This window comes from Lactuca saligna, chromosome 6 (genome assembly GCF_052625555.1).
Source record: "Lactuca saligna cultivar CGN05327 chromosome 6, ASM5262555v1, whole genome shotgun sequence".
In the NCBI taxonomy this organism is placed as follows: Eukaryota; Viridiplantae; Streptophyta; class Magnoliopsida; order Asterales; family Asteraceae; genus Lactuca; species Lactuca saligna.
In genome coordinates this window covers 46854706-46974574 of record NC_136422.1, presented here as the reverse complement: position 1 = coordinate 46974574, position 119869 = coordinate 46854706, and the positions used below count along the sequence as shown (strand labels likewise).

At 38.1% G+C, this 119869-nt stretch overlaps 4 protein-coding genes, 1 long non-coding RNA gene and 1 pseudogene across 13 annotated transcripts; 4 read left to right on the top strand and 2 right to left on the bottom strand.

Moving 5' to 3' along the window:
- Window positions 1–5442: 5442 nt before the first annotated feature.
- Window positions 5443–11134, top strand: LOC145000569 (receptor-like protein EIX2). 5 transcript variants are annotated; one of them, XM_078959813.1, is made up of 4 exons: window positions 5443–5635; window positions 7289–7342; window positions 7448–7579; window positions 8295–11134. In XM_078959813.1, exon 4 carries the CDS (start codon window positions 8323–8325, stop codon window positions 11005–11007), a length of 2685 nt encoding a protein of 894 aa, XP_078815939.1. In that variant the 5' UTR covers window positions 5443–5635; window positions 7289–7342; window positions 7448–7579; window positions 8295–8322; the 3' UTR covers window positions 11008–11134. The 5 variants fall into 5 exon arrangements, with proteins under 5 accessions (XP_078815939.1, XP_078815936.1, XP_078815938.1 ...); XM_078959810.1 differs by having other exon boundaries at window positions 7448–11134; XM_078959812.1 differs by having other exon boundaries at window positions 7289–7358; window positions 7448–11134.
- Window positions 11135–13412: 2278 nt separating this feature from the next.
- On the top strand, window positions 13413–14792 carry LOC145002516 (receptor-like protein EIX2). Its single transcript, XM_078961771.1, has one exon. The coding sequence runs from the start codon at window positions 13413–13415 to the stop codon at window positions 14790–14792; it is 1380 nt and encodes a 459-aa protein (XP_078817897.1).
- An 11628-nt stretch (window positions 14793–26420) lies between these two features.
- Window positions 26421–86214, bottom strand: LOC145002515 (UDP-sugar pyrophosphorylase-like; annotated as a pseudogene).
- LOC145000714 (receptor-like protein EIX2) lies at window positions 55544–58401 on the top strand. Its single transcript, XM_078959981.1, has one exon. It carries the CDS (start codon window positions 55587–55589, stop codon window positions 58293–58295), a length of 2709 nt encoding a protein of 902 aa, XP_078816107.1. The 5' UTR covers window positions 55544–55586; the 3' UTR covers window positions 58296–58401.
- LOC145000715 (uncharacterized) lies at window positions 63580–65380 on the bottom strand. Of its 2 annotated transcripts, XR_013661338.1 has the most exons (3): window positions 65218–65380; window positions 64741–65029; window positions 63580–63878 (listed from the first exon to the last, which is right to left on the bottom strand). It is a non-coding gene; the product is annotated as an uncharacterized LOC145000715 (long non-coding RNA). The 2 variants fall into 2 exon arrangements; XR_013661337.1 differs by lacking the exon at window positions 65218–65380 and having other exon boundaries at window positions 64741–65209.
- Window positions 86215–109405: 23191 nt separating the features above from the next.
- LOC145000561 (receptor-like protein EIX2) lies at window positions 109406–115204 on the top strand. 4 transcript variants are annotated; one of them, XM_078959802.1, is made up of 3 exons: window positions 109406–109710; window positions 110384–111418; window positions 111525–115204. In XM_078959802.1, exon 3 carries the CDS (start codon window positions 112304–112306, stop codon window positions 115076–115078), a length of 2775 nt encoding a protein of 924 aa, XP_078815928.1. In that variant the 5' UTR covers window positions 109406–109710; window positions 110384–111418; window positions 111525–112303; the 3' UTR covers window positions 115079–115204. The 4 variants fall into 4 exon arrangements, with proteins under 4 accessions (XP_078815928.1, XP_078815927.1, XP_078815929.1 ...); XM_078959803.1 differs by lacking the exon at window positions 110384–111418 and having other exon boundaries at window positions 109407–109710; window positions 111525–111656; window positions 112372–115204; XM_078959801.1 differs by lacking the exon at window positions 110384–111418.
- The last annotated feature ends 4665 nt before the right edge of the window (window positions 115205–119869 follow it).

Below are 119869 nucleotides of genomic sequence, written 5' to 3'. Positions count from 1 at the left end.
TTTATCATCTATATAAGGGATAATGTCACTATTTAGCCACATTATTGGCATTTTGATATTAGTCGTAATCTAATGTGTTTTCAGGACAAAAACGATGTATGTTTTAACTAGATAAATCCTTATAAATATGATGTGGCGTCAACATGACATCCTTCTGGCAAAATTTTGTGCACATTACATTCATCAATACAACCACCACCATCATATAGCACCATGAGTTCGTTAGGATTTTGTGTTACATAACAAAAAATTATGCATAATATGAAAGCTTTCATGGATTATGAAATCATATAGACAACATCGATGAAGGTGATGTTGGTAAAGGAAATAGTTATTTGATTTATTTTTTTTCATAATATCAGTTTTAAGTTTTCAATAAATAAAAATATACATATTAATTATTGTTTTATATTAAACTAAATTTCAAGTTTAATCAAATAAGATTTAAATAAAAAATACAGTCCACATGAACGTCATATTAGCACCACATGGTTAGGATCAAATATGCAAAAAAAATTAACTATAACATGTTTCCAATTGTTCCACTTTTTTTAATTTTGAAATCCCTAATCTTCACTTCTTCGAGTAACACATTGCTATCTTTATCAACACTTTCGATCATCCACCTTTATTTAGGGTTGGCACTCCCAACCCAAACTCAACTCGGTAATTAGTAATTAGCAAGTTGGGTTGAGATCTCTAACCTGTTTAATTAAATTGGTCAAACCATCTAACATGTTTAATTAAATGGGTTGGGTTAGGTTGAAAACTTGAAATTCTTAAAATGTTTACTACCCGTTTAAATTTTTTAAATATTCTATATATATATATATATATATATATATATATATATATATATATATATATATAGAGAGAGAGAGAGAGAGAGAGAGAGAGCTTGGTTCAAATGTGGATTGACATCTATTGTGCGGACGTATGGACAATGCTATTCTGTGAGAATAACAAAGAAAATATGTTGCTTGATACTGTGAATACATTCAATCTTACATAACTATTATCATTATCACGCATTCTCATTAACTAAATCGTCTATAAGGTTATTATAGACTTTTTTTTATTATTATTCTCATTCTGTCAGAATGTTGTTAGAATATTTATTATTGAGTCATATTCTATAAGAATGAAAATAAGTGATAAACGATGCATGAGAACAAAAATGAATAAGAATTAGTGAGAATGCATGAAAATGATAATAGTTGTGTGAGATTGAACATATTCACATTATTAAACAACATATTCTCTTAGTAATTCTCATAGAATAGCACTGTCACACGTTCACACTATTAAACAACACATTCTTATTTAATTGATTATTATATTTTAATTATTTTTTATTACTCAAAAAACGTGGGTTATCAACCATTATTAGTGGTCGATTTGTGTAGCATTTACAAATTAAATATGTATAATGTTTTTGTTGTTGTAAACATTTGATTTTTGTTTGTGTTATAGACTTATCGACTTATTGTTGTATTGTTTTCAGACAGGAATATTTATTGGAGTTTTTAAGCTTTATGTAATTTTATTTGATGGATTAGTTGATTTTCAAGGGTTTTTTTTTGGAAATTTAAATAGGTTAACCTGGCCTGTTTATTAAACAAGTTAGGTTGGGAGAAGTGAAAGTACATTGCTATTTCTCACATACCTCAACATCATCAATTGAATCGATAACTAGGGTTCCATCGAGTGACAAAATCTTCAATAAGAACATTACGACCTCTAATGACCAAAGTAGATTTTTAAGAAACATTATGACCTGTAATTACCTATTTTGGCTTCCACAAAACACGAGACCAAACCTCCACCTCTTGGCCTTTAAACTGCTATAAATCTGGATCATCTACCTTAACACCCTCCCAAAGAAAAGAAACATAAGATTGTGGGAAAATTATATTTTTAGTCGGTGAGTAAAGACGATTTTTTTCAAATTTAGTCCAAGAAAGTTTTTATCTTACAATTTTGGTCCTTATTTGAGATTATTGTAACATTTTTTGGTCTTTGTTCCAAGCAAAATGACTATTTTAATCTCCGATTATAGTTGATTTTTCCAAATTTAATCCTAAAATATATGCATTTTACTTTGAATAAGGACCTATGTTTACTCCTTTACTTTGAATAAGGACCTTTTTTGTGCAAATATACTTGATAAATGAATCTTACCACCGCTACAACTATCATATACCGCCATGAAATCAATGTAAAGATTTTGAGTTTCATAAAAAAAAATTATAAAATATCCCACTCTTTGAAGTTTGACCAAATGTGAAGGCTGGAAATAATCAATCTACCTCAACACTTCCCCACTAAAAACCTTTTGTCTTTGTTTTAAGGGAAAATGACATTGTAGCACAAAAAACTATTGTCTTTGGCCCGACTTCATCGCTAAAGTATTTTTTTGCCCAATAGATCACTCACTGAGATCTTAATTTGTGTATCAATTTCATCATTTTCATTAAGAAATCAGTTACTCCCGTTAAGTTTGATAACATGGCATGCCATGTGGGACATCATTGCCACACCATCGTCTTCAACCTCTAGCAACTTGTATTTTCTCGTCTTTAACCTTAGGCATCCACCAAACACTACCGCCCACCATCACCAAATCATTCCATTTTTATTTGTAATATCCTTTTCATAAAGTTGGGGTAAGAGAGAATAAAATAAATTTCTTATAATACTTATAACGGCATCTCCACGTATCTATATCCCTACCATCCCTCTCAATATCTTGAATCTTCTACACTTTCCTTCAAATATGTACATACTATCCACCTTATTATCATATCATGAGGACACTTTGATTTTTATCTATTGCTTGGAAAAAAAAAGCATAGTTCCTACTGCCATTTACACCATTTTTTATGGGAAGAACATGTATGATTCACCTCCTCCAGATAACACTCCTGCTAACACTCTCATGAAGTTAAAGGTAGACCACTGAGATGTCGTCGCACTTGTGATTTTTGTAATCAATCGACGACGTTGATATCATCGGGAAGTTTATTCGACTAATCATGTATTCACTAAGCACACACGCACGTTGCTTTGTGATGGTTGTGATTCTTCAAATGCTTCGGTTTTATACTCTAGTGATGTTGTTCACTGCTAGAATTGCGACTGGGAGATGCATAAAAAATAAAAGTCGAATTCCGCCAGCAACACCAGACCGACATCCTCTTGAAGGGTTTACATGATGTTAGTGGTGGTTTGACACTTTGACATAGCGGTGGTTTGACCAATGGTGTTGTTTTTCTTCGGTCTACTAATGACAAAACCATTAAATTTTGGAAGGTAGCTTTTGTAATGTCCTCAGCCCCTAATAGAAAGTTGGTGTAATACCCTCCATGTCAACTTAAGTTTATTAACTCAAAACAAAAAAATACCTTAACTACTTAGCGAATCACAATTCTTGCAATTGTAGATGTTTTTGTTTTCCTTAAATGATTTTTATAAAAAAAATTGGGGTTATCTTATTTAGAATTAATTGTTATTCATGTGGCATCTTTAACTGCTATGCTTATGATTTGTACATAACATATCACTGCAATTTGGGCTTTATCACACATGTACAACTGCTCTCATCAGGTATGAAATTTGTATCAATAACATTTTTCCCCATACAAGTACAACACAGTTAATTACATATAATTGTTTATTATTTTCTTTTATAATGATATTTTTACCAAAAAAAAAGGACAAATTAAAGATGAATGATTCTAAATGGGTGGAACACACAATGCTTAATTTCCATGAAATTAGAACCTAAAACTAAAAGACAAATTAAAGATGAAGAGTTATAATAAACAGCCCCAGTCCCAAGTAAGACTCTTCAAAGACTTGAAAGTCTTGGCAATTTGTATTTATTATCAAAATCTTTTTCCAAACATGTGATATTTTCAAAGACATATAAAAAAGTGATGTGATCAGATTCAGAGTTGTTAAAAATGGGCTCCACAAAAGGTAATTCATGGTCTTTGTTAGAAGGCCCCAACATGCTCCTGGGACCAACCAATTTTTCAAAAGTAAATTATTTTATTGATGTGAGAAAATTATAAAAAGAAAAGGATTCAAAAGGTAACTCCTGGGCCCCTATCAGGTTTTATATAATCTTTGACTGTCAAGATAAATGATTCTAAGTGGGACATACAACATGTGATTTCCATGAGATTTGAAGAATTGAAATTAATTGGCCCAAAATAGACGTTCAAATTGGCAATTTGTCTGTATTATAGACATCTGTTCCCATCTTGTGATATTTTTGCAATTTGTATTTATTATCTTTATCTTGTTCTCATCTCCTGATACTTTTTTTGGTGTGTCATATTTTTCATAAAAAATTGAAAGTATGGCGCTATAGATCATTCTTAAGACCAACAAAGAACAACCAGATTTAGCTGTTTAAACAAATTTGGAACTTTGTTAGGATATTATAAACTGGAGAAGCTATGTAGTTTAGTTGATGGGTAGGCTAATTACGAATTATTTAATATGTTCTTCTAACAGGTATCATAGAGAGCAAAATGAAAGTTATATTGAGTATACTTTCATGTATTTTTAAATTTAATACATGTAAGAAGCAAATTATCTGTCATATCATAATGAGCATCTCAATTAAGGCTTAATTATGTATGTACATACAAGAAGCACAATATAACTTAATCATCTTAATAATTAAAACATCATTAAACTTTCACAATTTTTTACATCCAATACACCAGCAAAAATAAATTTTTATATAATAATACTCATATCAGTTAAGAACTAGTTATAGACATACACATATGAACCAAAATCTAAGTTGATCATTTCAATACTATTTGTTGGGTCAAGTTGGGTAATGCATGGTATATCCAAGAAAAATATTTGAAATTCTTCTCTTCATCAAGTAGGTTAGACCATTAAATTCTTTAAAAGTAAAATCATTATTAACATGTGCAAAGTTTACTTCTTTTATCCTTAAATTAGGGCAACCAAAGAGTCTACATCATTGGAATCCACGAAACCCATTTTGGACATTGATATCCACAAGTGCACCTACACCTTCCACAATGACAAACTGATCAATTTGCACTTCATACGCTTCAAATTCCCACAAAAGAAGATGGTTCCATTTTCCCTCCTCCTTGTACGACTTAGGGTTGTCGAGATCATCAAATAAGGTGCATTGGGTTTCAGTATAACCCTACCAGCCACCTAAGCATCTAGTATACTCACCTAACATTCGGTTCGACAAATCAATCCATTGAATTAGAGTTAACTCGGTAATATCCCAAAAATGAATAAATTACCTGATTTCTTGTTTTTTCTATTAATAGAAAACATAATTTTTAATTTTTTTCATAAGTATGGTAAAAGTTGCGGGACATTCTTTTTCCTTTTTTAATACCTTAAGGCCTTTATAAATTTATTAATTTAGTTTATCGCGCTCGTGATCGATACATCAGAAATTAATTTCTGATTTTGAAACAAGATTGGTGATTATGCTCGCAAGATCCAGATAGGATCGTGAGATCTATGTGCCATCCAATACACCATTTTTCCTCTACAATCAAAATCAGTCAACGAGGGTTCCAAATCAGACATCGTAGCAGAGCAACCACACATCATTGCCTAGGTGATGTCCTACTTCTGTATTCTTGCTTCATTTTGGGTATTCTTCATGTGCATCTAATCTATTGTTAGATTAGGAGACAGACTTGTGAGTTTATATTATTTGCAAAACCTGCAAATTCAGGGTTTTGCCATGGAAAAGGCCATTGATTTTTACTGATCGATGGGTTTTATTTCTCAGTTATGAATAATATAAATGTAAAAATGGAGCGTGTTCTGGCCTTTATCTGATATTTTCTTCCAGCTACCTTATGAGCATCTGTTCTGTTGGTTGATTGTGCCTACATTGTTAAGCTAATGTTTGTGCTTACATTGTTATGCTGCACAAGTAGGTGCAACATAATATTATTTGATTGCAGTTGAATTAGTGTTGTTGATGATATCTTTCAAACTTAGCTTTTAGAAGAGGTAAATGCTAAAATCACCGGGGGTTAAGTTGATCGATTGTTTTGGATGAGAGCAAATGTATTCGGCTTCTCATTAACACCATAATCTACTACACTTTGTGATAATTTGTATTGTGACTTTGATGATAATACATTTGGTCAAATGCAAAAGGGTTAAATGTAAGAAATAGCAACGTACATTCATTAATCTTTTTATTTTTGCAATATTGTACTTTCATTTATTCTCTATTAAGACATTTTAGTATTTTGTTGATGTCTATATGAACAGGCCCATGAGGGTTTATATAGTATCCATGAAGATGAATGATTCTAAATGGGTGGAACACACAATGCTTAATTTCCATGAAATTAGAGCCTAAAACTAGAAGACAAATTAAAGATGAAGAGTTATAATACACTGCCCCAAATTAGATGTTCAAAGACTTGCAAGTCTTGGCAATTTGAATTTATTATCAAGATCTTTTCCAAACTTGTGATATTTTCAAAGATACATCACTTTTAAAAAAGTGATGTGATGAGAATTGTTAAAAGTGGGCTCCACAACAAGTAATTCTTGGTCTGTGTTAGAAGGCCCAAACATGCTCCTGGGCCCATGAGGGTGGCCTCAAATTGGTGGCCACTTATATGAGGCATACACAATTTCCATCAATACTTATTTTCCATAAAATTAGAACAAGACTATAAGAAAAATCATAGATGCAGAATTGGAATTAATGGCCCCAAATTATACGTTCAAAGACTTATAAGTCTTGGGAATTTGTCTTTATTGTAGATATCTTTTCTCATCTTGTGATATTTTGCAATTTGTATTTTTTATAAAAAAAAAAATTGAAAGTATGAACTGGAGAAGCTATGTAGTTTAATTGATGGATAGGCTAATTACTAATTACTTAATGTGTTCTTCTAACAGTTATCATAGAGAGTAAAATGAAAGTTTTATTGGATATACTTTCATGTATTTTTTTAAAAAAAAAAATTAATTCATGTACAAAGAAAATTATCTATCATATTGTAATGAGCATCTCAATTAAGGTTTAGTAACTAAAACATCATTATACTTTCACGGTTTTTTACATTCAATACACGAGAAAAAATAAATTTTCATATAATAATACTCATATCAGTTAAGAACTAGTTATCTACATACCTCTATGAAGCAGAATCTAAGTTGATCATTTCTATAATTATTTTTAGTAATTTGTATCCAGTTTAACGGCTTCTTTTTTTTTTTTTTTTTTTTTTGGAAAAAGTATTCTCCTGGATGTCTTTAAATGGCCAACATACCCCTTGTATTACATCAAGAGGTAGCAAACTATGAAAGTAGGATACTATAATACTTAATACATCAATACGTTGTCTTTGAGATTAATATTAATAACATGATTTTCTTAAATTTTGTAAATGAGTAGTGCAAAGTTCTAAAGTTGAATGGAGTGGAGCTTCAGAAGCTACAAATTGCTGGTCAGAAAAGACAGTTGCAGAATTGGAGCCTTTAATATGTGATTTTTGATTCACAGGAGCTTAATTTAGGTAAACAGAAGGTAGGATTTGTTGCAAATGAAAACTTCTGTTTATGTATGTTATGTTTATTTTTGAGTAAAATAAAACGTTTTTGGTCCCTGAGTATAGCTGAAATTTTCAGTTTTGGTCCTTATTTGAGGTTCTTGAAATGCTTTGGTCCATGTTTCAGTTAAACTGACTATATTTGGTCCCCGATCGAGTATAGCTGATATTAATTATAGTCATTTTATTTGGACAAAAGAACGTTGAAAAATTGTATTAATTATCATCCTAATCTGTTTTAAATCGAATCATTATTAATGCAGTGTTATCTTAAATATCATTTTTAACAATGGAAAAGACCAAATAATATCATTATTGATATCATTGGTAGATTTGTATTTGACTGAAAGATTCCATTAGTTTTGCATTTGGGGATTTATATCATATAACAAACAATATCATATCAGAAGATGGGAAAAGATATCTACTATAATAAAGACAAATTGCCAAGACTTGCAAGTCTTTGAAGTTTAATTTGGGGCAATTAATTCCACACAATTTATGGCGACCCACTTATAATCATTCATCTTGACAGTGGAGACTATATAAACCCTTATGGGGGCAGTTCATATAGGCAGGCATCAATACAAACCAAAAATCAGCAATTAAGATTTTGATTTACATTATGAATTCTTGTGTTTTTATAATAATTTTCTGGCTTCTCTTGCTACTCCTTGTGACTACAACTGGCAGCCAATTGGTAGCTGCAGGAGGAAATGATATGAAAAAGAAGTGTTTGGATAAGGAGAGAGATGCTCTGCTTCTTATCAGAGCTCCCCTACAAGACCCCCATGGTACTCTCTCTACATGGACAGCTGACGACCATGACTGCTGCAATTGGAGTGGAGTCACGTGCAGCAACCAAACAGGTCATGTCACAGGGCTTGATATGCGTTTCTATGGTCTTGGAGGTGAGATAAGCCATTCACTGCTTAACTTAACCTACTTGAATCATCTTGATCTTTCTTTGAATTATTTCCATGGAACCATTCCCACCATCATTGGTTCTTTGACTCGATTAAGGTACCTTAACCTTGGCTCGAATGATTTTAATGGGACCATTCCCAGGTCAATTGGTTCCTTGACAGAGTTAAATAACCTTGACCTTTCATCTAACTCTCTTTATGGAACAATTCCTCCAGAGTTTGGAAACCTCACCAACTTGCAATACCTTTATCTTAATTCTGTTGGAAGGTGTAGAGTGGAAAAGGTAGAGTGGTTGTCTCATCTCTCTCAGTTGGAGGTACTTGTAATGGATGGGGTTTCCCTGTCCAAAGCAAATCATTGGGTAGATGCAATTTCAAGTCTCCCAAAACTATTTGACTTAAGTTTAGATGGATGTGAACTGTCACAGGTCATGTATCCATATTCTTCTTCATTTCTCAACTCTTCTTCTTCATCTATTTCTTTCCTTTCTCTCAGAAACAACAATCTCACCTCATCCATGTATCGTTGGTTGTCCCCATTAACCACCAATAACCTCCTTTCTCTTGATCTCTCTGGCAACATGTTAGATGGGATACCCAAATATTTTGGTAACCTCTGTAGTTTGGAATATTTGGGATTTTATAATAACTCTGCTGTTGTCAAATTTCCTGATTTTCTCAACAACTTGTTTGGATGCACGTCCTTGACCTTACAAATGTTGATTACTCGAGGTAGCCAATTTACAGGGTCACTGTCCGATGAGATCCAGAAGTTTGCATCCCTAGAATCTCTGTACCTATCTGATAATCAGTTAAATGGAAGTATAAGTGAGAAATTGTGGGAACTACCCAGCCTTGAAACTGTTATCATTTCCTTTAATAATCTTACAGTTCCTTCCACATATCACTTGTCAAACATCTCTTATGTTAAATATCTTGATCTGAGCTCTTGCAAGGTAGGGCCTCGCTTCCCCAAATGGATTCAGACACTCAAAAATCTTACCAGTCTTGATCTTTCCAATACTGGAATTTCAGACGCAATTCCTCTGGAGTTTTGGGACATGTGGCCTTCTCAATTAGAATATCTGAATCTCTCTTCCAACAACATTAGCGGGAAAGTACCAGATTTATTATCGAATTTTGCCTATGATTCAGTGATAGATTTGAGTTCCAACAGCTTTCATGGTCCGATACTGAATGTTCCTTCCACTTTGTCAATATTAAATCTTTCCAGAAACAAATTCTCTGGAGGAATCTCATTTATATGCCAAATTGTTGATGGGTTCTTATCATTTCTTGACCTCTCTCATAACTCATTAACCGGACAACTCCCGGACTGTCTGTGGCATTTCGATCAACTAGAAGTTCTTAATCTCGGACACAACAATCTCTTTGGAAGGCTTCCTCCCTCTATTGGATCTTTGATACAACTCCAGGTGTTGTATGTATACGATAACAACTTCTCCGGAGAATTGCCTTTGTCCTTAAAAAATTGCACGAGTTTAATCTCATTGAATTTGGGGGCCAACAAGTTTTCTGGTAATGTGCCTGTCTGGATTGGGGAAAGCTTAACAGGGTTGTATGTTGTTATCCTAAGATCAAACAACTTCTTTGGAACCATCCCTTTACAGTTATGTCAGTTACCTAATCTTCAAGTTTTGGACTTGTCAATGAACAATCTCCATGGAAGCATCCCCTCATGTTTGAGTAATCTTACGAGCATGCTTCACCAAGGAGGATTCTCACAAGATGTATACTTTCAAACAACTAGAGGTTATGCAACTAGAGCGGGGAGATATGTCGACCATGCACTGATCGAGTGGCAAGGAGATGAACGTGAATTCTTGAACACTCTGAAATTGTTGAAGAGCATTGACCTGTCCAGCAACAATCTAACAGGACAAATCCCAAATGAAATTACCAATCTTTCAGACTTGATTGCCCTGAATTTTTCAATGAATACTCTATCTGGAGAGATTCCACAGCATATTGGTGAGATGAAAAAGCTTTTGACTTTGGATTTATCCAGAAACAATTTATCAGGGAAGATACCATCAGGCATGTCTCAGATGAGCTTACTGAATTACCTAGACTTGTCATATAATCACTTTTCAGGGAGAATCCCATCTAGCACTCAGCTTCAGTCCTTTCCACCTTCAAGATACCATGGAAACAGAGGACTATGTGGACCTCCCCTTACCAAAAAATGTCCAGGGGATGAAGAATCAGAAGCAACATCGGTGATTGGTAAAAGTGAGGGTGATGGGGAAGACACAGATGATGAAGTTGAACTCTGGGGATGGTTTTATATTGGTGGGGGGATGGGTTTTGCTACTGGATTTTGGATGGCATGTGGCGCTTTACTTCTCAACCGTCGAGGGAGACATGCATTTTTTCAGTTTTATGACAGCTTCAAAGATTGGGTTTATGTGAAAGTGGTTGTGTTCATTTCAAGTATGCAAAAGGCTAGACACACGTAGTTTGTCGTTTAATTTTTTATTTTTGATTTCTTATTTTCTAATATGTAATGTAATGTAATTTGGTTGGGGTTTTTAAATCCCCCATATCAATATATTTGCCACCAACACCATGGGTGGCCATTTTCCCTGTTTTGTATGAAATAAGATATCCTAAAAAAATCATACATTCGTAGCATAAAAAAAACACAATGAAAATTAGAGGTACACTAAAAAAATTGGAAACCGAACCGGACCATTGGGGAAAAAATGATACAAATCAATTTTGTTTGAAACGAACCTGTTTAGTAATGGTGTAACGGTAAAAATCCCTTAGATATCATACTTTGGCACTTCCATTACATTTCGCAATGGAAAACATGATTAGCATCGGTTTTCTGCATCAATGATTCCAAAATAAATGAGCAACCGAAAATTGCACCCCCCCCCTCCCCAAAAAAAAGTTATAAATGGAAATTGAAAGCTTAATTTACTCTAGTTTATCATTTCTATTATTGAGTTCTCTATTGTATCTGCAACAAATGGCCTCTATTGTATCTACAACACATGACCCCAAGATGACTATAGATGAACAAGTTTTTTAGAAAGAAAAGGTTGAGAATAAAAGGTAATAGGTACCGTTTGAACTTGCACTTTTTTCCCACAATATCACTTTTAAGGTTTTCAATAAATAAAAATATACATATTAATTATTCTTTTATATTAAAATAAATTTAACATTTAATAAAATAAGAATTAAATAAAAGAGAAAGTTCACATGAACGTCGTATAAGCACCATATGGTTAAAATCAAATATACAAAACGTTTAACCTCATGCCTTCAAGGAATGCTTCCCAGGTTCACTATAAGATGTTTCCAATTGCTCCATTTATATTAATTTTGAAATCCCCAATCTTCATTTCTTTAGGTAACACACTTTTGTTTTTATCAACACTTTCAATCATCCACCCTTTATTTAGGGTTGGTAATTAGTTGGTTTGGTTGACATCTTTAACACATTTAATTAAACGGGTTAACCCGTCTAATATATTTAATTAAATGGGTTATGTTAAGGTTAAAATTCTCAATCTGCTTACAGCCAGCGAACCCACTTAAATTTTTTTAATATTATCTTATATATATATATATATTATTTAATTGATTATTATAGTTTTATTATTTTTATTACTCAAAAAATGTGGATTGGTGATCATTATTGAAAGTTGAGCTGTCTAGCATTTAAAGATTAAACATGTATAATGTTTTTATGGTTGTAAACACTTGATTTGTGTTTCTACTATAGACTTATCGTTGTATTATTTTCAAACATGAACAATTATCGAAGTTTTTAAGTTTTATGTAATTTTGTTTGAAGGATTAATTGATTTTCAAGGGCACTTTTTTTGGAAATTTGAATAGGTCAACTTAGGTTTAACCTGCTTATTAAATAGGTTACGTTGGGATAAATGAAAGTACATTGCTATTTCTAACATAACTTGACATCATCAAGTGAATTGATAACTAAATTCCATTAAGTGACAAATCTTCAATAAGAACAATACGACCTCTAATGACCAAAGTTGATTTTTGAAAAACAGAGTTGTTTCCATCGACTTTCCTTTTAACATCGGAAATGTAACCGCCCATTTTGGCTTCCACACAACACGCGACCAAACCTCCACCTCTTGGCCATTAAACACTTGTGGATCATCTATCTTAACACCCTCCTGAAGAAAAGAAACATGAGATTGCGATTAGATTATATTTTGATCCATGAGTATAGTTGGTTTTTTTTTTTTTCACTTTTTGTCCTAGAAAGTTTTTATCTTTGCATTCTTGGTCCTTATTTGAGGTTCACTACTAGAATATAGGCCTTTAATGACGCCCAAACTATGACACGCAGTGATTTATGATACGCAAAAGTGTGTACCCTAAAACTATACATATAGGTCGTTATTGTAACATGTTGTGTCATTTTTCCAAGCGAATGACTATTTCGCAATGGAAAACATGATTAGCATCCGTTTTTTGCATCACTATTCCAAAATAAATGAGCAACCAAAAATTAACCCCCCCCCCCCCCCCCCCCCCCAAAGAAGTTATAAATGGAAATTGAAAGTGTAATTTACTTGAGTTTATCATCTCTATTATTGAGTTCTCAATTGGATCTGGTAATCAGTTAAATGGAAGTATAAGTGAGAAACTTTGGGAACTACCCAGACTTGAATACCTTTTCCTTTCTTCTAATAATCTTATAGTTCATTCCCCAGATCACTTGTCAAACATCTCTTATTTTCAGTATCTTGATCTGAGGTCTTGCAAGGTAGGGCCTCGCTTCCCCAAATGGATTCAGACACTCAAAAATCTTACCTGTCTTGATCTTTCCAATACTGGAATTTCAGACACAGCCCCTCTGGAGTTTTGGGACATGTTGCCTTCTCAATTAATATATCTGAATCTCTCTTCCAACAACATTAGCGGGAAAGTACCAGATTTATTATCAAAATTTGACAAAGATTATTCAGTGATAGATTTGAGTTCCAACAGCTTTAATGGTCCAATACCGAATGTTTCTTCCACTTTGACAATATTAAATCTTTCCAGAAACAAATTCACTGGAGGAATCTCATTTATATGCCAAATTGTTGATGGGTTCTTATCATTTCTTGACCTCTCTCATAACTCATTAACCGGACAACTCCCGGACTGTCTGTGGCATTTCAATCAACTAACAGTTCTTAATCTCGGACACAACAATCTCTTTGGAAGTCTTCCTCCCTCTATTGGATCTTTGATACAACTCCAGGTGTTGTATTTATACAAGAACGACTTCTCTGGAGAATTGCCTTTGTCTTTAAAAAATTGCACACGTTTAATATCATTGAATTTGGGGGCCAACAAGTTTTCTGGTAATGTGCCTATCTGGATTGGGGAAAACTTATCAGGGCTGTATGTTCTTATATTAAGATCAAACAAATTCTTTGGAACCATCCCTTTACAGTTATGTCAGTTACCTAATCTTCAAGTTTTGGACTTGTCAATGAACAATCTCCATGGAAGCATCCCCTCATGTTTGAGTAATCTTACGAGCATGCTTCACCAAGGAGGATTCTCACAAGATGTATCCCTTCAAACATTTGTAAACAATACTAATAGTACATATGGATGGGGGAAATATGTTGACCATGCAATGATTCAGTGGCAGGGAGATGAACGTGAATTTTCTACCACTCTGAAATTGGTGAAGAGCATTGACCTGTCAAGCAACAATTTAACAGGACAAATCCCATATCAAATTACCAATCTTCATGACTTGGTGTCCCTGTCCTTGTCAAATAACAATCTATTTGGAGAGATTCCACAGAAAATTGGTGAGATGAAAAACCTTTTGACTTTGGATTTATCCAGAAACAATTTATCAGGGAGGATACCATCAAGCATGTCTCAGATGAGCTTACTGAATTACCTAGACTTGTCATTTAATAACTTTTCAGGGAGAATCCCAACCAGCACTCAACTCCAATCCTTTGAACCTTCAAGATACAATGGAAACAAAGGACTATGCGGACCTCCCCTTACTAAATATTGTCCTGGAGATGAAGAACCAGAAGTACCACCTCTGATTGGTAAAGGTGAGGGTGATGGGGAAGACACAGATGATGAAGTTGAGAGATGGTTTTATATTGGTGGGGGAATGGGTTTTGCTACTGGATTTTGGATCGCATGTGGCGCTTTACTTCTCAACCATCGAGGGAGACATGCATTTTTTTTCAGTTTTATGACAGCTTCAAAGAGTGGGTTTATGTGAAAGTGGTTGTGTTCATTTCAAGTATGCAAAAGGCTAGACACACGTAGTTTGTCGTTTAATTTTTTATTTTTGATTTCTTATTTTCTAATATGTAATGTAATGTAATTTGGTTGGGGTTTTTAAATCCCCCATATCAATATATTTGCCACCAACACCATGGGTGGCCATTTTCCCTGTTTTGTATGAAATAAGATATCCTAAAAAAAATCATACATTCGTAGCATAAAAAAACACAATGAAAATTAGAGGTACACTAAAAAAGTTGGAAACGGAACCGGACCATTGTGGAAAAAAATAGTTTGATACAAATCAATTTTGTTTGAACCTGTTTAGTAATGGTGTACCAGTAAATCCATTAGATATCATACTTTGGTAGTAATTGCACTTCCATTACATTTTGCAGTGGAAAACACGATTAGCATCAGTTTTTTGCATCACTATTCCAAAATAAACGAGCAACCAAAAATTACCCCCCCCCCCCCCCCCCCCCCCCAAAGAAGTTATAAATGGAAATTGAAAGTGTAATTTACTTGAGTTTATGATTTCTATTATTGAGTTCTCTATTGTATCTACAGCACATGGCCCCTGGATGACTATAGATGAACAAGTTTTTCAGAAAGTAAAGTTTGAGATTAAAAGGTAATAATAGATACCGTTTGAAATTGCACATGTCATAAAATATCCATGACTCTTTGAAGTTTGACATCGGCTCAAAATAATCAGTCTACCTCAACACTTCCCCACTAAAACCCTTATGTTGTTGTTTCTATGGGGGTTTAAAGCTACATATCTGAAAATTTAGGATAATTAGGATAACAGATTTTGATATCCAAATTTGTATATGAAATTTTCAAACTTTTCCGAAAATTTGGACATAATACAGAATAATGTAACTTGAAGAAAAAAAAAACATAGATGACTCTTTTTAATATAAATCAACCGTGTACAGATTTATTTGCTTGAGATCTCACTTCATATATGGGATTAGAAGCCATCGGATTTGAAATATCCATTTTATACTCAAAACATATATATAAAACTGCTAGAAATATACATCTATAAAGTCTGTCCAATTGTTTAATCCAAATATCCGAACGATTACAAAATCATGAAGAAAACTTTTCAAAAACCAAAAATAAAAAAGGATAATCCAAATATATGAAACATTGAAAACTCAATGTTTGAATGCATATACAAAATTTTGGATATGAAACCTTCCCTCATCAAATGCAAGAAACCTGTATTAGGGTTTAGTTAGTTTGTTTGTTTTTTTTTTTTTCGTTTTTTCTTTGTTTGTTTGTTTGTTTATTATTATTATTATTATTATTTTTTTTTTTGCAATTTTAGAGTTGATGGGAGGGAAATTAAAATCGAACAAACAACAGCAACCATAATACCATCATACCATCTTCATTAACTTGTCATCATTGTGGTCTTCATATCTATCCCACCACCTGCGGTTACCTTCATCTTCATCCCTAAATAAATAAATAAAAAAGAACAAAAATCAAATCTGAAACGAATGTTTTGTGAAGAAGACGAAGTACTTTGGGGTGATGAAATCATGAAGATGATGTTGGTGAAGGCAATGGTTCTCTATTCTTTTTCAAGAGTAATTTCAATTTTAAGTGTTTTATTAAAATATAATATAAATGTTAATTATTTTATATTAATTTAAAATCAAATAAAACTAGAATTAAATAAAAAAAGGTCAACATCGACACCATATCAATGCCACAGGGATGCCCCACATACATTAAATAAAAAAATAAGCTAGTTGTGATGTGCCAAACATAACCTAAGTTGATATGGATATAAAATGTGCAAAGATTTTTGCCTCAAGGCTTCAATCAGTGCTTCCCTGATTCACTGTAGCATTTTTCCAAGTGCTCCATTTTGTTTATTTTAAAACCCCTAATCCTCACTTCCTCTGGCAATCCACTATTCTCTTTATCAACACTTTCAATTCCCCAACCTCTGGCAATCCACTATTCTCTTTATCAACACTTTCAATTCCCCAACCTTTATTTTGCACTGCTCATCCCACTTTCACCTGACAAAAAACAAAAATATGGTGTTGGGCTAAACTACAATTATAACATCATAGTTTCAATGTTTCTTATTCAGGCACACTACTAGAAAACTGATGCAATAGCTACAGCACAATCCGTAGCTATTCTGTAGCTATAAGCGGATAGCTACGGAATTGCTACGGAAAAATGCCTGTAGCATAATGGCCTGTGGGAAAATTATAGCTACGGATTAGCTACGGAATAGCTACGGAGTAGCTACGGAATAGCTACGGATTTCCTACTCAATAGCTACGGAATTGAATAGCTACGGAATAGCTACGGAAGTAAATAGCTACGGATTTTTTGTAGGTAATCCGTAGCTAATTACTTTTTATTTTAGAAAAAAACAATAAAAAATTATAAAAAAATCCAGTTTTTTTCTCTCCAAAATATTGAAAAAACCCATTACATTAAACTTAAAATAATATTGAAATTCAACTACAAAACAAATATCATTATAATAAAACTAATAAACCTAAAAAAGTATCAAATACAAATACATATTACTAATTAACATTGTCTAATGATACACATAATAAGTGTCAACTACAAATGTTTAAATAAGTGCTTACAAAATAAAATTGAAATTTTTTTGATCGATTACTTGGCAAAGGAAGTATCAAACTAACAACGTGCAAGCTTGCCTGAAAAATGTAAAAACAAGTATCAATTACTAATTGAAAGAATGTGCAACTGTTATTTAGTTACAATAAGTTAGTTATAATTTTCTTTTAGCATATAAAAGAAATCATATTATGCAAGCGATGTTAATAATATTGTGGGAATTATTTATCATGGTAACTAATATTCATACCATTCAAACTAATTTTAACACATGAATGCTAACAGATACAAAATATCATCTAACAAACAAACCATTTTTCCTAGTGTTATAATAATGAAAAATAGCATCTTATTAACAAACCATTTTTACTAATGTTAAATGATAAAAAAAAACACCATTTCAATCCATCTAATCATCTATGCCTAATAAAGAAACATTCTGATTCATAAATATTTACTTTATAAAAACTAGAATTAATAAAGACTTGAATACACATAAAGAAATTAACGGACCTGGTAATGTGCTATTATCTAAACCAAGAGCCATTGTAGCTCCTCTTCTGTCAAAATTAAGGTTCCCCCAAAAGCAATACATGTGATCCCTTTTGACATTTTTCTCGTTCAGGCATCCTACTTGCCTGAATGTGTTTTCTTTAAGTTCTAGAGTGAAATTTCATGAATCTTTCATGCCAACCTGTTTTTAAGAAGAACCAATGCTTAGGTTGTCAAACACCTTTGAAATTAGTCATCGTATACAAATTTTGACAATCTACTTTCAACAAAGTTTCTAAAAATAACAAGTTATAAAGTTCATGAAGATAATAGCAACATATTTGTGTTTTTACATAAATTTCAAGCTTCTAATCATGCTCATGATTACCATTAGATGCTATTTTACTCTAAATCCAGGTTTGACCAAAACAGAAAAGTCAATGTTACTATCGTTCATCATCTTCAACCTCAAGAAACTAGAATCGATTCATGTATTGAGGTTTCTAATGTCCTCAAAAGCTTCCATCCATAAGCAATTTTAGGATTTACCAACCAATTTCAACATGAAATCAACAATTCCAAACGAAACCGACGTTAACTTAGGTTTATAGAAATTACCTTCACATCTTGTGTTCACAAGCTGAAAATCATAACGATTGGGCTGTTTCTTCGTGTTTTTCCAGCCTCCACAACACCGAAATCGCTATTAGCCATCACCAACGACAGCCGGAGATGATGACTAACGGGCACGCCGAAGATGGGAGGTCAGAGGGTGTGCTGCGATGTGGAGTGCATGCGCCATTACATTCTTCAAATTAAAAAAAAAAACTAGGTTTTACCTTTGTGGGAGAAGAAATCGAGCAAAGAGGGGTAATGACGGATGAGCTATGCTGCCAGAGAGGGAAGGAACGTCGGAAAATGGGTGAATGCACCGGAGAAGGGACGAGCAACGAGGGGGTTGGCGTTCACAGAAGACAAAAGGTGGGAAGACAGGAGCGAGGAGTCGATATGAAGGAAAGCGTAGGAGTCGATACATGGAGGTGGACCCGAACAGTTAACTTTCTAAAAAGTGTCAACTTTCTAAAATTGGATTTTTGATGCATTTTTTAATATAGCAACATAGTCCAAATAAAAAAAAATTTGCGCTGAGCGATTTCAATCCCAGCCAGGGGCTGCAGCCCCTGGGACCCCGCTCCCAGGGGCGCTGCCCGCGGACCCCCATTCATTTAGGGGCTTCTCCCCTAAATAACAATGTACTTTGAATATTGAAAAACTTGAACATGTGTGCACTCCTACACCATCCTAACTTGTTCAATATTAAACAAGATCATTTTTGGTCAACAATTTTAATCATATTACACTTAAATAATATTGATGATATAAAATCACCAACAAACCTCCTCAATTTAAGTGTAATCCTGATTAAACTTAAAACAAAACATAAGCAACAACAAATTGATGCATAAATGATGACGATGAGGATGATGATGATGATGACGATCACTATTGATAGTGTGACGGTGATGGTGATGGTGGTGGTAGTAGTGGTGGTGATGGTGATGGTGATGGTGAGGGTGAGGGTGATGGTGATGGTGATGGTGATGATGGTGATAGTGATGGTGATGATGGTGATGGTGATGGTGATAATGGTGATAGTGATGGTGATGACGGTGATGATGGTGGTGGTGGTTGTGGTGGTGATGGTGATGATGATGATGATGATGATGGTGGCGGTGGTGATGATGGTGATGATGATAATGATGATGGTGATGATGATGATGATGATAATGATGATGATGTTGATGTTGTTGATGATGATGATGTATATGAGTTTGTGAGATGTATGTGAACGTATTCATAAGCATTATAGTGTTAAACCACTAAACAAGCAATGGATCTCGTATGTATACACGCCTTTATAAATGATATTAATAGCTATAAATTGGTGAAAATATAGATAATCATGTATAATAGAGGTGAGAAAAAATGGAGCGAAAAAAACGACGTTTGGTGCCCGAAAAATAAAAAATAAGAAAAATCCGTAGCAAATCCGTAGCTATTCCGTAGCTAATTAGCTACGGATTTGCTACGGATTTTTCTTATTTTTGATTTTTCGGGCACCAAATGTCGTTTTTTTTGCTCCATTTTTTTCACACCTCTATTATACATGATTATCTATATTTTCACCAATTTATAGCTATTAATATCATTTATAAAGCCGTGTGCACATACGGGAATCATTGCTCATTTAGTGGTTTAACAGTATAATGCTTATGAATACGTTTACATACATCTCACAAACACGTATACATACACATATACACGTACACATATACCACAACTCATTCATGTATATATATATATATATATATATATATATATATATATATATATATATATATACAAACATACTCCATCAGAAGTTGGTGAAAACTATAGGCATTACAATGTTAAACTGTGAAACGAGTACTTAATCCCGAAAGGGCACACGACTTTATGAACGATATTAATAGCTATAGGTTGATGAAAATATAGATAATCATCTATAGTAGAGGTGTGAAAAAAACGAAGCGAAAAAAACGACGTTTGGTGCCCGAAAAATCAAAAATAAGAAAAATCTGTAGCTAATCCGTAGCTACTTAGCTACGGATTAGCTACGGAATTCTAACGGAAAGCATACTCCGTAGCTAATCCGTAGGTAAATAGTATCTGTAGGTATCCCGTAGCCATTCCGTAGCTAATTAGCTACGGAATAGCTATGGATTAGCATCTCTAGCTATTTTGTAGCTAATTAGCTACGGAATAGCTACGGAATAGCATCCGTAGTTATTCCGTAGCTATTCCGTTACTAAATTAGGGCATCCCATTCTGTAGCTAATCCGTAGCAATTCTGTAACTAATTAGCTACGGAAATTTTCCGTAGCTATTTTCCGTAGGAAAACCCCATGTTTTCTAGTAGTGGCAATGTACTTTAAACTACAATGATGTAATAGGAAGAAATGAAAGCATGTTTCTATTTCTAACATACATCAGGCGTCATCAACTGAATCGATAACTAGGGTTCCATCCAGTGACAAATTTTCAATAAGAGCATTATGAAACAGAGTTGTTGTTTCCTTTGACTTTCCTTTTAACATCAGAAAATGTAACAGCCCATTTTGGCTTCCACACAACACGTGACCAAACCTCCACCTCTTGGCCATTAAACACCTTTAAAACTGGATCATCTATCTTAACACCAGCCTGAAGAAAAAAAATTACATTATTCTATTAGAGTAAATTACATTTTGGCCCATGAACATAACTAGTTTTGGCAATGTTTGTCCCAAAAGGTTTTCTCTTTTGTCGTTTGGTGCTTATTGGAGGTTTTTGTAATGTTGTTGGTCCCTATTCCAAGTAAAATGAGTATATTTTTGGGACCAAAATCGAAAAAAAAATCAGCTATAGTTAGGGACCAAAAGATTCATTTTAATTATGACACAGACCAAAAACATTACAAAAACATAAACTAAGGACCAAAATTGCAGAAAATAAGCTATACTAAAGGACCAAAAATATAATCTACTCTATGGTTATTGATTTTATAGTAAATTAAATTTTTGGTCCCAAAAAGTTCTATTAGTAATTTAGTCCTTATTTGAGGTTCTTGCAACATTTTTGTCCTCTGGGTATAGCTGATTTTTGCAATTTTGGTCATATAAAATATGATAATTTTACTTGGTAAATTACCAAAAACGTCAAATAGGGACAAAAATTACAACAGAACTTTTGGGACCAAATTTGAAAAAAACCAGCTATACCCAGGGACCAAAACTGTAAATAACTCTTATATATCTAGATAATTATCAAATTAGTTTGTCTGACCCATAATTACACGGAAACGGGATCGTTTCGGTACGTGGAACGAAAACGGGACCGAGGATCGGTAATCTATAAAATTCGGTACGAGGGGGGGTAGTCTTCTCCGGAACGCTATTTTGGTACGTGGAATGGTGTACCACATAATATAGTACGATGTACATATATTGCTAAAATATATAATACTATAAATATAAAAAGTATACTAAATACCAAAAGATCAATACTTCAATTCATACTTCAAAAGTTCAATACAAAAGTAACAAAATAACTTCAATACCAAATAAAGCTAAAATAACTTCAACATTCAAAACAAAGTAACTTCAATACCAAAAGATCCCTAAGTTTACTCTTTCCTTTGCCTTTTTTCATTCCCATCATCAGCTACTCTCTCAACATCTTCTAGATTTTCCCACTTCATTTCTTCAAAGTCGTGTACTTGACTCTTCCAAGTTAATGCTTTCGGGATTTACATCCCACTTCTTGTGTGCCCCGGATGCGTAACTTTCGGAGAATCTTGATTGGAGACGAATATTTGAATGTATAAACACCAATTTATCAGCCCTTTTGGAGTTCAATCGGTTTCTCTTGACATTATGTATGTAAGAGTACGTATTCCAGTTTCTCTCGGCTGATGAACTACTAATAGGCTGTGATAAAACTTTCTTTGCTATAACAGCAAGTTTGGGCGTTTCTGACCCGTAACTTGACCACCAATCAATAGCATCCATGGTCACCGCATCCATGTAAGCTGCCACCAATGCATAAAGGCCTTTTTTCATGTGAAAAGTAGGGAGTTGCTCACGTAGAAGACGCTCCTCTTCTCCACTTTCCGCGATCCTCTTAAAAGATTCCATTACACCAACCATAACCTCCTTATCAAGATTTGGAGCTTTCCTATGAACTCCACTTGGTGCCGCCATCTCCTCAAGATAATTTTTATCATAAAATCTTGGAGATAATGCAAATCCTAAACAATGCAAAGGGATTGTCATCTTCTCCCACCTTGCTAGTATAATCTTCTCCACTCGGGGGTAATACTCAGCATAACGATGATTCATCATGACATCCTTAATCTCTCCTAGCATGTTATCCATTTTCTCATAAATTTCTCCCATCTTTGATCCCTCACCATCACAAAATTTAACCATCAAGTATATTGGTTTTGTAACAGCAAGGACACTTTCCACATCATCCTAAAAGTCTTCATTTTTAATTGTATCAGCAACTAATAATCCACTTTGCCTAGTGTTTTCATCAATATTTTTTGCCATTCTCTCCATGAATTAAGGACAATTGTAGTAGCAAGAGACTCTCTACAATCCCATAACCTTTTCAGCAAAATATAATGAGATGCAAATCTTGTTTTGGCTACTTTTAATAATTCCAATTGTAAATTATCTCTAAAAATAGCCAATGCATGGGTGTGATTAAGAAAATAGTTAACAACTATTTTCCCTTTCCTATATGTGTCCATTAGCCAAAAACAATCGACTGCAAGATCTTAAAAAATTAAATTCAAAGTATGGACACAACAAGGAGACCAGAAAATTTGTTTATGTACCTTCTCCACCTCCTTTCCAGCAGCCTTACAGTTTGTTGCATTGTCGGTAACAACTTCTAGAACATTCCTTGGTCCTACGGTTTATATGGCTTCAAGCAAGAAGTTTGCAATTGTTGCCCCTGTTTTCTCTACACCAGAAAAGTCCTCTGCATACATAAACATGGCTCCACGGCTGTTGGTAGCAATAACATTGATTAATGGCCGATGTGTAACATCCGGATTCCCAGGCATATTATTTTATCCCTTTATTTTTGAAGGTTGGGAGGGGACTCGGCGAGTTGGTGCTTAGACTCGCCGAGTATGGTCGCGGATTCTTATCCGGGTTCACAGCTGGACTCGGCGAGTTCATAAGTGGACTCGGCGAGTCCATGCTGTTTAATGAAACCCTAATTTTCTGGGTTTGGGACCTATTTAAAGGCCCTTAGGGTCGTCATTTGCGGCTACCAAACCCCAGAGAGAAACCCTAAGAGATCTAGAGCGTTTGTGAGGAAGGAGAGGCCACTTTTGATCATTTTGTTGGTGTGATTGGAAGAAGGAGGTGACCAAGGCAAGAGGAGGCTAAAGGAGGAGCGATTATGGTGATTTCAGAGTTCAGAGACTTCATCTTAAGGTATTTATTCGGACCTTCTTCAGATTTGGTGTTGATTCTTAGAGTTAGGGTTTTCTAACCCCTTTAGAGAATGGATATGTGGAGCAATTGGTCCCTTCTCGAGTTTATGCTTTGGATCTGGACTCAAAGAGGTCCAGAGACCTTAACCCTTGGAGCTTTATGGGTTATTTTGGGAGCCATGAACTTAGGAGTTTATTTTTGGGGCTAAATCACCAAGTGAGACCATCTAGATGCTATATGAGTGTCAAGGTCTGAACTTTACGTGATTATCATGCTTGGGAAGGTCAGATCTATGGATTTAAGGAACAGATCTGACCTCAGGAGGTCAATGGAGTTTGTGCATGGCATGAACTCGGCGAGTAGGGTTAGGGTTTCCCGTAAATCACTCAGTGAGTAGACTTGCCGAGTTGGGGAAATAACTTAGTGAGTCAGAGGGGATTAGAGCACTGGAGTTCAAGGCGGAACTCGCCGAGTTGTTCTTAAGACTCGACGAGTTGAGTCTGGGTGGCCCCGCGATTCATGCCAGGTGTGACTCGTCGAGCAAGGGGAGGAACTCAACGTGCCAAGTGAGACTAAAGAATTAGTGGACACGTGTAGACTCGCCGAGTCGCCCAAGTGCACTCGACGAGTCGAGTCAAAGTTTGACCGTTGACTTTTGTTGACTTTTAGGGTTTGGTCAACAATGTAGCCTTTAAGCCAAAAGAGGGGTAAAATGGTCTTTTACCCTTCTGAGGGTGCTAAGAGAGGGTTGAGTATAGTTATATTTATGAGAGTATTTACTTTATGTGATTAGGCGGAGGCTAGATCATATTTCTACTGAGTCAGAGATTTACCGAGACATCTGAGGGGAGTCTTCTCACTATACTTTACCTAGTGTAGTAACAGAATTATGTGACAGAGTATTTTAGAGTTATATGCCAGTGTATTTGTATGTTATTATGTGTTGTGATTTATTGTGATATGTGATATGCATGATCCAGAGTTATAGAGTTAGGACCAGTGGGTTCACAGAGTTATGGGACCAAGAGGGTCCCACATAGATATTCGACCAGAAGGTCAACAGAGTTACAGCCTTGAGTGGCTGATATGTGTTTATGTGGTATTTTGGGGAACTCACTAAGCATTTATGCTTACAGTGTTTTTGTTATGTGTCTCAGGTACCAGCGATGATCGCGGGAAAGCGCCGGCATGATCTGTACACACACCCATACCCGTGGAGTTTATTATGATTTGATCTTGGGATTTGTAATGAGATAATGCTGATACAATGTTTTCTTGAAAATGATTATGAATGACTTTGGTTTTAAAAAGTGAAAAATTGTCTTAATTTTTACGGTGTTACACGATGTTTAACATTGGACCAGCCATCCGACACAATAGAAACCCCCTGTGTATACCATGTATCCTTCACTGAAGTCATCCCCTTTTCCACATCTCTCACACACTCGTCAAGCAAAACGGTTCGAGCTTTATCGTATGAAGGAGCCTTATAACCAACAGATGCCCTGTTTATGGCTGTTATCATCTCTTGAAATTGAGGATTACGTAGAACATTGAAAGGAATGCCATTAGTACATAATGCTCTCATAATCTTCATATCAACTGTGTTTCTTTCCATCATACCAAAAGAATCTTCGAGCGGTTTTCTAGATTTAGAAGTAGAACTTTGTTTATTATTAATTACAGAGTTCTTCAAAGACTTAGAAATACCTTTTGATTCAGCAACATTTACTCTGTTTAACAAGCTTTGATATTTAACCCGATCCTTGAGTATAGCAGGACACCTATTGATTTCTGGTGCTTTCCCGATTGCAGCACCAAAAAAGTGTACATAAATTCTAGTATAAGAGTTGGTAAACATTTGATGGCAGTGCTTACACACCCATTTCTTTGAACCCCCTGCGTTTTTACTCCCTGATACACCAACTATGTCCACTTCCTGCAACAGGGGCTTATCAACCTTGGAAGCCTGAACATTTTGAGGAGCTTCAACACTTTCTGAAACGCCTAGAACTCCATCTTCATTATCAGAATCAGTCAAGGTAACATCAACACTTTCTGGAACGGGATTATCTTTACCAAATACCATTTTGGTCCCTAACTATAGCTGATTTTTTTTCGATTTTGGTCCCAAAAATATACTCATTTTACTTGTGGTATAGAGTCCTTTTTGAGTTTGGTCGAAGGGTAAAATGGTCTTTTTGAAAAACCAAATAGCTGTCTAGTTACATTTAATGATACAGGGACCAAGAGTAATGAAACCTTGACACAGGGACCAAAAGTTAAACAAAAAAATCTTTGTTGGACTTGAACCAAAGAAAATTTTCGAACACTAGGGACCATTTTGGCAGTTTCCTTTAATAGAAACTCTTAATAGTCTTAGGTTTTTAAATAGAGTGATTTATAAGGTTGTTAGCATTTAAATACACTTTTAGGAAACAGAAAGAATGCATGAGGTATGAGAGAAGTTACTTGGGGTTAACACACTCCTTTATTGCTACCGCCAGTTTTTGAGAGTTCATCCATGTAAGGCCCAACCTCAAGAATTAACTACAATAAAATGTAATCATAAAAAATCAAAACTTAACATCAGGACAATCACTCTAATAATAAAATATAAAGTGAGATATATTATACTCGGTTTATGTTGCCTGGGTATGGAGAAAAGCCAGTGTCACAATTGACATCTCCATCAGGATGACTTGTTGCTCTAAGAAGAGTATCCAATTCATTGTATTCCACATTAATCACCATTTCTATTCCTGAGGGTATTTTTGTCAATATAAAAATAATTTAAAAACCATGACTCAGTAACAAGATAATTCAACAAAACTTAGCATCTGAATGAGTAAGCCTTGTAATGCCTCCAATTGCTTCTTTGGTTTTTTGAGGAACAGAAAGAGAATTAACATCCTACTCTTTAGTTGCACTTACTCCCAATGCTGCAGGAATTGCCTGAATAAATAAATAAATAAAATAATTTTGTATATCAAACTCTATATGATAATACTATTAAGGCAATCTTTGAAATGAACCTTAAATAGGAGTCCATTCGTGTCTTGAAAAAACACAACCCCTCTTAATTAAACCAGAATCTTTCCTAAAAGAGATGGTTCCATAAAGTATAATGAGATAGATATTTTAATAAAAACAAAAACCAATCAAATAAAAAAATGCATACATACCATTCTTTAAGAAGACCACTTGAATAAAGAAGTGAATGAACATCACCATGACCATGAGGTTTTTTCTGATAAGAGAAGTAAAAAGGGTTTATAATTTGGAAGATTACAAATACATATATATGAATTAAATACAAACTGCACCTGTATTCTGTACTTATTGTGTGGATCAACAGCAAGCCTAGCATCATTATCAGCCAAGCAAGCCACCTTTTCCTGAAACATGGTACCATGAATTTACAATGCCAATTATGCCCTTCTACTGTAGCGAAAAGAATACCCAAATGTGATGCAATTACCTGTTTTAAAAGTTTTACTTGTGTAGATTTCATCCCAAAATAAGAATTTGATTCTAGGAGTTGTAATGTTTTTTCATATGTGTCATCTCAAGTCATTATCACAAAAGGTGCTTCTCTTCTACATTCACCTACAATTGGACAATTTACCAGTTTTTTAATATATTGATTTTAAGTTTCTGTTGTGCATATAAGAATAAAGATAATATGTTAATGGGGAAACAAAAATCACCTTGAGTTTGTGTACAACTAGCTTTAGATAAGCATAAGATGGAGTCGATTTAATGTTGCAAAAACAAGTTCCTGTAGTGGTTTCCATGGGAATTACTACCTACAAAATACATGAAGTTTTATCGAGTGGTGTTAAACTAACAGAACAGTTATCACAATTCACAGGATTAAAAGACAGAACTAACCTTGATTCCATTGTATCCAAGGCGTTCCCCAAGCCCTCCTGCAACAAGAACAAATGCAGCATGTTGTATTTGGTTAACACCTGCTAGTCTCCTCATATTTGATAAATTTATCATCACCAAATGTTAGAATTTCGCCTGATGGGGCCAGCAGAAATGTGGTTGAAATCATAAAAAAAAAAAAAAAAAAAAAACAAGAAAAGTAAACTTAATTTTGGCCTAAAAAGATAGTTTAGTGACATACAGAAGGTGTACTGAAGCCATGAAATGGATTGTTTCCAGCCTTTGAATCTGCTAAGAGTTCTCTAGCAGTCATGATATATGATGCCAAACCTCCAGGATAGCTTGAATTAAGAAGGACGAAGATGAAGACGAAAATTATAAGTACCCATTTATACTCTAATAAATACTGTTCACAGAGCCAGAATTGCAATTGGTATATTTTAATTTATGTTGTAGATTACGCATGCGTTATTGTACATTGTTCTGTGTTCTTATAATATCCTTAATTTATTTATTATGAACTCTGCTTCCCATACAAGATTTGATACTATTTTTCAGTGTCCTCTGTTTTGGAGCTGGTGAAGCTCGTTGCTTTTCCCCTAAAAGTTTATTACTATTGTTGGGATACTGTCCTCATTGTGTCGCTACAATTTATGTGCATTTGTTATCACCTAATCAGATTTCTTTTGTTTCCATGAATCGATAAGGTCACACAGCAGAGTTGTTATCTCCATCTCAAATTTCTTTTGTCAGCTTCAACTAAGCGTTTGCAAAGCCAAGTAATTATACCACTGTGCATTCTGTGAGGTCTGTGGAGTCCAACGTTGATTAGGTATGTTTCTTTCTCTCATTTTTATTATTTTTTTCGTGTTTTCAATTTCTCTATTTGAGTCTGAACAGGACAACAGGTTTGATGATTTTTCTACTAATTTAGACCTCCATTTTGTGTTGATCTCTACTGCACACCAACTGTTTGATGTTATGCCTTAGTGAAACCGTTTCCGAATTTCGTTTTTCTGATGTAATAGTCAGTGATCTTTCTACTCTATAAGAGAGATGATTCGAGTGACCATATGTAATATTTTTAAAAGGAAAGATCAGATGTAAATTTGGTCTCCTTATGAATATCTGGTCTGTTGGTTGATTGTGCCCAAAATGTGAAGCTTGTGTTTGTGTATATTATTATAACACTCTCCATATCAAAACCACCAATGAACAATCTGATCTAACTGCACAAGTTGGTTAAATTGACCATGACAAACAAGTAGGGGCAACATAATATTATTTGGTTGTTGTTGAATTAGACTTGTTGATGATATGTTTCAAAGATAGTTTCAATAGAAATGGTTGATGCTAAAATCGCCAGGGATTAACTTGTTTGACCGATTCGGATGAAAACAAATTTATTTTGAATTCAATGATAATTAATTTGGTCAAATGCAAAAGGGTTCCCTGTAAGAAACAGCAACATACTTTCATTAATATGTTTATTATAGCAATGTATTTTCATAATTTCATGTATACTCTATTAAAGCAATGTATTTTGAAAAATCTACCTATTTATAAATTATAACAATGTCATTCAAATACAAAACATTTTTGAGGATTTTTCCTGCAAAGAACAACCAGATTTAGCTGTTAAAGTAGCATTCTTTATCTACAACTAAGACTTAAACTACTAAGTTGATTATTTTAATAAAAATTCCAACTTAATATCAAATAAGATGGTTTAAAGTCAGTTACACCTGTTTTTATTATTGAACATCTTGTCTTTCAGATTAATATATTTATTAACATGGTTTTTCTAAATTTTATAAATGATAGTGTTAGAGTGATAGAGGTGAAGCTTCAGATTTCAGAAGATACGAAGTAGCTGTATAATGGAGGTTAGTTGTATTAAAAATTTTCAAGCAAATGAAATAAAAGAATCCTGACTTTAATATATGGTTTTTGATTTAGGTAAACAGAAGGTAAGTGTTGAGTAAAATAAGACAGTTTTGGTCCCTGAGTATAGCTGAAAATTTCAGTTTTGGAACTTATTTGAGGTTCTTGTAATGTTGTTGTACATGTTTCAACTAAATTTTTGGTCCCGAGTATATCTGATTTCAATTATAGTCAATTTATTTGCAACAGGTACAAATAAGTTGCAAAAAGTTGTATTCAGTATAGTCTAATATGTTTTTAATCGAGTCATTACTAATGTAGTATTATCCTAATATCATTTTTAACAATCGAAAAGACCATGATTAATCTGGAATGGATAAACTGGCTTTCATTCTTATAAGTTCACTGTTTGGTTAATCTAAGTGAGAAAAGTTCATTTCACAGTCATTAATTGTTAGACCCAAATGATATCATTACTATTTCATTGAATGATTTCATTAGTTTTACATTTTGCAATATGTAATTTGGCTGGGGTTTTTAAGTCTCCCATATCAATATATTTGCCACCAACACCATGGGTGGCCCTTATCCCTGTTTTGCATGAAATAAGATATCCTGGAAAATTCATATATTCGTAGCATATAAAAACACAAAGAAAATTACCATTTAACCCTCCATCCCTTCCAAAAAAAAATAGAAATTGAAAGTGTAATGTACTCCTGGGTTTATAGTTTCTATTACCAAGTTGTTTCTTGTATTTGCAGCACATGGCCCCTGAATGACTACTGATGAACAAGTTTTTCAGAAAGAAAGGGTTGAGAATAAAAGTTTATGAATACCATTTGAACTAAAAGACAAATTAAAGATGAAGAATTATAATAAATTGCCCCAAATTATACGTTCAAAGACTTGCAAGTCTTGGGAATTTGTATTTATCATCAAAATCATTTCCAAACTTGTGATATTTTCGAAGACTCAAAAGTAATGTGATCAGAATTGTTAACAATGGGCTCTACAAAAGGTAATTCCTGGTTTGTGTTAGAAGGCCCAAACTTGCTCTTGGGCTCATGAGGGTTTATATAATCTTGACTGTCAAGATAAATGATCCTAACTCCTGAGTAGGTGGCCTCAAATGGGTGGCCACTTGTGTGGGGCATATAGTATTTCCATCAATACTTAATTTCCATGAAATTTGAGCAAAACTATAAGAAAAATCAAAGATGAAGAATTAGAATTAGTTGCCCCAAGTTAGACGTTCAAAAACTTACAAGTCTTGGCAGTTTGTCTTTATTATAGATATATCTTTTCCCACCTTGTCATATTTTTTTCAGTTTGTATTTATTATCTATATCTTTTTCTCATCTCTTGATATTTTTTTGGTGTGTCATATTTTTCACAAAGAAATGAAAGTATGGCGCTATAGATCATTCTTAAGACCAACAAAGAACAACCAGATTTAGGTGTTTAAACAAATTTGGAACTTTGTTAGGAAATTATGAACTGGAGAAGCTATGTAGTTTAGTTGATGGCTAGGCTAATTACTAATTATTTAATGTGTTCTAATAACAGCTATCATAGAGAGTAAAATGAAAGCTATATTGAGTATACTTTCATGTATTTTTAAAATTAATATACGTACGAAGCAAATTATCTATTATATCATAATGAGCATCTCAATATTTAAGGTTTAATTATGTATGTACATACAAGAAGCACAATATAACTTAATCATCTTAATAATGAAAACATCATTATTTATACTTTCACAATTTTTTACATTCAATACACGGACAAAAATAAACTTTCATATAATAATACTCATATCAGTTAAGAACAAGTTATAGACATACTAATATAAAGCAGAATCTAAGTTGATTATTTCAATAATTTTTATTTGTAATTTGTATCCGGTTTAAAGCCTTCTTTTTTTTGGAAAAAGTACTATACTGGATGTCTTCAAATGACCAACATACCCCTTATATTACATCAAAAGGTAGCGAACTATGAAAGTAGGATACTATAATAATTACTAAACAAATCAATGAAAGTACATTGTTGTTTGTTTCATTTAAACTCTAGGTAATTTTACGAAAGCTGTTCGTTCTTGGAAACTGCAATAAAAATGATGACTTGTTTATAATCAAAAGCCAAATAACATGGTTTGAAGTCAGTTATACCTTTTTTTATCATTGAATATTTTGTCTTTCTGAATAATATTAATAACATGATTTTCTTGAATTTTCCAAATGAGTGGTGCAAAGTGATAGAGGTGAAGGGAGTGGAGCTTCAGAAGCTACGAATTGTTGGTTAGAAAACACATGTGCAGAATTGGAATTTTTAATATGTGATTTTTATTGACAGGAGCTTAATTTAGGTAAACAGAAGGTAAGTTTTCTTGCAGAATTGGAGTCTTATGTTTATTTTTTAGTACAATAAAATGTTTTTTTTGTCCCTGAGTATAGCTGAAAATTTCAGTTTTGGTCCTTATTTGAGGTCCTTGTAACATTTTTGTCCATTTTTCAATTAAAATGACTATATTTGGTCCCCGATCGAGTATAGCTGGTATTAATTATAGTCATTTTATTTGGAATAGGGACAAAAAATGTTGCAAAAATTGTATTAATTATCATCCTACGTGTTTAAATCGAATTATTACTAATGTAGTGTTAACGTAATATCATTTTTAAGGATGGAAAAGACCATGATTAATCTGTAATGGATAAACTTGGTTTCATTCATATATGTTCATGATTTAGTTAATGCAAGTGACAAAACTTCATTTCATAGTCATGATTAGATTGTTAGGCCCAAATAATATCATTATTGACTTACTGTTTTCATTGGTAGATTTGAATTTGTCTGAATGATTTCATTAGTTTTACATTTCGGGATTTATATCACATACCAAAAAATATCATATCACAAAATGGGAAAAAATATCTATAATCAAGACAAATTGCCAAGACCTGCAAGTCTTTGAAGTTTAATTTAGGAAAGCAATTCCACACAATTTATGGCCACCCACTTAGAATCATTTATCTTGAGTTTTTAAAAGTGGAGACTATATAAACCCTCATGGGGACAGTTGATATATGCATCAATACAAAGTATTACAAACCAAAAATCAGCAAGATTTTGATTTACATTATGAATCCTTATGTTTTTATAATTACCTCACTTCTCTTCCTACTCCTTGTGACTACAACTCCCAGCCAATTGGTAGCAGCAGGAGGAAATGGTATGAAGCAGTGTTTGGATAATGAGAGACTTGCTCTCCTTCTTATCAAAGCTCCCCTTCATGACCCCGATGGCTTTCTCTCTACCTGAACAACTGAGGAACATGACTGCTGTAAATGGAGGGGAGTCACGTGCAACACCCAAACGGGTCATGTCACAAGGCTTGATTTCCAGTACTTTAATCTTGTTGGTGAGATAAGCCATTCATCGCTTAATTTAACCTACTTGAATTATCTTGATCTTTCCTACAGTTATTTTCATGGAACCATTCCCACCTTCATTGGTTCTTTGACCAAATTAAATTACCTGAACCTCGGTGGCAATAATCTTAATGAAACCATTCCCAGTTCCATTAGTTCCTTGACTGAGTTAAGGTACCTTGACCTTTCCTATAACTCTCTTTATGGAACCATTCCTCCAGAGTTTGGAAATCTCACCAACTTGCAACAGCTTTATCTTGGATCCTATAAAACCTTAATTGATTAAGGTTAATCTTTTTCTCATTACGTTGAATACAAGAGTACAAGATATATATAGGAAACATATTACAAAACTAACCCCTTGACTATAAACTATTGTTAAACCTTGGTTTAATATGCCCCCACAAGCTAAGGGCGGGACACGACCTGAAGCTTGGACCATGTGCAGTCAATAGCGGTGGGATATTAGTGGGACAGCGGTTATCGGTAGCTGGCAAAATAGTGATACTAAATAGCGGTCCAAAATAGCGGCGATATTCACCGATATTTGACCACTATTTGACTGATATTTGGCAAATATCAGTAGGATAGCAGTGAAATAGCGTTTATAGCTAAAGTTTTAATTAAATCACTTCATTTAATCTTAAAATATAGATATATGGTGGGGTTTTTTTTTGGGATTGACAAACATTTGCTTCTAACATTTTCTAATTTACTATATGTTTTACTTAATGACCTTGTATCTATCAAATACAACACAAGGTTACAAAGGCGCTACGTAATATAAAAATACCGATATCCCACTGCGATAACCTATATATCAAATATCGGCCCTTGACCGATATTTGATTTTGAATCGCTATAACTGCATAGCTTGGACCGAAGAAATTGAAACCTGGGTGTTGATAGTGTCTTGGTGAAGACATCGGCCAATTGATCATTAGTGGAAATAAACCGAACCCGTAGCTCACCTCTAGAGACCTTTTCCCTAACAAAGTGAAAATCGATTTCAATGTGTTTTGTGCGAGCGTGAAACACTGGATTGGCAGAGAGGTAGGTAGCGCCAAGATTATCACACCAAAGTGTTGGAGATGCTTGAGTACACCCAGTTCTCTGAGCAGAGCCTGAAGCCAAGTAAGTTCAGCCGCAGTGTCGGCCATGGCTTTATATTCCGCCTCGATGGAGGAGCGGGAGACCGTTTGTTGCTTTAGTGAACACCAGGAAATGTTATTTGTGCCAAGAAATATAGCAAAGCCTCCTGTTGATCTCCGATCATCGAGACACCCGGCCCAATCAGCGTCGGAGAAGGCATTAATTGTAGAATCGAAAAAGGCATGAAAGGCCAATGTGGAATTGTGTCAAATAAGAAGTCCAAGAGAGTTTGTGCCCCGAAGATACCGAAGAATACGTTTGACTGCCGACAAATGATGTAAGCCACCCAAATCTCCTAAGGCAAATTCAGATCCAAGAGTGGAGACTAAGCGATCAATTTGGGATGCATTGTTCCCTGTCACAATAATATCATCAACGTAGACGAGGACGTAAAGAACAATAGAACTCCGAGAGTGGATGAACAATGATGAGATGGTCTTAGAGCCGGTAAATCCATGATTAACCAGAGCACTAGAGAGTCGGTGAAACCAAGCACAGAGTGCCTGTTTTAAACCATAGATAGATCGCTTGAGCCGACACACATGGTGTGGATGAGCAGGATCAACAAAACCTGGTGGTTGAGACATGTATATAGTCTCATTAAGACGCCCATGGAGAAATGCATTTTGAACATCGAGCTGACGAAGTGACCACCCTTGAGAGACAGCAAGTGAGAGAACCACCTGAATTGTGGTAGATTTGACGACGGGACTGAAAGTTTCTTCAAAGTCAATACCTAGTTGTTGATGAAATCCTTTGGCAACTAAACGAGCTTTATGACGTTCGATGGTTCCGTCCGCCTTTCGCTTAATATTGTACACCCATTTGCACCCAACAATGTTATAATTGTCTGAAAAAGGGACAAGATTTCATTCTGAACCAGTTCAGAGTACTCCTCAGCCATAGCCCTACACCACTTAACAAATTTGTTAGCAACAGTAAAAGAGGAAGGCTTTGTTTCCGCTGATTTAGACCGAGTGACATGGGATGTAGAAGGATCAAAAGGAACACGAGGTTTGGGATTTGGTCGGAGAGACATGGAATGAGTGCGAGTGACAGGACTGGGGGGATGGACTCGGCGGAGTAGCTTCTGGTATGGAACTTGTGCTCGGATGAGTAGCTATCTCAGTAGCGGGAGTAGTGGATGGAGACATGGTAGTTGTGGACTCACTAAGGGAAATAGGAGATTCGTCATCAGAAGTAGTAACTGTGGTGGGGTGATTGATGTAGGAATTTCTGGAATTGGAAAAACTGTGTGGGGTTCGGGAGGTAAAGGATTCTTAACCGGTTGGGTCATAAATGATGGAGGATCGAGTTTAGAGTAGAATGGTGTGGTCATGGAATTGGGTGAAAATGGGAAGACAAGCTCATTAAATCGAACATGACGGGCAACATAAATACGATTGGTTTGAATGTCAAGACTGTAACACCGTAAATTTCAAAACAAATTTTCATTTAAAAATTATTGTTAATTCTTAAAAACACTTTTCTTAAAATTCCAGTCATAATCAAATTACAAAAACATAACTCCATTTTCACTTGCTTAATAAACCAGGATCCTCAAAACATGACTCTTTCTCTGGTGTGTACAATCGAGCCGGTGCCGTCCCGTGATCCTGAGAGAAACCTGAAACACATAACACAAAACACTATAAGCACGAAGCTTAGTGAGTTCCCCAAAATACCACACATAACACATATTAGCCACTCGAGGCTATAACTCTGTGGGTCTGTGGACCCTACTCTATGAACCCTATGGTTCTAGCTCTGTGAACCTTCCGGTTCTAACTCTGGGAACCTTCCGGTTCTAACTCTGTAAACATGCACAGCATAAATCACATAGAAATAATGCAGTACAACACATAACATACATAGCATACAAATACTCTGTCACATAACTCTGGTTACCTACTCAAGGTAAAGTATAGTGAGAAGACTCACCTGGCAAGCAGAAAGCAGATATCCCCACACTTGAATCTCGAACTCGCCACCGCCTAACACATAAGACAAATACTCTCATGAATATAACTCTAGAGACTAGAATCAACCCTCTCTTGGCACCCTCTTAAGGGAAAAAGACCATTTTACCCCTCTCTTGGCCCAAAGGCCACATCGCTGACCAAACCCTAAAAGTCAACAAAAGTCAACGGTCAACTTTGATCGAGCTCAGCGAGTGCACTAGGGCGACTCGGCGAGTCTATACGTGTCCACTGACTCCCTTGGATCCTCTCTTGACACGTCGAGTATTTCTCTAACTCGACGAGTTTCACCTGGCATAAATCGCGGGGCCACCGCGACTCAACTCGCCGAGTCTCAAGAACAACTCGGCGAGTTCCGGCTTGACTCAGTCCCCCCTGACTCACTGAGTCGACCCCTCAACTCGACAAGACCACTCGCTGAGTGGTTACGGGCAAACTTCATGCTACTCGCCGAGTCTGTTCTTCAGACTCGGCGAGTCCATGCCATGCATAACTCAAACTCACTTCTGAGGTCAGATCTGTTCCATACAATCATAGATCTTGCCTCCCCAGGCATGATAATCACGTAAAGTCCAAACCTTGGTGCTCAAACAACAACTATTTTCTCCTAGATGATGTTTTAGCCCCATATCTCATAACTCTAGGTCAAAACTCCCATGAATCCTCATAAAGCTTAAGGAATAAAGCTTCTCTAGACCTCTATGGATCTCATCCCAAGCCTCATCACAAATAGGGACGAAATGGACATCAAATCTAACCAACAAAGGGGTCAAGAAACCCTAACCCCCATGTTTATCATGACAACAGATAAGGAAGCCAAAATATACCTCCAAGCTGATGCTTTGAGCTCCAAAATCGAAGGATGTCCACCTCCCTTGCCTCCTCTTAGCTAGAATCTCCTTTGCCTTGCCAAACAAAGCTTCAAAGGTAAACAATGGTCTGTTCTCTCTCCCAAAACGCTCAAAATCTCTTTAGGGTTTCTCTCTGGGGTTGGTGGCCGCAAATGACGGCCATAAGCCCCTTTAAATAGGTCTCAAACCCTTGAAATTAGGGTTTCATTAAACATCGTGGACTTGCCGAGTCCACTTTTGGACTCGCCGAGTCCAGACGCGACCCCGCGTACAAAACCGCGATCCTACTCGGCGAGTTTGGACTCCAACTCGCCGAGTCTCCTCACAATCACCCAAAAATAAAGAATAAAAATAATACTTGGGAATCCGGGGGTGTTACAATTCGCCCCCACTAGAATTAGACTTCGCCCTCGAAGTCTCGCTCTGCAAATAACTCCGGATACTGCCCATGCATCTCACGCTCCGGCTCCCAAGTTAACTCTGACCCTTTCCGATGCTGCCACTGGATCTGCACCAGTGACACCTCTTTATTCCTCAAAACCTTAATCTTTCGATCTCTGATCGCCACTGGCCTCTCAGCATAATTTAGACTCGCATCCACCTGAATATCCTCTAGTGGCACTACTGCTGACTTGTCGGCTATGCACTTTCGCAACTGCGACACGTGGAAAGTGTCGTGAATCTGACCCAACTCTATTGGCAACTCCAAACGATAGGCTACCCTGCCTACCCTCGCGACCACCCTGAATGGACCAATATATCGGGGCCCCAACTTGCCCCTCATCCTGAATCGAATCACTCCTTTCCAAGGAGAGACCTTCAGGAGCACAAGGTCGCCGATCTGGAACTCGAGCTCGGACCGGCACCTGTCCGCATAACTCTTCTGACGACTCTGAGCGGTCAATAACCTCCACCTGACCTACTGAATCTGCGCAGTCGTCTGCAGCCCAATCTCCGTACTACCCATAACACGCTTCCCGACCTCTCCCCAGCAAATGGGGGTCCGACACCTCCTCCCAATGCTCGAATGATGGCTGTCGATATGGGAAAACTCAACCAAGGGTAAATACGTGCCACAACTCCCTCCGAAATCTAATACACATGCCCGAAGCATGTCTTCGAGCGTCTGAATCGTTTGCTCGCTCTGAAGTGTCCTCAGACATCCCCATGATAAGCTCTAGCTCATTTTTCATATCCCTCTTCGAGACTGAGCACCAGGTCAGCTTTTGACTCCACAGCTGATCCTCCAAAGGTCACCCATACTATGATCCAAAAATCCCACTAACTTCCTCCCCGTGACCACTATCCCGGCCCAGCGACACGCAAGTCACGAAATTCTTTTTTCCTTATGCGAAAAAAAAAATACAATCCAGCCGAGGATCGTCTCAACTCTGATCTCTAGTGTCTGCTGTGCATATCCCTTCCGCATTTCGTCGAATCTCCCGACAGAGACGGTGACCCCCGTCTCACCCCCGGTTCGACAACTAGGCTCCAAAAACTCAATACTAGGGCTACTCAAGCCCAAAACTCTTCCACATCATACACTGATCGGAGAACAATCCATCATCACATTCTCTTGCCATCTAGTGAGTATTATGGCTTCCCGCAACATCATGATGACCTCTCAATGACTAGCGAGTACTACGGCTCCCCGCAGTATCACAACACTCTCTGACTAGTGAGTACTACGGCTCCCCGCAGTATCGCAACACCCTCTGACTAGTGAGTACTACGGCTCCCCGCAGTATCACAACACCCTCTGACTAGTGAGTATTACGGCTCCCCGCAGTATCACAACACTCTCTGACTAGTGAGTACTACGGCTCCTCGCAGTATCACAACACTCTCTGACTAGTGAGTACTACGGCTCCCCGCAGTATCACAACACTCTCTGACTAGTGAGTACTACGGCTCCTCGCAGTATCACAACACTCTCTACCTCCACTGACTCTTGCTCCGCAGACTATCATAGGTAGCTACCCATACTCGACCCGAATATGCATCACAGACTTTGGAGGCAATCGACATAACAAAATGCCTACCCTTGCGGAGATCCACTCTCTTAAATAATCCCTCTGGATGCCAATACTCGAAGGGCTCCCACTAGAACCATAGATACTTGATATACCACAAGTCGTCTCAGCTCAAGATTCACGAATAACTCCGAAATCAAGATATCATACCCGGATACCTCGGAACACCCCAACAGAACATCACAAGATCCTGCCACAACCACTGATCTCCTGCCCCAAGCATCATATAGATACAATAATACATTTCCTCTGAACCCCATAATTAGATCTTCATTTTTCCCAAACTGGAACTTCGGTGTATCCAACTACTCAATTGGAATACGAGAAAATGCTAACGCTACGGAATACGCTGATAATTCTCCTAAACCCTTTTTTTCATACCGCTCAAAATCCAAGCAAGAATACGCATATCGACCTGGGAGTTGGCTGCCCAATCATTCTCTACCTACTTGCAACAACACTGACCACTACCAGGTTCCTGACCAATAACCACCTGCCGTGGAGACATTCATCATTCTCAAACAAGTACTTCCTGCATTAACTCACTCTGACCCCCTTTCCTCGATCACCAATATTTCTGGTCTCATGAATTCTTACCGCAGATCTCTATACCCACTTATAACCACTCTTGACAAATCTCTGCTTTCTTCCATACGGTACCCGGTTCTCCCCCACTCAGGGTTCGAACCATCACCAATTGGCACACAACCATCCCACAAACTATTTTCACCAGCAAAATCGCACCTACCCCTGGAAAGTGCTACACAACGCCCGATAATCCCCTTTAAGGAAATCAATCGACCTCATATACTCTGAACCTCAGATGAAATCCTCAAGAACTTCTCGTCACGACTGCCTCTAGTCGCTCCAAGTCTCGTACCAATCCAATACCAAACAACTCAACTAACCAATAACATCACTGGCTCATAGACTGAACCATAAAATCATCGTACTCCCCTACCTCAACTCATCAACCAATGTTCCAACACATGGATCATCCCAAGAACAGGGACCCACTCCCATATTCAATACCCAACATAAATAGAAAACCCACTGCACTGCTAAACTCGACTGAACTCCCCACTAATACCACTACAATACACCCTACTATACTCAAATAGGTGTAATGTGGTCCTCGACTATCTCAGTCCCAACTGACTATCTGTTCATGATAAATCACTGCCTCGCGGCACACATGCTACCTGATACTCTGGTGGAAAATCATCATCAATGACAACCTACAGGGTTTACCCCCAAACCCAAAACTTAAACATCATGCTTCTCATGTTTCGCACACGAACATAATTAGTACCACCCAGATCATAGAAGGTGACATCTCCTCTATCGACTGATTGCTCAACTCAGACCAAAATTCTCCCCTCTCTTTGACTCCTTACTAAAATAATCTGAGAGGCTCTCGATCTCCCTCTCAAGGGACGCCTCTTCGAACTCAATCATGACCGGATAACCGGGGAACCACAAGCATCATTCACTACGAACTATGGTACCATTCCATGACATCTCTTCTCAATATGCTCCGGTGTATGGTACTCGAACCATAACATCATTCCTCAATCCACTCCGATGTATGGTACCCGAACCATAATATCACTCCTCAATCTGCTCCGATGTATGGTACCTGAATCATAACATCACTCCTCAATCTGCTCCGATGTATGGTACTCGAACCATAACATCACTCCTTAATCTGCTCCGATGTATGGTACTCGAACCATAACATCACTCCTAATCCACTCCGATGTATGGTACTTGAACCATAACATCACTCCTCAATCTGTTCCGATGTATGGTACCCGAACCATAACATCACTCCTCAATTCGCTCCGATGTATGGTACTCGAACCATAACATCACTCCTCAATCCGCTCCGATGTATGGTACTCGAACCATAACATCACTCCTCAATCTGCTTCAATGTATGGTACTCAAACCATAACATCACTCCTCAATCCGCTCCGATGTATGGTACCCGAACCATAACATCACTCCTCAATTCGCTCCGATGTATGGTACTCGAACCATAGCATCACTCCTCAATCCGCTCCGATGTATGGTACTCGAACCATAACATCACTCCTCAATCCGCTCCTTAGAACCTCCAGAATACTCCTTGTATCAAGTATGGGTCCTCTGCTTTCAGTAGTACGGGCCCATACTACCTGCCACATCTACCCATACTTTCCACACGAACTATCTCGGAGCTCCTAAGTAGCTACTCGACCTGTTCTTTCACTAATCCCATCGCGCGTGCTCGCTCCCCAGCGAAATTCTCTACTCTGCCAGCGCACTCGTCTGGCTAAGGTTACTCCCTAGTCTCTTCCTAGATTCCCACACTTCTCTGCCATCAGCTGCTGAAGAGCTCCTAATCATGCCAGTCATCTACCTCCTGAATATCGTCATATTCACTTAATAGCTGACTCCCATCATCAAGAGTTCCACAAAGCACGAAGCAAGCAGCATTCGGGCATTGAAGCGTCCCCTTCAGTACGAAAAACCTCCTTAGGTTATTATCCACTCACCTTCCTTATTCGTGATGGATATCACTAAACTCTAACAACTTCGCCCCACGTGGGCATCTGGCTACCCTCTCGGCAAGCTCCTCATATGCTCATATAGATACCTCTTCCATATTACTTCCCTGCTCAAATCCCCTAAAGATTTCCTGCTGGACACTCTCGCTCAGCACATACTCAAAAGCACATCACATATATCAGCAACCCTAGGCTAAGGCATCACAAATCAGGCCACTCTAATCCTAAAATATGATTTGCCTAGCCTACCTCTAGCATGCACACTATCTCATAAAATATATCACAAATATCTCATAACACAAAATAAGGGTGGTTTGGGAAATCACCGTTCGGGCTCTGGCTGATTGTACACACTGCTCTTTATGCTTTCTCTTTGAAACTCTTATTCTCTTTATCAAAACACATTTCTTTTTGAAAAATTTTCTTAAATCCTCAGTTTGAGTCCAGATTTACCCGAAGGTGCATCCGAATCCCTCAAACCAAGGCTCTGATACCAACTTGTAACACAGTAAATTTCAAAACAATTTTTCATTTAAAAATTATCTTTAATTCTTAAAAACACTTTTCTTAAAATTCCACTCATAATCGAATTACAAAAACATAACTCCATTTTCACTTGCTTAATAAACTAGGATCCTCAAAACATGATTCTTTCTCTAGTGTGTACAATCGAGCCGGTGTCGTCCCGTGATCCTGAGAGAAACCTGAAACACATAACACAAAACACTATAAGCACAAAGCTTAGTGAGTTCCCCAAAATACCACACATAACACATATTAGCCACTTGAGGCTATAACTCTATGGGTCTGTGGACCCTACTCTATGAACCCTCTGGTTCTAGCTCTATGAACCTTCCGGTTCTAACTCTGTAAACATGCACAGCATAAATCACATAGAAATAATGCAGTACAACACATAACATACATAGCATACAAATACTTTGTCACATAACTCTGGTTACCTACTCAAGGTAAAGTATAGTGAGAAGACTCACCTGGCAAGCAGAAAGCAGATATCCCCACACTTGAATCTCGAACTCGCCACCGCCTAACACATAAGACAAATACTCTCATGAATATAACTCTTGAGACTAGAATCAACCCTCTCTTGGCACCCTCTTAAGGGTAAAAGACCATTTTCCCCCTCTCTTGGCCCAAAGGCCACATCGCTGACCAAACCCTAAAAGTCAACAAAAGTCAACGGTCAACTTTGATCGGGCTCGGCAAGTGCACTAGGGCGACTCGGCGAGTCTATACGTGTCCACTGACTCCCTTGGATCCTCTCTTGACACATCGAGTATTTCTCTAACTCGACGAGTTTCACCTGGCATAAATCGCGGGGCCACTGCGACTCAACTCGCCGAGTCTCAAGAGCAACTCGACGAGTTCCGGCTTGACTCAGTCCCCCCTGACTCACTGAGTCGACCCCTCAACTCGACAAGACCACTCGCTGAGTGGTTACAGGCAAACTTCATGCTACTCACCGAGTCTGTTCTTCAGACTCGGCGAGTCCATGCTATGCATAACTCAAACTCACTTCTGAGGTCAGATCTGTTCCATACAATCATAGATCTGGCCTCCCCAGGCATGATAATCACGTAAAGTCCAAACCTTGGTGCTCAAACAACAACTATTTGCTCCTAGATGATGTTTTAGCCCCATATCTCATAACTCTAGGTCAAAACTCCCATGAATCCTCATAAAGCTTAACGAATAAAGCTTCTCTGGACCTCTATGGATCTCATCCGAAGCCTCATTACATATAGGGACGAAATGGACATCAAATCTAACCAACAAAGGGGTCAAGAAACCCTAACCCCCATGTTTATCATGACAACAGATAAGGAAGCCAAAATATACCTCCAAGATGATGCTCTGAGCTCCAAAATCGAAGGATGTCCACCTCCCTTGCCTCCTCTTAGCTAGAATCTCCTTTGCCTTGCCAAACAAAGCTTCAAAGGTCAACAATGGCCTCTTCTCTCTCCCAAAATGCTCAAAATCTCTTTAGGGTTTCTCTATGGGGTTGGTGGCCGCAAATGACGGCCATAAGCCCCTTTAAATAGGTCTCAAACCCTGGAAATACTTTTGGACTCGCCGAGTCCAGATGCGAACCCGCGTACAAAACCGCGATCCTACTTGGCGAGTTTGGACTCCAACTCGCCGAGTCTCCTCACAATCACCCAAAAATAAAGAATAAAAATAATACTTGGGAATCCGGGGTGTTACAAAGACACCGATAGCCATGATGAGTCGGGCTATTACCTAAGAAGACACACAGGGTAGAGCAAAATTCAAGTTTATGAGCATTGTATGGATGAAGATACGGAAAGCATTGACATGCAAAAACCTTAAGAAATAAGTAATCTGGTTGTTTGTGAAAAATATGCTCATATGGAGAAATTGATTGAGAGACACGAGTTGGCATCCGATTAATCAGAAAGGTGGTAGTGTCAAAGGCATGGTGCCAAAAGTGATGGGGAACATTTCCTTGAGTTAAAAGAGCGAGCCCGGTTATGTCATCTAGCAAATCTTCAAATTTTAGACATGTCGATGAACAATCTCCATGGAAGCATCCCCTCATGTTTGAGTAATCTTACGGGCATGATTCAACAAGAAATATCACATGATGTAATGGTGTATAGAACTGTAGAAGGTGATACATATGAATGGGGGACCTATGTTGATCATGTGATGATTGAGTGGAAAGGAGTTGAACGTGAATTCTTTAGCACTCTGAAATTATTGAAGACCATTGACCTGTCAAACAACAATTTAACAGGACAAATCCCGTATGAAGTCACCAATCTTTGTAACTTAATTGTCTTAAATTTGTCAAAGAATGCTTTATTTGGAGAGATTCCACAGAAAATTGGGGAGATGGAAAATCTTGAAGTCACCACCATCACCCTCCTCACTAGCCGAGAAAATCATCAGTATCACGTTTTTTTTTTCTTTTTCACCGGAGGTTAGTTTGAGGGGTGAAAAGGGGTTGGTTCTTGTCTTTCGGGTATTCCCCGGTCATGAAAAAGAGAGAAGAAGGAGAAGGAGATGGGCATCTAATTTTGTTAGCTCCTATATTGCTTGATATGTGATTTACATAAATATTTTTTGTGGAAAACCAGCTTTGAACAATGATGAGTCATTAGGGTGGTATTAGCAATACATTACCTAAAAAGTTAAAGAATATTTGTTACACAAAAATATTAAATCATTATGTATTTAAATATATCATCAAAAAGTTGTCGAGTATACATTTACTCTTCAGTCACACCATCAGAGCATTTAAAAACAGGAACAATCTAGAAGGTTGTTTCAAAAAAGTTATGTTATGGTCGCCAATAACAGATATGGCAAAGTTTATCAGAATCGTAAGAAAGAACCTAAGGCAATTGGAGGAGGCTAAAAGGATTTCATTTTTTAATGCATGCTATTAATTAGGAGTATTTTAATTCAAGAAAATGTCTAGTTTTGAGTCTGATTCTGTTTCCAAAGTCTTGGTGATTTAGGAGATTTGCTTTCCTTATTTTTGTGTAATTGTTTTCCCTATTTACAAGGCAGTCTTTATTGGAATAAAGCATGCTTGAATTTCTTAACAATCAGAGAATAATATCAGTTTACTTGTTTGGCTTAGTCTCCTGCAGCAGGGGGCTAGGTTACTGGAGATTCACGGCTCCTGTAACTGCAAGTACAGGCCAGTCACGAGATCCAAATCCCGGGGCATAACAAATTTGGTATCAGAGCCGCTCGTGATGACAAACCAATCAGAGGAATTTATGAAGAAACTGGAAGCCTTCATGACCCAACAAACCCAAAGCACAAGTGAATTAAATGCTACGATGGAAGCCTTACAAGCCAAGCAAGCGACATTGGAGGAAGGCTTATCTGCACGGAGCCATAACAAATCCAATAAACAAGGGGGTTCAGAAGCTAGTGTGGAGGAGGAGATAGAGATGGAGTCATTCGATGATCCACCCGAGCAAAGTCAAGGAAGAGGCAGGGGGCAGGTTTCGGCTCCGGCAGTGCTTTAGAAGCTAAAGGACCGACAACTACCACGGTTGTCGGATGGGGAAAGGGTCCTGTTGGGGGACAACCAAATAGATCAGGTCGAGTAATCGGGAAAGGGAATGATTCATGGCGAACTGGGCAACCACAACCATTTAACCGCAGTTGGGACCAGTACAAAACAGAAGGATTTATCCGCCAGGAGCGACCACAAAAGGAGTGGGAAGACCTTGAGGACACAGGGTACCGTGGCAACCGGGTACCAAGGTTCGCAAAGATGGAATTCCCAACTTATGATGGAAAAACTAACCCAATGGAGTGGCTACAAAAATGTGAAGATTTCTTTGAAGAACAACAAACACCAGTTGATGCATGGGTCCAACAAGCCATGTTTTCTCTGCAAGGGCGAGCCAGCGGTTGGTATCATAATCTCAGGAGGATGAAGGACAGAATGATGTGGAATGATTTTTCAGAAGAATGCAAAATCCGGTTCGGGCCGCCTATCAGCATGAATCCGCTAGGGGAGCTGACCCGCTTACGCCAACTTGGAACAGTGGAAGATTACTGTGAAGGTTTCAAATCCCTTTTGGGCGGACCATGGGGGTCACACCAGAACACAGTATTTGGCACTTCTGTGCAGGTTTAACCAATGCAATTCGGTATGAAGTTGAGTACGCAAAACCAAATACCCTATATTTTTCCATGAACCTAGCAAGGAAAATCGAGCTCAAATTTTCAGAAGAAGGCCATGTTAGAGGGCTCGGAGCACCCCCATCGGGAAGTCGACTCCCAAATGCAATCAGAAACCGGGAAGCAACAGGGGCAGCTGCTACAAAAAAAGAACCAAGGAACCCTACTTGGAAGCGTCTCACGACATCTAAAATGGCAGAACGGAAAGCAAAGGGGTTGTGCTTCAATTGTGACGAGATGTTCTTAGTCGGTCACAAGTGTGCCAAATTGTTTTGCATTATGATGGCAGATGAGGACGAAGAAGATCAGACTCAACTTGAAGTAACACCAGAAATTTCGCTGAGTTCCATACGTGGAGAAAAAACTGACAGAACCTTTCAGGTGCGAGCACTTATTGGTTCCAGAACTACATGGGTGCTTCTTGATAGTGGCAGCACCCATAATTTTATTGCCAGCAGAGCAGCCGACCAACTTCAGGTCCCGGTGCATCACTGCCCAGGACTTCGTGTCGCACTACCAGATGGAGGGAGAATAGTGAGTAGTGGGATAAGTCGCAATACACAAATGGCGGTTCAAGGCTATGAGTTTTCAGTCGATTTCTTCGCTATTCCACTGGAAGGGTTCGACATGGTATTAGGGATTCATTGGCTGAAACGATTGGGGCCCATCTAATGGGATTTTACAGTTAGGGAGATGGAATTTACTATCGATGGTAGGGTAATTAAATGGCATGGCGAGACACACGACACGACAACACTTGCTGCTCTTAGTGGTTCTAATGAGAATGAGCCAAACCTCGATAAATTATTGAAGTCCTTTTCGGATATTTTTGAAAAACCCTAGGGTCTGTCCCCCTCTCGGTCATGTGATCACCAGATCAGACTTCATTCGGGCACCGAACCAGTTACGGTGTGACCTTACCGATACACCCATCTCCTAAAGGATGAAATTGAAAAACAGTGTGCAGAGATGTTGTAGAACAAAATAATTCGGCCTAGTCAATCACCTTTTAGTTCTCCTGTTCTCCTGGTCAAAAAGCATGACGGACCGTGGTGTTTCTATGTTGACTACCGAGAATTAAATGCCAAAACAGTCAAAAGACAAGTTCCCTATCCCGGTAGTAGAGGAACTCCTTGATGAACTACATGGAGCGATGTTTTTTTCTAAGCTCGACTTAGCCTCCGGGTACCACCAGATCCGCATGTCACCCTTGGATATCGAGAAAACAGCTTTTCGCACTCACCACAGACACTTCGAATTCCTTGTCATGTCGTTCGGGTTGTCAAACGCCCCATCGACATTCCAAAGTTTAATGAATGACGTCTTCCGCCAACAACTGCGCAAGTACGTCTTGGTTTTTTTTGATGATATTTTAATCTATAGCCGAACAAGGGAGGAGCACTTTCATCCCCTCCAAACAGTTTTCGGCCTGTTACGCGCACACAGAATCTTTCTAAAAAATTCCAAGTGCTCTTTCTAAAAAATTCCAAGTGCTCCTTCAGTTGCAAGGAAGTCACATATCTAGGTCACATTATTCACCAGAAAGGGGTTTCGGTTGACCAAAGTAAGATTGCAACAATTCAAGATTGGCCAAAACCTCATAATATCCGAACTCTACGCGGATTCCTCGGCTTGGCAGGCTATTACCGAAAGTTCATTAAAGACTATGGCAACATTGTCGCCCCATTAACTAGCATGCTTAGAAGGAACGATTTTACATGGAGCAAAGATTCAGAGGCAGCATTCACAAACTTGAAACGTGCATTATCAGAATCACTGGTTTTAGCGTTGCTCGATTTCTCAAACACTTTTGTTGTCGAGTGTGATGCATCAGGTAGTGGCATTGGCGTAATCCTTCAGCAAAACAACCACCCAATTACTTTCTTTAGCCGTAAACTTGCAGACTGCCACCACAAACTTCCGGCATACGAGAGAGAACTAATCGGCTTAGCTAAGGCCATTGCCCATTGGAGACCTTACTTGTGGGGCAGAACATTCCTGATCAAGACAGATCATTATAGCTTAAAGTTTTTGCTGGAACAGCGCCTCACAACCTCATCACAACAACATTGGGTCAGTAAACTTCTTGGCTTTGATTTTCAGGTTGAATACCATGCAGGGGCCCTCAACAAGGCAGCAGACGCCTTATCCAGGCGGGAAGAAGAGATCGGGATGGGTGAGCTGTTTGCTTTATCAGAAGTCTGCATAGATATTTTTTCTTCCCTCCAACAAGAGATCGACACTAGTGCGGACCTTCAAGACTTGCGCCAACGGATTATAGGCGGTACCGAGGCGACCAAGTGGTCAGTCCGAGATGGACTCATTTTTTACAATAAACAAGCATATTTGCAACCAACTTCACCGCTGGTAGAGACAGTTCTATCAAGCATTCATGACTCGGCTCATGAAGGGACTCAGAAAACTATGGAGCAGATTCGTCGAGATTTCTATTGGAAGGGATGGAAAAAGACGGTTCAAGACTATGTTCGTAATTGCGTGGTGTGTCAACGCAATAAATGGGAAACACTACAGCCTGTAGGTCTTTTGCAGCCCTTACCGATCCCTACTACGATCTGGGATGATATTTCAATGGATTTTGTTGAGGCTCTCCCTAAGGTGTCGGGAAAATCGGCTTTACTGTTGTCATAGACCGTTTCTCTAAATACGCCCATTTTATTCCCCTCGGGCATCCGTACAAGGCTGAATCAGTTGCATGAGTGTTTTTTTCAAAAATTGTCCGACTGCATGGTCTTCCCGAAACCATTGTGTCTGATCGGGATAAAATCTTCCAAAGTGCCTTGGAAAGAATTATTTCATCTCTCTGGAACAAAACTCTCTTTTTCGACAGCCTACCATCCATAAAGTGATGGCCAAACAGAGGTGGTTAATCGCACCATTGAAATGTACTTACGTTGCTTGACAGGGGATAGACCGCGTCGTTGGCTTACATGGATACCTTGGGCGGAGTACTGTTATAATACATCTTACCACACGGCTCTTAAGGCGACGCCTTTCAAACTTGTTTATGGAAGGGATCCACCTAGTTTGCTTAATTATGTGAGAGGTCACTGTAAGGTGGATGCGGTAGACCAAGCCTTGATCGACCGTACGACCTTCCTACAAGAAGCACGCAACCGTCTGGCTGAAGCACAACAACGCATGAAGACAACTTATGATGATCACCATCGCCTTCTGGAGTTTCAGGTGGGTGATTGGGTTTGGCTAAAACTGCAACCTTATCGCCAGATGTCCGTTTCTAAGAATACTTTTAATAAGCTGTCTCCTAAGTTTTATGGACCTTTTGGTGTTATTGAAAAAATCGGGTCAGCCGCCTATCGGTTGGCATTACCAGAGGGGTCTCGTATCTATAACATGTTTCATGTGTCCTTATTGAAGCCACATCACGGGTCCCCACCTGATATGGTTACCAAACTTTCACAGCTCTTGGATGGAAAGACTCTATGTACTCCTGTCAATGTGTTGCATATGCGGAATTTGCAAGGCAAACCCGAGTTGTTGGTTCAGTGGGCTCCTTATTCTGTCGAGAGTGCTACTTGGGAAGATCAAGCCACCTTCCAGGAAGCTTATCCAGATTTTGAGCTTGAGGACAAGCTCAATGCGGAGGAGGGGAGTAATGTTATAGTTTCCAATAACACATATGGCAAAGTTTATCAGAAGCGTAAGAAAGAACCTAAGGCAATTGGAGGAGGCTAAAAGGATTTCATTTTTTAATGCATGCTATTAATTAGGAGTATTTTAATTCAAGATAATGTCTAGTTTTGAGTCTAATTCTGTTTCCAAAGTCTTGGTGATTTAGGAGATTTGCTTTCCTTATTTTTGAGTAATTGTTTTCCTTATTTAAAGGGCAGTCTTTATTGGAATAAAGCATGCTTGAATTTCTTAACAATCAGAGAATAATATCAGTTTACTTGTTTGGCTTAGTCTCCTGCAGCAGGGGGCTAGGTTACTGGAGATTCACGGCTCCTGTAACTGCAAGTATAGGGCAGTCACGAGATCCAAATCCCGGGGCATAACAGTTATTGCAAATTGAGGTTTTCCATTTAGGAGTTACAGAAGTATAATGCATTTGAAGTTAGACAAAACTGCAAAAATGGTCCCTGTGGTATGCATTTTTTTGGGGTTTTAGTCCAAACCCCGACTTTTTTGGATTCGTGGTCCTTTTGGCGATGTATGTACGTAAATTTGGTCCCTCGTAAAATTGAAATGACTATAATGCCCTTATTATATTTATTTTCCATTTTCTTTTTTTTACCTATAAATAATTATATATAAAAAATAAAAATAGGGTCCCACATACTCTCTCTCTCTCTCTCTCTCTCTCTCTCTCTCTCTCTCTCTCTCTCTCTCTCTCTCTCTCTCTCTCTCTCTCTCTCTCTCTCTCTCTCTCTCTCTCTCTCTCTCTCTGATTAATACGATCATACAAACCCAGATGTTGGGATGAATCGTATGAAGATCTGGGTTTAGGTTCAACAAACATATGATACCCCAATAACACAAAATCAAAACGGAAATCCATCACACCTACATTAAAACCCATCTGCAAACATGATTTTCTTTTAATAACATTTGAAGATACCATAACAACAAGAAAAACACATCATATTTTCTAGGTTTTTTTGAAATCACATACACCCTTCAGATTTTCTAGACTTCTTCAAAATACACATACACTTATGAACATAGATACTCAAGAAAAAAACACATATGATTTTCTAAACACACACACTGATGAATATACATACTCAAGAACAACACACATCAGTAATTTTAAAACCGTCAACCTAAATTTCAGTTTTTTAACCTAATTTTCAAGTCCATCAAATTCAACTTAAAACCTATATCCATCTTCTAGATCAAATTCGAAAAAAGAGTAATTGAAATAAAAATCCATCACCTTCAACCATCAACCCTCCCAAATCCAACTGTTAGACCATTTTCGAAAAAAATAAAGCAAAAAAAACACTAGAAGAAGAAAGGATATGAAACTAATTAGTAAGGTGGAGAAGAAATCATATATAGCTTCCTTTTCTTCCAACGTTTCAAATGGGGGGGGGGGGGGGGGGGGGGGGAGAAACATCCAAGCACAGATGATGAAATCCTTCGAAAGCCCCCAATTTGTTTGTGGCTTCAATTGATTCCGGAGATACCAATAGATTAGGAGAAACAACGAATACAAACTCACAAACATGATGGTGGGGGTGTCGTTTGCTTTCATTCTCTTGCACCAAAGGAACGAAAGGAGTTTTACAGGTCAACGGTAGTAGGAGCGACGATGGAAGCGAGAAGGGTGGAATCGTGAGTCGGTAGGGATGAAGCTTTCATTCTGTTTGTAGCACCAACGGAAATCGAGATTTGGGTGTGTTCCCCACTGGAAATAGGAGAAGATGAGCAGGTGAGCAAAAAAGGGGAGATGAGTGGTGAGGATGAAGGTTTGTTTGGACATTGGTACGAGGATGAACATGATTTTGAAGATGCAACGATAAATGGTCTGTTTTTTTATTTTAAGAGAGAGAGAGAGAGAGAGAGAGAGAGAGAGAGAGAGAGTGAGAGAGAGAGAGAGATAGATAGATAGATAGATAGATGTGGGCCCAAAATAATTATTTATTTTCTTTTTCATTTAAATTAAATAGAAAAAACATAAAAAAATATATCATAAGGGCATTATAGTCATTTCAATTTTACGAGGGACCAAATTTACGTACAAACATGGCCAAAAGGACCACGAATCCAAAAAAAGTCGGGGTTTGAACTAAAACCCCAAAAAAATGCATAACACAGGGACTATTTTTGCAATTTTGTCTTGAAGTTATTTATCTAAATCCTTTATGATATGTATGGTCATATATTGTGTAGACCACCCTTATCTAAGCATATAGTATTAAGGTCGAGAATAATGTTATGGAAGCAGAAAGGATGTGTCACAGCTTCGGAGGAATCAAGGTCTCTCAACCACAATGTAGGGTGTATGCAATGCATTTTTATTTGTTTAGATCATGGTGCATATTTGAGATAATAAAGAATCATTTAATAGTTATTTTGCTCAAAGTGGCTTAGGATTTGGAACAAAAGAGCTAGTAAATTAGAGGGAACTTTCATCAAACAGGTAGAAAAAGGGAAAACAATAACAAAATGGTTGAGGGACTGGATTCCACTGATCATATCATCCGGTAGCTCTTGGCATAGTTGTATGGAATCTCCCAGTAACCAAGTGCTGTAAGAAAAATAGATGAATATGAAATGATATCTCTGTCAGGCATTTCATCGAACATGTTAAGTATATTCTGCAACATCCTGGTAGTTTGAAATTTAGAGTAGTTAGCAATAGCATAAACATATCCTGTATATTCGAGTGCCATAAACATTTCACTGCATAATTTCCAAAGACAAACACAATTTGGTAAAATAATCCATATATATTTCTGAAATTCAAAATTCAAAAGCTAATATATAAATAGTTGATGTATGTACTATGTAAGTATCTAACACATGAAAACAGAAAACGCACAGTTTTACTTCTTCTGGTCTTTGGATTATAATAATTATTATATGCAGATTAAACATGTTAAATTTTTTACTGTCCAATACAAATCCCTCGGGTTTCATGTAGGCATTTCAACGAGCACTTGCTGTGCAACAAACAAATATATAAACTGACACAGACAAAAAAAAAGGATCAATTTTCTTCAGAAAAGTGGGACATTTCAAATAAATTAGTTAGTGATATGATTTAAGGAAATCATCAATGACATTGTATTATCAACAACACAGTCACTCAAAAAGGAAGAATTCTGGCCAAATGGTTTCCCATATGAAGCAGAGCATTCCAATTCCATTCGTGAATACAAAATAAAAAGTCTTTCAGATAAAGAAAAAGAAATTCTTAAAGTTTTGAATGAGAACAACAAAAAGTGATAGAGGTGAAGGGGGTCGAGCTACACAGTTGCAGAATTGTAGTTTTGATCAATCAAAAAAACAACAAAGTGATACACGATGACAAGTTTTTATATTTGAAAGCGGAAATTACACAGAATCGCCATTCTTTTCACTTCCATCCCTAACCTTTGGATTTGTTTCGATTTTGGTCGGATATAGGCCTTATTGATTTTCTTTTACTTTTTTTTTATACTATTATTGTATTGACAAAATATTAATTAATTAAGAGGTCCCACTCTGCATCCCTTTCCTAATCTTTTTTTAATAATTCAGAATTGTTAACAATGGGCTCCACAAAAGGTAATTCCTAGCCTGTTTTAGAATGCCCAAATATCCTCCTGGGCCCAACGAATTTTTCACAAGTAGTATTGATGTGATGTGAGAAAAAGAAAATCATAAAAAAAACAAGGATTCATAATGTAAATGAAGTTGTTGGTGATTATTTGATTGTATCATTATATTAACAGCCACCATGAGCGTTTATATAATCTTGACTGTCAACATAAATGATTCTAAAAGGGCTGCTTCATAATATTAAATTTCCATGAAATTAGAAGCAAACCATAAGAAAAAAACAAAACTGAAGATTTGAAATAAACTACCACAAACTAGACTTCAATGACTTACAAGTCTTGGCAATTTGTCTTTATTATAGATATATTTTCCCATCTTGTCATATTTTGCAATTTGTATTTATTATCTTTTATCTTTTTCTCATCTTGTGATATTTTAATACCTGCAAAGCACAACCAGATTTAGCTGTTTAAAGAATAATTAATAATGAAACTACTAATATTGCATTATGTTTTTTTCCATTGCTCTTACTTCTTGCAAAATACCGAGTTTTAAACAAATTCTAAACTTTGCTAGGAAAATTATAAACTGGAGAAGCTATGAAGGTTAGTTGATGGCTAGGCTAATTACTAATGATTGAATCTGTTTTCTAACAGGTATCATGGAGAGTAAGTAAAATAAAAGTTTTATTGAATATACTTTCACGTATTTTTTAATTTAATACATGTACAAAGAAGATTATCTATCATATCACAATCAGCATCTCAGTTAAGGTTTAATTAGGTATACACACAAGAAGCACAGTATAACTTGGTGGTCTTAATAATCAAAACATCACTAAACTTTCACAATTTTTACATTTAATATAGAAACAAAAAAATAACTGTTTTATAATAATGCTCATATCAATTAAGATTCAATAATAGACACATCTAAGTTGATCATTTCAATAATTATTTTTACTAATGTATATTGGAGTTAACACATATTTTGGGAAAGGTGCTATCATGATTTTCTTCAAATGATCAACATTCGCCATTTATTATATCAAGAGGTAACCAACTATGAAATAGTCCCTAAAATTAGTTGGTGTGGGATTTAATCTTTCCACATCAACTAAAAGTTGCCACAGAAGATTCCATGTCAGCAAAGCTTGCTAATTATTGGCCATTACAGGTACTGAGCTCTGTTCTCTATTTTCAGTTGAACGACGTTTCTTTTGACTTTTGTTTTTTCTCTCTGTTGAATGGTGGGTCTTGGGTTTATTTTTCTGTTGAGATAGTTTTTAATTGATATGATAAATTAGATATGTTTCTGCTGAAACTTTTCTAATTGATTTCATAATTCTGTTTAGGGTGAGAAGTACTTTAAGGATAGGATATGAGATACATGGATTCTGTTAGATTAGGGGTTAATTCAATGTTTGTACATTCTGACTTTTTTTTGTATCCGATAATAAATATAAATTGCAAAGACTTGCAAGTCTTTGAAGTCTAATTAATTGGGGCAATTAGTTCCAATTCTTCATCTTAGCTTTTTCTTATAGACTGGCTCTAATTTGATGGAAATTAAATATTGTATGCTCCACACAAGCAGGCCAATAATTTGGGAAAAAGATATCTTTAATAAATACAAATTGCAAAATATCACAAGGTGGGAAAAGATACTTTTTTATAATAAATAAAAATTTCCATGACTTTGACTTGTAGTTTGGTTCTATTGCCATGAATTTGACTTGTAGTTTGGTTCTAATTTCAAGAAACTAAATATTGTATTTGTATTCCCCACACAAGTGGACGTACACCAATTTGAGGCCACCCAATTAGAATCATTCATCTTCACAGTATGAACTCTCATGGGGCAGTTCATATATCAATAAAAGCCAAAACTCAACAAAATTTTCATTTACATTATGAATCATTGTGTTTACTTAATTTTCTTAATTCTATTGTTCTTCATTGTGGCTAAAACTGGCAGCCAATTGGTGGTAGTGGGAGAAGGAGGAGGAGATGATACTTATAATGATGTTAACATGAAAAAAAAGTGTTTGGATAAGGAGAGACTGGTTCTACTTCTTTTCAAAGCTCCCCTTCAAGACCCATATGGCCATCTCTCTACATGGATAGCTGATAAACATGATTGCTGTGAATGGAAAGGAGTCATGTGCGATGAACAAACAGGTCATGTCACAGAGCTTGATATGAGCTTTTATAGTCTTGGAGGTGAGATAAGCAATTCACTGCTTAACTTAACCTACTTGAATCTTCTTGACCTTTCCTATAATTCTTTCAATGGAACCATTCCCTCCTTCATTGGTTCCTTGACTGAATTAAGGAAACTTGACCTTTCCCATAACTCTTTCTTTGGAACCATTCCTCCAGAGTTTGGAAACCTCACCAACTTGGAAGTTCTTCGACTTGGAAATGTTGAAAGGTGTAGAGTTGAAAAGGTAGAGTGGTTGTCTCATCTCTCTCATTTGGAAGAACTTGATATGGATGGGATTTCACTAGCAAAAGCAGATCATTGGGTAGATGTAATTTCGAGTCTCCAAAAACTATCAGTTTTAAGTTTAGAGGGATGTGAGCTGTCACAGGTCATGAATCCATATTCTTCATTTCTCAATTCTTCTTCTTCATCTATTGTTAAGCTTTATCTCAATGACAACAATCTCAACTCGTCCATGTATCGTTGGTTGTTCCCATTAACCAGCAATAGCATTCAAATCCTTGATCTTACCAGCAACATGTTAGATGGGATACCCAAATATCTTGGTAACCTCTGTAATCTAAAAACTTTTTACTTCGATAACAACTCTGCGGTTGTCAAATTTCCTGATTTTCTCCACAACTTGTCTGGATGCACATCCCTTTCATTACAAAGATTTTATGCTACAAGAAGCCAATTTACAGGTCCATTTTCCGATGAGATCCAAAACTTTTCATCCCTAATATGGTTGTACCTATCTGATAATCATTTAAATGGAAGTATAAGTGAGAAACTGTGGGAACTACCCAGCCTTGAAACTGTTATTGTTTCCTTTAATAATGTTACAGCTCCTTCCACATCTCACCTGTCAAGCCTTTCTTCTATACAGTCCATTGATCTGCGTTCTTCCAATATAGGGCCTCTCTTCCCCAAATGGATTCAGACACTCAAAAATCTCACCCGTCTTGATCTTTCCAATTCTGGAATTTCAGACACAATTCCTCTGGAGTTTTGGGACACGTGGCCTTCTCGTTTAGGTTATCTGAATCTTTCTTCCAACAACATTAGCACAAAAGTACCAGATTTATTATCAAATTTTGCCAACACTTCGGTGATAGATTTGAGTTTCAACAACTTTTATGGTTCAATTCCAAATGTTCCTTCCATTTTGTCAACATTAGATCTGTCCAGAAACAAATTCTCTGGAGGAATCTCCTTCATATGTCAAATTGTTGGTGGGCCATTATCTTTTCTTGATCTCTCTCATAACTCCTTAACCGGACAACTCCCGGACTGTTTGTGGCATTTCGAACATCTAGAAGTTCTTAATCTCGGACACAACAATCTATTTGGAAGGCTTCCTCCCTCTATTGGATCCTTGGTAGAACTCAAGATGTTGTATTTATACAAGAACAACTTCTCTGGAGAATTGCCTTTGTCTTTAAAGAATTGCACAAGTTTGATCTCATTGAATTTGGGGGCCAACAAGTTTTCTGGTAATGTGCCAGTTTGGATTGGGGAAAACTTATCAGGGTTGTATTTTCTAATCCTAAGATCAAACAACTTTTTTGGAACCATTCCCTTACAGTCATGTCAATTAGCAAATCTTCAAATTCTAGACCTGTCAATGAACAATCTCCAAGGAACCATCCCCTCATGTTTGAGTAATCTTACAAGTATGGTTCAACAAGTATTCTCAGAAGACGTAACGTATACTAGAATTCTAGGAACAGAGGCTGTTGTAGCTGACACATATATTGTCCATGCGATGATTGAGTGGCAAGGAGATGAACGTGAATTTTCTACCACTCTGAAATTGGTGAAGAGCATTGACCTGTCAAGCAACAATTTAACAGGACAAATCCCATATGAAATTACCAATCTTCATGACTTGGTGTCCCTGTCCTTGTCAAATAACAATCTATTTGGAGAGATTCCGCAGAAGATTGGTAAGATGGAAAACCTTTTGACTTTGGATTTATCCAGAAACAATTTTTCAGGAGGGATACCACCAGACATGTCTCAGATGAGTTTACTGAATTACCTAGACTTGTCATATAATAACTTGTCTGGAAGAATCCCATCTAGCACACAACTCCAGTCCTTTCCACCTTCAACATACAGTGGAAACGCACGTCTATGTGGACCTCCCCTTACCAAAAAATGTCCTGGAGATGAAGAATCAGAAGTACCACCTCTGATTGGTAAAGGTGAGGGTGATGGGGAAGACACAGATGATGAGAGATGGTTTTATCTTGGTGGGGGCATGGGTTTTGCTACTGGATTTTGGATAGCATGTGGCAGTTTACTTCTCAACCGCCGATGGAGACATGCATTTTTTCACTTTTTTGATAGCTTCAAAGATTGGGTTTATGTCAAGGTGGTTGTGTTCATTGCAAATTTTGCAAAAGGCTAGACAGATATAGTTTTTGACTTCTTATTTTCCAGTATAGAATGTAATATGGTAGTGGTTTTTAAGTACCCCATATCGATATATTTGCCACCAATACTATGGGTGGCCATTTTCCCTATTTTGTATGAGATAATATATCCTACAAAATTCGTATATTCGTAGTTAATAAAACACGATGAAAATTAGAGATGCACTAAAAAATCAGAAACCAAACCGGACCGGTGTACAAAAAACCAATTTGATACGATCAATTTTGTTTGGAACAAACCACCAATTTAATAATGATGTGAGAATCCATTAGATATCATACTTTGGAAGTAATTACACTTCCATTACATTTCGTAATGGAAAACATGATTAGTATCGGTTTTTTGCATCAATGATTCAAAAATGAATGAGCGACCGAAAATTACCCCCCAATAAGAAAAGTTATAAATGGAAATCGAAAGTGTAATTTACTCTTGAATTTATAGTTTCTATTATTAAGTTGTCTATTGTATCTGCAGCACATGTCCCCCGGATGACTATAGATGAACAAGTTTTTCAGAAAGAAACAGTTGAGAATAAAAAGGTAATAAAAAGTGTTTGAACTTGCATTATTTTTTTCCAATTTCTCCTAAAAGATGGAAAATATGACTTACTGATGTTTTAAATTTAACTGTGAAATTTTTATCCAAGGTTGTAAATTATGAAACTCATGTGATGATTCTAAATTAAAGAACTACACTGAAAATGTGGTTAGTTCTATTATAGATAGTTTTGAGTTTTTACTTGGTATGATATTCTATTTGCTATTCATATGGTGAGTAAAAGGTTGCTAATTATCTATTGGGTTCCTACATGTCGTGTGAGAAGGCATACACTTAAAGTCCGACCATAAGAAAAAGAAAAGATGGATGAATATGGAGATAGGCAGTGCGGTTCTAAAGGTGAAACCGTGAAAGTCAAGAGCTACAAAAAATGTCATTTGGTGGTAGACCATCAAAGTCCAATCTTATAAGGACACTTCTCTCAAAATCAAAATGAGGAGACCTGTTTAAGTTTTTAACATATTTATTTTAGTTAAGGTTGTTATCTGTCTAGTATCTAACTTGTGTTATTATCATCTATATAAGGGATAATGTCACTATTTAGCCACACTATTGGCATTTTAGTATTAATGTAGTCTAATGTGTTTTCAGTTACACATACGGTGTCAATTTAACAAGATAAATCGGTTATAAATATGATGTGTTGTCAACATGGTATCCTTCTTGTAAAATTTTGTCCACATTACATCCATCAATACAACCACCACCACCATATAGCACCATGAATTCGTTAGGATTTTCAGTTACATCAACCAAAAATTGTGAATAAAATGAAGGCTTTCACGAGTGATGAAATCATGTAGACAACATTGATGAGGGTGATGTTGGTGAAGGAAATGGTTATTTGATTTCTGTTTTTTCACAATAATATCAATTTTAAGTTTAGATAAAAATATACACATTATTTATGGTTTTATATTAGAATAAATTTAAAGTTTAATAAAGTAAGAATTGAATAAAAAAAAGTCCACATAAACGTCATATTAGCACCACATGGTTAGAATCAAATATGTAAAAAGTTTGACCTCACGCCTTCAAGAGATGCTTCCCAGTTTCACTAAAAGATTTTTCCAATTGCTACATTTTATTAATTTTGAAATCCCTTATGTTCATTTCTTTAGATAACACACTATTTTATTTATCAACACTTTCAATAATCAACCCATTATTTAGGACCGGCAATCCCAATGTGAAGCCCCCAACCCAACTCAGCAGCAAATTGTAGGCTGGGTTGAGATGTTCAACGCGTTTAATTAAATTGGTCAACCCGTTTATCATATTTAATTAAATGAGTTGGGTTAGGGTTGAGATTTTAATCCTGTTTACAACTCGTCAAACTGTTTAAAAATTTTAAATATTTATATAGTATTATTATTTAACTGATTGTTCTATTTTAATAAGTTTTTATTACTAAAAAATCTTGATTAGTAACCGTTGTTGGAAGTCGAGTTGTGTAGTATTTAAAAATTAAACATATATAATATATTTATGGTTGTAAACACTTGATTTGTGTTTGTATGATAGACGTATATACAGACTTTTCGTTGTATCAATTGAATCGATAACTAAGGTTACGACCTCTAATGACAGAAGTAGATTTATTAGGAACAAAGTTGTTTCCATTGAATTTCCGTTTAACATCAGCAAATGTAACTGCCCATTCTGGCTTTGACACAACATGTGACCAAACCTCCACCTCTTGGTCATTAAACTACTCGGAAATTGGATCATCTACCTTAACACCCTCATGAACAAAAAGAAACATAAGATTATGAGTAAATAATATTTTTGGTTCATGAGTATAACTGACTTTTTCAGTTATGGTCCCATAAAGTTTTAATCTTGCAATTTTGGTCCTTATTTGAGGTTATTGTAACATTTTTTGTCCTTGTTCCAAGCAACATGACTATTTTAATCTGCAATCATAGCTATTTTTTCAACTTTGAATAGGTACCTATGTTTACTCCTTTAAATTCAATAGGGACCAATGATTATGTTTGATTTTTCCATCTTTTAGTTTTGGTCCTTATTTGAGGTTATTGTAACATTTTAATCCTCAACTATAGTTGAGTTTTCCAATGTACTCTACAATATGCATTTGAAACCTAATGTTTACTCCTTTACTATCAACCCTCCTTCAACCTCACTTATCTTTTTACTGTATCTCTTTTATTTATCATTTAGTATAATAAAAAGCCATTAAAATGTCCTTTTCTTAGGCCCTGTTTGAAATGCTTCATACCGAGTCACATCAGACATTTTTGGCTGACTCGGTCAGCTGAAGCTATTTGGTAAACCTTTTGACTCGGAAATTGAAGTCTGACCCGGTAAGGAAGAAAGAATCGGCTGACTGAGAAAGAAAGACCCCGTGTTCCACTTGTGCCCTTGCTTGTGTATCCCTATGAGTTTGCGTGTGTATCATATCCCAGCAGAAAGAATCGATCCAACACCCACTTTGCGTCTCGTCCTTAATAGACTCACATAATCAATCGATCCAACACCCCCTTTGCTTTCTTAAAATCAATCACACCCCACTAAGTTTTACTCGTTTATATCTCTAGATCGATCGATGGACTCGAGGGACTGCCTCACCACTTTGGTTCGAATGGTATGTTTCCCCTTCTCATTTGTGTTTATATCTCCAACAACAGCAAGAAATCGGACACTACCCCTTCTTCTAAATCAATCACAGTTGCCTGTTGATTTTGGATTTAGACAATATGAAGAAATATTGAAGAAAAAGAAGGGACGCGATATGCAGGTGAATGTGGAGAACGAGATAGGCTTAACTTAAGGTATCCATTTTAATTTTTGAATATTTCTTCATATTATGCAAATGTCTTCAAAAACACGTTTTAATCGTTTTGTTTCATCACAAATTATGATTATAATATGTGTATTTGATAGCCTCCACTATAATCTGGCTCCGATTATGATTGTGAAAAATATCCAATTTGGTGGTCAAAAGTCAAAGTCTTGAGTTCACTGTATGGTAGATGTTGCTCTACAAATTTATCATGGATATCATAAATCTAATGTTGTAGGAAATAGGATATGATTGATAATTACTTAAAAATTTAACTTCGACATTTGTTCATATTAATGATTTCTAGAGTATATTATTCCTAGATATGACTTTTGTTGATGAATTGTACTATATGAGATGTTATATGATCGATCTTAAGAACAGAAAAAATAAAAGTATACTTTAATCGGTGCTAGGTGAAGCTCTCTGTAGCTATATATTATAGATAAATATATATATTATGTATGTTGGACATTTGTTGTTGCGATTGTATTTTTTTGTATGTGTTTGGTTTGAAATCAAGTGTCTGATCAGATGTACAATCAAATTGTAGGGTAAAATAGTCCTTTTTCATCAGTCAGCACATTCATTTAAATGTACAATCAAACAGCATGGTTTCTTACTCAGTCAAAATTTCTTTCCCAAATAGACATTACCCAATCAGCACTTTCTCAGTCAGTAACTATCAAACGGGACCTTAGGTGTCTCCGGTTGTCCAATCCAAATATTATAAAGGTCACAAGTATACTAAAAAAGTGCACAAAAAAGACAAAATAATAACACAAAGAATATGACATTTATCATGGGCTAATGTAGACATATACAATGCAATATGGATATTAAATGTGCATTAAGTTTAACCTTCATGGCTTCAAGGAGTACTTTTTGGGTTTAGTGTAGGATTTTTCATCCAGTTGCTCCACCTTCTTTATTTTAAAACTCATGATCCTCACTTCTTTAAGCAATGTATTATTGTATTTGTCAACACTTTCAAATGTGTAACATATACAATGTTGTTGAGATTAATGTAATAAATATCAACGTACTTTCATATATATGTTATTATATTGTTATACTTCCATTTCTTCCAATTATAACACCGTAGTTTTAATTGTATGGTTGGGACGAAGGGTCGAGCTAAATGTACAATGCTGGTGGGCTAAGTTTAATAAATAGAAAGATAAATTCATTTATTTTTGTTTTATGGCATCCCACTTTTCATTTCTTTCTATTATAGCATAATACTTTCATTTTTTATGAACGCATTATACTTTGAAAATCTATAACATTGTAGTAGTTAAAACTTATTTCTATTCGGAAAAATTTATATATCAGGGTAGATTTTGATAGATTTTATAAGTTATAATTAATACATAAAGCGAAAACAACTTAACCCTTAAGTTCACATGCAACATATTTTGGATCTAAGTTTTCTCTATTGAAAGCAATAAACAATTAAACATCATAAACACTAAGGGCACGTTTGGTATGAAGAAAGGGAATTGCACTGGAGAATAGAAATGCAAAGAAAGAGAATTAAACTGGGGAAAGAGAATTGATTTCACTGTTTGGTATAACTGAGAATCCACTAGAGAAATTTTTATGATAATCATTTCTCTTGTTTGGTTCTATTAAATAATGAAATGGAAATGAATTTTTTTAACTTATTTATTTATTTTCAAGCAACATTTTTTTTATAGAAATGCATTATCATGTATGTCTTAACTTGACAAAATATACATCCTTTTATGTTTATAATTTTTTATTTTAACATTACTTGTTACCGAATAGTTGATTTTATTATCAGTTAATATTATTTTATATACATCTTCTATTGGAAACATATTTCTAATATAAAAATAAGTTGCAAATAGATCGAGACATAAAGAGATATGAAAATCATACTATTTAAAAAGTATACCCAATAATGAATGTGCAATAAGTCAAATTTAGTATTCGTAACAACTAAAAAAACAGAACTTAAAATAGTCTAATCATGCTATTGAGCCATTCGCAATTATTTTTACGTAACAACTCCGTCATCTTAAAAAAATGATCGGGCGTGGAATTGATATTTGCTAAATATATCAATCGCCTTAACTTCAACATTAGCAGTAACGCATCATTTAGCTGTATCACAACCTAATCCACTTGTATTTGTCCAGCTGTCTCAGTTAAGAACTTCAACTTCTGCACCAAAAAAATAAAAAAACAAAACACAAAAAACTGAATAGCTCTAACAAACCCTGTTTAGGACTACGTAAGTTCGTCAATTCTTAACCAATTAAGATGTTTTTAATCCTAAAATGAAGCCAAGATATAGGACTAAAATATGAGCAGCTCGTTCCAAGGTCGTATGAGAAATTTATGGTTGTTTAAAGTCGGGCTAAAATTTTACAAAATGCTGATAAAAAAACAACTCTAACAGCCCATGTTTAGGGTTGTGTAAGTCAATAAGTTCTTACCCAATTAAGATATTTTTTTAGCATAAAATAACGCCAATACAGAGGACTACAATATGGGAAAAAGGTCAGATATTCCGAGGTTGTATGAGGAATTTATGACTTTTCAAAGTTGGGCTAAATTTTACAAAATGTTGAACAAAAACTAACAACTCTAGCACCACCTGTTTATGGCTATGTAAGTCTATCAATTCTTAACCAACTAAGCTGTTTTTTATCCTATAATGAAGCCAATACAAATGACAACAATCTGGGAAAAAACTCAACTTGTTCGAAGACCATATGAGGTTATGACTTCAAAGTAATGGCAAATAATTTACAAAATAATGAAACAAAAACCAATAATAATCCCTATTTTCTCCACAATACTAATACTTGGAAATCTAAAAAGTTAAATAGCAGATTCATATGTTCCTTGCGGTCAGATTCTGATCAAAATACATTCACAAATCACTTTGTTATAATTTCAATTTGAGAGGTTAGATGGGATGTTCAATTCTTATTTTATTGATACATAAATCGACCAAATAATCAAAATAATAAATTGATTAAGAATCATATATCATTCAAAGTAAAAATCCAATAATTACCTATGAATTAAATTAGGTTTGCAAAATCGAACACACAAAGAAATCGGGGATAAGGCGATCGACACCGAAGCCGTCAATATTTGTTGAAGCTAGAAATCGAGAAGCAGTATTGGATATTTGTTGAAGCTTGAAATCGAGAAGTAGAAGCTATGGAGATATCGATTTCTTCAGTAGATGAAGATTATCATTGACCAAAAATAGGGAGCACACGGAGGAGGTTCGAAGTCACGACGTCTTTTATTTCTCCGCCTTTTTATTTTGTTTTCTCGATTGCTTTTTCTCACCATTTCTTTATAAAAAAAGAGAATTAATAGGATGGAAATGGAATTAACTTATTTCATTTTCTCTCCTTTTTTAACACTAACCAAACAAGAGAAGTGGAATACGTTCCATTTCTCTGCTCTAAATTCTCTATACCAAACACCCCCTAAGATAATCTTACTATAATAGAAATTACAAGGATTAGGGTTTACATACCTTTTAATTATTATTGTAAATAATCAAGAATTCCTTTCTTTAATTACTTGGAAAATCAACATCAAAAGCTTGATGTCTCTAATGGTTTGTACATGAACCCTAGCAATAGAAGACTTGAGAGGAGAGAGGAGAGGGGGGAGGGATTCGGCTCTTCTTGTATAAGTGTAGGCTTGGACAAAAATGAGGAACCCAAAATGTCCTATTTATAACTCTAATTTGAAATAAAATAATATTATTTCAAATCTGACTTTATCTAGCTTCCTTATTATCCATATGAATAATTCTAGAAACCCTAAAAGACTCCTAAATTTCGTTCCTCCTAGGAAGGATAAAGATTCTTTCTATTGTTCAACTACTCAATAATTATAATTTAAGTTCTTGTACATTTAATTAATCCAATTAATCTCAATTAATTTCTGATTAATTATTAATTAAATAATAATATTTCTAATTAACATATTAATCACGTAATATATTAACTAATCATTTATTGCTATTTATTAATCTCATAATACATCAATAAGTCAACGTCTTTCTCTAAAAGTCATTATAGTCAATTGCTAGATGTGAGGGCAACTCAAAAAGGACTTTGTTTTTAATTCAAGTATATACCAATTTAGTTATTAGCTTAAACACCTAATACAACAGTGTCTCACTTGGATAAGTCTTTAACTACAATTGCAAGTATAACTTCTAAATTAAACAATGAAGTGTGCTTTCCAAAATAACTGCCGAACTCTAATCCGAGCTGACATTAGCCCTATGATAAGTGATCAAATATCCATTCATTCTTCAAGATATTGTATGGACATGAGACATGGATTATAATCAATCTCATTATCCAAGTTTTTGTTTCCTAATTTCTTGATTTGTGATGACGACATAAGACTGCTAATTAAACACATCATTTTAGTCTTGAACTATAATGTCAACACCAAATCACCCTAAGGCCTTTATCAAACAAGAACAGGAAATACGGATGAAGCAAAAAATCTAAGGCTATCTAGTCCTAATTATGTAGAACCATAAACCATTCACTTCAGAATACATCAAGTTTAGCTTAGATTGTAACGAGCATACATCACGTACATAACACGTATATATAACATGCATCTCTCTAAGCAAGGATATTCTAGCATGCAATATAAGAAGATCCTTAGCTTAACTTCTTGCTGGTATATCATACTATACCATAAATAACATATACATGTATGTTTATTCAGGGAATTACTTAAGCTCTGACTGACAGGGCAGGTCCAGACGGTGGGCAACCCGGCCGACCGCCCAGGGCCCACGTCTCCTGGGGCCCAAATTTTTTGGGATATGTAGTGTATATATAAAAAAAAAATTAACACCTAAATGATTTTTTGTGCCTAAAGTTGGTTCAAACTCAAACTAGCTCAAAAGATAAACAATTTGGCTTGCTTGTTATTGTTAATTGTATTCATTTATAGTGAAGAATAAATGATTTTTTTTAATCTTTATGATATTTGTCTTTAAGGGGCCCTTTTTTCCTTTTTGCCCCGGGCCCCATATACGTTTGGACCAGCCCTGCTGACTGATTGCATGCTTGACATCCTTTTTATATCTTATAAAAACTTTTAGAAACCATTTTTATAAAACAAATCTCTTAGTCCTTAGTTTAAGTTCAGACGCACCCAGTACTAGCCCGTATCGATCAGACCAAGGCTATGATACCAACTTAAAATATCCCAAATTTCAAAGAGAAATTTCCATTTAAAATAAAATCATTTGTTTTAGTTTTATTCATAAAAATCAAATAATAGCCATTCATCTAAAACAACAATTACGAAGCAAAATAGAGTATCACGATAGTAAATCAAAAATGTAGAAGTCTGTAAACATATACAAGGATGTCATGCAATCACATCGTGCCCTTCCATTTGCTAAACCAACAACCTACAACATTCAAACTTAAAACCGTAAGGACAAAGCTTAGTGAGTTTCGTAAAATAACACATACCCATGTGAGTGCTATGATCCCAACATAGTCTTACAATCACTTTCGTTGCTATAGTCTCATTTTAGTCTTTTGCTGCTATGATCCTACCATAGTCTTTCATACAAGTGCTATGTCCCCCATAGTCTTTTAATACATATGTTATGACCCCTATAGTCTTTCATGTAGAAGTTCGCAAACACAATTTATCATACATTGACACCTAGTGTTCTACATAGTATAGTGATAAAACTCACCTGAATTAAAGAGCTGAATAACAATACTCAAAGTCATGCAAAATCAGCTACACACACCACTAGGGATGAGCAAATGGACCGGGGAACCGGCCGGAACCGGTACCGGAACCGAAACCGGCACCGGAACCGGAACCCGATGGAACCGGTCGGGCCGGGACCGGGACGTTATTTTTGTGAATTTTTGGAACCGGGAACCGGTAGGAACCGGAACCGATATAACCGGAACCGGTAGAACCGGCGAAAACCGGTAGAACCGGCAAAAACCGGAACCGTATCATGCTATTTTCAAGGACCGGTTCCAACATTTGAAGACACGACAAGAATCGGTAGGAACCGGGAACCGGTAGAACCGGAACCGACAGAACCGTCGGGCCGGTTCGGTTCTTGATTTTGGCCGAAGCCGGTTCCCGGTTCCGGTCCGGTTCGGGCCGGTTCCGGCCGGTTCGGTCCTTTTGCTCATCCCTACACACCACCTAAACCAAACAGAGGTCAACCTCAGTTTATAACCTAAAATCCTTAGTTTGACCAAAATTCAAACGGGTCAAAAAGTGAACAATCAAATTGCAAGTCAGCAACCATCAAGTCGTGACCCACTCTTGGCCGCGTCGTGACCACCAAGCGACAAAAATAGTCACAAAAACACTCCCATGCTTGCATCACTACATCAAACTGTCGCATCGCAAATCTCGTCTAGAAAGCTTAAACCATTAAGCTCTAATCCTTAAGCTCCAGAGTTCTAAAGTTGATCATTTTGAGGGTTTGCATCGATAAAGTTTCCAACCTTATTCATCCCTTAGGCTCAATCATTATGAATCTAAACCCTAACTATTTGAGGGACCAAAATAATTAAATCACTTGCATGAACCCAAAATGAAGCACATGCACATAACTTTATGTCATTACCAAGGCCCATAAACACAATATATCATTCTAGAGTCTTGGAGTTGCTCATAGTCTAAAACTTTTTCTAAGAGACCAAAATGGAACCAAAATTGGACCACAACAAGATCTAAACAAATAGAACATTGAGATAGAAGCTTTATACTCACAAAGGTCCAAAAACATGCTAGAAGGTTGGATCCAAGTTGCACCAAGACTTTCTTGTATCACCAAGAACTTGATTCCTTTTCAAGAACACCAAGGTCGTGTTGTGCATCAGCCAATCTCTTGAAACTTATAAACCCCAGTTAATTCTTAAAAACATACTTAAAAATCAGATGTTACAAATGAACATCATTGTGACCATCAGGTTTTGTCTAATAAGAGAAATAAAAAGGGTTTATAATTGGGAAGATTATACAGATATATATAATTCTTATAGTTCACCTGTAGTTTGTACTTATTTTTATGATCAATTAACAGCAAGCCTAGCATCATTATCTGCCAAGCAAGCAACCTTTTCATGAAACATGGTTGACGGAAGCTTGAATTTACAATGCCAATTATGCCCTTCTAGTGTAGCAAAAAGAATACCCAAATGTGAAGGATTTAATACAGGTTTACTTGTGTGATTTCATTCCAAAATAAGAATTGACTCTAAAAGTTGTAAGGTTTTTGCATGTGTCATCTGAAGTCATTATCACAAAAGGTACTTCTCTTTTGCATTCGCCTGTAATCGGAAAATTTACTAGTTTTGTGATATGTTGATTTTGACTTTTTGTCATAGAAGGATTAAAAGATAAAAGTATCCTTGAATCCGGTGTATCCAAGACGTTCACCAAGTCCTCCTGCATTTGTGATATTTTGAATTTGACTTTTTGACACCAGTTTCCTCATGTTTGATAAACCTATCATCACAAAATATTAGAAATTCTCCTGATAGAGCTTGCGTAAATGTGTTTGAAAACCTAAAAAACAAGAAAACTAAACCGGATTTCGTTGATTTGAGTGCCTAAAAAGATAGTTTAGTAAGTTACAGAATGTTTGAAGCCATAAAATGGATTCTTTTTTTCCTTTGAATTAATCTGCTAAGAGTTCTATGTCAGTCTTGATATATGAAAAAAGTAGCACATGGTAAAAGTTAATAACTAGTGAGGTGGACATTTAGAAACATGTCTTTATTTTTGAACTATGTGAATGCCCGCGCGTTGCGCATAAACACTATATAGTTGAAATCTTTACAAATATATGTTTTTTTAATATAAAAATAACGTTGTTGTTAAATTTGATATAATAATTTGTATACTAAATTGATATAATATATTGATTATTTTGAATTATATGCAGGATCGTCCCAAATCGATTTGAGGCCCGGGGCGAAAACGAAAGATGAGGCCCTTCAAAATTTAGTAATCGCTAACAATAATACAATGATGTTATGGAGAAGAGTACAAGAGATTATATATATACACACACGCGCGCGCGAATAAAACCATTTGGTTAGTGCATAAAAACCAATAACAAAGCAAAATAAAAAATAAAAAAATGAACTACAAAACAACCGACCCATTTGAAAAACCATCCATTTGGTGTGTGGAAAAAAACAAAAAGATAGTGTTTGGAAAAAAAACTAACTTGATGACCTGCCATTAATATATTGTTATCAAACCTAGAAAGAGAATTATTTATTAAAAGACGATAAAAAATAGAAAATCTCATATATAAACAGAGAATATATAAACAGAGAAATTATGTATAATAATGGGTTAGAAAAACACCAAAATAAAACATGAAATAATTGTTTTGTGGTTTGCTGAAAAAACAAAGAGAGTCAAGGGACCATTTGTGTAACTTGTATGATTTGTAAATAACCAAGAAGAATGTGGGGGCTTTTCTAGATTTCAATTTCAATAAAATGATAAATAAAAGAAGTTAGGCGCCTATGAAGGAAATTGTTAATCTAAAAACTGCATATAAATAGAATCGAACACGAGCTATTGAATTGAAAAAGGTGAAACAAGTAATGAAAGAAATTATTAATGTAAAAACTATGGATATAGAAGGAATCGAACATGGGCTACTAAGAAAACATGAAACGCTTTCCAACGCCGCTAACCAACTCATTTACTTAAACATTTTGTAACTCTTTTGACACAAATCAGTTATATATATATATATATATATATATATATATATATATATATATATATATATATATATATATATATATATATATATATATATCAAACAACATTAATTTGGGGCCCCAAACCGTAGTGAGGCCCGAGGCCATCGCCCAACTTGCCCACCCTATTGGGCCGGCCCTGATTATATGACAATATATACATCTATTATAACTGCATAATCTCAACTATTTGAATGACTTCTACCCGTGAGTTACTCATGAATAAAATTAAATATAATATATGGTTTAATGTTATTTATAGTTGTTATTGTTAATTAACTTTTTAAAATTTATTTGTTTAACGTTTTAATTCCTATCATTATAATTATTTATAATATCAAACATTGTTTTTTGATTTTAAATGTAACAATATAATCATTTATATAAGTTATATTTAACTATTGTTATTGTAAGTTATTTTAAGCTACTTATTTGAAAACTTTTAACGATTATACAAATATCTTTAGGAAATATTTTAGGTCAATTGAGATTATAATTCAGTTTTTGCATTTAGCACTGTAATTTATCACTTTTAACTATTCACAAAATATTCATTGGGTTTTTAAGTGGAACTGAAATTTATATTTAAGTTGACACTGTAATATTAGATTTAAATTAGTAATTTAAGTATTTTGTCCAAACTTTTCAAAAGTTGTAGCTTTAAATTGATAATGGTTTAAATACAAGATCTTAATCAAATAAATTAAGTATAATCTGTTAATAAATATTAAAGACGTAACTTTATAAGTAGAAGTAAAGATATTATTTTAATATTGAAATTTATTTTATTTATTATTACACTTTAGGTTTGATATTTATTTAACTTTATTAACCAACTTATAATCATTATTAGAAAGACACTACAATTTATCACTTTTAACTATTTACAAAATATTATTTGGGTTATTTAAGTTAAGCTAAACTTTATATTTAAGTTGATCCTGTAATGTTATATTTAAATTTATAATTTAAGTATTTTATACAAATTATTCAAAAGTTGTATCTATAAAATGATAACGGTTTACACCCAACAATATATTAAAACTAATAAATTAAGTATAATATGTTAAAAGTTAAAAAACACAACTTTATAAGTAGAAGTAAATATATTATTTTAATATTGAAATTTAGTTTGTATATGATTATACTTTAAGTTTGATATTTATTTAATCTTATTAAACAACATATAACCATTATTAGGAAGAAATTGAAAAGTCATGGGAGTTTCAAATGAATGTGGTAAAAAGAAAAATGCATGGGGGTTTCAAATGAATATGGTGAAAGGAAAAATGCTAGCTTTATAAAATATAGATATAGATATAGATATAGATATAGATAGATAGATATAGATATACATATAGATATAGATAGATATAGATAGGGAAAATGACTTAACAAGGTAATTAACTTTTCGGTATGTTCACATATATGTGAACATACCGAAAAGTTAATTACCTTGGTAAGTCATTTTCCCAATATAGATAGATTGGAAGGGTTTTTGATCTAGATTGAAGTTTGCTAAAGTATTATAACGATCTAAGAATTATTCAGAAATAAAGAACAACTTTAACAATTACCTTAAATTAAATTTACCTACAAATATATATTTTACAAATACATATTCAACTAATTCATTGCAACATTAATTGATCTAGCTAGCACCTCAATGGCTCAATGTATGGTCACACAATAGGAAATGCACATTCCACACATTGCAGATCCTAATTTTCAACCAAATCCTGATTTTCTACCAAGTAATTAGTAAACCCACAAAGAAGCAATATTGTATCATCAGCCATAGCCAACTAAAGTACCTGTTCAAGTAAAGCTTTCTTCTTCTCATCATCAACATAAGTGTCCGACCAATCCTCAAACAAGCTCACTTGTCCCATCTCCAACAACAGCTTTGCAAGCTCTACCGTGTAACACAAAAACAAATCCAAATCCATTAAAAATGATTTCATAAGAACTCATCAACAAACATAATTGTACACACACCTGATCGGGATATAAAATTGAAAGGTTTTTCTGGAGATTTGGAGAAAAAGATGTGGCAAGTTCACTGATTTGAACATAATGAAAAAACTGACACTTTTGTTAGGAGACTATAATTAAATGTACTAATGGCACCCAATTTAATTAGATACTAGATCAATTCCCGCGCGTTGTGCAGCGTAGGTTAAAAATATAATGTTAAAATGTTAAAAAAAAAATATATGTTTAAAATGAATATGTTATTGACATTAACTTTTTGGAACAATATTATTCATTGACATCAACCCACCTTCCTCTTTAATAAAATTAAATATAATTATCTATGTAATATTATTTTTAACAATTTTTATGATTGATTAATTTAAATTTTTATTTATTCGATTATTTTTTAATTTCAATATTGATGCTCATTTAAAATACAATTTATTTGTTGTTAACGTTATATAATTTATAAATTCATGTTATTATCATTTAACATTATTGTTCTTTAGTTTTAAACCACTTATTATTATTAATAAGTTAAAGAAGACTTTTAATAAACACTTAATATTACTATTAAAATATGAAACATACACTAAATAATAAACTAATAAGATACACAATTTGCATTGCAAAAGAGACTTTAATGGAGAATATGACATATTCATCATTTTTATGATTTGATTTTATTATTTATAATTATGGTTCATTAGTTTTAAAACCACTTATTATTATTAATAAACAAAAGAAAACTTTTATAAGACACTTATTATTATAATTAAAATGTTAAACATATACTAAAGTATAAAGTGATAAAATAGACAATTTTCATTTTAAAGTAGACTTATATGGATGTTATGGATAATATTGCATATCCATAATTGTTAATTAATTATTATTTTGATAGAACACAAACATACAAACATAAATACAATATTTAATTAAATATTATCTATATCAATTTCCATAACATATTATCGATAACATGAATCTAATCTAATTTACATTAAAGTTTCAACCACAACATATAATGATCGTCTTAAAAGAATACTTAAACAAACAAAAAAAAAGTATATAACAAACTTACGAATTGAAAACTTTAACATAATAACATGGCTGGAAAAATGGTCCAAAGCCCTCAAACCAACACAAAACCTTTAAACTTCTTTTATTTGTGAATTTTCAATGTGATTTGTATTTGTGTGTCTGTTCAAAGAGAATGACTGTAACAGCCCGGAATTCAGGTATTTCTTTAAATTATTTTTGGGCACATTTAAGAGGGAACTCGGCGAGTAGGTGCATGACTCGCCGAGTAGGGCCATGGCTTGGTCGCAGTCGCAGATACGCGACTGGACTCGACGAGTCCAAGTAAGGACTCGGCGAGTCGACGCTGTTTCAGCTGAACCCTAGCCGTTTCATTTCTGATCGTATATAACGATCTTATGGCCGTCATGTCGCGTCTTTTGGCCGGTTGAAGATCCCCTGGGAGTGTGTGAGCATCTGAAGCAAGAGAGAGGACTTGAGAAGGCTGGAAGAGATTGTTAGACAAGGAGGAGCAAGGTGGTGATCATAGGAATCGAGTACTGGAGGTTTGGAGACACAGGGAACACGTTTCCAGGTAATCTTCGGATCGAAATCTGTAACTTTTACGTTGTATACGAGTTTAGGGTTTAGGAAACCCATTTAAGGATTTGTTAGATTATATTGTTGTTATAAGTGTTAAAAACCCCTGTATTAGTATATGTGAAAGTCCAGGAAGCCCTATATCTATATACTTCGAAATCATGCGAAATACAGGAGGCAGCGGATTGACTGCATGGCGAGGACTCGCCGAGTCCAATGATCAGACTCGGCGAGTAGCTTGAAGATTCACTAGAACTCGCCGAGTTGTTCTTCAGACTCGGCGAGTAGCTTGAAGATTCACTAGAACTCGCCGAGTTGTTCTTCAGACTCGGCGAGTAGCTTGAAGGTTCACTAGGACTCGCCGAGTTGTTCTTCAGACTCGGCGAGTAGCTTGAAGATCTACTGGAACTCGTCGAGTCGTTCATCAGACTCGGCGAGTGGTGTCAGGGTGTCTATACTCGTCGAGTTACCCCTTTGCACTCGACGAGTCCGGTCAAGATTGACCGTTGACCTGTATATAACTTAGTAGGGTCAGTTGTCTTGGTTGATAAGATCATTAACAAAGGATGTGGTATTATAGGGAACCTGCGGATTAGCGGATCGTGTGCGAGTAGCTCGAAGAGTTTATAGCTGCATACTACGAGGTGAGTCTTCTCACTATACTTCACCCGGAAGGGTTTGACTGTGAGACCGGAAGGTCGTATGTGTTATATTCATGCTATGTCTAGAGAGGTAGATGCTTTATATGTGATGTGTGCTTATACGTGATGTACGCTTATACGGGCCGGAAGGCGAGACTATATGTGATGGAAAGGACGGTATGATGAATGATTTATGTGTTATGTGCATTATGTTACATGTGTTATGTTTTATACTATCATGGGCCGGAAGGCAAAATACTATGGGCCGGAAGGCAATCTAATACGGGCCGGAAGGCGATATATATTATGGGCCGGAAGGCGATTATATTACAGGCCGGAAGGCAATGTTATGTGGACCGAAAGGTCCGGGCCGGAAGGCGTATGTGGGTAAGTCGTATACTGGGGAACTCACTAAGCATTTATGCTTACTAGTTGTGTTTATGTTTTTCAGGTACTAGTGATGACCGTGGAAAGGCGCCGGCGTGACACGTACACACTGCCACTGTTGAAGATCCTGGAGATTTATTATTTATATTTTTGAAATAAACTTGGAACAAACCCTTTTGTCGAATAATGATGTTTTGTTTTTAATGAAAAATTTATTTCAAAATTTGAGCTGTTACAATTGGTATCAGAGCCTTGGTTTGAGGGATTCGGGTGTACTTTTGGGTGCAACTGAACTCAGACCGAGGATTTGAGGAAAAACTTTTTCTTAAAAATAATAAGGACATAACATTTTTAAAGGGTAAGGCGGTAAAAACAAGGGTGGAACAGTGTGTACGAGCAGCCAGCGTCCGAACGGTAAAGATCCCCAGAATACCTTACGATGTTATGTTATGCACTGAGTTATGAGTTGTTATGCATGCTAGAAGACTAGGTATACATGATAGGACTAGAATTGCCTGTTTTGTGATGCCTTAGTCTAGGGAGATTGCTTACATGAGATATTTGGTAGCGTGCAAGTAGATAGTGCATACTAGAGGTAGAGTACTCATTATTCGGGATTTGGGGAGGAAGATTTGGGACGAATACTGATACGGTGTGGTCGGTAGTATTGGGCCCGTACTATCGAAGGCACCGGATCAGTGGAAGACTCAAATAAGAATCCCTGGGAATCGGAGACTGGGTAGGGCGCGTATCGAGTACAAATGTACTTGGTGGAGTCTCTGATGATTTTATGTTGTATTTCAGAGACATTATGGCTATCACACGCAATGGGGCGAGTTCGAGCGGTGCGAGCGACGAGGAGATTCGTCAGATTATTCAGGAAGAGGTAGCTGCGGCGGTCCGGGCTGAGATCCCGGAGATGTTTGGGTCTATTAAGACCACGTTGATGGAAGAGTTTGAGGGGCGGTACGCCGCACTTACGGAAGCTGCAGTTGCTGCCGCCACCGCAGCGGTGGCTGCTGCCAGGCCGCAAGGGGGTGATTCATTACTATTCAGGGAATTCAGCAACACGAAACCCCCTGAATTTGATGGGACGCAGGATCCGATTGCAGCTATGAGGTGGATCGCCGACATCGAGGGGTGCTTCTATACTTGCTCATGCCCGGAGCACTTGAGGGTACGGTTCGCCTTGAACCAGCTCCGTCTGGGAGCGAAGGATTGGTGGAAGTTCGTGACGGCGAACTTCACTCAGGCAGAGATTTCGGCGGTGACGTGGGAGAGGTTTACGGAGATGTTCAGGGACGAGTACGTTCCCCCGGTAGAGAGGGAGCGATTGATTCAGGAGTTCTTGACCCTTAAGCAGGGTACTGATTCCGTGGCAGTGATCACACGGAAGTTTCATGAGAGGGCAATGTTCTGCCCTGAGCTGGTATCTACGGAGCAGTCGCGGATGGGCCGCTATTTGGGTGTTTTGAAGAGGGAGATCCGGGAGTTTGTGTCAAACTCCACCTATCGTACTTTCACTGAGCTTCAGGCGAACGCCAGGAAGCGCGAGATTGAGTTGGAGACTCAAGCGAGGGAGGAGGCTGAGTCTCGGCAGGTGGATCGACGGCCGGCCCAGTCTCAGCCGGCAGCCAAGCGGACTAAGTTCGCTGATTCGAGGATGGGAGGTTCGAAGGGTCGCACTTGCGCGAAGTGCGGAAAGAGTCACGAGGGGGCGTGCCGAGCTGGTGGTTGCTACAAGTGTGGCAAGGAGGGACATATTGCCAGGGATTGCCCTAAGGGGTTTATGGTTTGCTTTCACTGCAACCAGACAGGCCATCGGAAGGCCGAGTGCCCGCAACTTCGTCAGGGAGCTACACCTACTACCCGGACTACTGAGACCCGACCGGCGAAGGTCGAGGCCCCGAGGGCTCGCGGGAGAGCCTTTCAGCTGACTGCGGAGGAGGTCCGCGCTACGCCCGATGTTGTGGCAGGTATGTTATCATTCACGTATTTAATTAAAGGTCGAAATGTTATGCTTATGTTAATGTATGTGTAGGTACTTTCCTTGTGAACTCTATGCCTGCTCTAGTATTATTTGATTCGGGTGCGAGTAGATCGTTTGTATCGTTAGCTTTTAGTCAGCACATCGGCATTAGTGGTGAGCCGTTAAGTCGGCCCTTGAGTGTTTCTATTGCGGCTGAGAGGGTGATTTGTGCTACGGAGGTTCTTAGGGGATGCGTGCTAGAGATCTTCGGGGTCGCATTTCCGATTGACTTAATTCCTATTGCGATGGGTGACGTCTGTGTCATCGTAGGCATGGACTGGTTGAGCCGATTCAGCGCTGTCATCGACTGCGAGCGTCAGTTGGTAACTATACGAGACCCTAGTGGGGGAGTTCTTACGGTATACGGCGAGGGTACCCGTTCGGGATCAGCTTTTTGTTCGGCCGCTAGGGCGAGGCAATGTCTACAGCAGGGATGTAACGGTTTTGTGGCGTATGTGATGGATACGCGGGAGAGTTCCGAGAGACCGAAAACATTGAAGGAGGTTCCAGTGGTGCACGAGTTTCCAGATGTTTTTCCCGAGGATTTGTCGGGAATACCTCCTGCAAGGCAAGTGGAGTTTGGTATCGATCTAGTACCAGGGGTTGCGCCTATTGCGAAGGTGCCTTATCGTCTTGCACCTCCAGAGATGCAAGAATTGTCCTCGCAACTTCAAGAGTTGTTGGGGAAGGGATTTATACGGCCGAGTAGCTCGCCGTGGGGAGCACCGATTCTGTTCGTCAAGAAGAAGGATGGTTCACACCGGATGTGTATCGATTACCGGGAACTGAACAAGGTGACAGTTAAGAACCGCTATCTGTTACCAAGGATCGATGATTTATTCGATCAGTTGCAAGGGGCATCTTGGTTTTCCAAGATTGATTTGAGATCAGGGTACCATCAGGTAAGGGTACGGGATGAGGACGTCCAGAAGACAGCCTTTAGGACGCGGTATGGGCATTACGAGTTCGTGGTGATGCCTTTTGGGCTCACCAATGCCCCAGCAGTGTTCATGGATCTCATGAACAGGGTATGCAGGCCGATGCTGGATCGGTCTGTGATTGTATTCATCGACGACATTCTGGTGTATTCGCGGTCGAGGGAGCAGCATGAGGGACATTTGAGGGAAGTCCTTGAGGTACTGAGGTCGGAGAAGCTATATGCAAAATTCTCCAAATGTGACTTCTGGTTACGGGAGGTTCAATTTCTGGGGCACGTTGTAAATCAGGCAGGGATATTGGTCGATCCGGCCAAGGTGGAAGCGGTGATGAGATGGGAGGCACCGAAGTCACCTTCGGAGATCAGGAGTTTCCTTGGATTGGCGGGGTACTATCGAAGGTTCATTAGGGACTTCTCCAAGATCGCGGTGCCACTTACCAAATTGACCCGAAAGGGTGTTACATTCTCATGGGGACCCGAGCAGCAGACTTCCTTCGAGACACTTCGTCAGAGACTGTGCGAAGCACCAGTATTAGCTCTTCCGGAAGGGATGGAGGACTTTGTCGTATATTGCGACGCGTCGATTTCAGGACTGGGTGCAGTGTTGATGCAGAGGGGCCATGTGATAGCCTATGCATCGAGGCAGCTGAAGCCTCACGAAGCGAGATATCCCACGCATGACTTAGAGTTGGGGGCAGTAGTGTTCGCCCTCAAAATTTGGCGTCACTACCTGTACGGGGTTCGTTGTACCATATACACGGACCATAAGAGTTTGAAGTATTTGATGGATCAACCCAACCTAAACATGCGACAGAGGAGATGGTTAGACGTGGTTAAGGATTATGACTGTGAGATCCTATACCACCCAGGCAAGGCTAATGTGGTAGCCGATGCATTGAGTCGTAGGGCGGAGGGTACTCCATTGCGGGACGTATGTTTGAGATTGACGGTGATGACTCCGGTATTAGATACTATTCGTGGGGCACAGGCCGAGGTTGTGAAGTCTGGGATGCAGAAACAGGAGCGGGTCGTCGGGTTGATTTCAGAGTTCGTTACGGATGGGCGGGGACTTCTGACATTTCAGGGTCGGATCTGGGTGCCATTCGTGGGCGGTACGCGTGTTATTTTGATGGAGGAGGCACATAGATCGAAATTTTCGATCCATCCCGGTGCTACGAAAATGTATCTGGATTTGAAAAAGGAGTACTGGTGGCCTTGCATGAAGAGAGACGTTGCCTGGTTCGTGGAGAGGTGTTTGACCTGCCGTAAAGTTAAGGCTGAACACCAGAGACCGCACGGTAAATTGCAACCCTTGGAGATCCCTGAGTGGAAGTGGGATCAGATCACGATGGATTTCATCACCAAATTGCCGAAAACTGCCAGGGGAGTCGATACGATTTGGGTGATTGTGGATAGGCTAACAAAGAGTGCACATTTCCTTGCCATTAGTGAAAGTTCATCAGCAGAGAAGTTGGCGGAGTTGTACGTGAGGGAGATAGTATCTCGGCATGGAGTGCCGACCTCGATTGTTTCGGATCGCGATGTACGCTTCACTTCCAGGTTCTGGAAGAAATTTCATGAGGAGTTGGGTACTAAGCTGCATTTTAGTACCGCATACCATCCCCAGACCGACGGTCAAAGCGAGCGGACGATTCAGACATTGGAAGACATGCTTAGAGCGTGTGTGTTGGACTTCGGGGGTAGCTGGGATGCGCATCTGCCATTGGCTGAGTTTTCCTACAACAACAGCCATCATTCGAGCATTGGTATGCCACCTTTTGAGTTGTTGTATGGTAGGAGGTGTCGGACTTCCATTTGCTGGGGAGAAGTGGGACAGAGAGTGATGGGCAGTACAGAGATTGTACTTCAGACGACCGAGCAGATTCAGCGAGTGAGGCAGAGGTTATTGACCGCCCAGAGCCGACAGAAGAGTTATGCGGACAGACGCCGATCCGAGCTCGAATTCCAGGTCGGCGACTTCGTTCTCCTAAAGGTTTCTCCTTGGAAAGGGGTAATTCGGTTCAGGAAGAGGGGCAAATTGGGGCCCCGGTTCATAGGTCCATTTCGGGTAATTGCAAGGGTAGGACGGGTAGCTTATCGATTGGAGTTGCCAGTGGAGCTGAGTCAGATTCACAATACCTTCCACGTGTCGCAGTTGAGGAAGTGTATAGCCGATGAGGCAGCAGTGGTTCCGTTAGAAGATATTCAGGTGGATGCGAGCCTGAATTACGCCGAGAGACCAGTAGCTATCAGGGATCGGAAGACCAAGGTTCTACGGAACAAGGAGATACCTCTGGTGTTGGTTCAGTGGCAACATCGGAAAGGATCGGAGATGACTTGGGAGCCGGAAAGAGAAATGCGGGAGCAACATCCGGAGTTATTCGCAGAATGAGAGACTTCGAGGGCGAAGTCTAGTTCTAGTGGGGGAGAGTTGTAACAGCCCGGAATTCAGGTATTTCTTTAAATTATTTTTGGGCACATTTAAGAGGGAACTCGGCGAGTAGGTGCATGACTCGCCGAGTAGGGCCATGGCTTGGTCGCAGTCGCAGATACGCGACTGGACTCGACGAGTCCAAGTAAGGACTCGGCGAGTCGACGCTGTTTCAGCTGAACCCTAGCCGTTTCATTTCTGATCGTATATAACGATCTTATGGCCGTCATGTCGCGTCTTTTGGCCGGTTGAAGATCCCCTGGGAGTGTGTGAGCATCTGAAGCAAGAGAGAGGACTTGAGAAGGCTGGAAGAGATTGTTAGACAAGGAGGAGCAAGGTGGTGATCATAGGAATCGAGTACTGGAGGTTTGGAGACACAGGGAACACGTTTCCAGGTAATCTTCGGATCGAAATGTGTAACTTTTACGTTGTATACGAGTTTAGGGTTTAGGAAACCCATTTAAGGATTTGTTAGATTATATTGTTGTTATAAGTGTTAAAAACCCCTGTATTAGTATATGTGAAAGTCCAGGAAGCCCTATATCTATATACTTCGAAATCATGCGAAATACAGGAGGCAGCGGATTGACTGCATGGCGAGGACTCGCCAAGTCCAATGATCAGACTCGGCGAGTAGCTTGAAGATTCACTAGAACTCGCCGAGTTGTTCTTCAGACTCGGCGAGTAGCTTGAAGATTCACTAGAACTCGCCGAGTTGTTCTTCAGACTCGGCGAGTAGCTTGAAGGTTCACTAGGACTCGCCGAGTTGTTCTTCAGACTCGGCGAGTAGCTTGAAGATCTACTGGAACTCGTCGAGTCGTTCATCAGACTCGGCGAGTGGTGTCAGGGTGTCTATACTCGTCGAGTTACCCCTTTGCACTCGACGAGTCCGGTCAAGATTGACCGTTGACCTGTATATAACTTAGTAGGGTCAGTTGTCTTGGTTGATAAGATCATTAACAAAGGATGTGGTATTATAGGGAACCTGCGGATTAGCGGATCGTGTGCGAGTAGCTCGAAGAGTTTATAGCTGCATACTACGAGGTGAGTCTTCTCACTATACTTCACCCGGAAGGGTTTGACTGTGAGACCGGAAGGTCGTATGTGTTATATTCATGCTATGTCTAGAGAGGTAGATGCTTTATATGTGATGTGTGCTTATACGTGATGTACGCTTATACGGGCCGGAAGGCGAGACTATATGTGATGGAAAGGACGGTATGATGAATGATTTATGTGTTATGTGCATTATGTTACATGTGTTATGTTTTATACTATCATGGGCCGGAAGGCAAAATACTATGGGCCGGAAGGCAATCTAATACGGGCCGGAAGGCGATATATATTATGGGCCGGAAGGCAATGTTATGTGGACCGAAAGGTCCGGGCCGGAAGGCGTATGTGGGTAAGTCGTATACTGGGGAACTCACTAAGCATTTATGCTTACTAGTTGTGTTTATGTTTTTCAGGTACTAGTGATGACCGTGGAAAGGCGCCGGCGTGACACGTACACACTGCCACTGTTGAAGATCCTGGAGATTTATTATTTATATTTTTGAAATAAACTTGGAACAAACCCTTTTGTCGAATAATGATGTTTTGTTTTTAATGAAAAATTTATTTCAAAATTTGAGCTGTTACAATGACATTTTTACAATAGACTATCCATTAATTAATTATTAAACATACTGTATAAGCTATAAAACCTTTCATGATGTTTGCTTAATTACTTTTAATGTGAAAATATGTAGGGGTTTCAAATGCATGACGTGCTTGGAAATTTATATGGGAGTTCAAATGCATGAGGTGATAGAAAAATGTCTCATTTATAAGTATAGTATGATAAAAGAAGAAAGTGAATATACGAATTTTCCCTCACATGATCTACACGTGAACGAGGGCTAACACATATGGGAAACAGACATTAGAAAAAAGGACCATGGTTGTAATAAATGAGAGCCACCAGGACGGATTTGTAATAAAGTAAAAGATGGACCAAAGTATCTTATTATGCCAAACCCTAAGGACTATTCATGTAATTTTGTCTATTAATTATATACTCTGCTTCAGTGTTTCCTCTGTTTCCCGCCTATAGACCGCCTGCTAGTCCTATTGAAGCTGCCTAATTAGAACCCCTGATATCAGTGGAAAGTTCTGTTTGTCATCTTCATCTCAAAATTCTTTTGATTCTATGAATTGATAAAAAGCTCACGCAGCATATATCAGACCCTTCCCTACTGGTTTGGCGTCTTTTCTTTAGGACGAAAGTTGGGTACAAATTCTTTTATGACAAAAACCCTCAATTTTAGATAAAATAGTTGGTTATGTCCCAAGTCAGTTTTTTTGTGCATAAATGCCTCAAATACCGGTATATTTGTTCATTTTTGACCCCGCCTATAGACCGCCTGCTAGTCCTATTGAAGCTGCCTAATTAGAACCCCTCAGTGGAAAGTTCTGTTTGTCATCTTCGTCTCAAAATTCTTTTGATTCCATGAATTAATAAAAAGGTCACGCAACATATATCAGACCCTGCCCTACTAGTTTGGCGTCATTTCTTTAGGACGAAGGTTGGGTACGATTTTTCTTTTCACATATTGAAGTGATTGATGAAAACCAGAGAGGGTTTTTGTCATAAAAACCCTCAATTTTACATAAAATAGTCGGTTATGTCCCGAGTCAGTTTTTTTGTGCATAAATGTCTCAAATACCGGTATATTTGTTCATTTTTCACCCCTATCCGGATTTCACCTTCAATGGTCGGTCGCCCCCAAAACTGATAGAAGGAAGTGTTGAGTAGGATGTGACGTGGCAGATACATCAGCGTAGCTGACTTAAGGAAAAACAAATGGGCGAACATAGAAGAAGCCACGTTTTAAACCCGGGTCACTTTCCCACAAAACCGTGCTCTATACCACTGAACTACAGGAATATGTTTGAAAAACTTCTTGAAAACATTTTACTTATTATGTAAAATGATGTTTTTTTTCTTGTTATTATTATTATTATTATTATTATTATTATTATTATTATTATTATTATATAAATGTTATATACGTAATTATTATTATTATTATTATTATTATTATTATTATTATTTATACATATGTTTTTATACGTATAAAAAACGTAGTTATAAGCATAGTTATACGTATTTATTTTAAAAGTGTGTGTAGATATAAATTCATATGCTTATTTTTACGTATTTATACATTTAAAAGTGAGTGTGTGTGATTGTATTTATATGTATTCAAAACGTTTTTATATGTTTAAATATAAATACTTTTTTGTACGATTTTATTATTATTTATAAATACAATCTTATTATTATACACATTTATATGTATAAATACGTATATAAATGCGTTTTTTTATTATTATTATCTATAAATACATTTGTATATGTTATACATATAAATACACATAAAAAACGTATTTATATAAATAATAATAATATCTTTATATATAAATACATATAAAAACGCATTTACATATACGTATTTATATATAAATACAAACTTTATACATTTTTTAATAAAAAAATACCATAATATTATTTATTTTGTATAAAATCATACATAAAAATGTATAAAACATTATCTAGACATATAAAAATATTTTTTATACATATAAAAATATTTAAATACATTTTTTTACATATTTATTATTTTTTTTATATTTTATGAATAAAAATATGTTTTATATAAAATAAACATATTTTTATGCAGTTAATTACATTTTTTTATACATACATTTTTATATGTATATATACACTTATTTTTATGGATTTATATAAAATGTTATTTATGCGTATAAAAACTTTTCTCATACATATAAAATCTATTGGTATGTATAAAAATATATATAAACATATAAAATGTTATTTATACATATAAAAATATTTTAGTGCACATAAATACGTATATATACGTATAAAATGTGTATATAAATTCATAAAATAATAATAATAATAATAATAATAATAATAATAATAATAATAATTACACATATTTCTAAAAATACAAATACGATTTAAAATATATAAATACGTTTTTTATACGTTTAAAAATGTATTTTTAAAATCATCAAAAAATAATAATAATAATCTTAATAATAATAGTGTTAATAATACATTTTATTAAATTGTTACCTGTTCGATACACATTACATACATTTTGTTAGGCAGAAATGATCAAAATTCTTTTCAGCCTAGTGGGTAAGAGAGTTTTATTTGTTGTGGGAGGAGGCGCAGGTTCGAATCCATGCCCAGCCTTTTTTCTGAAATCGGCAATGCTTACATGGGCTTGCCACGTCAGCTCTTCCCAGTCAACAAAGGGGTAGGTAACCGACCTTAGAAGGTGAAAAACGGTAAGAAATGAATGGAAAATGATTCCACTAGCCTTTTTTCTGAAATCGGCAATGCTTATATGGGCTTGCCACGTCAGCTCTTCCCAGTCAACAAAGGGGTAGGTAACTGACCTTAGAAGGTGAAAAACGATAAGAAATGAATGGAAAATGATTCCACTCAGCTCTGAGCTCACTCCTTCTTCGTCTGGCACTTCCAACCCGAACCCCAACACAACCCAAACTCAACTCAGTAATTAGTAATTAGCAAGTTGGGTTGAGATCTCCAACCTGTTTAATTAAATTGGTCAAACCAATTAACATGTTTAATTAAATGGGTTGGGTTAGGTTGAAAACTTGAAATTGTTAAAATGTTTACTACCCGTTTAAAATTTTTAAATATTCTATATATATATATATATATATATATATATATATATATATATATATATATATATATATATATATATATATATATATATATATATATATATAGAGAGAGAGAGAGAGAGGGGGAGCTAGGTTCAAATGTGGATTGACATCTATTGTGCGGATGTATGGACAGTGCTATTCTGTGAGAATAACAAAGAAAATATGTTGTTGGATAATATGAATACATTCAATCTTACATAACTATTGTCATTATCACGCATTCTCACTAGCTAAATCGTCTATAAGGTTATTATAGACTTTTTTTTATTATTATTCTCATTCTGTCAGAATGTTGTTAGAATATTTATTATTGAGTCGTATTCTATAAGAATTAAAATAAGTGATAAACGATGCATGAGAACAAAAATAAATAAGAATTAGTGAGAATGCATGAAAATGATGATAGTTGTGTAAGGTTGAACATATTCACATTTTTAAACAATATATTCTCTTAGTAATTCTCATAGAATAGTAATGTCATACGTTCACATTATTAAACAACATATTATTATTTAATTGATTATTCTATTTTAATTATTTTTTATTACTCAAAAAACGTGGGTTATCAACCATTATTAGTGGTCGATTTGTGTAGCATTTACAAATTAAATATGTATAATGTTTTTATCGTTGTAAACATTTGATTTTTGTTTGTGCTATATACTTATCGACTTATTGTTGTATTGTTTTCAGACATGAATAATTATTGGAGTTTTTAAGTTTTATGTAATTTTATTTGATGGATTAGTTGATTTTCAAGGGGTTTTTTTTGGAAATTTAAATAGGTTAACCTAGCCTGTTTATTAAACAAGTTAGGTTGGGAGAAGTGAAAGTACATTGCTATTTCTCACATACCTCAACATCATCAATTGAATCGATAACTAGGGTTCCATCAAGTGACGAAATCTTCAATAAGAACATTACGACCTCTAATGACCAAAGTAGATTTTTAAGAAACATTATGACCTGTAATTACCTATTTTGGCTTCCACAAAACACGAGACCAAACCTCCACCTCTTGGCCTTTAAACTGCTATAAATCTGGATCATCTACCTTAACACCCTCCCAAAGAAAAGAAACATAAGTTTGTGGGAAAATTATATTTTTAGTCGGTGAGTAAAGACGATTTTTTTCAAATTTAGTCCAAGAAAGTTTTTATCTTACAATTTTTGGTTCTTATTTGAGATTATTGTAACATTTTTTGGTCCTTGTTCCAAGCAAAATGACTATTTTAATCTCCGATTAGAGTTGATTTTTCCAAATTTAATCCTAAAATATATGCATTTAACTTTGAATAAGGACCTATGTTTACTCCCTTACTTTGAATAAGGACCTTTTTTGTGCAAATATACTTGATAAATGAATCTTACCATCGCTACAACTATCATATACAGCCATGAAATCAATGTAAAGATTTTGAGTTTCATAAAAAAAAAATTATAAAATATCCCACTCTTTGAAGTTTGACCAAATGTGAAGGCTGGAAATAATCAATCTACCTCAACACTTCCCCACTAAAGACCTTTTGTCTTTGTTTTAAGGGAAAATGACATTGTAGCACAAAAAACTATTGTCTTTGGCCCGACTTCATCGCTAAAGTATTTTTTTTTTTTTTGCCCAATAGATCACTCACTGATATCTTAATTTGTGTATCAATTTCATCATTTTCATTAAGAAATCAGTTACTCCCGTTAAGTTTGATAACATGGCATGCCATGTGGGACATCATTGCCACACCATCGTCTTCAACCTCTAGCAACTTGTATTTTCTCGTCTTTAACCTTAGGCATCCACCAAACACTACCGCCCACGATCACCAAATCATTCCATTTTTATTTGTAATATCCTTTTCATAAAGTTGGGGTAAGAGAGAATAAGATAAATTTCTTATAATACTTATAACGGCATCTCCACGTATCTATATCCCTACCATCCCTCTCAATATCTTGAATTTATACACTTTCCTTCAAATATGTACATACTATCCACCTTATTATCATATCATGAGGACACTCTGATTTTTATCTATTGCTTGGAAAACAAGCATAGTTCCTACTTCCATTTACATACCCCTAGATTTTAAATCAACTAAATTTTACTTTTTACACCATTTTTTATGGGAAGAACATGTATGATTCACCTCCTCCAGCTAACACTCTCATGAAGTTAAAGGTAGACCACTGAGATGTCGTCGCACTTGTGATTTTTGTAATCAATCGACGACGTTGATATCGCCAAGATCTGTCTGTCTCTCATGTGATCGGGAAGTTTATTCGACTAATCATGTATTCACTAAGAACACACGCCCGTTGCTTTGTGATGGTTGTGATTCTTCACATGCTTCGGTTTTATACTCTAGTGATGTTGTTCACTGCTAGAATTGCGACTGGGAGATGCATAAAAAATAAAAGTCGAATTCCAGCTTAATTTCGCCAGCAACACCAGACCGACATCCTCTTGAAGGGTTTACATGATGTTAGTGGTGGTTTGACACTTTGACATAGCGGTGGTTTGACCAATGGTGTTGTTTTTCTTCGGTCTACTAATGACAAAACCATTAAATTTTGGAAGGTAGCTTTTGTAATGTCCTCAGCCCCTAATAGAAAGTTGGTGTAATACCCTCCATGTCAACTTAAGTTTATTAACTCAAAACAAAAAAAAATACCTTAACTACTTAGCGAATCACAATTCTTGCAATTGTAGATGTTTTTGTTTTCCTTAAATGATTTTTATAAAAAAAAATTGGGGTTATCTTATTTAGAATTAATTGTTATTCATGTGGCATCTTTAACTACTATGCTTATGATTTGTACATAACATCTCACTGCAATTTGGGCTTTATCACACATGTACAACTGCTCTCATCAGGTATGAAATTTGTATAAATAACATTTTTCCCCATACAAGTACAACACAGTTAATTACATATAATTGTTTATTATTTTCTTTTATAATGATATTTTTACCAAAAAAAAAGGACAAATTAAAGGTGAAGGATTCTAAATGGTTGGAACACACAATGCTTAATTTCCATGAAATTATAACCTAAAACTAAAAGACAAATTAAAGATGAAGAGTTATAATAAACAGCCCCAGTCCCAAGTAAGACTGTTCAAAGACTTGAAAGTCTTGGTAATTTGTATTTATTATCAAAATCTTTTTCCAAACATGTGATATTTTCAAAGACATATAAAAAAGTGATGTGCTCAGAGTTGTTAAAAATGGGCTCCACAAAAGATAATTCATCGTAATGACCCGTTTTCGGTATGTTGTTTCCATGTTATTTATTTAAGAGTTTTCAAGAGGGACTCGGCGAGTGTATAGCCTGACTCGTCGAGTAGAGACGGGATTTCGAGCACATGTAAGTTGGCGACTCGACGAGTCCATATTCGGGACTCGGCGAGTCCGCCTGCCAGGAAGAAACACTAAATCCCCGGGTTTGCTCACTATTTAAGCAATGTTATGTGCCCCAACTCGCCTCCTTCACCCTCAGAGAGCTTGTGAGAAACCCTAAATCATTCCTTGTGTGATTAAAGTGTTTTTGTGTGGATTCTTGAAGGTTTGAAGAGGAGAAAGAAGAAAGGACCCAAAAGAGGAAGTGTAGAGCAAAGATCCAAGGCCAAGTCAGAGTTTATTGAGGTGTGTTTCGGATTTATTCTGTTTATGCTTAAAAATCTCCATTAGAACACCTCTAAGGCTAGTTTAATGTATTATCCAAGCTTATTAGTTGTATGGATGCCTTGTTGGGTCTAGATATCCCCAGATCTGTTCATTTAGGAGTTTTAGAGCCTGGATCTATTGCCATTTTCGAAGTTGTCTTGCATGAGAACCCTAGATCTAGCCTTATTATGACTTTTGAGCCTTTTAATCTTCATGGATGCTTATGGACATGTAAAGATAGAATCTTTACATGTTAATCGAGCATAAGAAGCCCAGATCTACAAGTTATATGCACTGGATTCAAGTAGAATCGAGTTTTTAGTAAATGCATGCATGCGACTCGGCGAGTCGTTCTTCGGACTCGGCGAGTCAAGCCGCGGGTCCCCGATTTTTCCCCTTTCGAGCGTTTCTGAGTGGGGACCAGTGAGTTGTAGAATGGACTCAGTGAACCGGAGGTCAGACTCAGTAATGGAGGGACTCGACGAGTTGTTCATACAACTCGGCGAGTCCAAGGCAATCTTCATAGATTCAAGAACAACTCGTCGAGTTGTTCATACAACTCGGCGAGTCGGATGCAGATAGCCTGAGTTCTAGAATCGAAAGGGAACTCGTCGAGTTGATGCCATACTCGACGAGTAGCAGCGAGCAGGGTTGAGAAGTGAGAGTAGGGACTCGGCGAGTCAGGTCAACTGTAAGTTGACTTTAACCGAGAGAGTTGACTTTAGCCCGGGGTAAAAGAGTCATTTTACCCCAAAGCAGTTATTAGTATTTGATTAAGTGTGTCTGTGGAATTGTAGCTAGGGAGATACCAGAGCAGTAGCAGATAGCTTCCAGAGCCTTACACTCAGCAGCCAGTTCACGAGGTGAGTTTCCTTCCAGTAGGAACGGGTCTAAGGCCACAATGCCGGCCCGATTAGCTAGCAGTAGTTTCCGGACCTCGGTCCGATGCAGTAGTTAGTATGTCTGACGCCTTCGTGGCTCAGACAGGTTTGTGTGTTATGTGTTCCGGGTTATGGCCCGAAGTAGTATGTAGTATGTTTTGCTGAGTTAGTTGGTATGTTATACTATGCTGTGTTTAGTAGTTCCGGACCTCTGTCCGATGCAGTCAGTTCCGGACTTCGGTCTGATGCAGTTAGTTCCGGATTTCGATCCGATGCAGGAGGCAAGGCCTCAGTAGTTCCAGACTTCGGTCCAATGCAGAGGGCAAGGCCCTGGTTAGTTCCGGACTTCGGTCTGATGCAGAGGGCAAGGACCTGGTTAGTTCCAGACTTTGGTCCGGTGCAGTTTCCGGACATTGGTCCGATGCAGTGGGCAAGGCCCAGTAGTTGTTATATGTTTGTATGGTATGTGGTAATTTGGGGGAGCTTACTAAGCTTCGTGCTTACAGTTTCAGTTTTGGTTTCAGGTGCTTCCGCAAGTAAAGGGAAGAGCTCGGGATGATGGCATCGCACACACCACAGCTTCAGTTTTTGTCCTGGGAGTTGATTCAGTTTCTTCGATATGTTCTGATACAGTTGTGATACAGTTTTTCTCACAGTGTTTTATTATAGTTTTGAGATACACTACGTATGATTTTATTATGTGATACTCAGTTTTATGATCTTTGTTATATTTAAAAATGAAATTTTTGGGTCGTATTTTTGGGATGTTTCAAGTTGGTATCAGAGCCTTGGTTTGAGGGATTCGGGTACACTCTTGGGTGTGTCTGAACTCAAACTAAGGGAAAGATAAAAAGATTTTCAAATGGAAAATGTTTTCGAAAGAAATTTTTTTGAAAAGTGCTTAGAAAGAAAAGGGTTTTGAAAACAAGATAAGGGTGTGGTGCATGCGATCAGCCGAGCTCAAGTAAGTACTCCCAAGTTACCCATACAAGTTTTTATTATGATTAATTGTTTCAGTTTCAATAGAACAACATGCTAGAATAGGACTAAGGATCTAGCAGGATGCCTTATTTGCTTGCTTTGTGTGTTCCAGCTTTATGAGAATTGCATGTTAGCATCAAGTAGACAGTAGTAGGATAGCCTGTTTAGGTTATGCCTGGTAGCACGAGCTTAGCATTGTATGCTAGTACAGTTTCTCGTTATGAGAATAGATTTGCTTGAGTAGTTTCCTGTGTCTGAATGTTGCATGCTTCGTGCTTTGTAGAACTCTTGGTAATGGAAGTTAGCCGTTAGGTGAATACGCCGCGTCACATGTGATCAGGGTTGAATAATCTCAGAGTGTTGGATTTGGCTCTATTGCGCAGCTCTTGTTTGAGTCTAACCGTTGTAGAAACGAGTCTTTTACTCGAAGGATTATCTGAGCCTCATCACATGTGATGGTATTCAGGTGATGGTTAATTAGCATTACTAGGAGGCCTTCAGTAGCTGAGGACTGGTTGAGTAAAGGCAAAGATTTCCTAGGGCAAGCCTAGGATGAGAGTAGCAGAGATCAGTAGTAGTAGAAGTGACTTGGTGAAGTCAAGGCAGTTCTTGAGGAAAGTACGGATAGATGTGGAAGGTAGTATGGGCCCGTACTACTGAAAGCAGAGGATCCATACTCGAATCAAGGAAGGCTGAGACAAGACCAGGAAACTAGTATTAGTATCAATGATCCCATGAGATATTTCAGTTTTCTGATGTCGCTATGATGTGTTTCAGAATGGTGGTTTTGCGTTCGAGGCCAGCAGCCGGCAGTGGAGGTGCCGGGGAGGGATCAGGATCAGGCTCGGGGGATGAGCGTATGGATGAGCAGACCAGAGAGTTTCTTTCTTCAGAGATTACTCGTATCATACTGGAGCAGACTCCTGTGATCTTCGGTTCGATCAAGGAGGGTATCCTAGAGATGATGGATGAGAGATTAGGCACTTTTCGTGCCGAGGTGGCGGCCATGATGGGGTCGCGCACACTTACGTTCAGGGAGTTCAGGGCATGTGGAGCTCCAGATTACCATGGGGCGCGGGACCCCATAGCGAGTACTAGATGGTTGGCGGATGTGGCCAATGCTTTCCGCACGAGCAGGTGTCCCGAGGGGGACAAGGTTAGATTAGCGTCCTGTCTTCTTAAGGACAGGGCACGGGATTGGTGGGAAGAGGTCGGACATACCATTGGAGATGATGCAGCGCGAGATGCCATGACCTGGGTTGATTTCTCTACCAGGTTCAAGGCGGAGTTTGCACCGGTTATTGAGGTGTAGCAGTTAGCTAGAGAGTTTCAGGACCTCACCCAGACTACAGAGACCGTGGCAGAGATCACCGCCAAATTCAGGGAGAGGACTCTTCTTGTTCCTCAGTATGCAGCCAATGAGGAAATGAAGAAGGTCCGTTATCATGAGATATTGCGGAGCGATATCCGCCAGTTTGTGAGCCGGTCCAGCTGTAAAACGCTGGAGGACATGATTGCTAGGGCTCGGGAGAGGGAGATTGATCTTGAGATGGAGAAGAAGAGGAAACCGGAGGCGGTTTCGGGTTCAGGTAGTTCGGGCAAAAAGCCCAAGGTTTCAGATCACAGATCCAGGAGTCAGCAGAGCCACGGTCGATGTGGCAAGTGTGGGAGATTGCACGATGGGGTGTGCAAGGCAGGGAGTTCCGGCTGCTACAAGTGCGGTCGGACTGGGCATTTGAGCAGGGATTGTACAACCCCTGCTACTGCCATCGCAGCATCAGATCTGATTTGCTTTCAGTGCAATCAGAAGGGACATAAAAAGTCCCAGTGTCCGAGTTTAGCTGCAGCAGGGAAGGTGGTTGCACCTGCCCCTGCTACTCTGAGGATTACGGATGGCCGACAGGGCCGAGCCGAGACGCTGGTGGCGAAGAGTAGAGCTTTTCAGATGGCAGCAGAGGAGGCACAAGCGACTCCTGATGTGGTGACGGGTATGTATCTTCCCTTCATCTCTATATTATTATTGATTATTGCTTATGGTCATATGTTTTGTATAGGGTCGTTCTCTGTGAACAACATTTCTGCTACCGTATTATTTGATTCGGGGGCTACCCGATCGTTTGTATCGCTAGCGCTTAGCAAGAGATTTGGTAGAGCTCCAGGGGAGCTGGATTTGTCCGCTAGAGGTTGAGATAGCAGATGACAGGACCGTGAGGGTCGCCAGAGTGCATAGAGGATGTTCTCTTCAGTTGTTCGACGAGTAGTTTCCGGTGGACTTGGTCCCTATTCCCCTGCGAGGGAATAACGTTATAGTAGGCATGGATTGGTTGAGCCCCAATGGGGCGGTGATTGATTGCGAGCTGCAGCTAGTGAGGGTTCGCACTCCCAGTGAGGGAGAGTTAGTGATTCAGGGCGAGAGGCCACAGTGCGGACCAGCCTTTTGTTCAGCCGCGAGAGCGAGGCGCTATTTTCAGCAGGGTTGCGCCGGTTATATAGCTTATGTCTTGGATGCCCGGGAGAAGGGAAAGATGACAGTTGACGATGTTTCGGTGGTGCGAGACTTCCCGGATGTATTTCCAGAGGATTTACCGGGAATACCTCCTGAGAAGCAGGTCGAGTTAGGATCGACCTAATTCCTGGTTTGGCTCCGATAGCTAAGGCACCGTACCGACTAGCTCCCCCTGAGATGCAGGAGTTGTCTATGCAGCTGAAGGAGCTACTAGACAAGGGTTTTATTCGGCCGAGTAGTTCGCCTTGGGGAGCGCCGATCCTGTTTGTGAGGAAGAAGGATGGGTTGCACCATATGTGTATAGACTACCGGGAGTTGAATAAGGTAACAGTGAAGAACCGTTACCCCCTCCCGAGGATAGACGATTTGTTTGATCAGCTTCAGGGGGCATCTTGGTTCTCCAAGATCGATTTACGCTCCGGATATCATCAGATGCAGGTCAGAGGCGAGGATGTGTAGAAGACTGCTTTCAGGACCCCTTATGGTCATTACGAATTCGTGGTGATGCCTTTTGGGCTCACTAACGCTCCAGCCGCGTTCATGGATCTCATGAATCGTGTGTGCAGGCCGATGCTGGATCGGTCTATGATAGTATTCATAGATGATATCTTGGTGTATTCCAAGACTCAGGAGCAGCATGAGGAGCACCTGAGGGAGGTGCTAGAAGTTTTGAGAAGGGAGAGACTTTTCGCGAAGTTATCCAAGTGCGAGTTCTGGTTGCGCGAGGTGCAGTTCCTTGGACACCTCGTCAACTAGAAGGGTATTTTGGTAGATCCGGCCAAGATAGAGGCCGTGATGCAGTGGGAGGTCCCGAAGTCTCCATCCGAGATTCGGAGCTTCCTAGGATTGGCAGGGTATTACAGGAGATTCATTCAGGATTTCTTCAAGATAGCGGTACCGCTCACCCGATTGACCAAGAAGTCAGTGGTGTTTCGTTGGGGGCCTGAGCAGCAGGCGGCGTTCGAGACCCTCAGGTAGAGATTGCGCGAGGCTCCGATCCTTACCTTGCCAGAGGGAGTAGAGAATTTTGTAGTCTACTGTGATGCCTCAATCACAGGTATGGGAGCAGTATTGATGCAGCGAGGCCATGTGATAGCTTACGCCTAGAGACAGTTGAAGCCTCACGAGGCTAACTATCCTACCCATGATTTAGAGTTGGGGACGGTTGTGTTTGCCCTCAAGATTTGGAGACATTATCTTTACGGGGTCCGTTGTACCATCTACACGGATCACAAGAGTTTGAGGTACCTTATGGATCAGCCGAGTCTAAACATGAGGCAGAGGAGGTGGTTGGATGTGCTAAAGGATTATGATTGTGAAATCCTATACCATCCATGGAAGGCCAACGTGGTGGCCAACGCCCTAAGCCGCAAGGTAACAGCAGCCCCTATCAGAGACTTATGTCTGAGGATGACAGTGATTACTCCGTTGTTGGAACGGATCAGGGAGGCTTAGGTTGAGGGCCTCAAGGAGGAGAGGCATAAGTGTGAGAGGATCGTGGGCCGAGTAGCTTCATTTGATTATGATAGTCGGGGGTTGTTGACCCTTCATGGGAGAGTGTGGGTACCGTACTGGGGTGGGGTACGGCAGGTGTTGATGGACGAGGCTCATAAGTCTCGATTTTCTATCCACCCAGGGGCGACGAAGATGTATAGAGATCTTCGACCCGATTATTGGTGTCCCTGCATGAAGCGAGATGTCGCTTGGTATGTTAAGAGATGCCTGACCTACAGGAAGGTCAAGGCGGAACACCAGAGGCCTCACGGCAAGATGCAGCCGTTAGACATTCTTGTGTGGAAATGGGAGGACATCACCATGGATTTTATCACCAAGCTTCCCAAGAACACACGTGGGGTAGATTCGATTTGGGTAGTAGTGGATCGGTTGACGAAGAGTGCTCATTTCATACCACTCCAGGAGAGCATATCGGCGGAAAAGTTAGCCGATATCTATGTGCGGGAGGTAGTGGCACGTCATGGAGTGCCGGTATCGGTGGTGTCAGACCGAGACGTCCATTTTACATCCAGATTCTGGAAGCGGTTTCACGACGAGATGGGTACTCGTCTCCATTTCAGCACCGCTTTCCACCCTCAGACGGACGGGCAGAGCGAGAGGACGATTCAGACTCTCGAGGACATGCTCCGGGCATGTGTCCTAGACTTCGGTGGCAGTTGGGATACGTATCTTCTGTTAGCGGAATTTTCATATAACAACAGTTATCATGCGAGCATTGATCGACCTCCCTTTGAGATGCTTTATGGGACGAAGTGCAGGACCCCGATCTGTTGGGGCGAGGTCGGTCAGCGAGTCAGTGGGAGCACGGAGGTGGTGCTCAAGATGACCGAGTTGATTCAGCAGGTTCGTAGTAGACTGCAGACTGCGCAGAGTCGGCAGAAGAGCTACGCCGATAGGAGGCATTCAGACTTAGAGTTCCGGGTAGGTGATATGGTCCTTCTGAAGGTCTCACCTTGGAAGGGTGTCATCAGGTTTCGGAAAAGGGGCAAGCTGGGCCCCAGGTTTATTGGTCCTTTCAGGGTTTTGGCCCGAGTGGGTTGGGTTGCTTATCGGTTAGATCTTCCGGCAGAGCTTAGCCAGATCCACAACAATTTCCATGTGTCTCAGTTGAGGAAGTGTCTGGTGGATGAGTCAGTTGTTGTTCCCTTAGAGGATATTCAGGTTGATAGCAGCCTGAATTATATTGAGAGGCCGGTCGCGATTCTGGACCGGAAGACAAAGACCTTGAGGAACAAGGTAATTCAGCTAGTGAAAGTGCAGTGGCAGCACCGGAAGGGGTCTGAGTGGACGTGGGAGGCTAAGGATGAGATGAGAGAGCATTACCCGGAGTTATTTGCAGATTTAGCTGTAGTAGACTGTAACGTCCCAATTTTCACATCTAAAAATTTTGTTTTTAAAACATTACTTTAGGAAACATTAGTAATTAAAACATTGTTCAGTTAAACCATTTCACACCAACAACCAGGTTTAAAAATCCACAAAAGATAAATAGTCAACATATCAGAGTATCAATCCCAGGTAAAACACATAAATGCGGAAACAAGAGTGTGTGTGACATGCTGCTACCGCGCCGGCTCCTTCCCCTTAGCTGAAGAGGTACCTGAAACAGCAAATGAAAAACGTAAGCACAAAGCTTAGTGAGTTCCCCCACCGTACCACATACCACAATAATCACATAACACACATATATCGTCAGGCATATCTGGGTGCCTGACCTACCCCTTCGGTCCTCTCGACCGGATATTGCCAGCATATCTGGGTGCTGACCTCCCCTTCGGTCCTCTCGACCGGATATTGCCTAGCATATCTGGGTGCTGGCCTCCCCTTCGGTCCCCTCGACCGGATACTAGAGACTATCTCTCCCCCCTCTACTACTACCACATAACACATATCACAATATCAGAATCTATCTAGCATGACTGGCTGCCTACTGCTGCTGCTGCTGTTCCGAAAATCCTCCGGCTTCAATTCCCACATCATACTCAATCAATCACTGCTAACTGTCCTTTGGGTAAAATGACCATTTTACCCCTGCTCATGTCATAAAATAAGGTCAGAGTCAACTTTCAGTTGACCCGACTCGCCGAGTTGGCTTTCCAACTCGCCGAGTCCCTAGCAAATCGTCTGACCTGAATCCCGTCCCTACTCGTCGAGTTGGGCTCTGACTCGACGAGTTCTCCTTGTAAACTTGAGGTTCAAGTCCTTCATCCTACTCGCTGAGTTGTATGAACAACTCGCCGAGTTCATCTTCATCCGATGAACACTCATGCCTAGACTTGCCGAGTTGTATGAACAACTCGCCGAGTTCATCTTCATCTGATGAACACTCACGCTTAGACTCGCCGAGTTGTATGAACAACTCGCCGAGTCTGTTCTTGATCTATGAAGATTGCCTTGGACTCGCCGAGCCACGGCATTGACTCGCCGAGTACATCCATAGATGAGTTCAGCTTCCGACTCACTGAGTCACCCCCTGTGACTCATTGCTCACTCGACACTATGAAAATGGGACAAATTCGGAGACTCGCGAACAAACTCGCCGAGTCATTGCCATGCACTCACTAAATATGCAGATTTGCTCGATTCCAGTCCATGCCATTCACGGATCTGGATTCCTGGGACACGAATCACACGTAAAGTTTCCAACTTTATGTGTAGATATTCACCAATATGGATTTTAGGGTTCAAAATGCCTCAAAAGGGTAGATCTAGGGTGAACAAGCAACATGGGTCCATAAAGCTAACAGATCTGAGCTCCTGGAGCTCAATCTTGCCTAGATCTAGAGGCCAGTCAACTTATTACGAACCCTCAAGCATACACAATCTTGGAAATGGCTCAAAAAGGACCTTAATGGAGCTATAAGGGACAATAAGCTTAAAAACAGAGGGGAAACAAGCTATACCTTAGGGGAAACGTTGGAATGACACGGAGATGCTTGGCCTCCTTCTCCTCTTCTTGATTCCCTCTTCTTTTCCCTCAAAACTTCAAGAATACCACCAAAAACACTTCAAACTCACAAGGAACACGGCTAAAGGAAGATACAGCGCTCTGAGGGTGAATGGGGACGGAGTTGGGGCGGATAAGTTGTTTAAATAGGGTGCAAACCCCTAAAACTTAGGGTTTCATCCAACAATTGTGACTCGCCGAGTCCAGGATATGGACTCATCGAAACGACAACTTAAACGTGTCCCGGGTCCCGCATCTACTCGACGAGTCGGACCTGTGACTCGCCGAGTCCAAGGCTAAAAGAGGAGAAATACTTAAATAAGATTTATGTACCAGGAACCAGGTGCTACAAATCTCCCCCACTTATTTTAGACTTCGTCCTCGAAGTCTGCTGCTCGATCCTGAAACAGCTCGAGATAATGCTCCATCATCTCGTCCACCGGCTCCCAAGTCCATTCCGAACCCTTGCGGTGCTGCCATTGCACCTTCACTAGCTCCACCCTCTTGTTCCTCAAATCCTTCGACTTCCTGTTGAGGATTGCGATTGGGCGCTCAATGTAATTCAGGCTGTCATCAACCTGAATTTCCTATAACGGTACAACCGCTGAATCGTCCACTAGGCACTTTCGAAGCTGAGAAACATGGAAAGTGTTGTGGATCTGGCTGAGCTCGGCTGGCAGATCCAACCTATACGCCACCTTGCCTACCCGGGATACAACCCTGAACGGTCCGATGAATCGCGGGCCCAACTTGCCCCGCTTCCTGAATCGAATGACGCCTTTCCAAGGCGACACCTTCAGGAGAACCATATCCCCGACCTGAAATTCCAAGTCGGATCAACGCTTGTCGGCGTAACTTTTCTGCCGACTCTGAGCAGTCTGCAGTCTGCTCCGGACCTGCTGAATCCTCTCGGTCGTCTTGAGCACCACTTTCGGTGCTCCCCATGACTCTCTGTCCAACTTCACCCCAGCATATCGGGGTTCTGCACCTTCGTCCGTACAACATCTCAAATGGAGGACGATCAATACTTGCGTGGTAGCTGTTGTTGTATGAGAACTCGGCCAAGGGAAGATAGGTATCCCAGCTACCACCGAAGTCTAGCACGCATGCTCGCAGCATATCCTCCAGAGTTTGAATGGTCCGCTCGCTCTGACCATCCGTCTGCGGGTGAAAGGCGGTGCTAAAATGCAAACGTGTGCCCAACTCGTCATGAAATCTCTTCCAAAATCTGGAAGTAAAACGCACATCCCTGTCCGAGATCACCGATACCGGCACCCCGTGCCGCGCCACGATCTCCCTGATATAGATGTCGGCCAATTTCTCGGCCGATATGCTCTCCTGAATCGGAATAAAATGAGCACTCTTGGTCAATCTATCCACGATGACCCTAATCGAATCCACTCCACGTGCGGTCCTGGGAAGCTTTGTGATAAAATCCATCGTGATATTTTCCCATTTCCACAGTGGGATATCCAACGGCTGCATCTTGCCATGCGGTCTCTGATGTTCGGCCTTGACCTTCCTGCAAGTCAAGCACCGCTCGACGTACCATGCCATATCCCGCTTCATGCAGGGCCACCGATAATCTAGACGAAGATCCCTATACATCTTCGTCGCCCCGGGATGAATAGAGAATCGGGACTTGTGCGCCTCCTCCATCAAAATCTGGCGCACACCTCCGTGATATGGCACCCACACCCTACGGTGTAATGTCAATAGTCCTCGGCTATCATAATCAAAGGAGGAAACCTGACCCACCACACGCTCCCTCTTCCGATGTTCCTCCTTGATAGCCTCCTGCTGAGCCTCCCGGATTTGCTCCAACAGGGGATTCACCACGGTCATCCTCATGCAAACATCCCTGATCGGCGCCGCCTTGCGGCTAAGCGCATCGGCCACCGCATTGGCCTTCCCCGGGTGGTAAAGGATCTCGCAATCATAATCCTTCACCACATCCAACCACCGACGCTGCCTCATGTTCAGATTCGGCTGATCCATGAGATACCTCAAACTCTTGTGGTCTGTGTAGATGGTACATCGGACCTCGTAGAGGTAATGTCGCCAAATCTTAAGGGCAAAAACCACCGCCCCCAACTCCAAATCATGCGTCGGGTAGTTCGCCTCGTGAGGCTTGAGCTGCCTCGAAGCGTAGGCAATGACATGCCCCCTCTGCATCAGTACTGCGCCCAACCCGGAAATGGACGCATCACAATAAACCACAAAATCCTCTACGCCCTCTGGCAGGGCTAAGATCGGCGCGTCGCACAATCTCTGTCTCAGCGTCTCAAATGCAGCCTGCTGCTCGGGTCCCCACCGAAAGACCACGACTTTCTTCGTCAGCCGCATCAAGGGCACGACTATCTTGGAGAAATCCTGAATAAATCTCCGATAGTAGCCTGCCAACCCCAGGAAACTCCAAATCTCAGATGGAGACTTCGGAACCTCCCATCTCATCACGGCCTCGACCTTGGCCGGATCGACCAGAATCCCGTTCTGGTTGACGAGGTGTCCAAGAAATTGCACCTCGCGCAACCAGAACTCACACTTGGAGAACTTGGAATACAAGCTCTCCTTCCTCAGGGTCTCCAACACTTCCCTCAGATGTTCCTCATGCTCCTCCTGAGTCTTGGAATAGACCAAGATGTCATCGATAAAGACTATCACGGACCGATCCAGCAACGGTCTGCACACGCAGTTCATGAGGGCCATGAACGCGGCAGGAGCATTGGTGAGCCCAAACGGCATCACCACAAACTCATAGTGGCCATAGCGTATCCGAAACGCGGTCTTCTGCGCATCCTCCTCCCTGACCCTCATCTGATGATAACCTGAACGCAAATCGATCTTGGAAAACCAAGATGCTCCTTGAAGCTGGTCAAAGAGGTCATCAATCCTCGGGAGTGGGTAACGGTTCTTCACCGTTACCTTGTTCAGCTCCTGGTAATCTATACACATACGATGCCACCCGTCCTTCTTTTTCACAAACAGAATCGGGGCTCCCCAGGGTGAACTTCTTGGGCGAATAAATCCCTTGTCTAGCAGCTCCTGCAGCTGCGTAGACAACTCCTGCATCTCGGGAGGAGCCAACCGATACGGTGCCTTGGCTATTGGAGCCGCACCAGGAACGAGGTCAATCCTGAACTCCACCTATCGCTCCGGAGGTATCCCAGGAAGCTCTTCCGGGAAAACATCTGCGAAATCTCGAACCACCAGAACCTTGCTCACTGTCGCCTTACCCGCCTCCCGGGTATCCATCACATACACGACATATCCTGCACATCCCTGCTGAAGATAGCGCCTAGCCCTTGCTGCTGAACATACAGTAGGTCCGCAAGGTGGCCTCTCGCCATGAATCACTAACTCTCCCCCACTTGGGGTCCTGACTCGCACTAGCTGCTGTGCACAATCTATCACTGCCCCATTAGGGCTCAACCAATCCATGCCTATAATTACCTTGTTCCCACGCAGCGGAATGAGAACCAAATCTACCAACTAGCGCCCCTCAAACAAACGCAGCACGCAATCTCGAAATACCATCGATGCTCGCACCGATCGATCATCAGCAATCTCCACCTCCAAAGGGCAATCTAACTCGCCTGATGACTCATGAAACTTCTTGCTAAGTGCAAGGGAAACAAATGATCGGGATGCACCCGAGTCGACCAACACCTGAACTGGAATGCCGTTCACATGGAACGATCCTAGTGCATACATATACATACATAGCACATATCAATAACATAGCATCATAAAGATAAAATAGAGGGAAAGAATCATACCCGTCACCACATCGGGTGCGGCGCGTGCCTCCTCGGTAGTCAGCTGAAATGCTCGGTTCCTCACCACTGGAGCCTCTGCCTTGCCCTGCCGGCCATCCGTGATCCGCAGGGTTGTTGGAGCTGGCGCCTTCACCGGTGCTGAAACCGTTAACTGGGGGCAATTGGCCTTCTTGTGGCCCCTCTGGTTGCAGTGAAAACACAACAACTCGGACGTCTGAATAATTGTTGCCGGATCAGTGCAGTCCCTGCTAAAGTTCCCAGACTTGCCGCACTTGTAGCAGCCAGATGATCCCAACCTGTACGCCCCCTCGTGCGTCTTGCCGCATTTCCTGCAACGTCCCCGTCCCTGTTGGGCTTTCGGCCCCACATCTGATCCCTTGGGCTTCTTCCCCGAAGCCCCTCCTGACTGACCCTCTTCCGCCTTCCATTTTCGGATGTGCTCCAAATCTATCTCCCTTACCCTCGCCCTGGCAATCATGGAGTCCAGGGTGGAGCATGCTGAAAAACTGACATGCTCCCGGATATCAGCCCGGAGCATGTCATGGTAGCGGGTCCTCCGCATGTCCTCATCTCCTGCGTACTGGGGCACCAACAATGCCCTCTCTCGGAACTTGGTGGTGATCTCCGCCACAGTCTCCGTCGTCTGTCTCATGTCTAGGAACTCCCTGGCCAGTTGCTAAAGCTTGATAGCCGGCGCAAACTCCGCCCTGAATCTAGTCACAAAGTCCGACCAGGTCATAGCCTCGATAGCGGGGGCTCCCAACGAGTCACCCACTGACTCCCACCAATCACGATCTCGGTCCCGTAAACACCCTACTGCATACCTCACCTTCGACCCCTCGGGGCAGAAGCTCGTCAACTGTGCAGACTCAATGTCTGCAATCCATCATCTGGAAGCAATGGGGTCTTTCGCCCCGTGAAAATCCGGCGCACCACTGCCCCTGAAGTCCTTGAAGGACAGTGTGCGAGGTCCTAACTGGCTGGATGCCATGTCACTCCTGAATGCCCGAAGGCGATCCTCCATCAACTCAATGATCCCCTCCTTGATCGACCCGAAGATGATGGGGGTCGACTCAAGGATGCCTCTGGTAATCTCTGACGTGATGAACTCGCGTAGTCCCTCATCCACTGGCTCAGAACCTGATCCTGAACCCGACCCCTCTCCTGAACCGCCATCTCTTGACCTTGAACATGGTACCACCATTCTGGAATACATAAATAATAACCGTTAGTGATACTAATACCTCCTGAGGGATCACATCTACCGCAAGTTCCCTGGTCTCATCTTGGCCTTCCTTGGTTCGGGTACGGACCCTATGCTTTCAGTAGTACGAGCCCATACTACCTTCCATATCTATCCGTACCTTCTTCAAGTACTGCCTCGACTCCACCAGATCCCTTTCACTACCACTGATCACTGCTATACTCATCCTAGGCTTGCCCTAGGGAATCTCTGATTCTACTCCATCCAGTCCTCAACTGCTGCAGGCCTCCTTGTAATGCCAATTAGCCATTACCCGAATACCATCACATGTGACGAGGCTCAAATAATCCTTCGAGTAACAGAGTCACCCCTATAACGGTTAGACTCAAACGAGAGCTGCGCTATAGGGTCAAATCCATCACTCTAAGATTATTCAACCCTGATCACATGTGATGTGACGTACTCGCCTAATGGCTAACTCCCATCACTCAGAGCCCCACGTAGCACAAAGCAAGCAGCATTCAGACAAGGGTAATGATCTCAAGCGACTCCACTCTCATAGAGAGAAACTGAACTAGCATACAGCGCTAGACTCGTACTATCAGGCATAACCTAAACAGGTTACCCTACTGCTGTCTATTAGATACTAGCATGCAATTCTCAAACAACTAAAGCACATAAAGCAGGCACATAAGGTATCACTCCTAGATCCTTAGTCCTATTCTAGCATGTTGTTTTACAGAACTGATAAACATAACATAAACTTGTATGGGTACTTTGGGGAATACTTACTTGAGCTCGGCCGGTCGCGCACATCACACACTTCGTTCTTTTTCAAACATTACTTTAGGGAACATTAGTAATTAAAACATTGTTCAGTTAAACCATTCCACACCAACAACCAGGTTTAAAATCCACAAAAGATAAATAGTCAACATATCAGAGTATCAATCCCAGGTAAAACACATAAATGCGGAAACAAGAGTGTGTGTGACATGCTGCTACCGCGTCGGCTCCTTCCCCTTGGCTAAAGAGGTACCTGAAACAGCAACTGAAAAACGTAAGCACAAAGCTTAGTGAGTTCCCCCACCGTACCACATACCACAATAATCACATAACACACATATATCGTCAGGCATATCTGGGTGCCTGACCTACCCCTTCGGTCATCTCGACCGGATATTGCCAGCATATCTGGGTGCTGACCTCCCCTTCGGTCCTCTCGACCGGATATTGCCTAGCATATCTAGGTGCTGGCCTCCCCTTCGGTCCTCTCGACCGGATACTGGAGACTATCTCCCCCCCCCCCTCTACTACTACCACATAACACATATCACAATATTAGAATCTATCTAGCATGACTGGGTATAACTACCCCTTCGGCCCTATCGACCGGATATTTTGGGGACTATCTCCCCTACTGCCACTAACACAGAGCATCATATCATACTAGCACATAAACATAGCACAGGTAGTAGTAACCCCTAGATGAATATCACAGAGACAAACATCTACATACGACTCCTACTGGTGGGCCGGCATTGTGGTCGTAGACCCACCGATACTGGAAGGTAACTCACCTCAAAGTAGTTGCTGATCTGATCGGGAACTGCCTGCCTACTGCTGCTGCTGCTGCTGTTCTGGAAATCCTCCGGCTGCAATTCCCACATCATACTCAATCAATCATTGCTAACTGTCCTTTGGGTAAAATGACCATTTTACCCCTGCTCATGTCATAAAATAAGGTCAGAGTCAACTTTCAGTTGACCCGACTCGCCGAGTTGGCTTTCCAACTCGCCGAGTCCCTAGCAAATCGTCTGACCTGAATACCGTCCCTACTCGTCGAGTTGGGCTCTGACTCGACAAGTTCTCCTTGTAAACTTGAGGTTCAAGTCCTTCATCCTACTCGCCGAGTTGTATGAACAACTCGCCGAGTTCATCTTCATCCGATGAACACTCATGCCTAGACTTGCCGAGTTGTATGAACAACTCGTCGAGTTCATCTTCATCTGATGAACACTCACGCTTAGACTCGCCGAGTTGTATGAACAACTCGCCGAGTCTGTTCTTGATCTATGAAGATTGCCTTGGACTCGCCGAGCCAGGGCATTGACTCACCGAGTACATCCATAGATGAGTCCAGCTTCCGACTCACTGAGTCACCCCCTGTGACTCACTGCTCACTCGACACTATGAAAAGGGGACAAACTCGGAGACTCGCAAACAAACTCGCCGCGTCACATGAACGACTCGCCGAGTCGTTGCCATGCACTCACTAAATACGCAGATTTGCTCGATTCCAGTCCATGCCATTCACGGATCTGGATTCCTGGGACACGAATCACACGTAAAGTTTCCAACTTTACGTGTAGATATTCACCAATATGGATTTTAGGGTTCAAAATGCCTCAAAAGGGTAGATCTAGGGTGAACAAGCAACATGGGTCCATAAAGCTAACAGATCTGAGCTCCTGGAGCTCAATCTTGCCTAGATCTAGAGGCCAGTCAACTTATTACGAACCCTCAAGCATACACAATCTTGGAAATGGCTCAAAAAGGACCTTAATGGAGCTATAAGGGACAATAAGCTTAAAAACAGAGGGGAAACAAGCTATACCTTAGGGGAAATGTTGGAATGACACGGAGATGCTTGGCCTCCTTCTCCTCTTCTTGATTCCCTCTTCTTTTCCCTCAAAACTTCAAGAATACCACCAAAAACACTTCAAACTCACAAGGAACACGACTAAAGGAAGATACAGCGCTCTGAGGGTGAATGGGGACGGAGTTGGGGCGGATAAGTTGTTTAAATAGGGTGCAAACCCCTAAAACTTAGGGTTTCATCCAACAGCTGTGACTCGCCGAGTCCAGGATATGGACTCATCGAAACGACAACTTAAACGTGTCCCGGGTCCCGCATCTACTCGGCGAGTCGGACCTGTGACTCGCCGAGTCCAAAGCTAAAAGAGGAGAAATACTTAAATAAGATTTACGTACCAGGAACCAGGTGCTACATAGACTTCAAGGACGAAGTCTGAGCCAAGTGGGGGAGAATTGTAACGACCCGTCTCCGGTATGTTGTTTCCATGTTATTTATTTAAGAGTTTTCAAGAGGGACTCGGCGAGTCTATAGCCTGACTCGTCGAGTAGAGACAGGATTCCGAGCACGTGTAAGTTGGCGACTCGACGAGTCCATATTCGGGACTCGGCGAGTCCGCCTGCCAGGAAGAAACCCTAAATCCCTGGGTTTGCTCACTATTTAAGCAGTGTTATGTGCCCCAACTCGCCTCCTTCACCCTCAGAGAGCTTGTGAGAAACCCTAAATCATTCCTTGTGTCATTAAAGTGTTTTTGTGTGGATTCTTGAAGGTTTGAAGAGGAGAAAGAAGAAAGGACCCAAAAGAGGAAGTGTAGAGCAAAGATCCAAGGCCAAGTCAGATTTATTGAGGTGTGTTTCGGATTTATTCTGTTTATGCTTAAAAATCTCCATTAGAACACCTCTAAGGCTAGTTTAATGTATTATCCAAGGTTATTAGCTGTATGGATGCCTTGTTGGGTCGAGATATCCCCAGATCTGTTCATTTAGGAGTTTTAGAGCCTGGATCTATTGCCATTTTCGAAGTTGTCTTGCATGAGAACCCTAGATCTAGCCTTATTATGCCTTTTGAGCCTTTTAATCTTCATGGATGCTTATGGACATGTAAAGATAGAATCTTTACGTGTTAATCGAGCATAAGAAGCCCAGATCTACAAGTTATATGCACTGGATTCAAGTAGAATCGAGTTTTTAGTAAATGCATGCATGTGACTCGGCGAGTCAAGCCACGGGTCCCCGATTTTTCCCCTTTTGAGCGTTTCTGAGTGGGGACCAGTGAGTTGTAGAATGGACTCAGTGAACCGGAGGTCAGACTCAGTAATGGAGGGACTCGACGAGTTGTTCATACAACTCGGCGAGTCCAAGGTAATCTTCATAGATTCAAGAATAACTCGTCGAGTTGTTCATACAACTCGGCGAGTCGGATGCAGATAGCCTGAGTTCTAGAATCGAAAGGGAACTCGTCGAGTTGATGCCATACTCGACGAGTAGCAGCGAGCAGGGTTGAGAAGTGAGAGCAGGGACTCGGCGAGTTGACAACCCAACTCAGCGAGTCAGGTCAACTGTAAGTTGACTTTGACCGAGAGAGTTGACTTTAGCTAGGGGTAAAAGAGTCATTTTACCACAAAGCAGTTATTAGTATTTGATTGAGTGTGTTTGTGGAATTATAGCCGGGGAGATACTAGAGCAGCAGCAGATAGCTTCCAGAGCCTTACACTCAACAGCCAGTTCACGAGGTGAGTTTCCTTCTAGTAGGAACGGGTCTAAGGCCACAATGCCGGCCCGATTAGCTAGCAGTAGTTTTCGGACCTCGGTCCAATGCAATAGTTAGTATGTCTGACGCCTTCGTGGCTCAGACAGGTTTGTGTGTTATGTGTTCCGGGTTATGGCCCGAAGTAGTATGTAGTATGTTTTTGTGAGTTAGTTGATATGTTATACTATGCTGTGTTCAGTAGTTCCGGACCTCTGTCCGATGCAGTCAGTTCCGGACTTCGGTCCGATGCAGTTAGTTCCGGATTTCAGTCCGATGCAGGAGGCAAGGCCTTAGTAGTTCCAGACTTCGGTCCGATGCAGAGGGCAAGGCCCTGGTTAGTTCCGGACTTCGGTCCGATGCAGTTTCCGGACTTCGGTCCGATGCAGAGGGCAAGGACCTGGTTAGTTCCGGACATCGGTCCGATGTAGTTTTCGGACTTTGGTCCGATGCAGTGGGCAAGGCCCAGTAGTTGTTATATGTTTGTATGGTATGTGGTAATTTGGGGGAGCTCACTAAGCTTCGTGCTTACAGTTTCAATTTTGGTTTCAGGTGCTTCCGCAAGTAAAGGGAAGAGCTCGGGATGATGGCATCACACACACCACAACTTCAGTTTTTGTCCTGGGAGTTGATTCAGTTTCTTCGATATGTTCTGATACAGTTGTGATACAGTTTTTCTCACAGTGTTTTATTATAGTTTTGAGATACGCTACGTATGATTTTATTATGTGATACTCAGTTTTATGATCTTTTTTATATTTAAAAATGAAATTTTCGGGTCGTATTTTTGGGATGTTTCATTCATGGTCTTCGTTAGAAGGCCCCAACATGCTCCTGGGCCCAACCAATTTTTCAAAAGTAAATTATTTTATTGATGTGAGAAAATTATAAAAAGAAAATGATTCAAAAGGTAACTCGTGGGCCCCTATCAGGTTTTATATAATCTTTGACTGTCAAGATAAATGTTTCTAAGTGGGACATACAATATGTGATTTCCATGAGATTTGAAGAATTGAAATTAATTGGCCCAAAATAGACGTTCAAATTGGCAATTTGTTTGTATTATAGACATCTGTACCCATCATGTGATATTTTTGCAATTTGTATTAATTATTATCTTTATCTTGTTCTCATCTCCTGATACTTTTTTTTTGGTGTGTCATATTTTTCATAAAAAATTGAAAGTATGGCGCTATAGATCATTCTTAAGACCAACAAAGAACAACCAGATTTAGTTGTTCAAACAAGTTTGGAACTTTGTTAGGAAATTATAAACTGGAGAAGCTATGTAGTTTAGTTGATGGGTAGGCTAATTAATAATTATTTAATATGTTCTTCCAACAGGTATCATAGAGAGCAAAATGAAAGTTATATTGAGTATACTTTCATGTATTTTTAAATTTAATACATGTAAGAAGCAAATTATCTGTCATATCATAATGAGCATCTCAATTAAGGCTTAATTATGTATGTACATACAAGAAGCACAATATAACTTAATCATCTTAATAATTAAAACATCATTAAACTTTCACAATTTTTTACATCCAATACACGAGCAAAAATAAGTTTTTATATAATAATACTCATATCAGTTAAGAATTAGTTATAGACATACACATATGAACCAGAATCTAAGTTGATCATTTCAATACTATTTGTTGGGTCAAGTTGGGTAATGCATGGTATATCCAAGAAAAATATTTGAAATTATTCTCTTCATCAAGTAGGTTAGACCATTACATTCTTTAAAAGTAAAATCATTATTAACATGTGCAAAGTTTACTTCTTTTGCCCTTAAATTAGGGCAACCAAAGAGTCTACATCATTGGAATCCACGAAACCCATTTTGGACATTGATATCCACAAGTGCACCTACACCTTCCACAATGACAAACTGATCAATTTGCACTTCATACGCTTCAAATTCCCACAAAAGAAGATGGTTCCATTTTCCCTCCTCCTTATACGACTTAGGGTTGTCGAGATCATCAAATAAGGTGCATTGGGTTTCAATATAATCCTACCAGCCACCTAAGCATCTAGTATACTCACCTAACATTCGGTTCGACAAATCAATCCATTGAATTAGAGTTAACTCGGTAATATCCCAAAAATGAATAAATTACCTGATTTCTTGTTTTTTCTATTAATAGAAGACATAATTTTTAATTTTTTTCATAAATATGGTAAAAGTTGCGGGGCATTCTTTTTCCTTTTTTAATACCTTAAGGCCTTTATAAATTTATTAATTTAGTTTATATAGGACTTAGAGAATATGATAAAAGTTATTATACATTTATACTTAACCTGAAAAAAAAACCTTTCTTTTACCATTTTAGACCAAATTCCCAATTCTAAGGTCACAAACAGGCTGCTCTTGTATGACTGGACAAGCTTTGTTTATCGCGCTCGTGATCGATACATCAGAAATTAATTTCTGATTTTGAAACAAGATTGGTGATTATGCTCGCAAGATCCAGATAGGATCGTGAGATCTATGTGCCATCCAATACACCATTTTTCCTCTACAATCAAAATCAGTCAACGAGGGTTCCAAATCAGAGCATCGTAGCAGAGCAACCACACATCATTGCCTAGGTGATGTCCTACTTCTGTATTCTTGCTTCATTTTGGGTATTCTTCATGTGCATCTAATCTATTGTTAGATTAGGAGACAGACTTGTGAGTTTATATTATTTGCAAAACCTGCAAATTCAGGGTTTTGCCATGGAAAAGGCCATTGATTTTTACTGATCGATGGGTTTTATTTCTCAGTTATGAATTTAACATAAATGTAAAGATGGAGCGTGTTCTGGCCTTTATCTGATATTTTCTTCCAGCTACCTTATGAGCATCTGTTCTGTTGGTTGATTGTGCCTACATTGTTAAGCTAATGTTTGTGCTTACATTGTTATGCTGCACAAGTAGGTGCAACATAATATTATTTGATTGCAGTTGAATTAGTGTTGTTGATGATATCTTTCAAAGTTAGCTTTTAAAAAAGGTAAATGCTAAAATCACCAGGGGTTAAGTTGATCGATTGTTTTGGATGAGAGCAAATGTATTCGGCTTCTCATTAACACCATAATCTACTACACTTTGTGATAATTTGTATTGTGACTTTGATGATAATACATTTGGTCAAATGCAAAAGGGTTAAATGTAAGAAATAGCAACGTACATTCATTAATCTTTTTATTTTTGCAATATTGTACTTTCATTTATTCTCTATTAAGACATTTTAGTATTGTGTTGATGTCTATATGAACAGGCCCATGAGGGTTTATATAGTCTCCATGAAGATGAATGATTCTAAATGGGTGGAACACACAATGCTTAATTTCCATGAAATTAGAACCTAAAACTAGAAGACAAATTAAAGATGAAGAGTTATTATACACTGCCCCAAATTAGACGTTCAAAGACTTGCAAGTCTTGGCAATTTGAATTTATTATCAAGATCTTTTCCAAACTTGTGATATTTTCAAAAATACATCACTTTTAAAAAAGTGATGTGATGAGAATTGTTAAAAGTGGGCTCCACAACAAGTAATTCTTGGTCTGTGTTAGAAGGCCCAAACATGCTCCTGGGCCCATGAGGGTGGCCTCAAATTGGTGGCCACTTATATGAGGCATACACAATTTCCATCAATACTTATTTTCCATAAAATTAGAACAAGACTATAAGAAAAATCATAGATGCAGAATTGGGATTAATGGCCCCAAATTATACATTCAAAGACTTATAAGTCTTGGGGATTTGTCTTTATTGTAGATATCTTTTCTCATCTTGTGATATTTTGCAATTTGTATTTTTTATAAAAAAAAATTGAAAGTATGAACTGGAGAAGCTATGTAGTTTAATTGATGGATAGGCTAATTACTAATTACTTAATGTGTTCTTCTAACAGTTATCATAGAGAGTAAAATGAAAGTTTTATTGGATATACTTTCATGTATTTTTTTTTAAAAAAAAAATTAATTCATGTACAAAGAAAATTATCTATCATATTGTAATGAGCATCTCAATTAAGGTTTAGTAACTAAAACATCATTATACTTTCACGGTTTTTTACATTCAATACATGAGAAAAAATAAATTTTCATATAATAATACTCATATCAGTTAAGAACTAGTTATCTACATACCTCTATGAAGCAGAATCTAAGTTGATCATTTCAATAATTATTTTTAGTAATTTGTATCCAGTTTAACGGCTTCTTTTTTTTTTTTTTTTTTTTTTGGAAAAAGTATTCTCCTGGATGTGTTTAAATGGCCAACATACCCCTTGTATTACATCAAGAGGTAGCAAACTATGAAAGTAGGATACTATAATACTTAATACATCAATACGTTGTCTTTGAGATTAATATTAATAACATGATTTTCTTAAAAAATTTTAAATGAGTAGTGCAAAATGATAGAGGTGAATGGAGTGGAGCTTCAGAAGCTACAAATTGCTGGTCAGAAAAGACAGTTGCAGAATTGGAGCCTTTAATATGTGATTTTTGATTCACAGGAGCTTAATTTAGGTAAACAGAAGGTAGGATTTGTTGCAAATGAAAACTTCTGTTTATGTATGTTATGTTTATTTTTGAGTAAAATAAAACGTTTTTGGTCCCTGAGTATAGCTGAAATTTTCAGTTTTGGTCCTTATTTGAGGTTCTTGAAATGCTTTGGTCCATGTTTCAGTTAAACTGACTATATTTGGTCCCCGATCGAGTATAGCTGATATTAATTATAGTCATTTTATTTGGACAAAAGAACGTTGAAAAATTGTATTAATTATCATCCTAATCTGTTTTAAATCGAATCATTATTAATGCAGTGTTATCTTAAATATCATTTTTAACAATGGAAAAGACCAAATAATATCATTATTGATATCATTGGTAGATTTGTATTTGACTGAAAGATTCCATTAGTTTTGCATTTGGGGATTTATATCATATAACAAACAATATCATATCAGAAGATGGGAAAAGATATCTACTATAATAAAGACAAATTGCCAAGACTTGCAAGTCTTTGAAGTTTAATTTGGGGCAATTAATTCCACACAATTTATGGCGACCCACTTATAATCATTCATCTTGACAGTGGAGACTATATAAACCCTTATGGGGGCAGTTCATATAGGCAGGCATCAATACAAACCAAAAATCAGCAATTAAGATTTTGATTTACATTATGAATTCTTGTGTTTTTATAATAATTTTCTGGCTTCTCTTGCTACTCCTTGTGACTACAACTGGCAGCCAATTGGTAGCTGCAGGAGGAAATGATATGAAAAAGAAGTGTTTGGATAAGGAGAGAGATGCTCTGCTTCTTATCAGAGCTCCCCTACAAGACCCCCATGGTACTCTCTCTACATGGACAGCTGACGACCATGACTGCTGCAATTGGAGTGGAGTCACGTGCAGCAACCAAACAGGTCATGTCACAGGGCTTGATATGCGTTTCTATGGTCTTGGAGGTGAGATAAGCCATTCACTGCTTAACTTAACCTACTTGAATCATCTTGATCTTTCTTTGAATTATTTCCATGGAACCATTCCCACCATCATTGGTTCTTTGACTCGATTAAGGTACCTTAACCTTGGCTCGAATGATTTTAATGGGACCATTCCCAGGTCAATTGGTTCCTTGACAGAGTTAAATAACCTTGACCTTTCATCTAACTCTCTTTATGGAACAATTCCTCCAGAGTTTGGAAACCTCACCAACTTGCAATACCTTTATCTTAATTCTGTTGGAAGGTGTAGAGTGGAAAAGGTAGAGTGGTTGTCTCATCTCTCTCAGTTGGAGGTACTTGTAATGGATGGGGTTTCCCTGTCCAAAGCAAATCATTGGGTAGATGCAATTTCAAGTCTCCCAAAACTATTTGACTTAAGTTTAGATGGATGTGAACTGTCACAGGTCATGTATCCATATTCTTCTTCATTTCTCAACTCTTCTTCTTCATCTATTTCTTTCCTTTCTCTCAGAAACAACAATCTCACCTCATCCATGTATCGTTGGTTGTCCCCATTAACCACCAATAACCTCCTTTCTCTTGATCTCTCTGGCAACATGTTAGATGGGATACCCAAATATTTTGGTAACCTCTGTAGTTTGGAATATTTGGGATTTTATAATAACTCTGCTGTTGTCAAATTTCCTGATTTTCTCAACAACTTGTTTGGATGCACGTCCTTGACCTTACAAATGTTGATTACTCGAGGTAGCCAATTTACAGGGTCACTGTCCGATGAGATCCAGAAGTTTGCATCCCTAGAATCTCTGTACCTATCTGATAATCAGTTAAATGGAAGTATAAGTGAGAAATTGTGGGAACTACCCAGCCTTGAAACTGTTATCATTTCCTTTAATAATCTTACAGTTCCTTCCACATATCACTTGTCAAACATCTCTTATGTTAAATATCTTGATCTGAGCTCTTGCAAGGTAGGGCCTCGCTTCCCCAAATGGATTCAGACACTCAAAAATCTTACCAGTCTTGATCTTTCCAATACTGGAATTTCAGACGCAATTCCTCTGGAGTTTTGGGACATGTGGCCTTCTCAATTAGAATATCTGAATCTCTCTTCCAACAACATTAGCGGGAAAGTACCAGATTTATTATCGAATTTTGCCTATGATTCAGTGATAGATTTGAGTTCCAACAGCTTTCATGGTCCGATACTGAATGTTCCTTCCACTTTGTCAATATTAAATCTTTCCAGAAACAAATTCTCTGGAGGAATCTCATTTATATGCCAAATTGTTGATGGGTTCTTATCATTTCTTGACCTCTCTCATAACTCATTAACCGGACAACTCCCGGACTGTCTGTGGCATTTCGATCAACTAGAAGTTCTTAATCTCGGACACAACAATCTCTTTGGAAGGCTTCCTCCCTCTATTGGATCTTTGATACAACTCCAGGTGTTGTATGTATACGATAACAACTTCTCCGGAGAATTGCCTTTGTCCTTAAAAAATTGCACGAGTTTAATCTCATTGAATTTGGGGGCCAACAAGTTTTCTGGTAATGTGCCTGTCTGGATTGGGGAAAGCTTAACAGGGTTGTATGTTGTTATCCTAAGATCAAACAACTTCTTTGGAACCATCCCTTTACAGTTATGTCAGTTACCTAATCTTCAAGTTTTGGACTTGTCAATGAACAATCTCCATGGAAGCATCCCCTCATGTTTGAGTAATCTTACGAGCATGCTTCACCAAGGAGGATTCTCACAAGATGTATACTTTCAAACAACTAGAGGTTATGCAACTAGAGCGGGGAGATATGTCGACCATGCACTGATCGAGTGGCAAGGAGATGAACGTGAATTCTTGAACACTCTGAAATTGTTGAAGAGCATTGACCTGTCCAGCAACAATCTAACAGGACAAATCCCAAATGAAATTACCAATCTTTCAGACTTGATTGCCCTGAATTTTTCAATGAATACTCTATCTGGAGAGATTCCACAGCATATTGGTGAGATGAAAAAGCTTTTGACTTTGGATTTATCCAGAAACAATTTATCAGGGAAGATACCATCAGGCATGTCTCAGATGAGCTTACTGAATTACCTAGACTTGTCATATAATCACTTTTCAGGGAGAATCCCATCTAGCACTCAGCTTCAGTCCTTTCCACCTTCAACATACAATGGAAACAAAGGACTATGTGGACCTCCCCTTACCAAAAAATGTCCAGGGGATGAAGAATCCGAAGCAACATCGGTGATTGGTAAAGGTGAGGGTGATGGGGAAGACACAGATGATGAAGTTGAGAGATGGTTTGTTATTGGTGGGGGGATGGGTTTTGCTACTGGATTTTGGATAGCATGTGGCGCTTTACTTCTCAACCGTCGAGGCAGACGTGCATTTTTTCAGTTTTATGACAGCTTCAAAGATTGGGTTTATGTGAAAGTGGTTGTGTTCATTTCAAGTTTTCAAAAGGCTAGACACACGTAGTTTGTCAACTAGTTTTTATTTTTGATTTCTTATTTTCTAATATGTAATGTAATGTAATTTGGTTGGGGTTTTTAAGTCCCCCATATCAATAAATTTGCCACCAACACCATGGGTGGCCATTTTCTCTGTTTTGTATGAAATAAGATATCCTGGAAAATTCATATATTCATAGCATGTAAAAACAAGATGAAAATTAGAGGTGCACTAGAAAATCATAAACCAAACCAGACAGGTCTAGAAAAAAAAACAGTTGTTGATACAGATCAATTTGGTTTGAAAACGAACCGCCTGTTTGGTAATGTTTGGTAACTGAGAATCCATTAGATTTCTTACTTTGGTAGCAGTTGCACTTCCATAACATTGCGTAATGGAAAACATGGTTAGAATCAGCTTTTTGCATCAGTGATTCAAAACTGAATGAGCAACCGAGAATTACCATTAACCCCCCAAAAAAATGGAAATTGAAAGTGTAATTTACTCCTGAGTTTATAGTTTCTATTACCAAGTTGTTTCTTGTATTTGCAGCACATGGCACTTGGATGACTACAGTCATCCAGATGAATAAGTTTTTCAAGAAAGAAACGGTTGAGAATAAAAGGTTATAAATACCATTTGAACTTGCATATTTTTCTAAGTTCTCCTAAAACATACTTACTAATGTTCCAAATTTTACTGTGAAATCTTTATCCAAGGCTGTGAATTACGAACATTTTGTGATCATTCAAAATTAGAGAGTGAAGCGGGATGTTTGGTTAGTGCTATTGTAGATAGTCTTAAGATTTTACCATGTATGATATCCTACTTGCTATTAATGTGGTGAATAAAAGGCTGCAAACTATCTTTTAGGTTCTCAAGCCTTGTGTGAAAAGGCAAACACTCGGAGTCGGATCATATTATCATAAGAAAATGAAAAGATGGAGATGGGTGGTGCGGTTCTAAAGTTGAAACCATGAAAGTCAAGAGTTACAAAAAAATGTCATTTGGTGATAGAACATCACAGTCCAATCTTATAAGAACACTTCTCTCAAAATAAAAATGGGGTTTTCAAGATTGTTAATTTATCTAGTATATAACTTTTGTTATCTATCATCTATACATAAGATGATGTCAATATTTAGCCACATTGTTGGCATTTTGGTATAAATTGTAATCTAATGTGTTTTTGCGACATAAATAAATCAGTTATAAGTATGATGGGGGGTCAACATGATCCTTCTTGCAAAATTTTGTGCACATTACATCCATCAATACAACCACCACCATCATATAGCACCATGAATTCGTTAGGATTTTGTGTTAAATAAACAAAAAATTATGCATAAGATTAAGATGAAAGCTTTCACGGGTTATGAAATCATGTAGTCAACATTGATGAGGGTGATGCTGGTGAAGGAAATGGTTATTTGATTTTTTTTTTCATAATCAGTTTTAAGTTTTCAATAAATAAAAATATACATACTAATTATTGTTTTATGTTAAACTAAATTTCAAGTTTAATAAAATAAGAATTTAATAAAAAATAAAGTTCACATGAACGTCATATTAGCACCACATGGTTAGGATCAAATATGCAAACAAATTTAACTATAAGATGTTTCCAATTGCTCCATTTTATTAATTTTGAAATCCCTAATCTTCACTTCTTTTGAGTTACACGTTGTTGTCTTTATCAACACTTTCTATCATCCACCTTTATCTAGGGTTGGCACTCCCAACCCAACCCAAACCAAACCCAACTCTGTAATTAGTAATTAGCAATTAGCAAGTTGGATTGAGATCTCAAACCCGTTTAATTAAATGGGTCAAATCATCTAACATGTTTAACTAAATGGGCTAGATTATGGTTGAATACTTGAAATTCTTAAAATGTTTACAACCCGTTTAAAAATTAGATATCACTATACTTACATACTTCAAATTGTATTATCTTGATGAATGATAGCTTCAATCTAATGTTATGTAGTACATGTGTTTTGGCGATACAAGGAAGATAATTGTATAATCATTTCCTCATATCTTTCATAAAAGATTAGATATCACTATACTTACATACTTCAAATTGTATTATCTAGATTAATGATAGCTTCTAAATTACCATTGTAAGTGCATGAGACTGTGTTAGTTTGATCTCATTGTACGAAAAAAGAAATGTACGTCACTTATTTTTACTCGACTAAATGGTCATAAGTGTTTTTCTAAATGTTTGTAAATAAATGGTTTTCCTTTTTTTCATTTGCCATATATATATATATATATATATATATATATGGTTATGTTATTTTGTTTTTACTAACTATTGTGTGCCAGAATGCACAAATCTGGATCACCGAATGGAATAGAATCAAAAATCATAATCTGAGGGTCTATGATATCACAATATGGTAACATGTACCATATAATCACACAAATTCCAGCATAAGGGCATTTTAGCCAATTAACCTATATTTCAGCTTTTAAGGGATAATGAATTCCTTTATTTTCTAAAATCTGAATATTTTAAAATATTTCAAATTTAAAAATCTGATTTTATTCTGTCAGAATGTCAAACATTAATTAGTAAAGATATTTTTGATTCTATTCTTGTGTAATATATTTCCAATGCATATATTTTTATAATTAACCTGATTTAATAATTTAACATATATTCTTCATAAGCATTCGAACGTGAATACAAAATCATACATATTCTTACAAACTAATCGTCTTATACAATTTAATATAGTTATACATATTCTAACAGAATATCATCAAAAATGAATAAAAATATTAAGAAATAACATTCTTAAATATACAATTATTAAGCAAATACACATGATCTTTATCAATAGTCCAAATAATGCACTTGATTCAAACTATGATGAAAATGTGATATATTATCGTAAAAATGTAATTCTTCGCAATATATACTTGGTGTTGACCTCGATTCCAAATTTTTATCTTGTATGATCAATATTGAATTCCTTCTTCAAATTCATTCTGAAAGAATAAGATGCATTATTCGTTAGTATTACCAATGAAGCTAATGTACTTGTTGTTAACAAACATTCTCAAAAGACATTCTAATAGAATACATTTATATAAATAAATTCTGACAGAATACAAGCATTACTTATAATATAGAAACTATATAATAGAGAATGATAACATATTCTAACAGAATGTATTTTATTTTTCCTATCTAGCAATTTTTTTTACTTTTCCTATCTTGACAAATAAGGAGATTGAAATCGAATTCTGCCAGAGTATTTCATTTTTCCTATCTTGCAATGTTTTTTACTTTTCCTATATTTACAAATAAGAAGAGATCGAAATCAAATTATGTTGAATTCATTCTCTTTAAAACCTAAATCCACAAAAAGAAAACATAATCAACTTTCAAATATTAAAAAAATTGGAGCATTCTAAAAGAATAACAACTATAAATTCTGATAGAATGTAGTAGACATCAAACAATTGTAATTTATTCTAACAACATGCATTACTAGGTGGGAGACGATGGAGGAGATGATAAGGAAGACGACGTGTGTTGTTACCCATATATAGATTGTACAATGAAACACCATACTTCTAATCGACATTTCATCGAACACCTTTTATGTGCACACTATATCATCACAGATTCTATCAGTTGTTACTCATAAGTCAAACGTTTCATATAATATAAACACACATTTATATAGATAAATGCTTGCAGCAATTTTGTATCCTACAAATTCATATTCAAAATCAATTAGAAAGTATTACTTAAAAAATCGATTTCAAATAATCAATGGATTTCATAGATGAGAAGAGAAGCAATAAAATCGATTTCAACAAATCAATTTTTGTGAAGAAAGAAATCGATTTCAACAACTGATAGAATCTAAAAAAATAAAATTTTGAGAAAAAAGAAAATCGATTTCATCGGTGTTGGTGGAGGAACTCACGACATTGATGGAGGCAGAAGGTGGAAGTATTAGTGGACAATGATCGGTTGGTTGCGACATCACCGGTGAATGGTGGATGAATGCGATGTAGTGGATGAAGTCGGAGGCGACTACAACTGTTGAGCAAGTCAGAGACGTGTTCTACCACACACGAGTAGGTCAAATATATTTACTTTATTTCCTTAATTGTAGGATTTCAAATAAATGATTTTCATAATTAAAAGTACAAAATGTCCAAAATACCCTTAAATGATTTATTCAAAACATCAGAATTTAAAACAATCAACGACAAAATGAAGGGTCGTAGACTTTACAGTGGACGCACATACACCAGATTATAACAATATCCACTTTTTTTTTTAGTTTAATTTTTTAGGTCATGTTTTTATCGAAAAAAAAAATGAATATACCGTTGTTCATGATTTTTCATCATCTTTCCATAGAGATATATATTGATATATAAAAAAATGATTTTTTTTATTTAAAACACACTTCGTTTTCTTTGTTTTTTTAAAGTTAAGGTCTATTTTTTATCAAACAATATTAATAAATATATCAAATTCATATTTTTTTGGTACTCTATAAACATAGATTCATATTGATGTTGAAAAAAATAATCGAAATTTCAGTCAGATTCACAGTGTGAATAATAGTAAGTCATATTCACATTGTGAATTATGAATACTAAATATATACAGTTCAAATTCACAATTGAATAAATTCATTTGTTGATTTTACAAAACAAATTTATGAGTAATGAAAACGTTAAAATATTATAAAACTACATGAAAATATATTTCGATTCATATATAAATTTCACTTAATTTGTGAATGATCAAAGAGTTAAAATAACAAGTCAGATTCA

Excerpts from the sequence above, each read along its gene's own strand:
- LOC145000714 (XM_078959981.1), top strand. The coding sequence starts at position 55,587 with ATGAATCATTGTGTTTACTTAATTTTCTTAATTCTATTGTTCTTCATT.
- LOC145002516 (XM_078961771.1), top strand. The coding sequence starts at position 13,413 with ATGTTGCCTTCTCAATTAATATATCTGAATCTCTCTTCCAACAACATT.
- LOC145000569 (XM_078959811.1), top strand. The coding sequence starts at position 8,227 with ATGAATTCTTGTGTTTTTATAATAATTTTCTGGCTTCTCTTGCTACTC.
- LOC145000561 (XM_078959801.1), top strand. The coding sequence starts at position 112,304 with ATGAATTCTTGTGTTTTTATAATAATTTTCTGGCTTCTCTTGCTACTC.